General features: G+C 51.7%; 1 protein-coding gene and 1 long non-coding RNA gene across 5 annotated transcripts; one reads left to right on the forward strand and one right to left on the reverse strand.

The window, feature by feature from the left end:
• Positions 1–10178: 10178 nt before the first annotated feature.
• LOC113917337 lies at positions 10179–13473 on the reverse strand. Of its 3 annotated transcripts, none has more exons than XR_003518207.1 (3): positions 12552–13473; positions 11010–11249; positions 10179–10232 (listed from the first exon to the last, which is right to left on the reverse strand). It is a non-coding gene; the product is annotated as an uncharacterized LOC113917337 (long non-coding RNA). The 3 variants fall into 3 exon arrangements; XR_003518206.1 differs by having other exon boundaries at positions 10188–10235; XR_003518208.2 differs by lacking the exon at positions 10179–10232 and adding an exon at positions 12355–12390 and having other exon boundaries at positions 10751–11249.
• Positions 13474–13480: 7 nt separating this feature from the next.
• NUP210 (nucleoporin 210) lies at positions 13481–119942 on the forward strand. Of its 2 annotated transcripts, XM_027585069.2 has the most exons (40): positions 13481–13712; positions 32458–32594; positions 33887–34018; positions 37862–37958; positions 41386–41536; positions 43491–43623; positions 48345–48503; positions 49067–49135; positions 50748–50854; positions 51890–52030; positions 52911–53048; positions 53998–54153; positions 55563–55761; positions 60510–60655; positions 69224–69445; positions 71686–71859; positions 77699–77891; positions 78350–78456; positions 80281–80385; positions 80477–80578; positions 89470–89598; positions 90679–90806; positions 90897–91032; positions 92565–92627; positions 92813–92992; positions 96151–96231; positions 97222–97353; positions 98455–98613; positions 101424–101515; positions 103350–103524; positions 104933–105108; positions 107021–107241; positions 108370–108506; positions 111111–111228; positions 112221–112367; positions 113884–114134; positions 115119–115335; positions 117086–117181; positions 117260–117343; positions 118557–119942. In XM_027585069.2, the coding sequence occupies exons 1-40, from the start codon at positions 13540–13542 to the stop codon at positions 118655–118657; spliced, it is 5664 nt and encodes a 1887-aa protein (XP_027440870.2). In that variant the 5' UTR covers positions 13481–13539; the 3' UTR covers positions 118658–119942. The 2 variants fall into 2 exon arrangements, with proteins under 2 accessions (XP_027440870.2, XP_027440871.2); XM_027585070.2 differs by lacking the exons at positions 108370–108506; positions 113884–114134; positions 115119–115335; ... (1 more) ...; positions 117260–117343; positions 118557–119942 and having other exon boundaries at positions 112221–112357.
• The last annotated feature ends 1954 nt before the right edge of the window (positions 119943–121896 follow it).

Below are 121896 nucleotides of genomic sequence, written 5' to 3' on the forward strand. Positions count from 1 at the left end.
AGAATAAAACACCTATAGTTTCCAAACTTAGAATTAACAACCATTAATATTATATTCACTTTGACTTTCTAAATTAAAGACATAAACTATTATAAAGTTGACCAATCACTATCATGACTTGGGTGGGACTCCTTCCTATATAAGCAATAGATAGAGTCTGTCTATCAGCTCTCTTTCTGCCTTTCCCTGCTCTCTGCTTTATCATATGGGGCGAGAAGCTTCCAAACCACACATCCCTCTCCCTTCCCCACTGGTTTTGGGGCGTCACTGGTGGGAGATGTAAAGCCAGAGGAAGATATGAACTATTGTTATTTGTGGCACCCTATCTGGTAGGGTGGTGGTACTTTCATCAGCAGCAGCTGTAGCCACAGCAAGAGCGTAGGCTTCTGCAGTCAAGGTCAAGGGCAGGACCTCTGGCAGATCAGCACAAAGTGTGGACTCTGAGCTTCAGTCCACAGATAGGGGAAGCCTCCTGATGCCTGAGTACTGTAGCCTTTTTCCTGTTATTTCTCCATCCTTTTCAACATATTTGAAATCAGTTATTTGCATTAAATATCTTTCTGCTTGAAATCAGTAAAATGACTTCTGTTCTCCTGACCAGGCATGAATGGATACAGCGCTATCGACTGGCATGTTCCTAAAATTTACATAAACAGCATCATGCTGCATATAATAGTCTGCATTTCCTTTTCAAAAAACTAAGTTAGCTATAAAGATACAGAAAAGTGTTCAGTTTAACAAAAGTTTGCAAAGCAAACACTCAAAACCACCACTCAGGCTAAGAAACGAAACACTAATGGCATCAGAAATACACAATCCTTACAACTTGCCGTTTCCATTTAACACAGAGAAGTAACTGTGTCAATCTGTAGCTTTAGTTCATCTTTTTTATTTCATGAATATGGTTTACTTATCCATTCTTGGACTTAGTGAAATTAAGAGATGCTTCTGGTTGGTTCACATTCACAAAAAAACCTTGCAGTAGATATCCTTCCTTACATCTCCTTGTAGTCATTTCGCCAAACTGGGATTGTAACCTATTAGTGGGTTGAGAAATCAATGTAAGAGGTTTTAATCAATTTTTTTTACAGTTTTAGTAAGATACATTTCACATATCATAAAACCCACTGATTTTTAGTATTTCAGAGTTGTGAAATCATCACCATAATTTAATTTTAGAATATTCTCAAAGCCCCCAAAACAAATCTCATGACTGTTAGCAGTCACTTCTCATTTCTGCTCCCCACCACACAGCCCTCCTCAGCCCGAGGCACCCACCAGGCTATTTTCCGTTCCTACAGATTTGCCTATTCTGGACATTTCACATAAATGGAATCAGACATGTGGCCTTGTGTGTCTGGCTTCTTTCACTTAGCATAATGCCTTCAAGTTTCATCCATGTTGTAGAATGTATTGGTACTTCCTTCCTTTTAATTATCAAATAATATTCCATTGTGTGGATATACCACACTTGTTTATCCATTCATTCGTTGATGGATAAGTTGTTTCCACTGGCTACGATGAATGTGCGAAGGTATGTTTTCATTTCTACTGGGAGTGGAATTACTGGATCATATGAGAATTCTAGATGTTTAACTTTTGAGGAGCTGCTTCATTCTACATTCCCATCAATGCTATGTGGAGGGTTCTGTGATGACCCGCCTGAACCTCCCCACCCTTGTTTTATTATTCATAAAATAATTTTAAGATTATTTTAAACTAAACATTTGAAATTCAACAAATGCAGAAAGAGCCTTTTTGGAGCTTCCCTTATCTGATTAAAAGCAGAAACTTCTGGAAGTGAGGCTGCCATGAACCTCCTCTCCACGGGAATTTTACTGGCCAGAAAGAAGGCAAAGAAGATCACTCGTATCTACATAAACAAATATTGTCACCAACTTTATGTCCTGTTTGTTCCCCTAGAATCTCATTTACTCTTCTCATAGAAGCCTTTTCTTCCCCGTCCCTTTCCCCTATTAAGTTAGGTATACAAACTCCCATCCTACACTGTTTAGAGAGTCATGTTTTTCTGTGAACTCTACATAATGTTAATAAAAGTTCTTTTCTCTTGCTAATCTGCATCTTGTTAGCTAATTTACAGGGCTCCAAGAACTGAAGTTAAGAGGGTAGAGGAAAAGGTTTTTCTCCCCAACAGTTCCAATTTCCCCATATCCTCACCGACACTTGTTATTGTCTAGCTTTTTTATTATAGCCATCCTACTAGGTGTGAAGTGGTATCTTATTGTGATTTTGAGTCACATTTCCCTGATGGGTAATGATATAGGACATCTTTCCATGTGCTTATTGGCCATTTGTATGTCTCCTTCAGAAAAACGACTCTTCAGGCACTTTGCCCATTTTTTAATTGGCTTGTTTATCTTTTTATCATTGAGTTGTAATCCAACAATATTTTAAAAATTGAGATGTAGAAAAATGCTTAGAGCTGGGCAGGCATGTTTTAAACTGTGCACTGAGAACACAAAATCTGGAATACATAACATCAGGGCAATCACCTGTAGGAAAGGTAGATATGTTTCATGAAACTTTGGTTTTAGTCATACAAATGTATATGTGAATTGTATTTCTTATTGTGGATTACATTAAAAAAAGTTCAAATCCCATTATTTTAAGGTGTCTACTTAGGAAATGACTTGCTAGGTCATAGAGTATGCCCGTGTTCAAGTTTACTAAGTATGGATCCCAGTTCCCCTTCTGCAATTCTGAAGGCCAAAAAATTCTAGAAACCCCTTTTCCTATAACTTTGCAACAAAGTCCTGTGGCAGGGAAAAGTGACCTCAAATGAGCTAAGGCTATTTAAAGTTTATATTTATCCCATTTAATCTGAATATTCATGTTTCACTGCAGACAAATCAATGTGTTGACATTGGATGCTGCTCCTAAATTCATTAGGAATGGTAATGTAAAAATGGTGGTAAAAATGGAAAGTAAAAAACCTTTTACTTTCAAAGTAAAAAAAAAAAAAAAATTCCAAAACACATCCGATTCCAAAGATTTCCAATAAGAGCTTGCAGACATATGTACCAAAAAGCTCTCCAAATTGGCTGAACCAATTTACACTTCTTCCAGCAGCATGTTCCCCCATCTCTGTCCAGACTTGATAGAGTCAGACCTTAAAAGTTTTGCCTATCTGATAGTGAGAAAAGACAGCTCAGGCTGTTTTAATTTGCATTTCCCTGGTTATTGAAAAGGATGAACAGATTTTCTTTCTACTGGTCATTTGGGTTTCCTCTATTGCGAATTGTCTGCTCACATGTCTGTCTGTCTTTTCAGTTATGATTTCTTCGGGTCTCCACAAATGGACTCCAACACATATTCAAATAATTGTAATTTTCAACTGTTAGAGAAGTTGGATTTATTCTGACAAACATGTTTTTTTTATAATAAATGTAGACGAGAAACTAAGAAATTGAGAATAAGGATGATTTCTGCCTTTCTCGATACAAGAAGTATTCAGGGCCCATAGTGTAAAAATGGCAGCAAAAGATTTTTCTGCCCCTCCCCCCAACTAATTAAATTTTGAACTCGTTGAAGTTTCTAGTGGATGCAAAACCTAAATTATTCAGGCAAGCCAGGTTATGACTTAAGGACCCTCCAGTTTGCCACGTGTACCTTTGCTAATGTGTACCTTTGCAATGTCAATGTTGAGATAATGTCAACAGTTGAGCTAAATATACCTGGCTGGTCACTTAAATGATTAACTTAAGCAGCTCTCTCCACGGGCAGGGAGGGAGACTGGAGCTTCTCACCGGAAGTTGCCCTCCCACTGACGGGAAATCGCCTGCCCACTGACAGGAAGTCTCAGGTGGAGGGCGAACTACCAGTCGGAAAGCTGCGAGGTTGACAGAGCTAAACCTGCGGCTGCCTCCTTCAGTGAACACAATGGAAAATTATGGAAAACCTGAAGTTCCTCTTGCTCACTGTGTTGGTGAGGCTGGGGGTGAAACGAGTTTCCTAACATGTATTTTGTTGCCTGGGTGTGAATTTTTATGATTTACATGCAGTCACTCATTGTGGATGAAAGGACTACACTCAGAAGAACATAATAAGTACAATATTCTGGATGCATCTTAATCAGAATAAAAAATTATTTACACTTAAAGAGTCCTTTGCTGTTACCAAATGCTTTTTAAAAAAAATTATTTGACGGGGGAAGGGCAGAGGGAGAGGGAGAGAGAGAGAATCCCAAGCAGACTCCATGCTGAGCCAGGAGCCCCATTTGGGGCTCTATCTCATGACCCTGAGATCATGACCTGAGCTGAAATCAAGAGTCTGATGCTTAACCAACTGAGCCACCCAGGCATCCCTACCAAATGCTTTTATATTAAATACATTCTTCAGTATATTTTTTTAACATTTTATTTTTAAGCAATCTCTCCACCCAATGTGGGGCTCAAGCACAACCCCGAGATCAAGAATCTCATGCTCTACCGACTGAGCCAGCCAGGCACCCCTGATATTTTTAATACTCCCTTGAGGTGGACATTGTTGGTCCCATTTGTCATTCCAGAAAACTCAGGCTCCAGGAGAGGAAGTGGTTTCTGTTTAATTCACCTAAGGGGCAGGTCTGGGGACTAGGGCAAGGGGATAAGTAATAGATGAGTCTTGTACAAGGGCCACATACTCAAAGGTCTACTGGGCTGGTAGGTAATGGAAACAATTAAAGCTGACAGGGAGGAGTAGGGAGTGGTGGGGAGTGTGGCAAACCAGAGAGGTCACAAATCCTTCTTTTAGAAGGTGGATGCCACTGATTTCCAGCATAGCATTGCCATGTGGGAATATAGGTAGGTCCAAGGTTGCCAGAGCTTCTGATTTTTCAACAGAGATTATAAATCCAGACTTCATATCAAATACTCTGATTTTTAAATGTTGGCAAACTTTTCAAATTAAAGAAATCTGGATAGGTGTTTTTGTCAGTTGATGAAAGGGAGTAGAGGACTCCTAGCAGAGTAAATATTTGAATACTGTTCTACGCACTGTCCTGAGCACTCTACATGTATTATTATTTTTTTTAAGAAAATTTTTTTAAAGATTTTATTTATTTATTCATAAGAGACAGAGAGACAGGCAGAGGGAGAAGCAGGCTCCCCGCTGAGCAGGGAGCCTGATCAAATGCTTTTCCTGACTCTGTGAGGGAGATGCTATGAAAGTCTTCATGTTACAGATAGCTGAAAATATCACTAAGTAACTTTCTCAGGGCCACACAGTGATAGGTAGCAGAGCCAGGATCTGGCCAGCAAGTGCAAGGGCATCAAAGTAAGCATTATCCAAAGGTGGGCAGTGGGAGTGGTCTGCTCTAGTTGCAGGTAGTAAGAGGTTGTATTATCTACAGAGAATTTAAAAACAGTAATAAAAATGGACTGAAGGTCATCTGCTTTTTAATATCACCACGCACAGTCACTATTAAACAATGCCAGTGTGTATTTATTATTTATCACAGTGATAAAACACACAAATCCCTGAAAAAACTCCAGCAGTTCTGAGTTCTAAGGAATTATTGTGGTTACTGTTGAGGGGGTTAAAAAAATCTCTTCTTTGTGTGTGTGGTAAATACACATAACATAAAATTTGTCATCTTAACCATGGTTAAGTGCACAGTTTAAGCATATTCACATTGTTTTGTAATCAATCTCTAGACTTTTTCTTCTTGTAAAACTGAAACTCTGTCTCCATTAAACAACTCTCCATTCTCCTCTCCCAGCCCCTGGCAGCCACTGTCCTACATCTGTCTCTATGAACTTGACTAATTTAGGGACCTCATGTAAGTGAGACCACACAGTATTTTTTTGTGTGTGTGACTGGTTTATGTCCCTTACGGTGTTCATCCGTGGTGTAGCATGTGTTAGATTTTCCTTCCTTTTTTAAAGCTGAGTAATATTCCACTGTATGTGTCTGCTATATTTTGCTTATCTGTTCATTTATTGATGAACATTTAGGTTGCTTCCACCTTCTGGTTACTGGGGAATAGTGCTGCTATGAACGTGAGAGTACAAATATCTATTTGAGTCCCTGCTTTCAGTTGTTTGGGTAAATACCCAAAAGGGGAATTGCTGGATCATATAGTAGATCTATTTTTAACTTTTTGAGGAAACACCACACTGGTGTTTCCTTACTGGCTGCACCATTTCACATTCCCACCAGCAGTGCACAAGTGCTCCAATTTCCCCACATCTTCATCAACACTTGTTTTTTTTTCTTTAAAGGTTTTATTTATTTATTCATGAAAGACAGACAGAGAGAGAGAGAGGCAGAGGGAGAAGCAGGCTCCCAAGGAGCAGGGAGCCCGACGTGGGACTTGATCCCAGGACCCTGGGATCATGACCTGAGCCGAAGGCAGACGCTTAACCATCTGAGCCACCCAGGCGCCCCAACACTTGTTTTGTGTGTGCATGTTATTTTTATAGTAGCTGATGGGTATGAAGTGATACCTCCTTGTAGTTTTTCATTTGCATTTCCCTAATGAATAATGATGTTGAAAATCTTTTCATATGAGTATTGGCCATTTATAGATCTTCTTTGGAGAAGTGTCAACTTAAGTCTTTTGACCTTTTTTTTTTTTTTTTAAAGCAGGCTCCATGCCCAGCATGGAGCCCAGCATGGAGCTTGAACTCACCACCTTGAGATCAAGACCTGAGCTTAGGTCAAGAGTCAGATGCTTAACTGACTAAGCCACCCAGGCTCCCCATTTGCCCATTTTGAAGTTGAGTTAATTGTTTTGTTTTTGTTGTTGAGTTATAGGAATTCTTTATGTATTTTGAATGTTAACCCCTTATCAGTATATGCTTTGTAAATATTTCCTCCCATTCTGCAGGTCACCTTTTCACTCTGTTGATCACATCCTTTGACATGTAGAAGTTTTGAAAGTTGATGTAGTCCAATTTATCTATTTTTACTCTTGGTGCCTGTGCACCGTCAAATTTTAATAACATATAAGCTCTAAAATAATACACTTACAAAACTTGTCCTTAATAAACAATGTATTATACATGGATATTAATTCAGAAAACTCCTAGTTACACAGTTGGCTCCCCAGACACATGGATTTAGCTCATGTGTTTGTTTCCAGAGTAAGTTGGTAATGTTTTGGGCTTCATTTGAATTTGCTTTGGGGATAGTTCTTGTCTCCAATCCCTAAGGCAATACACATTCCTATGTTTACAGGGTAATTTCAAGATAAACAAGGATAGTATAGTGATTGTGAAGACAAAGAAAAAAACCCTTTGTGATTCAGCCATTCTGTGCAACTACTTATAATTCTTATTTGGTTTAAATTTTATTTTAAATTTTTTATCTTTTTAAAGATTTATCCATTTATTTATTTGGGAGAGAGAGAGAGGCAGAGAGAGAGGGAGTCTCAGGCAGATTGTGCACTGAGCACGGAGCCGGAGCCCAGCTTGGGGCTCGATCCCAGGACCCCGACCATGATCTGAGCCGAAACTGAGTCAGACACTCAACTGACTGAGCCACCGAGGCGCCTTATTTGGTTTAAATTTTAAAATGTGAAACAGAGTGCCAACTGCAAGGGATAATATTTTTGATAAGTGCAAGTCTTACCTTATACTTGAACTATTTTACTGAATCTGCATATTAGCCTAAAATGGAAATTTATTTTTTCATTGTTATTTTTTTTAATTTAATGGTTAGAACACGCTAATGTTATTCATTATTGCAACAGGCAACTATGTAAATGTAAGTTAAAAAAATACATTAATGTAATTATCAATCTACTGTCTTTCCCTTTTTTGAGGGTAATATTTATTTTACTTTCTTTAAAAATTTTTTTTGCTGGCTTGCTTAAAGTTCAATAAAACAGCAAAAAATAGTTTTCCCAGCCATTATTATGTTGCATTTAATGTTTATTACTGAAAATAAATTAAAAAAATGATCCTCCCTAGAGTGCCAGATACTGGAGACATGAGATATCTAGATGCATCCAGGCTGGGAGAGGGGTGTGGGAGGGAGAAGTAAGAGGTGACACTGTGTGCTAAGAACGAACATCTTTTAGGGCCTGAGGACCATGGGAAGGAGTTTGGATTCTCTTCCAAAGGCATCTGGGAGGTTCTGGGGGGCCAGCCGGGTGAGGAGTGCGCTGTGATCTGTGTTGACTGTTCTGGCCTGCATGTGGAGCTGCGTGGCTGGCTGGGGCAGTGTGGGGAAGCCAGGGGTAGAATCTGCCCTCCTCCAGTTTGGGTGCCCTGGAGATGTCCGAGGACTCCCTTGTGTATCCAGCCAGGGCTGCCAGTGTCAGGCTTCACGGACTGGGATGACACACGTGTGCCTGAGCTTCCAAGGGGGTCTGACAGTGTGGAGCTGCAATCAGCTTACTCTGTGGTCCAGTGCTTGGGGATGAAGGGAACAAGGGGGTTAGGGTGAAGGGCTCAGCAGCCCGTGAGAAGCTAATTGGCTGAAGTAAACGCCCACGGATTCTGACGGAGGATGAATGTGGCAAGTGTGAGAAGACCTTCCCGAGTGAGAGTAAATGCACGAACAGAAGTTGGATCCACGAGCAGGCAGCTTGTCTGCACATTGATAAAGAACAGCAATTTCTATAATTAAAAAGCACCATTATCTTACACATGATGATGTTTTAGAAATCATTTTTGCAAAGGCAGGAGCCATTCCAATGCTCCCAGCCTCTTCCTAATTTTTTTTATTTTTCCAAAATGCTGAGTTGTCCAGCTCAGAGACCCCCGAAGGTTCGCGTTGGGTCCCCCATTCCTATTTCCATGACCAAAACCTAGCTGCAGACTTGTGCGATAGGGTGCCACTGCTGATGTGGCAGGTGCCCACATGTGTGTCACAGGGCAGGAAGACTCAGCAGGAGGGTGCTCTGAAATACATACCTCTACTCCAGTGATAAAGGGGAAACACACAAATCGCCAGGGGAGAAACAGAGATAAAGGGGGAACCTATAGATTAAAGGCTTATTTCAACCAATTGCAATATATGAATCTTACTTGGATCCTGATTCTTAGAACACAAAGTATGACAAAAAATATGACATTTATGAGATAGTTAGAAATTTGAACTGACTGGATATAACTGAGGAATTATTGCTAATTTTTTAGATGTGATAATAGTATCGTAGTTATAGTGTATATATAAAAGACCTCTTACCTTTTAAAGATACACACACTGAGATACAGATGAAATGATAAGATCCCTTGGATTTGTTTCAAAACGACATGGGGCAGAGCCTCGAGTTATCTGTAGAAAGCACAGGATTGGCCATGGATTGTGGTCATGGGACTGAAGGGTCATGGGCTTCATTATACTACCCTATCTACTACTGTAAATGTTTGAGATTCTCCATTGCAAAACTGAAAAAAAGATATTTTTGTGAAAAGATAGTGGATAGGCTCTAATATGACATCCCACTAGGAAAAAAGTTACCTGCCTTTTATTTTATTATTTTATTTATTTATTTTTTAGGGGCACCTGCGTGGCTCAGTTGGTAAGTGTCTGCCTTCGGCTCAGGTCATGATCCCAGGGTCCTGGGATCAGGCCCAGCATGGGGCTCCCTGCTCAGCAGGAAACCTGCTTCTCCCTCTCCCACTCCCCCTGCTTGTGTTCCCTCTTTCGCTGTGTCTCTCTCTGTCAAATAAATGAATAAAATCTTTAAAAAAAAGAGAGATTTATTTATTTTAGAGAGAGAGGAGGAGCAGAGGGAGAGAGAGCATCTCAAGCAGACTCCCTGCTGAGTTTGGAGCCAAAGTGGGGCTGGATCCCACGACCTGTGAGATCATGACCTGAGCCAAAATCACGAGTTGGGTGCTTAATCGACTGAGCCACCCAGGTGCCCCTTACTTGCCTTTTAAATTATCTCTCCACCCTTCTCCACTCAAGGAGCAAGGCCCTTTGATTGGGCCAGTCTGTCTTTGATATTGTCTAGTGCTTGATCATACTGCAGGCCTTGGGTTCTGAGCCTTTGGCAGGACACAGTGTCTATTTGTAACTTGATGGCATCCCTTTTTTTCATTGTATTTATTTTTTGGCTACTTCTATTTTTGCAACTGATACTGATTTTCTCTTTACAGAAGTGACAAAGTTTTATTCTTAAATACATGTATGTAAACAATCTGATTTAAAGACAAATAGTACAGGGGTACCTGGGTGGCTCATTGGGTTGTGTCCAACTCTTGATCCCAGCTCAAGTCTTGATCTCAGGAGCACAAATTCGGGCCCTACATTGGGCTCCATGCTGGGTGTGGAGCCTACTTAAAAAAAAAAGACAAATAGTACAGGCGGTATTCAGATAGCATAGGATTTTTTTTTAGGGTGGGGGGAAATGGCAGAAGTGTGGGAGGCACTGATACCAGTTACAGGAAACATTTCCTTATTTTATTTACCACGTGGACAACCGTCTAACACAAATCTGAGGTCCCTTCCATCCCGGAGAGTCTCTATGCCTGGAGCAAGATGGTCTGCTCAGGCCCACTGTCTGCTTGAATTTCAGATAAAGCACTTGACACAGAGAAGGGGGCCAATGGCAGGCAGTGGAATCAGATCACACACAGAAGGCTGGCTGCCAGAATGGGCCCAGACACCAACCATTACTAGGTTCAGAATCAACTAAAACAAAGGAGGAGGGATGAAGGGGAAAATGTTTTATCCATCATTTTGTTGTTTCCCATTGGTTGTTTTCTGCTGGGGGAAATTTCCTGTCTTGAGTGAAGCGTACAAGGGGGTCAGCAAGCTGTGCCTACCCAGATTCTTTTTTTTTTTTTAAGATTTTATTTATTTGAAAGAGAGAGAAAGAGCTCACAGGAAGGGGGGAGGGGCAGGGTGAGAGGGAGAAGGAGACACCCACCAATGGTAATATCTTGCAAAACCGGAGGATAATACTGTAACCAGAAAACTGACATGGATACATTCAAGATATAGAACATTTCCATCACCACAAGGATGTCCCCCGTTGACCGTCTATAGTCACATCACACCCAGGCCCACTTGGCCAGACCCTCACCGTTGGCAATCACCCAGCAGCTCACCATTTCTAGAACTTTGCCTCTTCAAGGATGTTGTATGAATGCAATCACAGAGTATGTAACCTCTGGGGATTGGCTGTTTTTCCACTTGTAATTCCCCGCAGATTCATCTGAGGTGTCTGTCCATGTATCACTTGCTCATTCCTTTACTGCTGAGTAGGACTGCATGGTATGGGTGGATCACAGTCTGTTTAACCATCATCCATGGAAGGACCTCTGTGCTGTTTCCACTTAGGGGTTACTCTGAATAAGGATTCAATGAACATTTTATGTAGAGGTTTTTGTGTGAACATGAACTTTCATTTTTCTAGGATAAATGGCCAAAGAGTGTGTATGTTTGTTTTTAATGAACTGTCATATTTTATATTCAGGATATTTCACCTGAAAAAAAAATCCATGTTCCTGATTTCTCTTCAATAATCACAATATCTGGAAAGATCGGGCACAGCAACTCATGATCCTAATGGGCCAAGAGCACTCCAGTCCCCTAATGCCCTGCCTTGTCCCTTTTATTTATTTACCTGCCTGGCAAGGCTCCTGGTTTACCAATTTAAGCGGGCAAAATTGGAACACAATGAGTTTTTTATATATACATGTCTACAATTTCTCTGCTCAAGCAGAAAACACTGGTTGCCTATGGGGAAGGGTATTCAGTTATGGGACAGTGAGGGGCAGTCACTGTTACTATGAGCCCTTTTGGGGCCTTTTTAGTTTAAACCATGTGACTCTTTTAGTTTGAACCATCTGACTGTATTACCTACTCAAAAATGAATAAAATGTGAAAAGAAGAACACTAAAATTTCCTCACAGATACCCCCTCTGGTGCTGCTTTTCCCATACCAACTCTTCTGTTTATTCAGAGAAGAGAACCTATTGGAATTTCCCCTCCCAGAGTACCTGGTTCTACACAGGGAAAATTCCCTGGCTCTGGGATCTAATTTCCCCTAATGTACACATTCCCTGGTCTGGGATCTTAAGGGTTTGACCCCAAAACACACCTCATTACCATCCAAAAGCCCGATGACCCCTGGGGGGCAAACACAGACACATGTGTGCCTCTCTGAATCCCAGTAAGGTATCTATGCCCAGCCCAGGGGCCACCTCCTCCAAGAAGCCTTCCCAGCCTGACTGAAATTCAGGGTCTCCTTCCTTGTCCTGCAGTGGCATTAATATGTGCCTTTCTGGTTACAATTCAGTGCACACTTCCTGAACCTTTTACAAGAGCCAGGCTGGTGCACCCTCGCCCCACCCCTTTCCTGACCTCCCACTAGACTGCCCCCCATCCCCCCGCCCCGCAATAGATGAACATTTTAGAGGCACTGGTGCACTTTGTGTCCTCTGAACTCACCGCTCATGTAGCTTGTGCAAGTCACGACAAGGGCATCTACAAACCACAGAGCACAAAATGTAGACTGAGTTTAAGAGCTAAGATTTCTGCATGCAGACGAATTCAGTGATGCTGAACCGAGAGGAGAGGGGATAGAGTGTGCTCCGGCAGTGTTGGTGCTCTAAATCCACCCCTTGGGTAACCTCCCTAGGACTTACAGAATACAGAAAATAGGGCTCTGGGATCTGAGAGCCCTAGCGCTGCCCTTCTTGTTGGGTGATCTTTGGGCCACTCAATCTGTTTCCTTCTGGAGAAATGGGGATCATAACTTCTCTCTGGCAAGGCTGTATGGAGGTTAAAGTGGGAGGAAGCACCCAGCCGGCCCTCAGTGCTTCAGCAGGTTTGCTGCCGCTTACGGAACCCGGGTCCCTCTTCTGGAAAGTACGACCGGGACGAAGTGCACCTCGGCACTCCTCATCCCAGATTTCCGGGGTACCTGTCCCTTTGCGTGTTGACGGTCAGTGTCTCCGATCGAGCTCACGGTCACGGTCACAGTCGCTCAGCGGCCTCGTTTGCGCTGCGCCCAGGCCCGGCTCAGTCGCTAGAGGCGCTGAAGAGAGCCGAATGAATGACTGCACGAATGGCTGGAAGGCTCCGCACTGGCGCCCAGTAACAGCCAGAGTTTGAAACCACCGGGTATGAGCGTGTAGACCAGAAAACTGCGCAGCGATTCCCGCGAGGTCGAGGGGTGGCGGGCAGGCGCGCGAGTTCAGGCTGACCCCACGTGGGCGCGCGCCCTAGCCCTTCATTCCCCGCCTGACAGTGGCTCGGGCTCGGGCTCGATTCCCCACGTGGCCCGGGGCGCGTGCCCCACCTCATTACCCACCCCCTCCCCCGCCCGCACTGCGTGGCCGAGGGCGCGCGCGCTCCAGACCCTCCCTCCGCCCGGCGTGGTCGAGGGCGCGCGGGCCCGAGCCGGGGGTGGGGTCGCCGGGGGTGGGGTCGCCGCGGGCTCGGCCCCCTCAGTTCCCGCGCTCGGGCCCTGCCGGGGCCCAGGAAGTGGCCCTAGGCCGCGGCCCTCGCTCCGCCTCCTCCCTCCCGCGCTCATCACCTGCTGGCCCGGCGCTCGCGGGCGGGGGAGGAGGGCGCGAGGGGGAGCGCGCGGGCGGACAGGCGCCGGGTCGCGGGAGGTGAAGCGCGGCGAGGATGGCGGCGCGGGGCCGGGGACTGCCGCTGCTGCTGCACGCGCTCTCGGTGCTGCTGGCGCTGGGCCCCATCGCCGCGGCGGCCAAGCTCAACATCCCCAAAGTGCTGCTGCCCTTCACGCGGGCCACGCGCGTGAACTTCACGCTGGAGGCCTCTGAGGGCTGCTACCGCTGGTGAGGCGCGCGGCCCACGGCCGGGGGAGGGAGGGCCCTGGAGGCCAGGAGGCCGGCCGGCGGGAGCGCGCTGCAGGTGCGCCGGCTCGGGGAGAGCGCGACCGCGGCTCGCGGGGCTGGTCCGGCGGGGCCTGCGGGCGCGCGCGGCCTCCGGGCCGCGGCGGGCGCCGGGGAGCGGGGGTGGGGGGGACGGCGGGGGGCCGGGCGCGCCCCCAGCAGGCCCGCGCGCAGCAGGTGCGCCGGCGCGCGCTCTCCGGGCACCCGGGCGGCGGCCAGGCGGTCACGGCCGGCCCGAGCGACTGGCCGCGCCGGACTCGGCGGCGTGCGCGCGGGTTGCCGCCACTGCGCATGGCGCTGCCTGGGCCTCCGCGCCGCTCGGGCTGGAAGGGAGCGGGGCCTGGCCGGCAGCTAACTGTCTATTTGTGGTTTGTGCGCCAGGAGGGGCTCAAGAGTCGGCCTGACTTGAGGAAGGGCGTCCGAAGCTGTGGAGGGACCCGGGAAGGCCCTACCAGGGAAGCGGGTCTTCAGGACTTCCCCTGGGGGGAGAGGAATGCACTGGAGCTCCTGGGCCCGGGCCGGGGATGGGGGTCCACGTGGTCTTACTTCCCGTTCTTGTCCAGGACTCCGGGGAGCGGGTGGTCAAGGCCCTGCAAAGCCCTAGTCTGGAGACGCAGGTTTCTTGATTTTGTCTAGTGATGGGAGACTCATCCCCGCCGCCGGACTGGTGTGGGAATTGGGTTTGTGGAGAAGCCTGAAAGGCGTGTGTGGGAAGAATCATATCCGTTCAGCCTCTTTGGGAGGAACATAAACCTCTGATGGAAGGTCTTGCGGGGGAAACCATAGGGACCCATTTTACAGATGAAAAATGAAACGCAAGGAATGGTTGGTGATTCACCCCAGGTTGTCCAGGGTGGGGTCAGGCTTTGTGCTGGAACCTCAGGCTTTTTTCGACAACTCCCCTCCTGGCTTCCTGGGGAATTCCGGGATTCTACGTTCATTGTGGGGGGTCGGATCTTGGAAACCCCAGAAACTAATGAAACTAGAGGCCTCTGCTCCCCCTCTTTCGCCCTAGACAGAGAGACCTGGGTAGGCAGGGTGATGTGGTCCAGACCTTCTGTCCAGCGGACTGAGAAGGACCGAGAAGAATGCAGCTTCTACTCTTGCCTGGTGGAGACAGCCCCGGTGTGACTGAGGCCCCACCCACACCTCACAGCCCCACCTTGCTGGAGATGAAAGGAGGCTCTCTGGGCCATGGGCATCCAGGAGACACTTCTGCCTCTCCCTTTCTTTACCTGTTCGATGCCTGGGTCAGTGTTGAAGCTTACCAAGGTGTGATCACTGTTACAGAGAACCAAATGTGTGTGTATGTTTTAAGTTTGTTTGCGTATCAGTCTGCGCGTATATGCAAGGATGGTCCCCAGAGCTCAGAGGCACGTTCTTCCTCAATAGTACTGCCTGTGGCTATTTATTTTCGGAAAGTCAGCCTCCTGAAATAAGGTCATGCTATGTCAGCCAATTGTATTTTGTGTTTTAGCGCATCATGCACCCGGAGGGTCTTGGTCCTGGCTTGGTATCCGAGGCTGAGCTTCGGGCTTAAGGTTTTCTGTATCCTTGACTAGGGCCTTGTCTTGTGTGGGAGGATGAGCTGTTAGTCCGTGCTTTCAGGAGATAGGTGCTTGTTCTCTGGTTGAAGTTGTCTGTTCTTCCTGATATATGGGCAAGAAAGAGGAAGCCGGTTATTAAAAACAGCTGACTTCAAATGAAGCCCTTTGGATGACTTTGGATGCTATTTCCTTTGAGATTCTATAACTGTACTTTTTTTCCTGAAGTAACCTTTTTTTTTTTTCCCCAAGTACATTTTCTTTTCTGAGAGACTCTGGTGGTTTTTAATTTACTTGTATAGCTTCTTAGGAGGAAGGGAAAAAAAAAAACCATTCCTAATCTCTCATGCATCAGAGAAGTGCTAAGTACCTTATAACTTGTTTTGCATCTAATCCATAATTTTTATTGCAAATGTGTGACTGCTTAGCTTAAGTGTCTCCTCAGAGGTGTTTTGCGGTTGTGATTTTCCCCTTCACAGGAAAATCTTCCATCAATCAAGCTTTGAAAATACTTATTTTTAGCAGAGCTGTTCTTACTTGAGTCCTCTGTTGCTTTAGTTTTTGAAGAATCTCCTCTGGAGATTTTAAGAGTTGGCATGCAGACAAGCTATATATCCATAATTATCTAAACCGGGGAGGAAAATACCCTCTTCATCCAAGAAGTTCATTGTTAAGTCTGAGATGAAGAACAAAAAATAAAAAATCAAAACTCTCCTGGACCTTGGGGGAATTTTTGCTCAATCCTTTGAATTTGGGGCCAGGCTCCAAGTTGACTGAAATCACTGTATGCCTCAGCCAGTGGCTCTAAGTTAACTTTTCCTGTTTCTTGATTTTGTGGCATCAAATAATCGGACAGTTTTCCGGCCCTAGGAGCCATAGAGATCGTGTAGTCTAAACTGCCCACATTGTCCTCTGAGCCTCAGAGAAGGGCTCTGTGTGATGTCGCATAAATACAGGTGGCCCCCAACTAACGATGGCTCCACTTAGATTTTTCAACTTTACAATGGTGCGAAAGTGATACTCATTCAGTGGGAACAGAACCTGGAGCTTTGAATGTGGATCTTTGCCCAGACTGGCGACACGCAGTAGGACACCCTCCCGTGACCCTGGGCAGTGGCAGCCGCTGCAGCTCCAGGCCAGCCGTGTGATCACAGGGTCAGCCACTGATACCATTACAACCATCCTGTACTCACTCAACCTTCTGCTTTGCACTTTCAGCACAGTATCCAGTAAGTTACACGATCCACTCAGCACTTTATTATCAAACAGATTTGTGTGAGAGGCTTCTGCCCAACTGCAAGCTAACGTCCCTGTTCGCAGCACGGTTAGTGTAGGCCAGGCTGCCACACTATGATGTTTGGTATGTTTGGTGTATTAAAGGCAATTTCGACTTCTGATATTTTCAACTTCAGATGGGTTTATCGGGGCCTAACCCCGTCATAGGTTGAGGGACATCTGTGGTGAAGTCTCTGAGTTGTGTGGGAGCTCACAGGGATGCCCCCATTCCCACCCCATTCAGGGGCTTGTGGCCTCGGTTGTATTTGCTGGGCACTGATTAAATCCTTCCAGTTGCATTGCTGGTTATGAGTTAAGTTTCTTATTCTTTCTTGCTATTTTGTGTTTTTGAAAGTGTTCCATGAAGTATCTTTCATTAGGTTTTTTTTTTTAAGATTTTATTTTTAAGTAATCAACATGAGGCTTAAAGTCACGACCCCAAAATCAAGAGTTGCATGCTTCACCAACTGAGCCAGCCAGGTGCCCTAAATCTTTTTTTTTTTTTTTAAGGTATCCTTTTATATACAAAATGACATTATAGAAAGTTGGGAAAGTAGAGAAAAAGAGAAATATACTGTAATCCTTCAACTGTAACACAGCCAGTCACTACTTGGGCTTCCTTCTAGTCACTAATTTTCCCCCTTGGAGCTCGTACCTGGTGTTTGGGCCACTCGGTACCCTCCTCTGCCAACCACCAGCTCACGTTAAGACTCAAGTATTTTTCTCTGGTGCTTCATTATCTTCCTAAGCTTTAGGTGTCTGAGCACCATTCTGCTTGGTAGCTGTTCCATCATCTGCTCATGCTTTTCCCTGTGGTTGAAGTCCCAGGATGTTCTGGTTTCCCCAGTGGGCTGCCCTGTCTTGGAGAAAGTGAGTGTCTTAGGTTGGTACAGCCTGAGGTGAGGATTTGGTTGTGGGTGCTTTATTTGAGAGGGTGCTCTCCTGGGAGGCAGAACAGGGAAGAGAAAGGAGATGAGCAAAGATGGGGTCCCAGAGAAAGTCAGTGTGACCCTTGGGGTTGAGTTTCACCTCAAGTCCACCTCCTTGAGGTAAGGGGGAGAGCGAGCTTTTGAGCTTTTCTGTCACCCGTGATCAGCCAGCCATCGGTTGCTGCCGGGGCAAGGGGGTGTTGCACAACCTCCGGGGCCTCCGGGTGAGGCAGGCCTCTTGGCAGGGGGTGTCTGACTGGACAAGGTTCTCTGCGTACACCATGAGCTGCTGTGCTGCCCCCTGCTGAGGGGAGGCAGATCGGCCTCGTAAAGGGCATCCCATGGCCCCCACTAAACCGCTGTGCCCAGAATTCTCCCACTTTCCTGTTCTGGAACGTCTCCCCAGGGCACTCTGGAGCTGCCTGGTGTGTCTGCCAGGCTTGGTCCTGAAGCAGGGTGCCCTTCTCAGCCACAGGTATGAGGATTCTTGGGGAGGCAAATGGGAGCCCTTCCAGCTGCATGGGTCCCCACACAGTGGAACTTGTCCTTGGTGTGTGTTCTGTCCCACGCACCTCCGCTCCCCTTGGGAATCCGTGGGCATGAAAGAGCTAACAGTCCCTCTGTCCTTGCTGACCTGTAGTGGTGTGAGGTCCAAGGCCAGCAGCACCTCCCGGACCCTCTCTGCCCGCCCCCCCATGGAAGGAAGCAGCCGGTCCCCTTGCAGCCTGGGGAACGTGGGAGAGAAAGGGTGAGGGAAAGGGTTTCCTCTGGCTCTTCCAAAACCCCCTCTACACGCTGAGGGAAGCTGGAAAGTCCTCCAGCCCGGGTGCCTTCTGCTGAGCTCCCACTCAGCCTGCAGGACGGAGGCTGGTCACATGTGGGTAGCTGGACAGGTGAGGAGGCAGGAGAACCCAGGGGAAACTGGAGAATCAGGCACTAACATTAAAATAAATTTACAGGGTGAAAGCTTAACCCAAAAAGTGGGTTTCATTCAGCCAGAGGCCACCAGTGCTCACTGTGAAGAATCATCCTGCCCAAACGCTCATGGGGGATGGGGCCGGGGGCAAGCACTGATCAGCAACACAAATTTCACCCATGAGGGCTGGGGGTCCACTTACCAGGTGATGGATATTTGTGACTTAAAACTGATCCAGGCACGTTCCTGGTCCTGGGTCATGGGATAGTGAAGAAGCAGATGGCGGCCTGCTTCCCTGGAGCCTGGAGCTGTTTGGGAGAGTTAAATAACCAACTAAGATGAAAGAAATGGCTACATTTCTTGTGGCGGTAAGTCTGTGAAGGACATAAAACAGCGTGCCCTCCCTGAAGGTGACCTGGGACCTGAGCGGGTACCAGCCGGAGGGAGCAGCAAGTGCAAAGGCCCTGAGGAGGGGCCACACTGGCTGGCAGAGCACAGAGAAGGCATGTCTGGTGAGGGGAAGGGTGAGGTTAGAGAGGTTGGCAGGGGCCGGGCCATGTGGAACCTTGTGGGCTGTGGTTAGGAGACAGGGAGGGGCTTGCCAGGGTCAGGACTTGGGCCGTGGTAGCCTGGGACCAGTTGGTTCTCAGGGCCTTGCTCTCTGCTCTGCATCTGCCTCAAGGGCTACCCGTAGTTCTGCCTCCTGCAGGGCTGGTGGGGCCTTGCTCAATTCTCTTCAACGAGCCGCGGAGGGAGGTGCCAGGAAGTGTGTGTTGACTTGAGTTGACCTGGTACTGGCTTGTTTTCTTCTTGCTTGCTCTGCGGTCTGCTCTGCCAGCCCCTCTGGGTGGCTTCCTCCCTGCAGGCCCTGCCTTTGCCGCAGAGGGGCTGGAGCCCACAGGTAGATGGTGGGGGGCTGTGCTTTCCTCTGCCCCCACCCACCCCTGCTCTTAGTACATCTCTCACTTCTCCTTTCTGGACTCTCGCTTTCTGGCCTGACCCTCCCACGTCCTTGGGCTCCTCTGCCCAGCTCCCTGCCTGTGTTCTGAGGAGTGGGGAATGGCTCCCCCAAGGCAGTGGGGCACCAACGCGCCCGACACATGGTGTGTGAGCGGCCCCCGTGTCACATTGGGAATGGGAAAGATTTACCCTTTCAAAATCCACTGTCGGTCCTTTAGAGTTCCTCAAAATAAAAGTTTATTTCTGGTGCCAATATGCTATTTACCTTTCTTGTTTTTTTTTTTTTTTAATTGTGGTAAGATATTGTAAAATTTAGCATCTTAATCATCTGTAGGTATACAGTTCAGTGGCATTAAGCACGTTCTCACCGTTGTGCCACCATCACCACCCTCTAACTCCAGGGCTTGTCCGTAATCCTCAACTGAGACTCTGTTCCCATCAGACAGGAACTCCCCCTCTTCCTCCCCACCCCAGCCCCTGGAAACCACCATTCTCTTTCCTGAACACCTTTGAATATTTGCCTGTCTCTTGAGAGCAGGCAGATGGGCCCCGAACTTTGCAGGCAACCGTGTCCCCCTCCCCCCAGAGTCTAGCAACATTGTTTTGATTCATGTTTGTTTTTGTGGTTACCTGAGATGTATGGCAAATGATAGGGGCTGTCCATTTACCCTAGTGATACAAGGTTTCCTTTTATTTTTTATTTTATTTTATTTTTTAAAGATTTTATTTATTTATTTGAGAGAGAGAATGAGAGACAGAGAGCATGAGAGGGAGGAGGGTGAGAAGGAGAAGCAGACTCCCCGCCGAGCAGGGAGCCCGATGTGGGACTCGATCCCGGGACTCCAGGATCATGACCTGAGCCGAAGGCAGTCGCCCAACCAACTGAGCCACCCAGGCGCCCACAAGGTTTCCTTTTAAAGTACTTTTTCTTTAAAGAAGGATCAATTTAAAAGAAAAAAATAAGAAAAAGGTACAAGGCTTACCTGGCTGTGACTGGACCAGGAGGGCAGCATACAGAAGGGGGCCTGGAGGTGGGGACAGGTGGGCAGACGAGCAGGTGTCCCGCTGGCTGCCCCATGGGCCAGAGATGCACATCCAGAGGCTTCACCTATTGCAGAGGGGTGTGTGACAGTGGGAACCAAAACAGAATCAGTTGTTGTGTTTTTTGTTTTTGCCAATCCCTTTGTATTATTTCCCCACTTAATCCTAAAAACAAAACAAAACCCTTTTTGGTGAGAATGACTACTCACTGCACAAATGGGGAGCCAGGGATCAGGAGCCGGTGATTGGAAGAGCCACATTCAAAACCAGGTCGCTGACCCCAGAGCCAGCTTGATTCTGGGGTGCACGCGGAAACATGCCAGCACTTCTCAGCTGGTGGTTGGTTTCATAAAACCCATGACACTTTTCAAAAGCAGTATGAAAGATATAGGTGGGGTAGTGATTCAGGACAGTGATTCTGCCAAAATCTGGGAGCCCAGGCCCTCCCCATGGGCAGCCCCAGGTAGGGGCCAGAGGCCTCTGGCCCTGTTTTGAATAGTTGTGCATTCAGCACAAGGGAGTAGGGCAGTGTCTGGACCAGGGGTCTAGGACCAGGCTGGACTGAGCCGTTTTTCTAGGAATATGACCTTGGGCTGGTGACTTAATATCCATGTGGAGGTCTCCCGAGGTATCAGATGGTTTTTTGTTTTAGTTTATTTTTAAGTAGGCTCCACACCCAACATGGAGCCCCAGCGTGGGACCCTGAGAACCCACAACCCTGAGATGAAGACCTGAGCTGAGATCAAGGGTCCGACACTCAACTGACTGAGCCACTACCCAGGCGCCCCTCAGATGGGGGTTTTAATAGGATATTCGGAGCAAATGAAACATTTGGGGTCCATTTTGCTCTGTGCCTGACAGAATAAGCACCTAATAAATACAAGGGGTTTTTGGTCTGTTTTTTGCTTTAAAAAAAAAAATACCAGTAGTCTGAATGAAATCAAGCAGTAAGCCTTAAAGAATCCAGTCAGGGGTGTTTCTTTTGTCTAGACTCTTCTGACTATACGCAACAGGAAACTCAAACCAAAATAGTTTAAATAAAACAAAGGAATGTGGCGTTGGCTCCCGGAACTGGAAGCCCCGGTGGAATTTGTTTCCCGCTTCTGTCCTGCAGGGGTTTACGCGATTGTCAACAGGACCTGGATTCTTGGTCCTCGTGTCTTGGCTTTGGCCAGGTGCTCTCCTGGGGTAGCAAGGTCACAGGTCCAGCCATACAGACCCCAGCCTCAAGTATAGTGGGGCATAGGCTACATACAGCAGCCATTCTGGCTGACTCACCTGGGCACGTGCCTGGGTCTGAACCCCTCTCCTGTCAGGTGAGCACAGAGCCGATTGGCCAGACTGCAGCCACCTGCCTCCTAGTGTGCGGAGGAGTGTGAGCGCTCTGGAGCCTTATGGTCTGCAAGCGGAGGAGAGGCAGCGCCCACGGAACAGCTGGGTGCCATTACTGAAAGAGGCGGATGGAGGCTGGGCAGCCAAAATCCAGCACAGGTCCCCCTATGGGAATGACATCCTCCTTGCCTCCTGTTCCATTTAGGACATTTGGTGAAATTAAGTTTATAATTAAAAACCTTCTCCTAAAGAAAATTCCAAGCCCAGATGGCCTGTCTGTAAATCCTATGAAAAATTTAAGGAAGGAGTAGTACAAGTTTTTTTTATAAACTCTTTCAGGAAAGACAGAGTGGTTAATTCCTAGGTCATTTTTATGAGGCCTACGTTCCACTGATTGCAAACCAGACAAAAACATTATAAGAAAAAGAAATGCACAGGCCAAAAGCACAAAATTCTTTCACAAAATAATAAATCAAATCCAGAAAAATATTAAAAAGGGTGATGAGTCATCATGACCCACTGGGGTAAATCCCAGGAATGCAAGGTTGGTTTAACATTAACAAGCAGTGTAGTTCACCACATCCATAGAATTAAAAGCCATATAATTAATTGTCTCCATAGGTGCAGAGCATTCAGTGCCCATTCATGATAAAAATCTGTAGCAACCTAGGAATAGAAGAGAATCTATAACCCGATAAAGGGCATCTACAGGAACACGTACCAGAGTCTTGTGCTAGGGGCAGTGGAGGCAAGAAATGAACAAGCCACAGGCTCTGTCCTCACACTGTCTCTGAGGGAAGTTGGACAAGGAAGAGGGTCATTGCTGAGCCATTGCCTTGAGCCATTTGGGCTTGCTGATCCTTTGCCTTCAATGCTCTTCTCCCAGATATTCGAAGAGCCAACATCTGCCTCTCCTTCAGAGACATCTGAGGCTGTGTTCATATGTCACCCCCTCTGTTAGGCTTCCTCTGACCATCCTGCCTTTCCCATCCCTGCTTCATGTCTGTCCATAGCCCTATTGTGTAAGATCCTATGTTCACTTACTTGTTTTGTTTATTCTTGTTTCCCACTGAGATGTAAGCTCCACGAAGGTGGGGATTAATGCATATTTTATACTTTGGTGTATCCCCGGTGCTTAGACCAGTACCTGGAATATGGCATTTGACCCAGTAAATATGGATTCGGTGAATGAAAGAATGAATGACCCCAAGGAGGACCACTGGGGCTGTGGGGGCTGCGAGGAGATGGGGGAGGAGGCTTGGGGAGGGGTCCATGGAAGAGTTGCCATTTACGGTGAGCCATGAAGGCCGTGCAGCGGGAGAGCTTGGAGAAGGGTGTGTGAAGTGGCCGGAACAGCAGCAGCAAAGGGATGGAGGTGCCAGAGCTGGGAGCAAGGGGGAGGGGGCAGGGGGAGGGGCGGGCTTCTGAGCAGAGGTTAGACTCCAAGTCCGGTGGCTTGGGATCTTGCCGGCGTTGCGGCCTTGGGTCAGCAGCCCTGTCCTGGGCCTGAATCTTTGCTTGTGGTTCTGAGGATATCTGCTGTTGGGGTTGGGGACCCATGCTGAAGCTGCCGTGGGTGCCCTGACAACAGGGACTGGGGTCAGGCTTCGCTCAGGGAAGGGGACGGGCAGGCTGAGGCATAAATGATCACGATATAGAAGGACCTGCATTGTCCGCCTGCCTGCCTGTCTGCCTTCATTTATTTTTTAAGATTTCATTTTTAAGTGATCTCTACACCCAACATGCGGCTCAAACTCACAACCCCGAGATCAAGAGCCGTACACTCCACCAACTGAGCCAGCCAGGTGCCCCTGTCTAACTTTCTTTAAAAAGCAAAGTTCTTGTGGTCTGAACTGCACCAAACACCCCTCATTTGGGAACCTCCTTCTATTTCCTGAACTTGGGAGCTTACTATGTACAAGGCCCATGATGAGAGCTTTATATTTTCTGTCCCATCTAATCCACCCCAGTCCTTTGTGGCAGGAATGGTTCTTATTCCATTGTGTAGATGAAGAAACAGAGGCCCAGAGAGGCTAAATCATTTGCTTAAGGTCACACAGCAGGTGAGTGGCAGCACCCCACTATCTTAGGACTTCCCCTTGCAGCAAGCAGACAGCCACAGACGAGAGAACAGAGTGAGGCGTGTCACCATCACTAAGTGCTGCTTACCAGACTGCACCAGGGGCCCAAGGAAGCCCTTGGAACCTGTCCTATGGGTGGGGGCGGGGGGTGCTGGTATGTGGGAGGGTGGGCAGACCTGCTGACGGCTAGCTGAGATGTACAGAGGAGCCACGTATGTGCAAGCTGCCACACCACGAATTCTTTCTGCAGAGTGGCAGTTAATTTAAACTGGGGAGCGGGGGGCAGAGGAAGGCTCTTTGGCAGAAAAGCTGTACCAGCCAGGACCTGTTTCTTTGGTGGAACATGATGCTTGTATGCAAATGAATTGGGTTGTGGTAGCAGGGCCCTGGCTTCCGGGGGTGCAGGTGACACTGGGCATCTCAGCTGTCAGGCATAGTTACTACTTGTCTGTCTCCGAGCCCTGTCCGCCCCCCCCCCCCCACTGGTCCTTCCTGAGGATCCCATGTGCCATTGCCCAGGTTGTGTTCGGCTGCTTGCTAGCTTTGTGTCACACGGTGCACGGTTCACCCTTTCCTCTGTCCCAACCAGAGAGGGGACCTCCCTGGTGTTCAGAGCTGCTGATACTGCTGTGTAAGGCTATGCTGTCCTTGTGTTTCTGGAAACCTTGGAAAATGGCAGTGGATACAGTAGCACCAGAGAGAAGGTTGGCCGGGGGGTGAGGCTCCGTCCCTCACTCTCCCTGCGCCCACAGTTCCCCCACTGCCAAACTGCAGACACTTCCTGCCACTGTCAGGCGTGGGCCTTTTTTTATGTAGGGCCCATGTTGGAATTTACTATTTCCTACAAAATGGCTCACCTTTTTGGATATTGGCGCTGTCATCAGTATTAACATTTATGAGCACACAAGTTTGCTATGTTTTTCCTAAAACACTTTAAAATGAAAGAATAATAATTGAAATACATAAAGAGCCCATTAAAAATAGTTCATCTGTGTATCCTGTCTGGTGTTGTGTGTGTCATACCCTGGGGAACACATCATGAAGTGGGAGAAATACCTGACTTGTTGCTGTGATCCCTGGCCCTGCCACTTACAGCTGTGTGGCTTTGGGGAAATTGCCAGACCTCTCTGAGCCTCAGTTTCATTTTCCCAGATAGGCCTGCTGGAGGGTAAGTAATCTGACGGTTATAAGTATTCAGCTCTAGGTTTAACACATGGTGGACAATTCCCTTTGTTATCTTCTACCCTCTCTCTGTATTAGTAAGGATTCTCTAGAGAAACAGGACCGATAGCATATAATTTTATTATATATAAAGAGATTTAGTATAAGGAATTGGCCCATGTGAATATGGAGGCCCAGAAGGCCCAAGATCTGCAGGGTGAGTTGGCAAGCTAGAGACCCTGGAGAGCCATCCAAAAGGCTGGCAGGCTGCAGACCCAGGAAAAACTGGTGTTTCAGTTTGAGTCTGAAGGCAGGAATAAGCCAGTGTTCCAATTCAAAGGCGGTCAGGCAAGAGAAATTCTTTCTTACTTGGGGGAGGGTCAGCCCTTTTGGGCTATTCAGGCCTTCAACTGATTGGGTGAGGCCCACCGACATTAGGACAATCTGCTTTACTCAGTCTATAGGTTTAAATGTGAATCTCATCCAAAAATACCCTTGTAGAAACACCCAGAATAATGTTTGCCCAAGTAACCTCTTGGCCTAGTCAAGCTGACACATGAGATTAATTATCATACTCCCCCAGCACACTTAATATATTTTATTTTATTTTTTTTATTTGAGAGAGAGAGAGAGAGAACAAGCAGGGGAAGGGAGAGGGAGAAGCACACTCCCCACTAAGCAGGGAGCCCAACACAGGGCTCAATCCCAGGACCCCAGGATCATGACCTGAGCTGAAGGCAAATGCTTAACCGACTGAGCCACCCAGGTGCCCATATATATATATATATTTTTTTTAAGTTTTATTTACTTAAGTAATATCTACACCCAACATGGGGCTCGAACTCACGACCCTGAGATCAAGAGTCACATGCTCTTCCAACTGACCAGCCAAGTGCCCCATACTTTTTATTTTAATCAAAAAATGGTCCCCGGAGGTCTCAGCACTAGCCAGATATGAGGTGCTCCTGCCCATCATCCCTCTCTTTATCTCCTCTGGTGCTCCCTGTCTCTGCCTGGCTCAGTGTGATTAACAACTGTTTCAAGAATTACCCGTCCTCCCTCTCTGTAGAAGGTGATTCATCTGTTGCCAGATCCTGGAAGCAGTAACATTCCAGGATTGCCTATGTGTGGCCAGCCCTTCTATGCGCAGCCCCGAGAGGAGCCAGCCTGACTCTCCAGGACCACGTATCTGTAGGGTGTTCTGAGCCCACCTGGAGAGCCGTGGGATGCAGAGGCCACACTTCTGTGTAGCCTGGAGGGGACTTGAATAGCAGAAAACACCAAATTTGGCCTTGGATCATGTATGTCCTGGCCCCAGCTCTCGGCATGGCCTATAACCAGTCCCCTCTTCTCTCTGAGCCTCAGTTTACTTTCCTGAACAATGAGGGCACAGCAGTAGTTCTCTTAAGTTATGTCCACTGTTAGGGGGAAATGTTTGCATTTAGAAGTTGAAATAGTACAGAAGAGAACAAAGAATAATGGATACCTGTACTCCTACTATCAGAATTCGCCATTGTCAACAATTTCTGTCCTTGTTTCTAGTCTGCTGCCGCCACCTGGTGTTTTTACCCCCCACCCGTGGCAGTCTGGAGTTGGAGTTGGAGTCCCGAGGGTACCTGCCCGACAAGTTCCCGACAAACACTTCCCAATGTGCAATTCGTAATTGCACTCCAACTCCAACCTCGCCATGACAGGGGCACATAATCGCTGCATTCTGTGGTTCTTTTGTGCCTCTTAAAAGTATGGCCGAAGTAGGCAGGCCTCAGGATGTGCCAGAAAGATCAGATAACTGAAAAGAGAGAGCCCTAGGGCGCCTGGGTGGCTCAGTCGTTAAGCGTCTGCCTTCGGCTCAGGTCATGATCCCAGGGTCCTGGGATCGAGCCCCGCATCAGGCTCCCTGCTCAGCGGGAAGCCTGCTTCTCCCTCTCCCACTCCCCTGCTTGTGTTCCCTCTCTCGCTGTGTCTCTCTCTGTCAAATAAATAAAATATTTAAAAAAAAAAAGAGAGAGCCCTTCTGTTGGTAACAGAAACACCACCCAAGGCTGTTGTAAACCGTCCTGTCGGGGCCTGGCATGAGCCCTTCCAGCTTCAGATGCAGCATCCTGGAGCCAGAGAGAATTCGGGGGAGACATTGGTGGGAGGGGGATGTGGCACGGTCTGCCCAAATCCTGAGCGCCCGCCACACCTGCCGACGTTTCTCGGCACTTTAGCATTTCTCATGAGGTGCTTTCTGGCCCGCCCAGCCGCCCGGTGAGGAGGGAGTGTGGCTCCCGTTGCCCCAGCTTAGCCGAGGTGAGCAGGTGCAGGGACTGGAGGCTGCCTCCCCTGCATGGGATCCCACTGTCTCCTGACTGGGCCCCGGGGACAGCCTGCTCACCACAGGCCCCAGGATGCAGTGGGTGCCTCCTTCCAGGCAGCTGCTTTGTCTTATCTGGAGGCTGCACCTAGCGCCCTTGTTATCAGCCCTAAGTGTGAAGAGGGAGGGAACTTTCTCAAGAGGTGCTAAGAGCGCTCCAGCGCCCGCCAGCTCCCAGGCCGGTCCTGGGCAGGGATTAGAAGATATCCCCAGGACAAGTGGTGAATTGGGAGCAGTGTTTGCCTGCCTGGCTGTCCATCTGCAGACCGGTCCTCTGCCTTCACCACTCTCCTCATGTGGTGATGAGTGCCCACGGGGCAGCTGGGCTGTGTGTCGAGGTGATGGCATCGGGGATATGTTGGGTTACATCCTTAGTTAAATTAATTCACCTATTACTTTATTTTTTTAATTTTTATTTTTTAAATGTGTTTATTAGCGATCAAACACAAGCGGTGGGGAGGGGCAGAGGGAGAAGCAGACTCCCCACTGAGCAGGGAGCCCGACGCCAGATGTGGGGCTCAATCCCAGGACCCCGGGATCATGACCTGAGCCAAAGGCAGATGCTTAGCCAACTGAGCCACCCAGGCGCCCCTCACCTATTACTTTAATATGGCTTTTTAATAGGAACTTAAAATAATAGGGATGAATTGGTGGAGCACAGGATTTTTAGGGCAGCGAAGCTGCTCAGTGTGAGGTCATGGATGGTGGGTACACATCCTCATACAGACCGTACAACCCCGAGAATGAACCCCCACGTAAACTGGAGGCTCTGGGCGGTAGTGATGTGTCAGTGTGGGTTCCCCAGTTGTCACGAATATGCCCTCCTGTGAGGCATGTTGACAACGGGGAAGGGAGTGTGTGTGTTTGGGGGGTGGGTAGAGAGTATGGGAACTCACCGTACTTAGCACTCAATTTTGTGTGAACCTAAAACTGCTCTAAACAATAGTCTATTAAATTCATTTCACCTGTTACTTTTGTTAACAAGGCAATTAAAATCTACTAAATGTGATCTGCCATATTTCTTTTGGACAGGGCTGCTTTAAGGCCCACACCTGGACTTAACCTGGCCTGGAGTGAGCAGTGTGGTGTCTCCAACCAGGCCCTGAGCCTGGAGGGGCCTCTCAGTGGGGTGGGGGGCTGCGGGAGAGGGACTCTCCGGCTTAACCGGGGCCAACTCCGTTCTTCTCTCACATTAACTCGCGCTGTGAGGCAGCGGGAGGAGAGGTGGCTGCCCCTATTTGATTCTTGAGGAGACTGAGATTCAGAGACTAGGGAGGTATTTTCAGCCCAGACCGGGAGCCCCGATGTCTGGCCATCAGGGGCCATTGAACGAGACAAAGACCACGTTGTTTCTCAAACGGGGAAGTGGGAAATAGATTTTTTAGAGCAGTTTTAGCCTCACAGAAACTGAGCCAAAATTACAGAGATTTCCCATATTGTGTCCCCTTGCCACATTCCCCACTGTCAACATTTGTTGCAATCAGTGAACCAAATCCACACATCATTGTCACCCAAAGTCCATAGCTTACATCATGGCTCATACTTGGTATCATACATTCTGTGGGTTTGGACAAACATATAACGACTTGCATCACCATCATAATATCATACAGAATAGTTTCATGCCCTAAAAATCCTTTGTGCTTTCCCTGTGTATCCATTCCCCCTTGTCATTTTTTTTTTAATTTTAAATTGTGGAATAATTTTAGATTTACAGAAAAGGTGCAAAGATAATACAGAGATTTCCTTATACCCTTTACCCAGCTTCCCCTAAAGTTCACGTGTTACACAACCAGGAACGTTGGTCAAAATGAAGACAACACTGGTGAATAGTCACCAACCTCTAGACTTCATGGCCGTTTTCCCATGGAGTTTCTTTTTCTGCTCCTGGATCCTGTCCGGGATCCCACATTGCCTTTCTTTGTCCTGTCTCCTTAGTCTCTTATGCTCTGTGTGAGTTTTCTAATTTTCTTGTTTCCAGACTCAGTTCTGTGTGTGTATACGTGTGTGTGTGTGTGTGGTTGAACAGGCTTTGAAAACTATCTTAGAGGGGCGCCTGGGTGGCTCAGTCGTTAAGCGTCTGCCTTCAGCTCAGGTCATGATCCCAGGGTCCTGGGATCGAGTTCTGCATCGGGCTCCTAGCTCAGTGGGGAGCCTGCTTCTCCATCTGCCCATCCCCTCCCCCCGGCTTGTGCTCTCTCTTTCATGCTTTCTCAAATAAATAAAATCTAAAAAAAAAAGAAAAGGAAAAGAGAAAACTGTCTTAGAGTCGCAGAGCTGCTAGCACCTAAACGGAGTGCGTTTCCAGCATGCTGCAAGGCTCATTGCCACGGGCACCTTCTCTCACCTCCTTATCTGGGGGTGTGTTCCTGCCCACTTTGTCGTCCTTCCCTCGTCACTGCCAGGCTCTTTCCTCAGAAGAAATCCCTCTATGGGGAGACCACAGTACATTTCCTCAGGGGCTTGGGGTTCCTTCCTTGACAGTGGGTAAGCTTTGTGTTCTGAGTCCTTTCAGTGGAGGTGTTGATCCGTGTCCGGGCGCGCTGCCGGCTGCTCAGCGTGGGTCTGTGGTGTGTGTGCCACGCCACACCGGCACCCTTAGGTGTGTGTGGCTGTGCTGCTGTGCCTACCCGGCCCCGGGAGAGACGCTCGGTGACAAGCCAGAAGACTTGGAGATGTCTTTTTGGCTGTGTTTCACACCATTGCTTTTTACACCAGGCATTTTTTTTTTTTTTTACAAGTTTCTTTCTGAATACTCTAGATCGATGGTGTTCCAGTGAGTTTAAGCAAAGGTCTGGGGAGGAAGCAAAGACGGGTAGTGCCTGCTGTGTTCAGGGCACTGTGCTGAGTGCAGGCCCTAGGAATGAGTGTTGGACCCTCTGCACAGGGGACACCCCTTCTCTGGGTCCTGGATTACACTGTAAGCGCCCTGAGGGCAACACCTGGTTTTCTCCTCTGTAGAGTGTGGAGCGGATTAGGTTGTGCTTCTGCTTAAGAACCCCCAGTGGCTTGTCATTGCTCTCAGAATAATCTAAACTCTTTGCTTGTGGCCTCCAGTGCCTCCCTGACCTTAGCTCCTGCCATCTCCTTGACCTCAAGCCCTGCCACCTCCTTTAAGGACTTTTTTTTTCCAGTTTTGTTGAGCTATAATTGACGTATTAGTTTAAGGTGTACAACATAATGAGTTGATACATGTGTATATTACAAAATGATCACAGTAAGTCTAGTTACCATCCATCACTATACATAGTTACAGTTCTTTTCTTATGTTGACAACTTTTAAGATCTATTTCCTTAGCAAAGTTCAAATATGCAGCACAGTATTGTTAACTGTAGTAACCATGCTGCACCTTACATCACCAGGATTTATTTCGTTTATAGCCAGAAGTTTGTACTTTTTGATCCCCTTTGCCCATTTCCTCCATCTCCCACCTCTGGCCGCCACCAGTCTCTTCTCTGTTTCTATGAGTTTGGTTGCTGTTAGACTCCACATGTAAGTGAGATCATACAGTATTTGTCTTTCTCCCTCTGATTTATTTCACTTAGCATAACACCCTGAAGGTCCATCCATGTTGTCACAAATGGCAGGATTTCCTTCTTTTTTATGGCTGAGTGATATTCCGGTGTGTGTGTGTGTGTGTGTGTGTGTGTGTGTGTGTGTGTGTGTGTGTGTGTTACACATTTTCTTTATCCATTTGACCATCGACGGACACTCAGGTTGTTTCCATGTCTTTTGTGTGTCTACTGTGAATAATGCTGCAGTAAACATGGGGGTGCAGATATCTTTTCAAGTTAGTGATTTCATTTGCTTTGGATATATTCCCAGAAGTGAAATTGATGAATCATATGGTAGTTCTATTTTTAATTTTTTTGAGGGAACCTCCATACTGTTTTCCACAGTGTCTGCACCAATTTTGCATTCCCACCAACAGTGCGTGAGGGTTCCCTTTTCCCCATATCCTTGCCAACACTTGTTATCCCTTATCTTTTTGATAATAGCCACTAATAGGTGTGAGGTGTGAGATGTGGTTTTGAGTTACATTTCCCTGATGATTAGACTCCAAATTTTGAAAAATTCTCAAGAAAAGCCATCAGCAGCTTGGAGTGGTGGTTAAGAGCACAGGCTTTGGTCAGTGCCTCCCATCTCCTTGACCTCGGCCCCTGTCCATCTCCTCGACCTGAGTCCCAGGCCTCAGATCGCACTATCCCTCATGTTCTCGGAGTACTGCTGGCTGCCCCCACCTCAGGGTCTTGCCCAAAACACCAGATCTTTGTATGGTAGGCACTGAGAGGTCTCCCCCAGCAGCTCCCCGGAGCACCCTGTCTGCAGAGAACTATAACGGCACTTGCTCACTCAGCACTCTCTGCGTAGTATCCGCTCTGCTCATTCCCGCTCATTCCCATCCCCTCTCGACCCTGAAACTGTCGTCAGCCTATGCCGTAGGTGAGAAACCATGGCACTGACCTTGGCTCACTCCCCCAGTCGTGCCTTCCCTTCATCCTGTTGTTGTCAAGTGCTGTCTCTCCATGGGAAGGCTTCTCATAGATTTTACTGGTCTATTTATGTATTATCTGCCTTTCTCCCCATCCTTACCTTAATGTCAGCTCCGGGCCCACCAGGACTTTACAATTGTTATCTTTACAGTCGGTGATTTCCAGGTTTGCCTGCTATGTGCCAGCCAGGCCTGGCCCAGAGGTCAGCAGAGATCCCTGGCAGTTCCTCTGAACCAGACACCGGAGGCAGTTTCCCCACTGAGAGAGAATTATTCCTAGTTCCACAGACTAGTCCTGTAAGGCGACCATCTACTGAACGTGGAGGTTATTCCCATGTATTTCGTCTCCTGGCTAATTTGCTCAGTGGGAGTGTGCGTGTGGAGGTCCCATGCACTCAGGGGGTCACGCTCTTATGAGAGGGGTGTCAGCCAAGCCCTATTTCTCCCCGGTGGGAAGATCCTGGACACTGCCCACCTCTATTCTGTGTTTGTTTGAGTCTGGGACAAAGCCCCGGATGGGGAACTGCAGCTTTGGCTTCGGGGCCCAGCTGTGCCTTTTGGGATAGCTCCAGAGAGTAAATTCTGACCTTCTTGCCACAGGTCATCAACCCGGCCAGAGGTGGCCAGTATCGAGCCGCTGGGTGCGGACGAAGCGCAGTGCTCCCAGAAGGCAGTGGTGCAGGCCCGCCTGTCCCAGCCTGCCCGCCTGACCAGCATCATCTTCGCCGAGGACATCAGTAAGAGCTTTGAGTGCCCTGTGGGGATCTCTGGTGGGGACAAGAGACAGGAGACACCCCACTGAGACTTTGGCCACACAGTCCACCAGTGCGCTAGGCCGTGCTCGGTCTCTTGTTGGGTCAGAGGATGCTCAGGCAGGACCCACCCAGGCCCCTCCCACCAGCTCTGTGTTCTGTTTTCCCTCTCTTCGAGGCTGCCTTTCATTTCTAAATAATTATTTGTCCCCCAGATAATTCCTCAATGGGTATTGAATCAAAATGAAAAAAGTTGTTGCAATTCTTTTACTGCCCACGTTTAATTTAACATATTATGGGGATAAACTTCTTAGAAGACAATTAATGTCATTTTCCGTCATGCTTTTCTTCCATTTAACATGATACGAAGTTTTCATTTTTATAGGGTTATTTGTGAGGGCTGAATACCATTCCTCACAGGGGCTTGTCCTGTAAGGATCCCCTTCTATTGAACATTTACATTGTTTTCAGATGTTTGTTTCAGTGTTATATAGAAAAATAAATATATTTGTACAGAGAACAGTTTGGGTTAAGTTATTTTCTAGCAAGGATAGATTCCCAGTTTTACATATGAGTATTTTTAAGGCTTTTGATGTAGTGCTTTCTAACAAGGGACCATGAACGGTGCACAAGTGGTTTTCTACGGGGCCTGGAGAATGGGCAGGATGATCTTGTGTCACATGCTGTTATTTTTACAGTGGAGAATTCCCTGGGTAATGCCATTTATGTATCTTATTTATGGAGCTAGTAAAAAATGTCTGTGTGCTTGCTCACACAACCCTTTCATTCTACAGTACAGTTGATGGTCTTGTGTAAAAACACCAGTGTAAGCAAACAAACTCCGGGTGCCATTCCTAATTTCAGCGTAGGGACAAGCATTCAGAACAGCATTATCTTTCTGGATGCTAATTCATCATAATGTATCCTTGTCTTTTAATGTAATGGTCACAAAACCAGATTCTCTCTGAGGAGTTTTCTCGCACACAGCTTTAAATGCAGCTACTCACCTTGCCAAAGTACAAGAGGGGCAATGAAAACGCCCCCAAGCCCTTACTCCGCACAGGTCCGTGCTCACTTTCAGAAGGCCCGTGTGCTAGTCAGCGGCTTGGCTGCTGAGGGTCAATGTGGTTGTCCCAGCTCCATTTCGTGGTGGTGGTTTTGTTGGAGGCTCTCATCCTTGCCAAAGTGCGAGAGCACCTGACCCATGAGACTGTGGAGGTGGCGTGGTGCTCAGGGCAACGCTTTCTGTGCCAACCCCTCCATTCCCATCCCTCCAGCCACGGGCCAGGTCTTGCGCTGTGATGCCATCGTCGACCTCATCCACGGCATTCAGATAGTCTCCACTACCCGAGAACTCTACCTGGAGGACTCGCCCCTGGAGCTGAAGATCCAGGCTCTGGACTCTGAAGGTGAGGATGGGCCCCTGGCAGTCTGTGTCTTGGTCCCCTCACGTCCAGCCCTGCTCTTCCCCCATGGAGGGCGACTCCAGCCAGGATGGCAGAGTTGGTGCTGGGGAGACACTGAAGAGGTCAAGACCACTGAGTGTCCCCCAGGCCCTCAGGGGCTCTCAGTTCTTGGCCTCTGCAGCAGGGCCCGTGAGATGAGAGATTTGGCAGTCCCTGGAGGCCGATTCCATGCCTGTGCCCAGGACTGTGCTGGGTAAAGTGCATCTTTGGGAAGCTGACATCCGGTGTCTTGGTAGCAGTGGGAAGCTGGGAGAGGCTCACTCGGTCACCACGCTGGAAACAGTGGGAGTGTTCTCCTTGCCCAGCTTTGAGGGCTGGGGTTGGCTTCCTGGTCCAGACGGCAGGGCGCACGTGTGCACGTGTGCTCGTGTGCCGCGACGCATCTCTGTGCTGGCCCGGGCACCGTGATTCACTTTACTTCACTGCAGTCCAATATAGGATTGTCCTGGGGTTCTTATAAGATCTGTCCTTGGACTGTCTTGGCTGCAGCCTGACCTCTTCGAAGCTGAGCAAAGGAAAATTTGTAGGTTAAGATTCCCATTGGAAAAAGTAAGTCAGGCAACAGATGTCTTTCAGATGAGGGCTATTCCCAAAACTTAAGCCCAGTCCTTGGCTCACCTTGTCTTTGAAATCTTCCCTGACCACTCCAGCTCCCTCTGCTTAAAAATAAAATTCTCTAGATTAGGATTTCCCAGCCTAGGGTAGTATCCACACTTGGGCCTGGATGATTATTTGTGGTAGGGGCTGTCTAGTACATTGTAGGATGCTCAGCAACATCCCTGGCCTTCACCCATGGGAGGTAGTAGAATTCCCCAAGTTTTTTTTTAAAGATTTTATTTATTTGACACAGAGAGAGAGCACACACAAGTAGGCAGAGCAACAGGCATAGGGAGAGAGAGAGAAGCAGGCTCCCTGCTGAGCAGAGAGCCCAATGTGGGGCTTGATCCCAAGACCCCGGGATCATGACCTGAGCCAAAGGCAGACGCTTAACCAACTGAGCCACCCAGGTGCCCCAGAACTCAAATTTTGATAACCAAAAGTATCTCCAGTCATTGCCCAATGTCCCCTGAGGACAAAATCACTGTTCTGGAGGATCAGTCAGGTCCCTCCTTCCTGTCTGTTCATTTATCAGATAAGCTGCCTGACTTCTCTGAACTGTTTACTGGTTTATGAAATTGAGATAGTGGTGCTTTTGTGGGGGTTGCAAGGATTTGGTGAGAAGTGTGTCCAGGGCTTAGTGCTGGGCAGCACAGAGCGGGTCTCAGCCATGTGGCATCTGAGCCGTTCTACCTGCTGGGCGTCCTGCCAGGTGCTGGGAAGGAAGGGCTGGCTTCTGCCCCAGTAGCTCAGGCTGTAGGGGAGCCCACATGCATCTCGGTAGGTGCTGCTTGTCATCAAATCGGATGTAAGGCAACCCAGGGAAGGTTGGAAGTTGGGTGTGGGGGACAGAAGTCAGGACAGTTTCTTAGGGACATGATGTTTGACCAAGCCATGAAGAGCATGGTGTTTGCCCACCTCAAAAGGCCATTTTATTCCAGAGGAGAATAAACTTGCAGCAGGGTGGTGGGGTGTGGGACGCAGGATGTAAAGGGTCTTGCATGTCCCACATGGAGTTTGCACTTGGTCTTAAAGCAGAGGGAGCTGGGGAAGGGGTTTGTGCAGTGAGATGATAGGAGCTCCTCTACAGGGCTCTGCAGGGATGACTCACTGATCTTGGGAACAAATGACCAAGCTTGAGGCCACGCTGGGGCCAGGCACTCCTTTGAGCACTTTGCATGCTCTAACCTCATTTCACATCCAGATGATGAGACCGAGGTATAGAGTGTGAACACACACACGTGTGTGCCAGGGGAAGACATGTAGTTAGTATGTAGCTCCAGCCTGGTCGCTGAGTCCACTCTTTTGGCCTGGGCTTAGCAGACTTTTCTGTGAAGGGACAGAGAGTAAATGTTTTAGACTTTGCTGGCCACACCGTCTCTGCTACAACTACTCAGTTCTCCGACTGTTACTCTAAAGCAGTCCTAAGGGTGCATAGTGGCTGTGTTCTAATAAAACTTTATGGACCACCTGCTCTTGACCACTCTGTTTTATTCCCTGTCTTAAGTTACTTAAAAAAAAAAGATATATATATCATGAAATTCATCCATTTAAGGTGTACAGTTCGGTGGTTTTTAATATATTCACAAAGTTGTACAGCCATCATCACTAGCTAATTTTAGAACATTTTCATCACTACAGAAAAGAAACCCAGTACCCTTGAGCAGTGACTTCCCATTCTTTCCCCTCTCTGGCCTCTGGCAACCACTACTTTGGTGTATATAGATTTGTCTATTGTGGACATTTTCTATAAATAGAATCATACAATGTATGGTCTTTTGAGTCTGATTTCTTTCACTTGGCATAATGTTTTCAAGATTCATTCATGTTTTATTGAGTATTTCCTTCCTTTTTATGGCCGAGTAATATCCCATTGTATGGATAGAGTACATTTGTTTATCCATTCGTTTGTTGATGGACATTTAGGTTGCTTCTACCTTTTGACTGTTGTGAATAATGCTGTCATGAATATTCACGTACCATTCTTTGTATGGACATGGTTTTTCATTTCTCTACCCAGAGGTGGAATTGCTGGGTCACAGAGTAACTCTGTGTTGCCCCAATGGCAAAGACAGCAGCCCAGTTTTCTGCAGCTTTTGCTAAGCACTGTTTCGTTTGGCTTCTGAGATCTCACAGGTAGGGTGGGGCAGGACCTGGGGCCCGTCTGACGCTGAGTGCCTTGCCCTTTGCACTGTAGTAAGAACTTTTCTAGACCCCGGATGCTCTTATTTGGGTTTCTGGCCAGACAGGGAAAGATGAAGACTACGGGGCGGGGGGTGGGGGGGAGTGGGTAAACAACATGGCATGGTGGGGAGTGTGGCAAATCCGAGACCATGATCCCTTCTAGCAAGGCTGAGCCGGCCACCGGTCCCCAGAGGGACTAGGGTCCAGGAGGTTGGCTCTGTAGACTTTTCAAGAGAACTTGGAAGCTGGATTTATATGTTGCATTTCTTCATTTGAAATGATGGGAAATAATTCAAAAATGTAAAAGCAGCATTGCTTAGGTAAAAACAAATCTGCAGCTCCTAGGAGATCGGGCCTCGGAGCCACCAGTTTCCATCCCCCGCCCCGTTGTAGTGCGTCGACGGGGAACCAGACCTTGTACTTATACTAAAAAGGTCTTTACAGAGTCCTGTCTCCAGAATCATTGCCCGGTCCCAGGTTGGGCTCTCTTGTCCTGACATCCTGTCAAAAGGCTCACGGACAGCAAGCAGACTGCAGAGCTAAGGCCAGCTTGGGTGGCTTGCCATCTCCTCCACACTGGGACCCTGGGAGTCTCGACATTCAGGCGAAGAGACAAGATGCTGCCCTTCATCCACAGCTTCTTTCCCTGCAGAGGGAGAGTAAGGGGGAACAAATGACTCAGGTGTCGGGAGCTCACCTAAACTGTAAAGTCCCTATAGACCTGAGGGGTGGTGGTGTTACACACTGCACTGAGCCTGTCATGAGCCGTCAGAGGCACTGTGGGAGGAACACAAGTGCTCACTTGAGACAGGTTTGGGTTCACATCCCAGGTGACCCCCTCATGGTCACATGACCCTGACCCTTTAAGCCTCAGTTTCCCTTTCCTGAAATGGAGGCATAACACCTGCTTTGCAGAGGGGTGGTGCTAAGTACATTTTCCCTTCCCCCTCCAGCCCCAGGAGTTAACTCTGATACATTTCTGTTCCCCCCCATCTGCTCTTGCAGGGAACACATTCAGCACTCTGGCTGGGTTGGTCTTTGACTGGACGATCGTGAAGGACACAGAGGCCAATGGGTTCTCGGACTCCCACAATGCCCTGCGGTAAGAGGCACCTCACCTTTGCAGGAAAGCAGGAAGGAGGCTGTCGATTGGCTCCATGCAGGCTGGGGGCTTTTATCATCATCATCACCATCAGCAAGGAGCCCAGGCAGTTCCCAGGATGCTGGCCAGCATTCCCCATGACTGACTGAAGGAAGAGCATTTTGGCTCCCACAGCTGTGCCTGAACCTTGCTGCTTCAGCAGCCCACTGGGGTGTGCTCTGTGGGAAGTTGTCGAGGAGGCTGGCACGCCCAGCTGTGGAAGAGAAAACTTGCCGCAGATAATGGCAGCTGTCATGGGGTGCTGGGAAAGGTTGTATGTGGCCTCAGAGGGCAGCCCTCCACTGGGGGTGAGTTAAAGGGGAGACAGGTTGTGGCTAGGAAGACATTCCGACAGTGACAGCCCTCACAGGTGCAAGAGCCTGTGTTCCCCAGCACTGGACTCCTTAGGAGATGGGTTTATTAGGCATCTCGTCTCCCTCAATCCCCACAAAAGCCATATGGGCTCTAGTACCACCATTTTTGCCATTTTTCAGACATAGGAACAAAGGTTTAAGCCACTTGTCAGGTTGGTAAGTGGTGGAGCTAGAATTTGAACTCAGATCTATATAAATCTTCACTATCCAATATGGTAGCCACTAGCCCAATCCAACCCTGGTTATTTAAGTTTAAATGAGATAAAATGAAAACTCCAGTTCCTTAGATGTACTGCTATGTTTCACTTGTTTGTTAGCTATGTGGCTAGTGGTTACTACACGTTGCACAGAGCAGATGTGGAACAGAAGGTCCTGTTGACCAGTGCTGGCGCAGACCCAAGGGCAGGGCTCATATCCCCTGCTATCCTGCATTGCCTCAGGCCTTATTAAATCAAATTTTAAACTCTTTTAAGGGAAAAAGATCTAATTTTTTTCAAAATTCCCTTATAATCTTTATAAAATTTTATTTTAATTTCAGTATAGTTAACGTACAATGTTGTATTAGTTTCAGGTGTAAAATTTAGTGATTCAGCACTTCTATACATCACCCAGTGCTCATCACAGCAAGTGCCCTCCTTAATCTGCATCACCTATTTCACCCATCCCCCCACCCCCCTCCCCTCTGCTAACCACAAGTTCTCTATAGTTAAGAGTCTCTTTCTTGGGTTGTCTCGCTCTCTCTTTTCTCTTTGCTTGTTTATTTTGTTTCTTAAATTCCACTTATGAGTGAAATTATATGGTGTTTGTCTTCCTCTGACTGATTTCTTTTGCTTAGCATTCTGCTAACTCCAGAGGGAGACTTAATTTAAAAAGGAAAATGTTTTAAGATTTTATTTACTAATTAGAGAGAGAGCGCACAAGCAGGGGGAGCAGCAGCAGAGGGAGAAAGAGAAGCAGACTCCCTACTGAGCAGGGAGCCTGCTGCGGGGCTTGATCCCAGGACCCTGGGATCGTGACCTGAGCTGAAGGCAGACGCTCAATCAAATGAGCCACCCAAGCGCCCCTTTAAAAAATTTTGCAGCGATTTTCAGCTTACAGAAAAGTTGCAAATGTGGTACAGAAAGTAGTGTCCCTGAACCATTTGAGAGCCGACCTGATGTCCCTAGTTATTTTAATGTGCATTTACTACCACTAAGGACATTTTCTGGTATATCCACAATATCATCACAATGAGGAGATGAACACTGATGCCTGCAGTCATCAGACCTCATTCAGGCCTTGCCAATCTATCCCAATTATATCCTTCACACGAAGTGCAAACCCCAGCCAGAGTCACCTGCTGTCTGTTGTCCTGTCTCTATCAGCCTAGGACAGTTCTTTGGGCTTTCTTTTGGGACCATGATACTCGTCAAGATTACAGTCCAATTATTTTGTAGAATGTCCCTCATTTTGGGATTATCTGATATTCCCTCCTGATTAGACTCACAGCTTTGCATCTTTGGCAGGAAGATCACAGAGCTGAACTTCTGTATTCTCCTGATTGCATCTTATTATGATTTTTGTGGGTCTGTCACAGATGATGTTCACTGTCATCACTTGGGTTAGATGGTGTCTGCCCGGGTGCCCCACTATGAGGTCACTGTCTTACCACCTCGCCATTAGTATTTTGTGGGGAGTTAAGAGTCTGGTCTTTTATTTACACATTTACAAGTCCAGCTCTGGGCTTTAGGGAACATCTCGGCTTAGCCCACGCCTATTTCCATGGCAGACATCCTCACACCCTAACACTGGGCAAGCTGGGTTGCCCTTTTGGGTCAGAGGTCTTTGGGGGGTTGGGACCCTCAACCTTTGTCTTCTGAATGAGCTCTGGAATTTCTGGTGTCTCGTGAAGTTCAGTGAAAGAGACCTGGATTCCCAGCCTGGCCTGGTCACTTGCTGCCTGGTACCTCAGTCAAGGAATGCAGCCCATCTGGGCATCAGCATCCTCCTCTGTCTGTGGGAGGGGATTATTGTGGCTACCTCTGGGTCAGCATGGTATTCGGAGCCCCGCTCTGGGCCTTTCACACACCAGACGTTCAGAGAATGCTGGTTCCCTGCCCCAGTCTGTGTGAGCAGGTGCGTTTCCTGTCATGACAGCCTCCTGAGCTTCAGAAACTGTACGTGAGCTGAATGTTAACCAGAATCGAAGGCACTAAGGCATTTTGCAACCAGAGTGTCCTGGATTTTCATTAAAATCAGGATGTGACACATAGGAAGTCAGTCACAGTGTACTACGGCAGCCGGAGGATCTTGGGGAGGATGGAAGCCTGTCCAGTGGACTGCTCTCTTTCAAAGTGGAAAGGCGGGCTACCCTGTAAATCACAGGCTGCAAGAGAGAGACCACGTGGAAAGGGTCCCTCAAGCCAGCCCTGCTTCCTGCCTATAGTGTGGGGTCACTGCCTCTGACTTCTCTCCCGACATGGGGCTTCTCCCCACAGCCCGACCCCAGGGGCAATAAGATGGGTGTGATCCCCTCTTCCTGACACTGGAGGAGGGTCATTGAGCATCATTTTCCAGGGGCAGGAGCTGGCCCTGAGTGGTGGGTAGGCCATTGCAGGGAGTCCTGGGAGCCTGGTGGGCATTGCGGGCACCACCCTGGCTGGGTCTGTGCTCTCGGGCCTGCTTCCTAGTTCCCGTGGGCCTCACCTGTCACACCTGTGAGAGAAGCATTTTGACTAAGCAGGTGGTCCTCATATTGCAGGGTTTACCCTAATCACGTGTGGATTTTGATAAAAGGCACAGTGCCAGGCTTCGTGTGGACAAAGGCCTGGGCCAGGGCCCAATCATCTGCATTTTTCACAAGGAGGTGGGCAGTTCTGATGTAGGAAGTTTCAGGGACACATTTCTAAGCAGCACCAAGTAGGGCACCATCACTTACTTCAGCGTCTGGCCCCTCCTAGGAGGTGCCAACAGACAGCGAATCCATTAGGATCTTTGCTTCCACGTTCAGGTCTGATGACACATTCCTTTTCCAGAATCCTCACGTTCTTGGAGTCCACGTACATCCCTCCTTTCTACATCTCCGAGATGGAGAAGGTGGCCAAGCAGGGGGACACTGTCCTGGTGTCCGGGATGAAGACTGGCAGCTCCAAGCTCAAGGCGCGCATCCAGGAGGCTGTCTACAAGGTGGGGCCCCAGGGCTCGGGAGGCGCGGGGCTTCCTGGCATGGCTCACAGCTGTGCGCACATTTAGGAGTGGTACCGTGAAAGTTTCACTGTTCATGAACTGGGAACTTCAGGGTGTGATTCTGTATTTCTTTTGTTGGGTTTGGTGTTTTGGGGGCCACAGCTTTCAAGAGAGGTAGTTGGGGGACCAGAGTGTACCATCTCCAGAGCTCCAAAGTAGTTGATCTGTTGTCAGTTTCAAGGGAGGTCCAGGAGCAGTGGGATGCTCATTAACCAGCTGATTTTCAACAAATACCCCTCTCCGTCCCAGTGGAGGGATGCATCCAAGCATTTGCGTCTCTGAAAAAACCGGGGGCTTCCAAATGTCCTCCACGCTGTCTCTTCCCGGGCCCCACTTTGAGCCCTGGGACCGGTGGTCCCATCTGTGGGGTTAAGGCTCCTTACCTCACCCGCCCCCCACCCCCACGTCGCTCTGGCCTCACTAGCACCTGCTTCTCCATCAGCACCCATCGGGGGAGGGATAGGACAGCAGAAAGGAGAGGTCCTGGTGCTTTCCCGGTTATTGTGGGCACGTGTCTGCCCTGCCTCCTTTGAACTACAACCCTGAGATCTTCCTTTCGTTTGCCTGGTTCCTGGAGCTCACATGGGAAGGGTGTGTTCCTCCATCTGCTGTTGAATTTCTAAAGTGACAGATGAGAGAACACCTCCTGATTTACTCTTCAGTGGTTTAGCCCTGGAGGGTTTTAGAAGCACAGGACATGCCATATTATAGGGGTTCATCTTGTAGCACCCTGCATTGCAGTTCATGTTTGGAGACTGCTTGTCTCTTTTTATTCTGGGCCCAAGCCCCGCCCCCCCCCAGCTGAGCTGCAATTTCCCCTTGTCCTGCCTGCTGCCCGTCCATACGCGGCCTGCTGCCCGTCCATACGCGGCTTCCCTGCCTGCCGCCTGCTGGAAAGCACCCACCGCAGAGCCAGGCCCAAGGGCTGCTTTTGTCTCTTTGAATGAGTCAGAGATACTATGTAACTTGCTATTAAGTGAGGAAACCTGTAAGATGTTATAGCTGGAGCAAAGGAGAACCCCAAGAATTTAGGAATAGAAGCAGAACTGGTCAATATCCATGGGATGATAACCACCACACCTCCACCTGAGACAATGTATTTGCATCTCTGTGGATGAGAATCATTTTCTTTGCTGAGTTTTCTCCAACTTGAAGAGTTGCCAAAAGATCAAAGGCAGGGAAAGGTGCAGGCCCCCACAGGCTCCGGGAACCCAAGGGGTGCACTGGACTGGTGGTGGTTCTCGCCTTTCCAGTCTCTCATGCCTTTTCCTGATGAGGAGGTCGCGGCGTGGCAGGAGGGGGAAAGGGCTGAGCACTCATCAGGGACATGTGTCTCTCCCATTTTCAGGTTTGCCCGTGGCTTCGCAACCAACCTGGCCTTTGGGCTTTTGTGGGTGGAGCCCCCGAGCCCCTGGTGGCCACAGTATCCATGGATATCACTCCTCACTTTTCTTTCTGTGTAACTATTACGATTATACATTGAGCTATAGCACGCATAACGTAAAGTGATGTGCTCAGTACAGTTCAGCAGTAGCCGCTGACCACGTGCCTCGTGAGCATACAGGGTTCCCCCCGGGGCTTTAGGGGTCTGAAGGTGGGGGGGCTCTGAGCATTGCCTTGTTTTTTTACCCCTAACTTCTCTGTCCCTACCTAAGCATCCTGAGAGGTTCTAGATCTCTTTCTCTCACCTACACCACTCTCCATTCCCACCCCACCTCACTTTTTCTTCTTTTTTATAAGCAGGCTCCAGGCTGTGTGTGGCGCCCAGCACAGGTCCCGAACTCACAACCCTGAGATCAAGACCTGAGCTGAGATCAAGAGCCGGACGCTTAACCGACCGCACCAGCCAAGCACCCCTCCCTCACCTGGCTTTTTCTACCCTCTTTCTTCCAAGCACGTGCGCCCTGCAGAGGTCAGACTGCTGATCCTGGAGAACATCCTTCTGAACCCAGCTTATGACGTCTACCTGATGGTGGGGACCTCCATTCGCTATAGGGTGCAGAAGATCAGGCAAGGAAAGATCACAGGTGAGTCACTGACTCAGTGAGGTCGTCGTGGCAGAGGCCCCCCTTTTTATTATTGTGGTCAAATACACATAATATAATTACAGTCTTAACCATTTTTAAGTGTGCAGTTTAGTGGTGTTGAGTATATTCACATTGTCGTGCAACCGTCCCCCCGCATCCATCTCTGGGACTTTTCATCTGCCCAGAATTGAAACTCTGTTTTCATTAAACACCAGCTCCCGTTGGTCCCCCCAGCCCCTGGCAGCCACCATCCTACTTTCTGTCTCTCTGAATTTGACTTCTCTAGGGGCCTCATAGGAGAGGAATCTTACTGTATTTATCCTTTTGTGACTGGCTTATTTCACTTAGCCATAATGCCCTCAAGGCTCCTCCATATTGTAGCGTGTGTCAGAATTTCCTTCCTTTTTAAGGCTGAACAATAGTCCAGTGTATGCATATTCATATTTGTTGAGTGCTTATCCACTCCTCTATCGATGGGCGCTTGGGTTGCTTTTGCGTCTCGGCTATTGTGAATAATGCTGCTAGGAGCATGGGTGTGCAAGTATCTTTTCAAGATGCTGCTTTCAGTCTTTTTGGGCGTATATCCACGCCTTTGTTTTGAGAATGTCAGAAGCTGTGAGCTTCACATCAGAGCGGGTTTTGCCCTTGGTCAACCACTGACTGCTGTCCAGCCTTGGCCGACCACTACCCCTCCTTTGGGGCTCAGTTTCCCCTTCAGATACCTTGAGGCCCTTCTGCCTATGCTGTGAGGGCAAAATTAATTAGTGGATGTGGATTTGTTCTGGAAATTCTACAGTGCTGTGTACCTGTGATGCATTTTATATGGTGAGTGTTCTTAATACAGTACCAATCCTCCTAAGAATGATTACTATTATTATCATTTTTTTAAAAGTTTATCCGTGTTTCATGGCCAGAGCACAAGATGTCAAGGGTGTCACCCATCTGTCCAAGGGCTTTGACACGTGTTCAGGCAGGTGCCTCCCCCAGGTTGGAGGGTCATTCTGTGATGCAGGGTGTTGTGTAAGAAGCACATAGATGCTTCAGTATCCAAGAAACTTGGGTTTTGTTCCATAGATGGGGTCCTGAAAGACACTGCCTCACCAGGGAGCAGTGGATCTGGTGAGAAGTTACAGTGTGGCAGAGCACTCTGCCCCTCAGACCACGGAAGCTGAGAATAGACTCCTTCTGGGTAGGAAGCAGGGCGGGGGCTCTTGGCCAGAGATCTGATAGCTGGGCCCCAACTGGGGAGGGCAGTCAGCATGGTTAGTGGTGGGTGATTTAATGAAGAGGTCCTGAGAGCTCACCCTGAATTAGTTCAGATGTCATAGTCCAGAGGAACGGCACATCTCAAGGGACCCAGAAAACTTGTGGGTTGGGTCACTGACCTACCATACATGTCAAAGAGTCGGAACACATGAAAGGTAGCCCAGGGCAGGAAATAGGAATGTTGCCTCCCTTTCATCATTGCGGAAACGAGATGGAAAATTCCTCCAAAAATGAACACGCCTGTGTGATTGATGGTCTGGTTGATGCAGGTCTGGAGTGGCTTCCAGACAGAAGCCTTGAGAACCGAGCCAGCAAGGTCCACCATGACCTAGTCATACAAATGGAAACTCTGTCCATTTGCTTTAGATGGATTAGGCTTTTTTTTTTTAATTGAGATCTAATTCACATCACTGTCTTTTTAAACAAGTTGACTAGACAGGGAAGTGACGACTGATGGCATAACAGGGACATGAATTTCAGCTGCTGTCTGTCTCGTGTGGTGTCCCGTGTTGGCTTAGAGAATTCTAGGTTAGAGGCCGGTTATCTGGACTTATTAACACGCAGATAATTATAACCCCAAATTTATTCTTTCTCTTTTTTTTTCAGTTTTCCTTCCTTAAAAATGTAATTTTTCTTCTTTTCTTCCATATCTTTATTTCCCTCTGTCTGCCTCCCTTTATTGGGCGGCTCACTTTCTTGCAAGCCCATTTATTGAGCACCTACTCAGTGCCGTGGTCTGCTGGAGGCTGCATATGCTGCCTGGGTTCCTGCCCTCCTGGAGCACACAGCCCAGCAGCCAGTCCAATGGTTACTCTGCAAACATCTTACAAGTGGGGGCAGGGAAGGGAGGGGAGGGGCTCTTGGAGCTTGTAACAGGGGGCTGTGTGCTGCTTGCAGGGCAATGTTTCCAAGGGGGGCCACAGGTCTCTCCCCTCAGTTCTCAATCCTGTTGGTGTTTGTACTGCTTGAACACATGACTGGCACAATAACCAAATTATCAGACAGAACAAAATGTGGGGAGGCCACGCTGACTGAGGGAATTGGTGTCCGAAAGAACGTGAGTGAGGGCAATCATGGAAGAGACAGAGATAAAATGCACTGAGGCTGGGAGAATCACCTGCATAGGCTGGTGTCGGTGACCCAGGTGTCAAAGGGACTTGGAACCCAGCACATCCTTGAGCCATGGCTGCCCAGAACTAGCTCTTATGGCTATGTGAGCAGGGGCTGGAGCCAGAGGTGGGAGAGTGAGCTCCTCATCCTCCTGGGCTCAGATCTACCTCCCCAGGAGCTCCATGGTCATCCCTGGATCCTACCCATGGTGGGGGATGATAAGAAGCACAACTGGAGTGTCAGCCAGGGTCAGGAGGGTCACAGAGCCTGTCTCCTAGAAGCATCTGGGCCTCTTGGCTTATAGAAGGGCAGTCTTGGTGATGACCCTTTACCCTCTACAGATGGTAGATGAGGTGGTCTGGTACCCCAAGAACGGCCTTCCTATTTTTATAGATAGACAGTGACCCTTAGCATCTGCAAAGCCTTCTGCATTCAGTGCTTCTCACAAGTAGCAAGTTCTGCATTATAAGAGGTGTTTAAGGAGTCAGACAAACCCCTTATTTTCATTGTCTTAGGATTTTGTAATTATGTTGTTGTGCAAGATCTTTTGAGTATCAGTATATTCATTTTGCAAAATGGCCTATTCATTTGGAGAACTTTAAATAAAGGAGGAAGCTAGTGCTTCATAAAACAGCATAAAGTAATACTGCTTTATTGTGCAATGGCATTATTTTATTATGGCATGGATTCTCGATGCACTTCTGCCATATTCTGAACAATATAATCCTCAAGAATCTTAGCCCAGCTCAGCTGGGCTTCCCCCAGTTAGAGGACAAGGAGATGGGCTGTGTATACGCTAAGGGATTCTCAGTTCTAGTGTGCACTGGAATCACCCAGAGGACCTGTTCAAACTCAGAGAACCAGCCCCACCTCCAGAGTTTGATTCAGCAGCTCTGGGGGGTGGGCGGGGCAGTCATTTGGAGTTGGCAGGTGACACTGATGGTCCAGGGCCCACACTTTGAGAACCCTCTGCTCTAGGGCAAATTCTTGGGGACTTATTAGAACACACAGAAGATACCCTAAGACAGGAAGTGGACCAGTTGCTTCCTTTTTAGAGCTCCCGTTGGAATTCTTGGGAATTCTAAGGATGCTCTAGCTGAAATTCCTCCTGGCCCTTGTCCTGGACACCTCCCGTGGAAGGCCCTGAGCTGGGATCTGGGGAGGAATGGTGAGCAAGGGTCCAGTCTGGTTCTCCCTCCTGTCTCTTGCTGGAGGGCAGAGATGTGGCCACGCCCCCAGGCTCTGTGAGCAGGTTGCTCGGTAGGAAAGTTGACAGACAGGACCTGGGGGGGTTGAGTAAAAGTGCTCCTGCTCTCTTTGTTTTTTTTGTTTTGTTTTATGTTCAGTTAGCCCCTGTATAGTATATCATTAGTTTTTGATGTAGTGTTCAATGATTCATCCTGCTCTCTTTGGTTCGGATCTCACTCAGCTCCGCCACTCCCCACTGGAGGACCAGCGGGCTTCTTGGCTCGATTTCCACAGCACCACCATCTTGAAGGTGTGTGCATCAGCAGTACCCAGGGCAAGGGTGGTTGTGGGGTAAAATGGGGTGACAGGCCAATAAAGCAGCAGGCACGGTCCTGCCACATCTTGATTTTGCGGTCAACAGTAGCCATTTATAAAAGCGTTCATGGTCACTACACATAGGGTGTGGAAGACTGATGCAGAAGCGGCAAGTTTTGTAGGATCCCTTCTTTCCTGGGGAAATCGTTTTTTCATCCCTCAAATCCCAGATGGAGCAAGTTCTCTCTCTTCTACAACATGACACCAAGCAGGGAAACCTTGATGGATGGTCAAGATAGCAACAGAGAACATTCTTTGCAGATCCTAGACTGAACTCCCCAAACCTGGTGGAAAACCATGGATTGGTGCCTTTTTGGAACCCCCTTAGAGGCTGCATGGCTCCAGTGAGCCCTACCCCAGGCCCCTCGGTGTAGCGGCCGAATTCACTCAACTCCTGGATTCTGCAAGCAGCCTGCAATTGGTGTCAGAGGCTGTGCTTAATGAAAAAAAAAAAAAAAACAGTTTATGACAGTCAGTAAAAAACTGATTGCTTCTGAAAATTCATGGGGAGTGTCAGTTTTGTCCACAGGCACGAAGAATAATGTTAAACTTTAAAGTGTTGAGAAAATTATAACACTGTATATTAACTATAGCAGAATTAAAAAAAAAAGTGTTGAAGAAACTAAGCAAAAAAAAAAGAAGAAAGAAAGAGAAATCAAGCAGTCATATTGAAAGCCGGGTCCAGGGATTTGGGGTGGGGCGGATATATGGCTTTCTAATGTTTCCTGTCTTTGCTCTTGTCTCCCCCCTTTGTTTTTTTTTTTTTTATTCTGGGCGGCCAGAGCTGTCAATGCCTTCTGAGCAGTATGAGCTCCAGCTTCAGAACAGCATCTCGAGCCCCGAGGGAGACACGGGCCGGCCCGTGGCTGTCTTGGACCAGGACACATCGATGGTCACCGCTGTGCAGCTGGGACAGAGCAGCCTGGTCCTGAGCCACAGGAATATCCTTTCCCCGGCCTGTCTGCAAGTACATAAGCATGTCCTGCGCAGGAGATCTGCTGTTTGGAAGTCATTTTTCTCCCCGAAAGCTTGGCGAGGCTAAAAATAACCGTTTTCACTCAAGGTCTGAAAATTGGAAAGAACCGAAATAGCAACACGGCTGTGTGGAACGCTCACCTCTGTGGGTGACTCACAGGAGAGGCTCCGGGATGGGAGGTGGTGGCAGGAGCAGAGCCTCGCTCCTCGCCTCCGGAACCTTCCCTGGCACGGGCAGCCCCATCCGAGGGTCCTGGGCAAGCCTGTTTCCAAACCGGCGTGTGGGTTGGCCCTGTCCTAGCCTTGTTTATGTAGTCTCCAGTGTCCCTTGCAGAGGGAGGGACAGTGTCCCTAGCAGAGACTACTCTGCTAGTATAGGAAGCATGGTGTGGCCTCTGATTCTGGAATGTGGCTTTGTTCTACTTGTCTTCACACAGGGTTTTTCATCCTCTCTCCTACGCATGTGAGCTGAATCCTGCCAGTTGCTCTGTTCTCCTTCTTGTGTTTTGTTCCTTAAGTAAGAATTCAGGTATCCGCATGCAGGGTGCTTCCAGGTTACCCAATAGCACCATCTACGTGGTTGAACCTGGATACCTGGGTAAGTTTGGTCACCCTGGGTCCTCCCAGGTGCTACTGACAGGAGTTAAAAAAATAAAGGCAACAACAGCTCCCCAGAAAATGCTTCACACTGGCCAGCTCAGCCAGCTCATGCCAGGGCTGCTCCCCAGTCCTCCCTGCATTGATGCACGGAAACAAGCAGAGGGTAGGCCAAGGTCAACGGTAGGTGGGCAGCTCCAGAGGCCGAGAAGTGTTTGGGTAGGGTCTGGAGGACTTTGTCTCCTCCTGGTTTCTGTACCAGGGCTCTGTCCAAACCTGTGGACATTTGGAGGTCGGTCAGCTCAGTGACAAAGGAGCCCCTAAAGCAAGGAGACACTTGGTAAAAGTCTCAGTGGGGAGAAAGGGGAGGCATTTGACCCAAGAGAGGAAGGGAGGACTCAGCGGTCATGGAGGCCCCGTGGGGGTGGAGCCAGGGCCCAGGAGCTGCCATAATTGGTGAATGCTTGAGAGATGTCCAGGACACAAGTGTCACCCCAGGTCATAGAGATGATGCTTCCTTTGAGTTTGCTCCGAGTTGACGCACCTCTTGGGTGTACTGAATTGGTTCAGGCGAGAGAACATCTGACTGACATGCAGCAAACCCCTAGGTCCTCCTGTTAGCCACCACGTGAGCTTGCTGATCGGTGCGGACCTGAGCTGACAATGTGGTAACACCAGGCAGGTGTATCTTAGGAGCTTCAGAAAGGTTTTCTTTAACCTTTATTCAGAAAGGTTTTCTTGGTACCTTCCCTCTGTCTGGCCTGTGCTGGGCCTAGAGTTCTGGAGGAAGGAAGCTTAGGTCCTTGTGCTTGGTTTTGCACAGAGAGAGCAGTGTAAACAGATGGTGACAGGACAGTGGTAGAGAGTTAGTTAAGGTGAGTGCCGAAGAATGGCTTCTGGGAGATGAGGGTTGAGGCAGGCATTTCCCAGAAGCTGCTCCTTTGTAGGTAGGTCGGCCTGGCAGAGGTAACAGTTCGGGCGAGGGTGTGGTGAGAGAGTGCATGGCCTCACAGGGGTCAGCGAGCAGCCCGTGCGCATCGTGTGTGGGGAGGCCTGGGAGGGAGGGCTGCTCACACGGATAGAATGCTCAGTGCCAGGCCTCAGAGCCAAGACCTACTGTGGATTCAGAGCTCTACTTACTGTGGATTCAGAGTGCAGACCTGCTGTGGATTCAGAGGGTTATGGATTCAGATGTAGACTCACTGTGTATTCAGAGTGCAGACCTGCTGTGGATTCAGAGCGTTATGGATTCAGATGTAGACTCACTGTGCATTCAGAGTGCACACCTACTGTGGATTTGGTTCATACAACTACTGTGGATTCAGAGTCTAGACCTTCAGTGGACAGGTTCAAGTTTGAATGAGCCCGGGAGCAGTCAGTGTGGGATATGCTCAGGGTGGTGCTGGGGAAGCTGAGAGCTCACCCCAGCTTCTGCGGGCTCAGGGCTGATGGTGGGCATTAGATCTCACTGTGCTTAGCAGCTGTTCTTTCTCCTCAGGGGAGTGCAAGTGAGCCATTGTGGGGTCCCCCAGGTGTGCCTGGTGCCATCCCCTTCCTCAGCAGCACGGCCGTGTGGCCCGAGTGGTCAGGCTTTGTTGCTTTCCGTTTTGTAGGGTTCACAGTCCACCCCGGTGACAGGTGGGTGCTGGAGACTGGCCGCTTGTATGAAATCACCATCGAAGTGCTTGACAAGTCCGGCAACAAGGTCTACCTCTCAGACGTGAGTGCCTACCTTGGGTCCCAGTGGGGTGTCAGTGTGAGATGTGCCTCCCGAAGCGGCCCCCCAAAGCCGCAGGGCCCCCATGCAGGCAAGCTGAGTTATTGATTCCTAGTGGTGTTTCTGGGTCCATGAGAGACAGTACTGTGACATCTCTGGGGCCTCTCAGGACTTTGTGAACCTGTGAGTCTGTGCCCCCCAGCCCTACCCCTGCAGGGCTGGAGTGGGGAGAGGGGGCCGCAGGCAGCTCGGTTCCAGAAGGTGGTGATGGGGGAGCAGCATCCGCCTGCTGCCTTCCTGCTCGCTTGTCATAGCCTGAGACGTCATGGTGCTGAGAATCCGTCTCTTCCTGCTCTACAGAGGAGCAGGGAGCACTCCCTGACCTTTCCCTGCAGGGCCAGGAGTACCTGTAACTGTCCGGAAGGCCCAGGTGACCTAGGCCAACCTCAGTTAGCTTTCTGGCTCTAGAAAGAAATGGCAGACACAGACAGAGGGAGAGGAGTCTCGGCAGGTTTTGGTCCTTCGTGAGAGGTTCCCAGGATCATCAGTGGGAACACCTGGGACCTTCCTAGTGGCCTCTGAGGTTTTAGAAGAAGGAGGCAGCGTTCCCCCGGGGGCAGCTTTGCAGGTCATTGCTTTCCTCGTGTTATTGAACAAAGACTGTCGATCACCAGTTTTTGGGAAGAAAGCTCTGACAGATACCGATGACCTTTTTTTGTGTTTGGTGGTTTCCTCGTTGGGACCTCAGGGTCTGAGAAACCCGACTATAGTAGGCCTCAGGCTCCCCTGAGGAGGACTGGGTCATCGGGCCGTGCGGGGAGTGTGGTGGCCTGGGAGGGGGTCAAAGGCCGGAGGGGTCAGAGCCCAGTTCTAGGGCCTCGTCCAGCTCGTCTGCTGGTTTTGGAGGCCTCTGGGCCTTGGGCGGCCCCGTGGCCCGGCCTGGCTGCTCTTTGTGGGTCACATTGCTCCTTTCCTGCATTCTGACTTCCTGACTCATCCCAGAAACACCACTCTCACCCAACCTGCCTCCCTTTCCAGAACATTCGCATCGAAACTGTGCTGCCTCCTGAGTTCTTTGAGGTGCTTGCTTCTTCCCAGAATGGGTCATACCATCACGTCAGGGCAACAAAGCGGGGCCAGACGGCCATCGAGGCAGCCCTCACCTCTGTGGTAGACCAGGCAAGTCAGTACCTCCCTCTGTCTGCCCCCCCTGCACCCTCCCAGGCTAGACGTGAACCCCGGGGAGCCGGGACCCCAACTTCAGCCTGGTGCACTGCTCTCGTGGGTACTGTGGGGGTTGCCTCCCATCTGGACTCATGGGAGATGTCTGGTGGTAGAGCTTTGGGCTTTCCCTGTCCCTGTGTCCACATGGGGTGCCCCTACTCCTTTGCCCTTTGCCAGCCTCTGTAAAGGTGAGCGTGCCCTTCTGGGATTGGGGTGGAAACCCTGTTGGGGAAGCAGTGTTGGGCCCGTGTGTCTAGCTGTGCCGTTTCCCGGAGCCAGGAGCATCCCGCTGGCTATTTTAGCTCCTGGGTCCTTTAAAGTCTTTTCATTTTCCCCCTTTATTTAAAAGGCCAGTTACAGGTGTGAGCAGTCTTTTTACTGATTGGAACATCGGCGTGGGTGTTCTCATCTTCCTACCCTGCACAAAACCTGTCCCGACCCCTTAGGAGGCAGCAGAAAAAATGGCCTGTGGGGCAGACAGCAGTTCCTGCCTGTCTGTCACTTCAGCTCTGGGGGCTTTGGGCAAAGTTGCTGCTGTGCCCCATGCCTCAGTTTCCCCATCTGTAAGGTGGGGGTAACCCCATCATCCCATCTGGGGTGCTTTGAGGATGAAGTCAAGCAGCTTTTACTTGAGTGGCTGTTACAGAGCCATAGAAAGCTGTCTCCATGGAGACAGAGAAGGCTGCAGGGCATTTAGCATCTTCCTTCCTGCTCCCCGGTGATCACAGAATCTTCGTGACCTCATCTCCGGGAAGGGGCGGGGGTCTGCTTGACTGGGAAAACCTCTGATGACCTGGTTGTCATGGTGACGTGCGGCGCCCTCACCCCCTTGTAGGATGGAGGGGTCCACACATTACGGGTGCCTGTGTGGAACCAGCAGGAGGTAGAAATTCACATCCCCATCACCCTCTATCCGAGCATCTTGACGTTTCCGTGGCAACCAAAGACGGGCGCCTATCAGTACACAATCAAGGTAACCGTGACACCCCACGTCTGGGTGCATTCCTTTGGGTGTTTCCATGGGATCGGGGCTCTTCACCTATCCCGTTTCTTTTAATCTCACCTTTTAGTGGTTGGAGAGAATTTAAAATCGGGGAGTTTTATGCTTTTTATATTTTCTGGGGTTTCTAGCACAGCACTGTATTTTGGTAATCAGAAAAAAAAAAACCTGAAAAACAGAAACGAAAGCATGATAAAGAAAACCTGGAATACAGATTTAAATTCCACCTGCATTTGTTTTCATAAAAAAAATGATTGTTTTCTACAAGTAGCGTAACTATCCCTGGAGAAAAATGTGAAATTCAAGGGAAAAACATCTCTAACTCTTGTCACCTCTCAAGTGTTCTTGCTTTCTGATATTCACGTGCCCGTCTGGCCTTCGTTGGCAGGACTGACTCCCATGGGGGCTTGAGCCCCTGTGGCCATTAGAGTCCCCATCAGTCCCCGCTGCCTCCCTGGCAGAGTGATGCCTGTCACTGGGACCCGCTACCTGTGTGTCCCCTTCCTGGGCCTCTCAGGCTCCGGGGTGATGGCCCCTGACCTGGGAAGCCGCTGGACTGTCTCTACTCCATGGAGGATCACCAGGAGCGGCTGGGGTGTGTGCCGGGAGGGAGTGTTGCGCCTGGGCAGGGAAGCAGCTTCCTGCACCTGACTCTGTGGCCCAGGGTCCTCCCAGTCCAGTCTGTAGGTGCTCCCAGGTCTGGGGCCACTGTTAGGGTCATCAGTGGGTGTCAGCCACAAGGCCCCCAGAATATGAGGAAGAGAAACGAGGCAGGGTGGAGAGAGCGAGGCGGGGAGGTGGTCTCCAGCCAGATGTCAGCCCATGGAGTGGGAGGCCGCTGACCATGCGAGTCAGAGAGTGAGACAGAAGGATGGACAGAGAGACCAGGCAGGTGGACTGATCTGATGGTTTTCCTCTCCAGGCCCATGGTGGGAGTGGGAACTTCAGCTGGTCTTCATCAAGCTACGTGGTTGCCACGGTCACTGTCAAGGGTGTGATGACCACAGGCAGTGATACTGGTCTCAGTGTGATCCAGGCACATGACGTGCAGAACCCGCTACATTTCGGGGAAATGAAGGTGAGACCTCAGGGGCCCGGAGGCTCAGACTGGCGGTCTCTAGCCGCCTCCTCATATCCAGCCCTCAGGCTTGTACTTGGTGTTGGTGGCGGGCAGTGGGATGGATGTGACATCCCCCACCAGGCAGGGGATGGGACCCAGAAGGGCCAAGGTCAGCATAGTAGGAATTTGTGGAAGGAAGATCAGAGGACACAGAAGACATGAGATACTCAAAGGAGTCATTCTAGAAAACTCAGACCTGAAAGGTCTGAATGTCTGAATTGGAAGGGCCACTGAGTGTTGGTAAATTCACAGTGAAAGGGAGGCCCCAAACTCTACAAGACCTGGGTCTGACTCCTTTCCTTTCCCTGTACTGGGGCCCGACACCTGGCTCTTGACTCCAGGTGACGCAGGACCAACTCACTGAGCAACGGCCTCGGGTAGGAGTGGTCATCTGCAGCTGAGCTTCTGCGCACCCTGCCTCGGCCTCCTGACTTCTTGACCCTGACCTCAGCCTGCCATTATTCCTCCATTTAGGGCAGAAGTCAAAGCTCCGTACGCAGTGTGTCCAATCCCAACCTGCTCTTATGTTTTTTGGGACATGGTTGTTCTAGTCTTTTTATTTGGATCCACATAGACACACACACACACCCGTCTAAAGATGGATCTCATTCTCATAGAAAAAGAGTCATAACTGAGACCCTTTAGCTACAGCATAATTGCCAAATATGTGAATAAACTATGACCATCTTGCCCCCCTCCAAGCTTCTTTATCTCAGTAAACGTGCAACCTTTCACCCAATTGCTCAGTCAGAAGTCTGAGAGCAGTTCCTTGAGATACAGTGTGTGTAATGGTTACAGTCTGGTTTCTGGGGCCAGGCTGCCCAGTCCAGTCTCCACTGTGCTTGGGCAAGTCCCTTAAACTCCCGTGCCACGTTCTTCATCAGGTGGAGGTTACTATCACAATCTCCTTAACAAACAGGCTCACGGGATTGAATTTAGCACTGTTTTTAGAACAGAACCTGGAGTGTGGAAAGTATTGTTTTATAGAAGTGTTAGCTGTGAGTGATGACACCTCTCACCCAGTACCGTGGCCTTCTTTATATTCCTCCAGCAAGCTGGGCTGGTACGTGGCTCAGGACCTTTGCACACACTGTGTCTTCTTCCTACATTTTTCCCCCATGCTTCTGTCTGGCCGCCTCTGACATGCCTCTCAGGTCTGAGCTCCTGTGTCACCGTATCAAAGGGGCCTTCCCGGACAGCTCTGTCCCTGAACTCACTCCAGTCCCCAGCACACATGTCCCCTAAGCTCAGTTTTCTCACTGACTTGTCCTCAATACCCAGTGCACGGCAGCCCTTAGTAAATACTGGCGCAGGCTCTTCCTCTCCCGTGGAGCCTGATGACCCCCATCCACACCCCTGTCCTCCAGGTGTATGTGATCGAGCCCAGCAGCATGGAGTTCGCCCCATGCCAGGTGGAGGCACATGTGGGCCAGACCTTGGAGCTGCCCCTGAGGATCAATGGCCTCATTCCTGGTGGGGCCAACGAGGTGGTCACCCTGAGCGACTGTTCCCATTTTGACTTGGTGATCGAGGTGGAGAACCAAGGCGTGTTCCAGCCACTCCCAGGTAAACCAGCACTAATGAGTGGGCACCAGATGGGGGATCAGGCCAGACTGCATAAGTTCTCAACATGGGCTGCCCCAGATTCCTAAATGGAGGGCTTGAGGCAATAGGGGAGCGTTACAGCATCAGGAATGGCATCTATCCCCTCGTCCACCCTCAACAATGGTCCTGTCTGGCTCCTGACCACCGTGTGACCTGCCTTGTCACTGGACTTTCAGAATCACCCATCTCTAAAATGGGTGTCATCCTAAATGGAATTGCATGTCCTCATGCCCATTACACTGTCTAGAAGGTAGTAGGTGCTCACAATACACTGTCCATAGGGATTTTAGCTGGTGACAGAATCCTGACACTTTGGTGTTCCAACGCCCTGAGCAGTCCAAGCTGTGCACATTGCTCTTTCCTCTTGGGCATGCCCTGCAGGGTCTTAGTGGTGGTATCGGTGGTGACGGTGGCCGTGGCAGTTAGTTTAAGGGATGTCAACCCTGCCAGGTGCGGAGTGAGCACTCGGTGTGTGTGACTCATCAGACTTCCGGCAGGGGGGCGGGCAGGGAGCTGTGGTTGGGCCACATGTCATATGAAGAGACTGGGGCTGCCTGCTGCCCAAGGTCACACAAGGGCACAGGTGGGATGGGATAGAGACCTGGGTGGATCTGACACTGACCATGAAGCCTTTTGTCCCCTGAGAAACTGTGCCTCCCAGGGGAGCCAGCCAGGGGCAGCTGGGGGGTTCCTCTGCAGATAGAGAAAACCAAGGACTAATGATCCATTGAGGGAGGAAGAAGTTTTGGGCAGGGGTTAGAAGTGACAGGTGGGCAGGGTGTCTGTGGTCAGGGCCCAGAGGTGGGCACGTCCATGGGGCACGGGCACATACAGTGGCCCTGGGATTGGAACGTGTCAAATCATGAATCACGAAGGGCTTGGATTCAGGGTCCAGGCAGTGGGGAGCAACTGTCGGTTGTTGAGCAGAGCACTCGATCCTGACGGGTTTAAGAAGCTCAATTGGCAGAGGTGTTTGTAGGGATCGCCTGAGGTGCCAGGCGGCTTCGCGTGTCCCCGCTGTACTTGTGGTTACTCGTGGTCTGTGTGAACCCGAAGTTATGCAGAGGAAGGGGACGGCGTCTCTGAAAGGTCACTGAGCAAACCGCGTTCACGTCCTTCCTTGGCCGGTGCTGCAGTGCCTCTCTGACCACCCAGGAGGAACAGCTTTATGAAAATTTAAGTGTCCTCATTGAAGCAACCATTTAGGATGGAGGAAGACATCAGCGTGAGGGAGAGGAGCCTGCTGATGGCTGGGAGGAGAGTCTGCAGGCTGTGGCCCCAGGCACTGGGTCAGCGCCCAGGAGGTCCTGGGCATGAAGGACAGGGTTGGGAGCTCCACAGCTACGGGTCTGAGCACCGCTTCTTCCGTATATTGGCTGTGTGATGGTGGACAATTTGCCCAGCCTCTCTGAGCCTCGACTTTTCCATGTATAAAATGGGGATACTAGCTCCTCACTTGGCTGTGAGGGTTACAAATGAACATCCCTCAGCCCAGTGCAGAAGCATTTTTCAAGGAGTTTGGTTCTGAAGATGGCAGCTGAGACCAAAATCCTGTGGCATCAAAATTTCCCTTACAAAGCCCCTTAAATGTCCCTCAGTGTAGAGTTGATGTGGCTTTTTGAAGCCTGTGTGTAGGGTCTCGGTTATATGAGAACTATGTATCTTATAATCCAGAGCTTCGTCTGGGCAGAGCAATGCTGGTATCATGGAAATCTGTGGGACTAGAGACCAGGTGGGGCCAGCAGATTGGGTGACATCTGTCTGGGGCACAGGAGACTCATGGAACAGATGCTTGGGGCCAGAGGGGGTCCCCACATTAGGTTTCCTTCTCTGTCTCAGTCTCTTTCCCAGGTAAGATTGCCCAAGGGTGAAGAGACACACGATGGGACTCAGGTCCCAATTCTTAGGAAGGGGCGGCCCCAGGCCCCTAACACCCTCTGGGTCAGTTTGGAGCTCCACCCTGTTCCTATTGGAGTTGGCTGCTAGGGTCCCATTTCTTCCTTGTCCTCATCATTGAAGCCCCCCTGAAAGTCCTGGGGCTGTAGGCACCACTGGGAGCCTCTGATGGAGCCTCTTCTGGAGCCCCAGGGCTTCAGGCTTGGCTAGGCTCAGTGCCCAGGGTGGCGACACCTCAGCTCTCGCTCTGCCCTGGCCCCTTCTCTGCTCCCAGCCTTGGCTGGTTCTCAGCAACCTGTTCACTGAGCCCCTAGTAAGTGCTGTGCTCTGGGGGTTCCTGGTAAACACGAGAGGCGTGGTGTCGCCTTCATGGCCCACACAGCCGAGCAAGACCCATGCTTCCACGGGCAGTTATGGTGCCTGGGATGGAGTGCGCCTGTGGGTGAGCACAGGTCCCGGCAGCTCCGTCCCACTCCTGGGCGTGTCCCCAGCAGAAATGTGCAGAAAATGGGTGCCTAAGCCAGTTTGGGGGTGCCTGGGAAGGCTGCTTAGAGGAAATGAGAGCTGCACCCGAAGGATGAGAGTGGACAAATTGGGAGTGTCCTGAGGAGCGGGAAGAGTATGTCAGGAGCCAGAGACCACAGAGGGGGTGACATGTTTCAAGTTCGGCCCCAGGTCCGTGCAGGTGGATCTCTCGTTGCCAGGGCGGAGGCTGCAGGATGGGGAGAGCCTACTACTCGGGGAGCACTGAGTCTTCCCACCAGGCAGGCTGGGATGGGAGGCGGAGGGCATCATGCTCAGGAGGCTCCTCTGCCGTGTGTCAGGACCCCCTTTCTCCAGCACCCTTTTCCCAGCTATGCAGAGGACCTGGCGTCCTGGCTCATAATTTGGGGCCGTGTCCAGAAAAGCATTTGCCCAGACTCACTGCCGGCAGGGTCCACACTCAGACGTAGCATTTCCCTGTCTACTGTGTGTACTTGTGAACACAAATCGGCCCACTTGGCAGAGTTGCAGTTTTCCGGAGCTCCTGGTCTCTGCGCGTGGACTCCATAGCACACCCTTTCTGGCGATGTAGGGATTTCTGCTCAGGGCACTGCAGGCTCTGCTCCTTGGTCGCTCCAGCCTGGAAACAACCCCAATGCTCATCAGCTGGTGAATGGATGAGCAGACTGTGGAACACCTTTGTAATGGAAGACTCAGCAATAAAGAAGAACCAACTATTGATCATGCCAGAGCATAGATGGATTTCAAAAACATGCTGCGTGAAACCAGCCAGATGTGAAGAGCCTCCCTTCATTGATGTGCAGTGTGAGGCTGACTGATCTACACAGAGAGTGACTGGTCATGGATGCGGAGTTTCTTTTTTAGGAGATGAGATATTCTAAAATTAGTGGTGATAGCTACACAATTCTGTGAGTATGTTAAAAACCACTGAATTATGAGTGCCCTCTAAATGGGTGATTCTGTGGTACGTGAGTTATAGTTCAATGAAACTATTATTTAAAAAGCAAAACTTCACTATGGTGGAAAAAAATCGGAATGCCATAGTGATGGCTTCTGAAGGGGGGGGGGTCACCCGAGAAGGAGTGGGAGGGAACCGTAGGGGCAGGTGTGTCCCGCATCTTGGTAGAGGTTCGGGTTTCACGGGTGAATGCTTTTGTCTGAGCTCATGGCATGGCCCACTTAAGATCTGTGTCTTACTTTGTGTAAATCTGACCTTAAGAAAAAAAAAAAAAACCAGGAAGGAGTATTGAACTGGAGATAATTATGCGTATCTAAAGAATTTCGAATGAAGTATGCTGAAGCTGCAACTTACTTTTAAATGCATTAAAAACTAAGATCAGGTGATGGATGGGTAGGGGGATGGATTGATATGTAGTAAGAGAAATACAGCAAAATGTTCATTGTAGAATCTAGGGGATGGGTGTGTGGAGTTTCACGGTAGAATTTTTTTCTAAATGTTTGGAAAGAAAACAGTAAGATACCACTATCCTCCCACTAGAATGGCTTTTTTAAAACTCGTGGAAAATACCAAGTATTGGTGGGGATGCTATGTAGCTTCTAGTAGCAGTATGACTTGATGCATCCATTTTGGGGAAGATACTTGGCAATAATGATGAAAAGCGAACATACCCATTGCCCTGGCAGTAAGGACTGGAGGCAAACATACCGCACTCTTAGGGATACACACAACAGAAATGCTGGAATATATCCATCCCAGAAAACACACACGCGTGCACGTTCATAGCAGCACCCTGCGTCAGAGCCCCACGCTGCAAACAACCCAGATGTTTGCAGTAGCGTGGGGACATCAGCAGCTGTTTAGTCACACAATGCAATCATACTACAAATGTGGACAAAAGATCTACACTGTGCAAAATATAAGGAGGGCTCTCACCACCAATACTGAGCTTAAGAGGGCAGACACAAAGGAGTTTATGCTTGGTGATTCACTACGTATAAAATATGGCAGCCAGCAAAATTAAGCTAGTGGTGAGAAGTCAGGTAACAGTGGTTTTCCTTTGGGGAGGGCTAGTGACCAGAAAGATCTGTGGGAGATTCAGGGATACAGGTCATCATGTTTTTTGATCCTAGATACAGGGTGTGTTCAGTTTGTGGAAGGAAAAAAAAAAAATCACTGTGAATTATATGCTTATGCTATGTGTATTTTTAGTATGGGACTTATACTTCAAATTTTTAAGTTGAAAAAATTAGATTGTGTATCAAGCCCAGGATGAAGGAGGGGCTCTCAACCTGTCATGTTTTTCCAACAAAGGCAAGTTCACGGTGACCGTTTGGCCCTCTTCTTACAGGGAGGCTGCAGCCAGGATCTGAGCACTGCAGTGGGGTCAAGGTGAGAGCAGAGGTCCAGGGCTACACCACACTCCTCGTGAGCTACAGACATGGCCACATCTACCTGAGTGCCCGGATCACCATCGCTGCCTACCTGCCCCTCAAGGTGAGCCTGGGGTCCCTGCCCTCCGCCTCCTCCCCTGATGCCAGTAATTCATTTGCTCTGGCAAATTTGTATTAAAACCCCGACTGGTCAGAATAGCTTTTGGAATAGTTTCCGCTCCCTCTTGTCTGGATTCAGGAAGGAGCTTGAAGGAGCAGAGCCTTCCTGATGGCAGACGGTGATTGCTAACTGTTTGTGGATGACATGCTCTCTGTAGAGATCTAGACAGGAGGGCTTCTGGTCCACTCCAGAGCTGTCCTGCCGGGTCTCCATGGAACCCTAGGATGGCATGTGGTGCAGATTCTGGGGTCTGGGAGATGCGGGTCAGGTCTGGATTTTGCTGTCTGCCTGCCATCAGGCAACCAGCTGGTATGTGAGTGCCCCTTTGTCCATCTGTGGCCCAGAGGCAGCTAAAGCCTCTGCAGCTCAGAGCTCACTGCCTTGGCTTTGACACTGACTCCCCAGTTTGAATCCAGGTCTGACACCAACTCTGTGGCATTGGCTAACTTAATTTTCTGGGCCTCTCATTTCCCTGCCTATAAAATGAGGCTAATACAACACCTAAACTGTAGGGTTGTGGTGAGGAGAAACTGAGCTAATGAATGAAATGGACTTAGAACAGTGCCTGGAAGGTAGTGAGTGCTCAGTAGGGTTAGTTACTAAAATGCAGATAAAAGAGAACCAGACCTCCTCCCAAGGTCTGGGAGGGATCACACAGCAGCAGCCCCATCACAGGATGGCAGACCTAATGAGAACCCTGCCTCTAATAGGCTCAGGGAGGGTGAGTTGGCTCCTCCTGAAGGGGAGGGTGAAAGGGTTGTCCTGGGGGGGCCTTCCACCAGCTTCCAGGCTGGACCAATCAGGGCCGCCTTTCTCTGATGCCCAGCGTCAGTCTCTAGGACAGCTCTGGTCCCCTTGGTTTGTGGTGACAGGTTTTCTTCCCCCCTCACGCATTGGAAGCAGGGTCAGTGAGGTTAGAGCCTTTTACCTCTGAACCCCTAGTCCTAAGCATAGTGCCTGACACAGAAGAGACAACCACCAAGGGTTGGTTTTATGTTTTTTTTTCATTGAGGTATAATTGACATGTAACATTATATTAGTTTCAGGTGTACATTGTAATGATTCATATTTGTATACATTGTGAAATGGTCACCACAGTAAGTCTAGTTAATATTCATCACCATTCGTAGTGCCAGATCTTTTTCTTGAGATGAGAACTTTTCAGATCTACTCTTAGCGACTTGCAAATATGCAACACGGTATTATTAACTCTAGTTACCATGCTGTACACAGCATCTCCATGAGTTATGTATTTTATAACTGGAAGTTTGTACCTTTTGACTCCCTTCACCCATTTGCTGCCCCATGCCCCTCTCCAGCAACCACCAATCTGTTCTCTGTATCTGTGAGCTCTTTTTCTCTTTTAGATTACAGTGAGATCATACAGTATTTGTCTTTCTCTGACTTATCTCACTTAGCACACTGCCCTCAAGGTCCATCCATGGTGTTGCAAATGGTAGGATATCCTTTTTTATGGTTGAATAATATTCCTGTGTATGTGTGTGTATCACATCTTCATCCATTCATCTGTCACTGAACACTTAAGTTATTTCCATGTCTTGGCTATTGTAAATAATGCTACAATGAACAGGGGAGTGCAAATATCTTTTTGAGTTAGTGTTTTCATTTGCTTTGGTTAAATACCTGGAAGTGCATATTTTTTGAGAAGGGTTGTTTTATTTAGAATCAATGAGTGGGCAAATGTGTCCAGGCTTACCAGCCAGGACAGAAACCAACATCTCCTGACCTCTCCCCCCCACACCACCACCAAAATCTATATGAACACCTTTTCTGCACCAGTCCCTGCTCTAAACCTTAGGGATACATCAGTGCAGAAAACACAGAGAAATTTTTGTCCTCATGAATGGACATGCTGGTGGAAACGGAGGTAGAGACAGATGGTAATAGACCAGTGCTTACCATGGAAAAAGTGAAGTAGGAGAGGGTAATAGGGGGGGTAAAGAAGGGAGGATGGCAGTTTAAAATTAGGAAGTCAGGATCCCCTTCCTCATCAGGAAGCTGTGATAGGGCTCAGAGAACAGGATTCGAGAGGATTGGCAGCATTCTTTTTTTTTCTTTCAAGATTTTATTTATTTGAGAGAGAGAGAGACAGCGAGAGAGGGAACACAAGCAGGGGGAGTGGGAGAGGGAGAAGCAGGCCTCCTGCCGAGCAGGGAGCCTGACACGGGGCTCGATCCCAGGACCCTGGGATCACGACCCGAACCGAAGGCAGACGCTTAATGGCTGAGCCACCCAGGCGCCCCGGATTGGCAGCATTCTTGAGGAACCCCTGCCGTAGCCTAAGGTGGAGTTTCCCTTGGACCCTGGGGAGGAGGTTCTTCAGGGCTCTTCCTTGGTGTTTGCTCCAAATGACCAGACACCCTATTTATCTAGGGTGTATGGCTGAAATATCAGAGGCCACTGACTGAGCTCACTGTCCCAAGGTGGGATTAAGGGTGAAGATAATATAGACATGTCCCCAATCAAGGCTTCCTAACTGGACACATTATAGGAGAAGGATATAGATGTTTTCTTTTATCTTTCTTCTGTCTTGATAACTATTAAGATCAGGTTTGTTTACGCATAACAAAATCTAAAACAATAGCTTAGCCAATAGAGGGTTTATTTCTCTTTCACATGAGAGCCTTCACATGGGGCTAGTGTGGCAGCTCATAGTCATCAGGGACCCAGGTTTCTATCTTTCACCATTTTAATATGTGGCTTTCATCCTCAAGTTTGCCTTATAGTCTAAAATGGCTGCTGGAGCTCCAGCCATCACATCTGCATTCCGATGTAGCTAGAAGGGGAAAGAGCTCTCCTCCCAGCTGAGTTAGTTTCTTCTAGTAACCTTGTCAGAAGTTTAAAGGAACAGTTTCTACCTGTATCTCATTTGCCAGAACTTAATCCATTGGGCACACCTATCTTCAAAAGAGGCTGGGAAATATTTTAACTGGACACTTACTTACCCTAACAAAATGTGGTCCTTCCTCTAAGGAAGAGAGGAGTGTGGAAACTGGGAAAGCAACTCGCAATGACTGTTTGCTTGTCCATTTACCAGTTTACTCTGCAGATCATTCCTGGGTAGGTACAATCGGTACACAGCCCAGGCTGGGGAGAGAGAGATGTGGGGAGAAATCCCACACTGTGCCCTAGGTGGCCACCGGTCTGTGGGGAAGGCAGGTGCTCAGACAACTGCAGTGAGCATGGTAGAGGGAATGAAGAGCCCCAAGGGGGACAGGTCACCGATGAACACAGAAGTAGAAGGAGGGCCTGCTTGTAGGAATCTTGGCTGGTGAGGACACTAGAAATAGTATACCTCGGGTGACACAGGAGGCTGTGAAGGCTCTCTGGGTCAGATCAAGGAGGTGTTTGAAGGCTGGGTTAGGAGTGGGATATTTATTCTCTTCTTACCTAGCAGTGGACAGTTGGTGAAGGTCAGGGAGGACAAAATCAGGTCCACACGTAAGACGGGCACTACCCGGCCCTGCCCCCCAACGTACATGTAACCTCCTCTATTTGGACGTTGGAGGGGCTTGTGTTTGCCAGCTACCTAATTCCCTCTGCAGTCAGCACCCCAGGTACTCTTCGGCTTCTGTCTACTGCAGGGATTTGGCGTCCCTCAACCCACCTGCAGGTTACTCTCTGGGAGTCCCTAGTGCCTGGATCTGGGGACCTCACCTGGCTCTCCATTCCTGCAGTGTCAGTATGACTGAACATGATGACCCCTGAGCCTCTGGGACAGCCAGGTGCAGTGGGGCCCTAACTTCTGCCCACCCTGCCCCGCTCCTTCTGTCTCTTGATCCTGGACCAATTGTGAGCATCCCTGCGAGGGGGCGCATGGATGCCGTCTGCTGGAAGTGTAGGCTGTCCTCGCTAAGGGCCTCCTGATGTCTAGGTTCAATCTCTTGTTCTGCAAACCAGGATACGAAGGCCTAGAGTAGAAGTAGAAGTCTTGTCTGAGGTGCAGGGCCCCTCTCCTCTCTGGCCTGGCCAGTTCAAATACCTGTACTTTCACAGCCACCGAGGAGCCTGTACGATTTATGAGTGTCTGTGTTGATTATTAACCTTTCTTCCTGGCACAGGATTCTGTGACACTTTTATGCCTGAATGGGAAGAGAATTACACGTGAAGGTGATAATTCAGTTCTCCAGCTGGTAATTATAGGCCACGCGGTGCCTTTACACAATCCTTCCCTTTGGGCAAAATCCTTTGGCCACGTTTACAGTGACCTGCTTTGCCCACAGCGAAGTTTTGCTGGTTGTAGCATTGAGACTTGGGGAAGAACAGGGCATCGGAGTCAGAACAGAATGGGTGAACTTGCACATGTTTTACTTTGCTGGGATTCATGTTTTCTGTCTATTAAATGAGGATGACAGTTAACGATAATGATGGTTGATAATAGCAAGGGCCATTTATTGAGCATGCGCTGGACATGTATTCAGGGCTTTCGTTCACGTCCCTTGAATCTCTACGGTAATCCCATGAGGCTTGGGTTCTTGTACCCATTTTACTGGATGGGGAGACTGAGCCTTATAGAAGTTAACCTGTTTAAGGTCACATAGTGGACCAGTAACAACTTCATTTTGGTTGTGGAGACAGAAAAAAAATGACTATACGGAAAATGGTGTCACGTAGTGAGAAGGATGGTTGAGCTGGGAAAGGAGGTAGCAAATGACAAGAGGTTCTGTCCTAAGGGGTCAGAGAAGGCCTCTCCAAGGAGGTGATGTTTGAGCAGAGGCCTGAGTGGTGCAGGCTGTGAGGGTGTCTTGAGGAGGAAAAGCGAAGGCCCTGATGATACTTGGCGATTCACGTGCAGAAAAAGGGCTCTTTTGATGGTTTCAAGACCTGGGCATGCAGCAAGGTAGAGTTTGCGGGTGGAGGCGCCCTAGGTTTTTGAAATTTCATATGTGTACACACATGTGCACACATGTGTATGGAGGGGTGCCTAGAGATCTGATATCCAATAGCAAATTCAGGAAAGTGTCCATATTGAAATAAATTTTTTTTCAAAGGACAGAATTCTCGGGGCGCCTGGGTGGCTCAGTCGTTAAGCGTCTGCCTTCAGCTCAGGTCGTGATCCCGGGGTCCTGGGATCGAGCCCCGCATCGGGCTCCCTGCTCCGCGGGAAGCCTGCTTCTCCCTCTCCCACTCCCCCTGCTTGTGTTCCCTCTCTCGCTGTGTCTCTCTCTGTCAAATAAATAAATAAAATCTTAAAAAAAAAAAAGGACAGACTTCTCATTGACGAATGATGCCCTTTCTTTGCTAACGGTTTAGTGTAAGTACCCAACCCAGAGAACCTGTGCCCAATAGGCCTCAGCAGGTCATGTCATGTTGCCTGCCTGCCCCCATCCGGGAGGGTGTGTACATCTTAAAGCTGTCACTCAGATGACTCCCCCTCCATACTGAGATGGTCACCAGCCGGCCGGGGAATTGCTCCGGGTCCAGGACTGCAGGTAACGGCCGAGCGGTCATCAGTCTGTACCTGTGAGGACTTCAGGCTCTTGGCAGTTGGGGGGTAAGGATCCAGCTACCATGGGGGTGAGGGCATGGAAGGAGCTGGGTGGAGGGTCAGGGGCCCTGGTGAGTGGGTCAGTGTAGACTCCCGTGCAGTCTGGCCCTGGTGAGTGGGTCAGTGTAGACTGGACGGGAATCTACACTGACCCTCCTGTCCTTATGACATCCCAGCAACACATTCTGGTCTCTACCTGCAGAGGGGTCTGAGACTGGATGTTCTGCCCAGAGCAGCACGAACACTTAGGGCTTTAAGGATTTCAGGAGAGTAGAGCTTGGGGAAGCCGGACCTGGACGTAACTCTGTATGTTCTAGGCAGTAAACTAAGGATGCACTCAGTGTGTGTTAGCAGTAGCCTCCACATTCCCAGCATGCTGGCCATTCTGAACTAGAAGTGGCCCCTGCCCATGTGGACTCCAGTCTAATGCAGACATGGCACCTGTGTGTATCTGTGCCCACAGCAGACATTGCTAATTGATCCTGGCATCCCTTTTGCCTGAGGCTGATTCCACCCTTAGGAACCAACCCCACACACCCCGACCCGCATCGGGCCAGCTGTTGCAAGGCCATCAGGGTGACAAGTGTTTGCAACTCTCGTTCTGAAAGATGTTGGGATTCGTGAGAGGTTAAGGGATCATTGAGGCCAAGAGTAGGGGACTGGTGCGGGCTTGGTCATAGCAGCATTGCTGTGATCAATCCGTCAGATTGGTCTGTTTCCGTTTCTTCTCAGTTTTAGGGTTTACTTTTTGGTGTGTTTTTTTTTTTTTATTTTGTTCTAATGTATATGTAAGTTGTTCATTTGGTTCCAAAGTTAAACCTATATTAGAAGGATCCTTAGAAGTCTTGCTTCCATCACCTTATATGGGAGTCAGAAATTACACGTGGACTTTCGACGCCTGGTGGGTCAGTGCCTCGAACCCCTGCATTTTTCAAGGGTCAACTGTACATGTAAATATCGAATTGTTATGCTATACCCCTGAAACTAATATAATGTTCTATGCCAATTACATCTCAGTAAAAAAGTGAATAAATTTTTTGAAAAGGGTGCATGTTTCTCTACAGACTCACCAGCAGAGCATGTGCTCAAACTTTTAGATTTTTGCTAATCACATGGTTAAGAAATAGTATCACCGAGTTGTTATAATTTCCTCCAACGTTTTTTTTAAATATTTTTATCTTCTCTACATGGTTTTCCATTTCTCATACAGTTTGCTCACACTGTGGATACAGAAGGAAACTGACACGCCCTACCTTTCATGAGCCCATAGGTTGATGAGGGAGGCAGACACCCAGACCAGTCATTTCCTCTGTGACACGGGGTGAGGGAGCTGTTGGCCCTGGCAGGCTGGATGTCACTGGGTGAGGGAGGAAACAGGGGCTTCTTGAGGGAAGGAGTGGGCAGGGGACCAGGGCAGCAAGCAGCTTCTGTGAGGGCCTAGGGACAGGCTAGTCTGAAGGTGGGACTATGAGAGCTGAGGCCGGGGCACCTGGGTGGCTCAGTCGTTGAGCGTCTGCCTTCGGCTCAGGTCATGATCCCAGGGTCCTGGGATCAAGCCCCGCATCGGGCTCCCTGCTCCATGGGAGGCCTACTTCTCCCTCTCCCACTCCCCCTGCTTGTGTTCCCTCTCTCGCTGTGTCTCTCTCTGTCAAATAAATACATAAAATCTTTAAAAAAAAAAAAAAAAAAAGTGGAGGTAAGGGCCAGGCTGGGAGAGCCCGAATCCCGGACTCACAGAGCCTTTCTTCTGAGGGCAGCTGGGGCTACAAATTGGTCTTGTGCAGGAGTGACATGGTCAGATCTGTGCTTTCGGAAGGGACCTCTGGCCGCTCTTACAGGGTAGAGTAGGGGGTCCAACAGGGAGGCTAGCTGACAAGTAAGGCCTCGGGGCGATCTCAGTGAGACCCTCTGGGGCGGGGGATCAGACAAGCCCCATTAGGGAGCGAGGGAGCAAGGCTGGGGGACCCCGCAGAGGGCCCACTCTCTCTACACCCCTGCTGAGTCTGTGAGGGGAGATGTCCTTGTGCGCAGCAAACCTCATCTTTCCGGAGGTGCTGCCCCCGTCCCTGCTGTTCCCCACAGACCCTCAGTTCAGCCACTGTCCCATGCAGGGCAGCCCCGGGACCCTCAGCACAAAGATCGTGAAAGCGGATGAGAGCTTTTTGTAAAAATTAATGTAATTCATCCTTCCTTTATTGGGTACTTTTAGGACTTAGTGTTCACTCTCTCCTTCAACCGGTAATGATTGAGCACCGACTGTGTGCCAGGCACTGTTCTAGGTGCTGAGAACAAAACAGGCAAAAAAGCCTTGCCCCCCTGAAGCTCCTCTGTAAGTTACAGAAAGTGTGGGAAACTCAGTGGAGTAAAGAGGAAACAAATCGCCAGCAGGGACAGGCCATCTGCTGTTGCTCTCCTTCCTCTGGTGTATTTCTTTGTAGGATTGCTTTATGCTTTTTAAAACAACATAGTTGTGATCACACTACACAGTCAGTGTTGTACCCGGCTCTTCGTAAATAACTGCTTTAGGGACCCGCATCACCTCCTGTGGCATGGATGGACCACATTTAGTTAACCAGCCCCCCGTTGTGGATTTTAGATTGTTGGCCCATGATTTGCTATAATAAGTAAGAGTGTAATGAATGTCTCCTTGTGCGTGAACTTGTTTCTCTCCTCCTTGTTCTGTCATTAGGTTAGATTCTGGAAGAGAAGTTCTCGGGTTCAGGGGCTCCGGATATTTTCAAGGGTTTTACCCATGATTTTACAGAAGAGGCAAATCAATTTGCCTCCCACCCCCAGCAGTATATCAGAATGGGCACACAGTTCTTCCCGGAGCACTCATAGGCCTTTGGATCTTGACGACAATCCGGTGTTGATGAGCAGACCAAATTCCAAAGAGGGGTTGGGGCTTGTCTGACCTCCACAGGGGCAAGCTGGCAGCGGGCCAAGGCCTCCCCTGCACGTGCCTTCCAGAGGAATGCCAACTCTCCTTTTTTCTCCCACAGCCGGTGGATCCCTCCTCTGTTGCCTTGGTGACCCTTGGCTCCTCAAAGGAGATGCTGTTTGAAGGAGGTCCGAAACCCTGGGTCCTCGAGCCTTCCAAGTTCTTCCGGAACATCACCTCCGAGGACACAGACAGCATCAGCCTGGCTCTGTTGGGGCCCTCTACCTCCCGGAATTACCAGCAACATTGGATCCTCGTGACCTGCCAGGCCTTGGGCGAGCAGGTGAAAGGGCTGTCACCCCTAGACCCATCTTGTCCAGAGGGAGGGATGTAAAGTCCCGTTCCCTGAGTACCCTGCTGTGTTTACAGCACCGTTTCACAGACAGGCAAGCTGAGGATCAGTGAAGTGGCATGACTGAGTGGATAGGCAGGTTGATCGGCGTGTAGCACTTGGGGACCTACACGACAGCTTTGCTAGAGCTAGCTCCCTTTCCACCGCTGGGGTGACCTCTTCTTTCTCGGGGTTTCATCATTGCCCACCACCAAATTGGGGGATGGGACGAGACCGGGGGAGGGGTCACAGTCAGAGGTCTTCAGGGTCAGGCAGATAGTATTAGTGAGCAAGATTTCAGCCCAGGTTTGGCAGATCTTCTTGGTGTTTCAAGATAAGCCAGGAATCTCAATTTTTTTTTTTATGTGAAATCCCTCAATTTTTGTTTTTTTGCAATGCTGAAAACCAAAGAAATTCGGAGACTGGGTGGACCAAACACAACATGTCTACGACCTGAACTCTCGTGGGGCTAGCATGGGCTGGAGAAAGCAGCAGCGCACCCAGCCGGCGCCCCGTGGCTGCCACTCTGGAGGCTCAGCGCCGAGTGCTCATTTTGCTGCTAGTAGGGATCTCACCCCCAATCACAGGGTGCCCCGGAGCCGGGAAACAAAAAGCAAGGTGGGAGGGCGGGGGGATCAGGAGGGGTAGGAGAGAGCCCACGTCTTCAGGGAAGGGGGGAATGCCCTTGCACATGCAGTGGGGCAAAGAACATCGGCTGACGCCAAAACACACACATGCACACCACCCAAGGTACCCTTGTGAAGCGTGCCACACCCAGACTGCCTTGGTGTGAGCAGGAAGGATGCACAGTGAAAGCCCCTGATACCTACTGGCTTTGGTTTAAAAAAAAAAAAAAGTTAATAAGAAAATATTTTTTAAAGAATTAAATAAGAAAAATGAATAAGAGAATAAAGCGTCTCCCCCCTGGCTCGGCTTGGTCATCTGTGTCCCTGCTGGGCCATAGGAGTTGGCCCTCTGAGCAGAGGCGCCTCCGGGCTCCTCCCACTCCATGCCCTGTGCCTCGCTCCCTTGGGGTCATTGCGGTGGAGGCCGAGGGCCTGCAGGTCAGCGTGGAAACCACCCTTTGTCCTGCCTTGTGGTCAGGGAATGTGAGGGGCTCTAAGACCCGACCACTGGGTCCTACAGAAGCGTGAGTCATTTGAGGGGTCCGGGGTGCTTCCTTGGGATGGGTCATTAGCTGGGGTGCTCGCAAAACTCAGGCCTAGGCTTGATTTCTGAGGTCTCAGCTCTAAAAGCAGACTTAAATTTCCCTCTTTTTTTTTTTTTTTAGTTTTATTCATTTATTCATGAGAGTCAGAGAGAGAGAGAGGCAGAGGCAGAGGGAGAAGCAGACTCCCCGCCTAGCAGGGAGCCCGATGCGGGACTTGATCCCAGGACCCTGGGATCATGACCTGAGCCAAAGGCAAATGCTTAACCATCTGAGCCACCCAGGCGCCCCTAAATTTCCCTCTTTTGTTGCATCTTTAATTGTGGCCTCTGCAGCAGCCAAGTGAACTTCTCTCAGAGAGGAGGAGGGCGTGCGGGCTGAGGCCCCTACACATCCGTCTGCCGTGCAGGCCTCTGTCCATCAGCACACACCCTCCCACACCTGCACCTCATTGTAAGGGATCTTCCAAGTCTGTGTGGGCTCCTCATTTGAAAACCCACAGGCTTGGGCGCCTGGGTGGCTCAGTTGGTTAAGCGACTGCCTTCAGCTCAGGTCATGATCCTGGAGTCCCGGGATCGAGTCCCACATTGGACTCCCTGCTCAGCGGGGAGTCTGCTTCTCTCTCTGACCCTCTTCCCTCTCATATTCTCTGTCTCTCATTCTCTCTCTCTCTCACATAAATAAATAAAATCTTAAAAAAAAAAAAAGAAAGAAAACCCACAGGCTTGGGAATTCGCTCCTACAACTATGGGATCCTTGGAGGGTCCCAGGAAGCTGTGAGGCATCACCGCAGTGGTTCAGCCAGCATTTGTAAAGGACACTAGAGCCCCTGTCTGAAGGCCTCTTGCATGTTGAGAGAGCACTCCCCCCACATAGGTCACTGCACCCTTGTAAGCCCCTGGTGGTGCAGGTCTCAGCTGCCCATTCTACAGAGCAGCAAACTGAGTCTGAGGGAGCTGGGTGGTGAGGCCGGGCTCACGGTGGAGCAGGCACTCAGACTCGGACTGCTCCTCTGCTCGGCCAGGTCATTGCCCTCTCGGTGGGGAACAAGCCCAGCATCACCAACCCCTTCCCTGCGCTGGAGCCCGCCGTGGTGAAGTTCGTCTGCGCCCCACCCTCCAGGCTCACCCTGACCCCCGTCTATGCCAGCCCCCAGCTCGACCTGTCGTGTCCGCTGCTGCAGCAGAACAAGCAAGTGGTAAGTGAGCAGTTCTCGGGGAGGGCGAGGGGGCAGCACTGCTCTCTTGCCTCCATGCTCAGCAGCCCCTGTTCAGGGCCTGCCCCTCGTCAGCTTTTACATATCGGGGGGCTGAAGGCCCAGAGAGGCGAGGAGCTCACCTGGAGTCACAGTTGCTCGTGGCAGTGCCAGGTGGAGGTAGGGCGCCTCTGGTCCCAGACTCGGCCCCCTCTCTGTGTGGCACTTGGCAGTTGGTAAAATCTCGCTAACTTCTGTGACTTGGGGACCTTGAGGTGGGGCTGTGGCCTGTGGGCAGTGTGTGTGCGGTCAGAGTGGGGGCTGCTAAAGAGGGGTGACCAGCTGCAGCATTCTCCATGAGTGAGGGGAACGTAGAGGGGCTGTGTTTCAAACGTAAACGTGGGTGGGGGAAGAAAATCACTTGGGGGTTGCTCTGACAAGCAGGGATAGAAGGTGAACCCCACAGGTCTGGTCCCCTTGGGCTTGCAGCTGGTCTAGACCCCCAGCCAGGACCCTCAGAGGCCAGACGACAGATGTAGAGGACTTTGAAGCCCTCCTGTTCAGGGTCAGGGATACCAACACCTGCCCAGCCAGCCTAGCCCCCAGTCCCTTCTCAGAGGTGGAGACTGAGCAGGCTGCTTTTCCCTCATTCCTTCAACATGTATTTGTCCAGCACCTTCTGTGTGCTGGGCACAGAGCCCTGGGTTCGAGAATACAGAGTACTCAGGACAGGTGAGTCACCTGGAGGGGACAGGAGACCAGGAGGCCTACAGATAGTTGACAAGAAGGGCAGAAGGTGGGAAGGGCTGTGGAGCGAGGGAGGTGGTACAGGATACCTACCAGTGGAGGCCACATCAGGCGGACGCCTACCATGTCAGGCCCCATGGTCACCGCTAAAAAGAGCTGCAGTAAGGCAAGTGGCGAGCATGTAGAATGGCAAGTGCAAAGGCCCTGAGGTTAGCCTAGGGTCTCTGTGTGCCTGCTGCCCACACGGTAATCAGAATGGTTGTATGTGCCAGGAGCTCTCACCTGTATGCCTCGTTCCCCATCACCCAGACCATCTGGGAGGCCAGGCTTGTTGCATCCCCTTCATGGTTTGCCCACGACGCCTGGAGGCAGGCAGGATCCTGGAGGCAGAACCTAGATCTGCCCAGCTCCAAGTTTTCAGTGCCCCCTCTGTGGCCCCTGCGGCTGCTTCTCTCCTCCCAGCCCTGGCCTTATAATCAGCCCCAAGGCATGTCCCACTGCCCTCTGCCCTGCTGGCTTCTGAGGGGCCCTGTGTCTCCTGGATCCACCTCTAGGGACAGGACACTCTTAGCTCTTTGTTCTTTGCCCTGAGAGGACTCAGTGCCCATAACGGAAGCTTTCTGAAGCTGTTTATGTGGGCAGCCTCTCCCACCGGAGCAGAGAGATTTGGAGTTTGGCTCCCCTGTGGGTGAAGGAGAACAGCTTTGTGTCTGGTCAAAGTACATTTCTTTGAAGCTCTGTGGGGCGTCCCAGACTCCAATGTCTAGGACTTGGAACAGTTCTGCCTGGCTGGCGTGGGACTCTCTGCCTCTCGGCCTCTACATCCCCTGCAAGTTTAGTTAACTTGTCTTCCTCCTGTCCTGGTGGGCTTCTGCCTTCTCCCAGGCTTTCCTGATCGCTCAGCTCTGAGGTACATGGCCGTGGGAGCCCCTCTCTGCCACCAGTGCTGGTCCTTTAAGGGTCACTGCCTCGACAACATCCGGCACAAAGTGAGGATTCTTTGTACCCAGCCTCGGCGCACTCTCCTAACTACCCCACCCATGGCGGCCAAGGTGTACCTACCTGTGAGGAGAACCGGCTCTGAGCCTAGAGCTGCTCTGGAGGCTTGTCAGCACGAAGCCGCGTTCACCCCTAGCTGCGGCCTGGGTGTTGGTGGCAGGGAGCAGATGGCTGTCATTCCCAAGCTGAAAATCTGTGTGTTCAGGACTTAATTCTTCTCCCTGATCTGGGGGGCTCTTGAGATGAAAGTCCTGAAAGCTACACATTTTAAACCACTTTCATGTATTTAGCACATTATCCCTAAAGAATATAGTCATGCTATGTCTGGACTCTTCTGGAAAACCTGGCCTCTCGGTCCACTGGATGTGACGCCAGGAGTCAGGCAGCAGCTCACATCCGTAGGGACTGATGGCTGGCTCTGAATTCCTCCTTGAATGACCTGGGTGACAGCAGTCTCCTAGGATTATAGGGGACAGACATGAGTGGACCGAAGGTGTTCAGAATGGTAAATGTTACACTTCTTAACTTATTCTCTGCTTAGACCTGGCCAGCAGCTTCTCATTCCCCCAGAGCAAAAGCCAATCCCTTTCTGTGACCTGCAATCCCAGAGTCCTGGGCCCAATTAATCTCCCCCCACCTGCTCCACCCGTGCTGGGGTGCCCCGTCATGCTGTGAGCACCCCGGAACATGCCCTTTGTGCATCCCCGACTTGCTCTTCCCTCTGGCTTGACTTCTCTCGTCTCCTGTGCCCCCAGGCCTCCCCCTCCCTGCCTCCTTCACCTCTTGAGGGTACTTTATTCAAATGTTACCCCTTGGAAGGGTGTCCTCAGTCTTTAGACCTTACCGAAAGTTTTTCCCTTCCCTCAACATTTCATATTCTGGTTCCCTTCTCCCCCTGCCCCTGAGCTGTTAACATCATCCAATGCTGTAGAATTTACGTGTTTATTTCCTTCTTTTTGAGTCTCTAGAAGAGAGCCCTGCTCATGGTAGGTAGTAAGGTGATGGACAAATGAGGGCGCAGGGTGCTCGTTCCTGTGTCTTCTGCCCCTGACTTTTTTTTTTTTTTAAGATTTTATCATTTATTTTGGCAGAAAGGAGAGAGAAAGTGTGTGTGAGCGCATAAGCAGGGGGAGTGGGAGAGGGAGAAGCAGGCTTTCCCGCTGAGCAGGGAGCCTGATGCGGGGCTCGATCCCAGGACCCTGGGATCATGACCTGAGCCGAAGGCAGATGCTTAACGACTGAGCCACTCAGGCGCCCCTCTGCCCCTGACTCTTGAAGGCCCAAATGCCCGGAGAAGCCAAGTGGGGTGCTGCTAAAGGAAGGGGGCTGGCAGTAGGGGAACCAGGGGCTACTGACCTGGAGAGCAGGTGACCCTCCGCAGGACAGCCTGCCCCTCTCAGCTCCAGCCCCTTCAAGCCCAGGCTGGCCAAACCTTTTCATTTTCAAAGAAAAAAAACCAGGCAGATCGATGGGCATCTTCCTTGTCCTCACACGCTGGGCACTTGCCAAGTGAGCTGTGTCTGACCGTCTGTTGGCTGTGACCTCTGGGTCAGCGCAGGTTGTCTCCCTTGACTGAAAGATGACAGGCAGTGGAGCACAGCTCTGAATGGACTTGTGCGTGTTGTAGATCTCACTTGCCAGGAAATAATGGACCTCAGACAGAATCGCTGGGCCATCCATCAGGCCTGGAGTTGCGGAGCTGTGAGCCACTCGGGCATGGCCCCTGCGATTTATGATCTCACTAGGGGACCTTGAGAAAGATATATCCCTGCCATGCATCCTGGGTGTAGTATCAATTTAATTTTATACCTCTTCAAAGCCAGAGGCCACCCAAGATGTATTTGCAGAGTAAATTATGGGTGAGGCCAGACACCAGCACAGAGCTGACCGGTCAGAGTGACAAAGTGGAACCCGACTCCAGCCTGACCCCAGTCCTTGGCTCGGGTTGTCCTGTGTTCAGCTCACTGCAGCTGAGCACCAGTTGCGTGCCGGGAGACTGATTAGCCAGGGCTTGCCTGGAGCCCCCGCCCGACTGGTGCACCGGGGAGAGGCCACACAGTCAGGGGAGGCTGCACACTCACAGAGGAGGGCCTGTAGGCTCTAAAATTAGACTGGCAGAGTTCCCAAAACCTGTCTGACCTTGGGCAAGTTGCTGAATGTCTCTGAGTCTCAGCCTTCCTGTTTGTAAAATGGGGATAATATTGTTGCCCCAAAGGCCTGTTGGAAAGATCCAAGCATGCTTGGCACAGGGTGTTAATGTCATTCCCTGGGAGCACAGCGGGAGGGAAGGGCATTAGTTTTCCACCCAGGTTGCTTCTAGAGGAAAGAGCGGGGCATCTAGAAAATGCCACTTCTTGTCCCTGCCCAGAGTCAACAGCTCCTGGCTGGAATCCAGAATTGTTAAAAAAAAAAAAAAAAAATCCTTTGCATCCCCAGGGGATTATGCTGACCTGAGTTTAAAATATGCAGCATGCTTTGGTTCGGTGTTTGGGGGCAAGAGAGCTAGAAGGAGCTGGGGAAGAGCCCTCCTGGCGCCCGTCAGGAGTTCGGGGACAGCCTCAGTCTGGATAGGTGAGGCTAGGCTGCAGTAACAAGCACCCCCAGATCCCAGTGCCTTCCCACAGCACAGTTCACTTCTCCCTCTTGCCACATGTGCATCACGGTGGTGGGGGACCGGGCTTCGTGTCCCTGTTCTCTTCCTTCTGAGACACAGTTGGTGGGACAGCCACCGTGTGGAACATGGCCAGAGAGAAGGAGAGCCTGGCAGATCGCTTTGCCCTGGAGGCATTTTAAGTCAGTTTCCCCTTTCACTGGTCAAAGTGAGTGACACGGTCACTCCTAACTGCAGGGGCCTGAGAAGTAGAGCCCTGGTTTCTGGACCCATGCCTGGCAGAGAACCGGACACACTGGTGACCACTGCAAGTGACTGCCCATTTCCCGACTTGCACGTTTGTTTTAGTGAGCCGGGCTCTTTAAAACGATCTCATACAACCCTTACTTAAAATGGAGTCCTGGGAGGTGGGTTCTGTTCTGATGCCCACTTCACAGACGGAGGAGCTAAGGCTCTGGAAGGTGAGCAGCTTGCCTGGGTGGTGAGAGGTCGAGGTTTGAGTCCAGGCAGTGGAACTCTGATGTCTATGTGCTTAGGGTCCCTGCTTTGCTCCCTGCCCCGCCTGCCCCCTTGCCAACCGGGCAGGGAGCGGAGGGGATGAACCAGCATCTGGGAGGAATGAGACCAGCTTGGCGTGGGTTCTGAGGATTTGCTTCGGGAGCAAGAGGTAGTGGTAGAGTGGTTGTAATTCAGGGTTTGGAACTGAATCCTGAAGGTGTACCATTCATTTGCTGAGTCGCCTTTGATTTGTTCCTTTCCTTCCCTGGGACTCTGCTTCCTCACCCTTAATATGGGGATGACTCCTCCCATCTCACTGGGATATTTAAGGATCGGGTGAGAACTTGGCTCCAAGAGGAGCTTTGCAAGCTGAATGACTCTGGGACATTTTAGAGGTTGTAATTGGGGTTCCTGTTAAACCCTTGGGGGTGGGGGTCATGCTGGAGGAGCTGGGCGTGTATGGGCCAGGGAGGAGGTGGCAAGGATTTGGGAAGGTAAGGCCAGAGAGGAAGCAGAGCAGCCTGGCTATAAGGTGGTGGTGGGAGGGGCTGGGCTCTAGGGCAGGGTCTCCTGACCTTGGCACTCCTGACATTTCGGACCAGATCCTTACTTCTTGAGGGTTGTTCTGTGCATTGTGGGGTGTTAGGTGGCATCCCTGACTTCTACCCACTAGATGTCCATTGCAACCCTTCCCCCCCTGCCCCACGGTTGTGATCATCAAAAAGGCTTTCAGACATCTCCAGGATCATGCTTGGGGGAGCAAACTTTCCCCCCCCGAGGACCACGGGCTGGAGTAAAAGGCCAGGTTGGAAAGGGCTACGAGGCATCTCGACGGCTGGGCAGCATAGTTAGTGACTTGGCCCACCTCATCACCAGGCCCCGGGAGCCCTGAAGGCAGCCAGCCAGGTCCAGGGTGCCCCACGCGGTCAGGAGCAGCTGTGCCTGGTTCTGGGCTTGGCCAGGATGTGGGACTTTTACCTCTTGCAGGTTCCAGTCTCCAGCCACCGCAACCCCCTGCTGGACCTGGCTGCCTACGACCAGCAGGGCCGCAGATTCGACAATTTCAGCTCTCTGAGCATCCAGTGGGAGTCGACCAGGCCCTCGCTGGCCAGCATCAAGCTTGAGCTGCCCATGCAGCTAGTGGCCCGGGGCGATGGGAGCGGCCAGCGGAAGCTGCACGGTGAGCTGGGTGGGGAGCCTGATGACCCAGACCGGGAGTACAGAGTGTAGTGAGACACCAGGTGGACGGAGGGGCGCTGAGGAGGGCTGGTGGCAACTGTGGACCCCACTGGATCCCTCTTTCAGGGCTGGGCGGACAGGCTTGGGCTCAGGGCAGGGGAGTGTCACGTCCCAGCTTGCGCAGATCAACCAGCCTCCGAGACCCACGTGACTCTGAGCCACGCGCCTTCCCAGACCCGTGGGCAGCCAGAAGTTGCAGCCAGCGCAGCTCCCGGAAGCCACACTGTGGCATTTTGCTCAGGGTCTGGTAACTCTTATGGTGCATACACTTGAAACAAACTCGCTTATGTATTTTTAGGACCAGAGATTTAAAACTGCAAGTCGGAAGGAGGGAGGGGCTGCTTCACAGGCAGCAAGGGGGCAAAAACCCGACATCTGTTCTCCTCTCCCTGGACTCAGGTTTGCAGGCCATCTCGGTTCACGAGGCATCAGGGACCACAGCCATCTCCGCCACCGCCACGGGCTACCAGCAGTCCCACCTCAGCACGGCCAGAGTGGAGCCATCGGTATCTCCCCGGGCCCCGGGCAGGGTGTGCCCTCTGCTCCTGCTCACGTCCTGCCCACTGTCCGCACGTCCCGAGCCCCCGAGCCCCCTCCATTCACCAACCCATCCCCAGTCGAGTGCCATGGGCTTACGTGAACTGGGGCCCCTTCCCACTGGCCTCCTGCCTCCAGCACCCCCATCCCCCACGCCTGGCACTTAGGCAGCTGGTGGGATCCAACTTAAAGGTGGTCATCTGGCCCTGGCACCTCGTGGCCCCTGCACACAGCTTTGGGAGCCCCCGTGCTCATCTGTCCTGCCTCTTCTCCCACACAGCCCTGACGTCACACCCCACCCAAGGATGTGCCTCAGTGGCTCGGGCCTCCGTGACTTGGCACCCAGAGTCCCCACTGCCTGGAAGGCCATCTCCCTCCTCCTTTTCAGTCCTCCCCACCTGCTGGCCTCCCCACTCGTTAGTCCCAGCCACAATGTCAGCCTGTCTGCAGAGTGGTCGCTGAGCCCGGGCACTGAGTACCTGCCCCCCCCACCATGGTATAGATGCCCCCCACATACACTGTTGCCACCATCTGCATACACTTGGGTCGAGGCCTGTTGAGTCTTATCTCCCTACCCTAGCATCTCATGGCCCCCCCGCAGAAGCACTGCTTGTGGGTGGCAAGTGGGTACATACGAGGGAGGCATGAGAAGGGCTCCCCAAGAGTGGTCTTGCCTGGATGATCCGCCCCCATGGTGAGGGAGTGGCAGCAGTCAACTTGGGTTTTGTATAGGACGAAGGCAGGAGATGGTGGCTGGAAGGAGAAGGTGGGACTGGGTTCCGGGAGACCCTAAGTGCCAGGATAAGGAGCTTGAAGTTGTCTCCTGGGTAGTGGGGAGCAAGGGAAGCATTTGGAGGGGGTGGGACCCCAGTGGGAGCAGCCCTGAGGCTGGCCTGGGGGGAGGTGGCCCTCAAGGAGCATACCTGTATGCCCCTGGTGGCTCAAGCCCTGGGTCATCTGTCCCCACCTGCACAGGGAGTCCCTTGGCTGTGGGTGGCCTCATGGGCCTCCCCCTTCAGGGCCTCGGCACCTAGGCTCTTTGGCCTGTGGGCTTTTCTGTAGTGATACCACCCACACCTTCACTTCCTTGGTGTCTGCTCACCTGAGAGTCCCCCCCCATCCCTAACCCGCCCCTCAGTGCCTTCACAATCCCCCCCTAAGCTCTGACACAAGTCCTTCATTTACTTTCGCTTCTAATCCTGACCTCCAGTAAATTTGCATCATTGCCGAGGGCAGTTATGGGACCCCCGGGGCAGGCACAGTGCCGGGCATAGGGGAGGTGCTCAAGCATGTGAGTACACAGCAGGTCCTTGCTGGGGTGGGTCCGGCAGTCTCCCTTAAGGTACACGTAGCAGCATCACATACTTGGATGCGTGCACCACCCACGGGGGCAGGGGCCATGCTTGTTTCCTTGGGAGCCCACCGTGAGGACGCCCCTCCACTTAGCACCTTTGCTGCAAGCCCCGGCCCCTCACACACAGCTCCGCAGCTGGTCATCTGCTGTGTGCCCCTGCTTTCCTGGGGGGTGGTGAATCGCCTGCTTCACAGGGCCTGGCAGGTGGGGTGGGGTGCTGGCCTTGGCAGAATTACCGGATGTCTCAAAGAGATGTGGCCTCTTGGCTGGGCTTGGAGCATGATGGTTTTCCCGGGGCCGTGTCCCCAGCGTAACAAGTACTCTGGAGTGACGCCAGGGCCCGGGGTTTCTAGTGCTGCCCTTTCAGGGCTGAAGCCCGTGGGCTGGCCCAGGGTTGGCCCATTGCCTTGAATCTGATGGCACTGCCTTGCCCCTACAGTACGACCCTCTTGTGCCCGTGTCGGCCTCCATAGAACTCATCCTGGTGGAGGACGTGAGGGTGAGCCCGGAGGAGGTGACCATCTACAACCACCCCAGTGTTCAGGTACGGATTCCTTTCCCTGCCACCATGCTACCTGGGTGTGGCCCACGGGGGCCCCCTTGCCTCTGACACCCGGGCTGACCCCTCCTTGCAGACCGAGTTGCACATCAGAGAAGGCTCTGGCTACTTCTTCCTCAACACCAGCACCGCAGACATCATCAAGGTGGTCTACCAGGAGGCCAGGGGCGTGGCCATGGTGAGTGCGGGCCCTGTACCCACGCTCCTTGCAATTCCTCATCTGGGTGGCCTTAGGTTTAACAGAGTGGGTATCTCCAAAGTAAGCACTTGATCACATCGGATGCGATTAGCAAGGTCTTTAGAGTCTGCAGTTCATCATTTGTGAAACTTTCATCCCTTGTGAGCTACCTTTGTGACTTTTGTTCCACGTCCACAAACTACCCACACTGTTAGTTATTAACTAGTGGTTTCTTGTCTGTCAATCTTTTAATTAAAACACGATTATATAAGCAGCACTATAACAATGATAAGGAAGATTGCTTTTGAAAGGTATATCGGCTTTTTCTGTTCTTCCATATTCCTTTCTTGACCCTCTCCCTATTCTGGCAAATACTGACTCAGCTGTGCCCACAGTATGGAAGGATTTAGCATTCTGCGTTTGTCAGGGGTTGCACCCTAAGTTTTTTCCCCCATGTTGCTATGTAGGCTGGCTGATTTTTTAAAAATATATTTTTTAAAGATTTATTTATGTATTTTAGAGAGAGAGCGAGCAGAGGGGAGGGGCAGAGGAAGAGGGAGAGAGAATCCCAAGCAGACTCCATGCTGAGCCTGGACCCTGCTGCAGGGCTCGATCCCACAACCCCGAGATCATGGCCTGAGCCAAAAACAAAAGTCAGACGCCTAACCGAATGTGCCACTGAGGTGCCCCTAGGCTGGCTGATTATTTTTATGTAGTCATTTGTACTTAGCCATTCTCTCTTTATAGAACATTGAGTTGTTTAAATCTTTTTGTTTTTTAAAAATAGCCCCATAGTTACAGCAAAGAGTAAAACCTAACAAACACCAGTATCCTAAATGGCTGCATATCTGCACAATGAGTTATTTTGCAATCCTGCAAACCGAACTTTCTTCAAAATAAACTAACTATGGAATGTGTTGGACCACTACTCTAAGTCATAAATGCAGGCAGCCACGAACAAAGACATGACTCCCAAGTGGCATCATTAAATTGCAGCTCTGCAGTTGCCTTTAGACTACTCCAGAAGTCCATTTCTCTGGTTTGTGACTCAGTGACTATCTTGACACAGGGAGTCACAAAATTATTTGCCTCTGGAGTGGGACAGTGTAAAGTACAACGAGGGACACGAGCAGGGTTCCCAGGGATGAGGAACATACCAGGAAGGCACCCGATGCTTTTAGTGTCAGAGAGTAATAGGGAGTGGTGGGGACTGTGGCAAAGTGGAAAGCAGAGACTGTGTCTAACAGACAGCCACTGTGTGCCGCTAGCTGCCATTTATTTTTATTTTTTAAATTTTATTGTTTTTTAAAAGATTTTATTTATTTATTTGAGAGAGAGCACACATGCAAATGCAAGAGCTGGGGGAGGGGCAGAAGGAGAGGGAGAGAATCTCAAGCAGACTCCACACTGAGCACGGAGCCCAACACAGGGTTTGGTCCCATGACCGGAAGATCATGACCTGAGCCAAAACCAAGAGTCAGATGCTTAACCAACTAAGCCACCCAGGCACCCTGCCTTTTGGGGTTTTTTTTGTTTGTTTTTAAAGATTTTATTTATTTGAGAGAGAGAGAGAGAGAGAGAGCATGAGCAGGGGGAGGGGTAGAGGGAGAAGCAAACTCCCCACCTAGCAGGGAGCCCAGTATGGGGCTCCATCCCAGGACCCCAAGATCATGATCTGAGCCAGAGGCAGATGCTTAACTGACTGAACCACCCAGGTGCCCCACCTTTTGTATTTTTTTAATTAACGTATAATGTATTATTTGTTTCAGGTATACAGGTCTGTGAGTCATCAGTCTTACACAATTCACAGTGCTCACCTTGGCACATACCCTCCCCAATGTCTATCACCCAGCCACCCCATCCCTCCCACCCCCCACCACTCAAGCAACCCTCAGTTTGTTTCCTGAGATTAAGAGTCTCTTACGGTTTGTCTCCCTCTCTGGTTTCGTCTTGTTTCATTTTTACCTCTCTTCCCCTGTGATCCTCTGCCTTGTTTCTTAAATTCCACATATCAATGAGATCATATGATAATTGTCTTTCTCTGATTGACTTATTTCGCTTAGCATAATACCCTCTAGTTCCATCCAGGTTGTTGCAAATGGCAAGATTTCATTTTTGATGGGTGCATAATATGTAGATATATACACACCACATCTTCTTTATCCTTTCGTCTGTCGATGGACATCTGGGCTCTTTCCATAGTTTGGCTATTGTGGACATTGCTGCTATAGTGCACGTGCCCCTTTGGATCACTATATTTGTATCTTTGGGGTAAAAACCCAGTAGTGCAATTGCTGGGTCATTTTTAACTTTTTGAGGAACCTCCATACTGTTTTCCAGAGTGGTTGCACCAGCTTGCATTCCCACCAACAGTGCAGGAGGGGTCCCCTTTCTCTGCATCCTCGCCAACACCTTTCGTGTCCTGACTTGTTAATTTTAGCCATTCTGACTGGTGTGAGGTGGTATCTCATTGAGGTTTTGATTTGGATTTCCCTGCCTTTTGTTATTTTTAATACCAGCTTTATTGTGGTATAATTCACATACTGTACATTTCGCCTATTTTAAGTGTACAAGTCAGTGGTGTTTAGTTGACTCATAGACAGGTGCATCCAGGACATTTTCATCACCTCAAAAAGAAACCCATACCCTCTAGCTATCTCCTCCCTGTTCTTACACACAGACACAAAAGAGTACTCGATTTTGTCATATGCTTTTTCTATGTCTCTTGAAATGATGATGTGGTTTTTGTTTTCTATTCTGTTGATACGACGTATTGCATTAATTGCCTTTTCAGACGTTAAACCAACCTTGCGTTTCTGGGGCAAATGCTACTTGATCATGATATATAATTCTTTTTACATGTAACTGGAAGATGTTTGCTAGTATTTTGTTGAGTTTATGCTCATAGTCCTAAGAGACACTTGTCTGTGCTTTTCTCTCCTGTGATTTCTTCATCTGGTTTGGGTATCAGGGTAGCATCAGCCTCACGGAATGACTTAGCAGTGTTCCTTCTTATTTTTGGAAGAGTTTGAGCAGAATTGGTAATAAGTACTCTTAAATATTGGGTAGAATTAACCAGTGAAGCCATCAGAACGTGATCTGCTCTTCCTGGGCGGTTTTTTGATTACTAATTCAGTCTCTTCGTATGTTACAGGTCTACTCACACTGTTTCTTTTTGAGTCCATTTTGGTAGCTTGGGTCTTTATAGGACAATTCAGGTTTTTTGCTTTTTGGTTATTTGTTTTCACATTTTTTTACATCCCTCGTCAGTGATTGACCTTGGTCTTTACCTGTCTGTGGAGAGGCTTTCTCCTGGTTCAGTCCCTCGGTGAAGGGTGAGGAAGCATGTCATAATACTCCTGTTCTTCCCAGGGGCAGTCTCAACTGGCAGAACCCCTTAGGTGTGTTGCCATAAATCAGAGCAAGAAAACACTGTCTCTTAGCACTTGGGAACAAGTGTGTGTTGTTAGAGACAGCATGAGGGTTGCTAGAAGTCTGAGATCATAGGAAGCTGTCCCCAGAGCATTTTTGTTCCCTTTATAAAAGAAAGAATAATTCCCTGGCCATCCCTCCTGCCATGTAAATGAGTGTTCACTGTCACATCCTTCATATTAAAAGGAAGAGCTCAAATCATAAATAATTCTGACTGCTTGAGACGTGCCTTGCTTTGCTTTACTTCTGGGGATTAAAAAAGAACTCCCCTGTTATTAACAGGGCGCCTGCATGGCTCAGTTAGTTAAGCGTCTGCCTTATGGCTGGGGGCACGATCCCAGGGTCCTGGGATCGAGCCCCATGTCAGGCTCCCTGCTCAGCGGAGAGACTGCTTCTCCCTCTCCCTCTGCCCCTCCCTGCCGCTGGTGCTCTCTCTCTCATGCTCTCTCTCTTTCTCTCTCACATAAATGAATAAAATCTTTAAAAAAAAAAAAAAAAAGAACTCCTGGTTGTCAAGAAGAGAGAAGCTTCAAGTTGAGAAAAATGTGTACAGTGCCAACAATACTTGGGGACCCCTTGACTCACATTTACCTCGCCCTTACATTTTGAGTGAGCCTGGAGGATGGGCCTGCAGCCAGAGAGAGAACTCTCCTCCAAGAACAAGAGCTTCTAAGAGCCCGTGTTCGACTGGGCTGCTTCTATAGATAGTGACTGCCCGGTCTCTGGAGGCAGCCAAATAGGAGCTGGGACACTTGTCTGGAAGACTCGGGATTTCAACATCAGGGTCAAGTTTCCCCAGACCTTGAGCCCCTGTTCAGTCCCACAATGCTGCAGTTCTAGGTTTATCTCTGTGCCGTCCCCGTCAGCAGCAGATGGTAGGCTTCTCCAGTCAAGACAAGTATATGTGTCCCCATTCTACAGAGGGTCCCAGCGAGAGCCACAGCAGTTCTGTGGTTGTGGGCTGGCCCTTGCTCATGTGTCTCATCCCACCATGGCTCTTGTGGAGTGGGACAGAGCGCCCAGGGCAGGCACGACCCCCAGGACAAGCCAAGCACTATGGGAAGCACCAGCAGCCTCCCATGGGGCAGACCCCACAAGGTGTGTTTAGGAGGCACCTTGACCCCTGGGGTCTCTGCCTCCCATCGGCTTGGGCCTGTGCAGAGACCATTGCACCTCACGGTGGAGATTGGGTTCTGGTTTCCTCTGCCTCTTCTGGAACCTGCCGGAGGAATTTTTCATGGAGCATTGACAATCGGTGACAGATCCTAGCAGCTTCGCTCAGACAGTTGTTTCTGAAGGACGTTTACACATTTCTTTGGCATTTTCCTGCTGCTAATTAGCAACATTCTCATTTCCCTTAATCACAGAGATGAGAAAGCCCACAGCAGTTCTTCAATTAGCTCATAGAAAATGTTTCTTTCTTTCCTATTGATACACATTCGGGATACAAGAGTGGCTCCTGGGTGTGTTTCGGCTCCTGAGGGTCTCTGGAAGGTAGCTGTGGTACTCACACGCCAGGGCCATTGTGGGGCTAGCCTGCCCACACAATGCATGAAGGGCTATGCTGATTTCTGCTCACACATACCCCAAAACTCTGCGAGGGGCCTTTATTTCATTTTTGGCTGGCTTGCCTGTAGGAGTGGCTTATCTGGTTTAAACTTAGAGTTTCTTTCTTCTCACCCATTCTTTCCATTTCAAATCAAGTCCTGCACGCAGAACCCATGTGACTAGAAAGGCAAGGGGAACGACCCACTGTGTGCCAAGCACCTCGTACCTTTAAGTTATGCATTCATTCTGCAAAGACTGGTGCCGGCCCAGGCACTGGGAGTCAGTAGTGAACAAATCACGAGCCACAGTGTTTCTCTCCATTTCCTCCATCCTGTGATGCATCGCCAGGCATGGAGACATTGTACATTTGACAAGTGCATCAAGAAGGAAGATGGGCAGGGTAGCAGGTGGCAGCCACAGGCTTTGAACTCGGGTGTGTCCTGCTTTTCCCCAGAGGTACCTGTCCCAGTCCTGGCCTGGCAGGAAGCCTCAGGGCCGGCTGGGGTCCCTGGATGGATTTTCATTCAGCCTCCAAGCCAGGGCTCTTCCCCATGCCTGTGATTCCCCTGTGTTCGTGGTCACCCCCTGCAGGTCTCAAGGACATCTCACTGGGGCCATGGACCCCAACACTTGCATGGCATGGCCTGACGCCCCCCCCTCCCCCGATTGACAGGCACTCTATAATAAGAAATGGGAGCTGAAGGCTCCTGTGATGGCTGGAAGTATTTATAGGGTCCTTACTCTTCTATAAATGCCACCTGTCAAGGAACAAGCGTGAAGCATGTGTGGGCCCAGGGAAGCTCAGAGCCGAGCCAGTGCAGGCAGAAGCTGGGGGCCTGGCGGGTGCGAGTGGACATCACGGCGTCAGCCCGCTCACAAGCAGAGCCATCTCCGGCTCCACCGCCAGGGTCTTAATGAGCAGTAATGCATTCATCATTCCCGAAGAGATGACAGGACTTTCCTCTCGGCTCAGTATGCACTGAAGTTCTCACTTCTCACTGAAGTTCAGCACTTAGAAATTAGAACTCGCTCTGGGCCTGGAGTGTCCCCTCCTGCTCTCCTTCATACATGTTCCCCCCCCGAATGTCAGTCAAGAAGCAAGTGGGTCCAAAATGCCATGAGAAGCAGACAGGCACAGTCCAGATTTGGCAGTGAGGCCAGTCCCCGCTCGGCCGCCAGTGGCCTGGCAAATGCCCCCCTTCTCCAAGAGCGTGTTTTCTCCCAGGTGGCCCAGTGCGCTCTCCCTTGAAGTGTTGCTCAGCAGGGGTGAGGTGAGCCACTGCATGCTGACGGGGGCAGGCCGGGACACGCAGCCTCTCCGCGGATGGCAGATTGATGGCCGTCCCCCACTTCTGTTATCCGGAAGGCAGCCAGACGTCCAGCCTCTGGGAAATCAAGTGGAAGACAGAATTGATTTCCCCTCACCATTTTATGTCTTTGTTTAAAATGTGCAAAATGGTCCTTTTGAAGGGGAGGAAAAAAACAAGAAAAAGCCCTCCGTGCATTCCTCTGCGTGGTTCTATCAGCCGCCAGGGCAACATGTAATTTCTTGGTGCCTTGAAGGACGCACTGGTCCCTGACAGCAGGAGGAATAGATTGGAGCCTCAAATCCAGTTTTCAAAGAAAGCTCTCATTTCTCTCTTGAATTTTTAAATGCGTTTTCATTGAGGGAAAAGGAATAAGCCAGGGTGAATCATCCTTGGCAAAACTGGAGGCCTCGTGCTTCCCAGACCCCACTCCTCGGCCCGTATTTCGTACCAGACCTGGGTGGCGATGGCTCAAATTGCCGAGGCATCGCTTTGGAATACAACCATGATTTCCGCTCTGGGGTCTTTGTTAATCGACTTTTAAGTCACCATGTGGAATAACTTGGGCATGCCTCATCTGTGTTGATGTGCCTTTGAGCTCAATGATACTGGCAGAGTTTCCAGCTTGGCTGAGCTTGCTAATCCTCCATGCCCCCAGCTAACTGTGGGTTTGGGCCTCTGCCTCGGCTCTGGCCTTTTCCTGCCCTGCCCACAGTTCCGTTTTGCTGGGGGCATCCTGCTCTGGCAAGTGGCAAAATGTGGTAGAAGGAGCCCTGAACTGAGAGCTCGGGCACCTGAGTCCCTCCCCAGTGCTGCCCCTTCAAGGCTGGCTTCCCACCCTGTGTGGGCCTCAGTTTCCCCAGGTGTGCATTGAAAGAGTTGGACCACAATCAGCATCTCCCAAAGAGATGAGGGTGTGTGGGTTTGCAGACTTTTTTATTTCTCCTAGAATTTCTAGGTCTTTGCAAAGCTAAAATGAAAGGTAAGCAAGCAAGCTGGAGTAGCAGGTTTCTTTGCCGTAACTATAGTGACCTAGAGCTGTGACCCTGGATCTTGGTCTGATCAATACATGTTTACTGGGGGGTGAGCCTGTGCCAGACACTAGGCCCAGCCCTGAGGCTACAGCTGATGAGAAGACAGCCTGGGGGAGGATGAACACTAGACTGTGCTCTCTGTCACAGCCCAATTACAAGCAGTAAAGCTGCGCTAGGAGAAGTGAGCAGAGGTAGCGGGAAGCCTTAGCTATCTAATTGGGGAAGACTTTCCTAGGAAGGATGCTTGAGCAGAGGCCTGAAGGATGAGTAGGAGCCAGTAGGTGAAGATGGGGTGTGGGGAGGAAAAAACCCCAGATTGTTAAGATGGGCTGTGTGGCCCTGAGGCAGGCAGGCCCTAGCTGGCTTTGAGGAACAGAGCAGAACGGTGGCTGGAGCCTGACAGTGGTGAGGGAGCGTCGTTTGCAGTGACATTAGAGCCATGGGCAAGGGCCAGCTCATGCCAGGTTCTTCTAGGATGTGGGAAGGATTTGGACTCAGTCTCTGGGCCACCTTTGAAGGATGTTAACCTGGATATGATGTGATCACATTTGGCTGTCTCCTTAGGGTCAGAAACCTGCTTTTTCCCCCGACAGGTTCTTGATATTGACATTCTAGCCTTGTAAACACTGAATCACTGTAAACCTCCCCTCCATGCCCCCTGCCAAATGACTCTTAACACCAGAAACTGCAGCCAGCAAAGCAAGGGCCAGACAGAGATGGGAAGCAGCCCTCTGGACTCAGCCACCAGCTCCATGGTTTGCCCCCCACCTGCCCAGCCCCCAGACCATCCAGTTGAGATACATGCCTAAGCAATATAACACATCACGGCAAGTGCATGTGCAGTATGAGACAGTGATTGTGGTGCGGTTCATCTGGGGAGGGATGCTTCTGTATGTGGGATCCCTAAAGCAGATAGGGAAAGAAGTAGGTTTAAAATGAGGGAGGTGGGGAGTCTTTGCAGCAAAGACTGGAACAGGTTTGTCCACCTACTCAGAATGTTCACGAGGTCGTCTCTACTTCAAACATGGCCGAGGCAGAGATGAATGTCGGGATGAATGTGACTCACAGAGTGAATGCTTGAGACTGTGCTGGCTTCTGTGGTCTGTTTCCAGGTTCTGAGGTTCTGTCAGGTCAAACGAGGACTCCTGAGTGAGGGTTCTGTTCAGAAAGGAGTTATGTCATGTATGGCACTCTTCTATTACCAGAGCTGCAGGGGCAGGCGGCCTGCACAGGAGACATGAAATCCTGGGTTTGAGCCCCCATGTGTGTCCCGTGGCCACTGACTGCCCTGCTTTGAGCAACTTCCATTTTCTCCTCATAAATTGTACCAAGTTGAAGTAAATGCTCTCCAAGATCCATCCTGGTTCTACCATGTTACATTTCAAGCCCTTCCCCTGGCTGGCAGAGGGGGCTCATAATGAGGAGTAGGCAGGGCAATATCTGGGTTAGGATTTTCCTTGTCTGCAGCTTCTGAGCCCTGGCCTGGAGGCCTCCTCAAGATGGCATCCCATGGGTGATGGGCTGATGCCACAAGCAGCTGCAGGACTGAGCACCCCCTCCAACCTTGCAGGTGCACCCTTTGCTCCCGGGCATGTCGGCCATCATGATCCATGACCTGTGCCTTGCCTTCCCGGCCCCAGCAAAGGCTGACGTGTACGTCTCAGACATTCAGAAGCTCTACGTCCGCGTGGTTGATAAGGTCAGTAACAGTTCCTAATAGGGCCCCTCACTGCTGGTTCACAGAGACGGGGGAGTGGTGAGGTTGTGAGAGTTATTTTCCTCATGCCCTTTGCTCTTTCTCCTGGTTTCTGAGTCCCTGTATCCAGCTCCTGAGTTGCTTTGAGCTTCTAGTGCTGTCTCGCCTCCGTTCCTCCTCGTGCACGATGTGGAGCAACCTTTGCGTTTAGACTTGTTTATGCCAGTTGACATCAGGAAAGCTCAGCTGTAAATCCTGCCCAAAGTTGTCTCCTCCTTAGCCCCGACTTGGGAATTCCTGTCCTCTAGCTGGTGTAGGTTACTAACCAACACTAAGCAAGGCACACAACTTGCTGATGGTGAATTTTCCCCCTGATATGTGGGTTTTGGATTCTTGGGAATCTTAGTGGCAAGTGAGTAAAATGCACTAATGCCAAGTGCTTTTGGAAAAGGAATAATGATAGAATCTTTAATCCTTTAATGCAAATAGGGAATTTTTATTGCTCCAAATACCTGAAGGAGCTGCAGCTAGGCTTACAGAGGGTTGCTGTCAGGTTCCTAGTTTCCTGACTGGAGAGAACAGTTAGTAATTAAAAGGGGAATGCTTGAGTAGCTTAGAGTACGTGAAAAGCCAATATTCTCTTACACAGCCTCAGATATTCCTTCTGTGGTCCTATTTCCTGATCAGACTTCTGTTTCTTCACCAAGCATTTCTGACGCTTCGTATCCCAAGGTCCTTACTGTATGTATTATACATACTGCCAGGTGTGAGCTATTTGGTCAGTGAGCACTTATTGAACTCCTACTGTATGCTCTTCCGGCTGCATCTTATCACTCTAGATTCTTAGCTCTCTAAGATTGGGGAGTATAATTTATGTGTCTGAGTATCCCCAAAGCCCCCCCCCCCTTGTATACAGGAAACACTTAAGTGATCTTCATTTGTTGATTGGCTGGTTATCTGGAGCTCAGCCTGGGTCTGTGGGTTTGAGGTTAGCAACGCCTTGGCAGAAAGCCTTGGAGTGTCACCGGTGATAGAATTAGTCACTCAGAGGCTACCCTGAGTCTTTTGTCCCCCACAATGCAGGTGGAGATCGGGAAGATGGTCAAGGCATATGTCCGCGTGCTGGACTTTCACAAGAAGCCTTTTCTGGCCAAATACTTTGCCTTCATGGACCTGAAGCTCCGGGCGGCTTCTCAGATCATCACGTTGGTGTGAGTCCTCTCAGGGGGTCCAAGGAAGCCATCTCAGGGACAGCACTGGCAGGTTGAGGGGAGACGTCCCAGCCCTTCCCTCTGTTCCAGGGCCCTTGACGAAGCCCTTGACAACTACACCGCCACGTTCCGTGTCCATGGTGTGGCCATTGGCCAGACCAGTCTCACTGCGATGGTGACTGATAAAGCTGGACAGCGAATCAACTCAGCCCCACAGCAGATTGAGGTAAAACTGGGCTTCCTCCCACCAGGTGGGATCCATCCAGCCCTCACTGCCTGCGTGCATGGAGTGGGAAGTGTGTCATTTTTATGATGGGCTAGGAGTTCTAGGGATCGTCCAGGAAGCTGCCGTGGAGAAACCATATTAAAATCTCTGCCCTGCCATGTCCTCTGACTCAGAGGGAGCTCTCACCATTCCCCGGGGCGGCAGCAGCAGAGGGAGGGGCCTGAGGTACTTTAATCTCCCTCTTTGTGGGGGGCGTCAGGATTGGCTCAGAGAAGGGGGGGGAGCTGCTTGTCACATGGCCGGAGAGTGGCAGAATACTCTAAATCCTTAGGTGCCAAGAGGAGGCAGATTAGGCTCATGTGTAGACGCTCATCCTGACAGTCGGTCCGAACTGGCCCTCCGAAGCCATGAGCTTCTGTCGTGGAACCCCCTGAGCAAGCAGGGAGCTCCGAGGTCTCCTGGGGTCATCTCCGTATGTGACTCAGGATTGTCTTGTGGCATTAGGTTTGCACAGGAGCCTCCCAGTCCCTGGAGGCCAAGGCAGCCATGGCCCCACATTCACATCCAAGTTTCTCCTTAACCCTCCTGCCAGCGTCCTCCACAGGTCTTGTCCACACAGGGGCCGGCAGACTTTATATTAAACTGTTCCGGAGCCGGTGGTTGTGGTTTGTGCTTCTGGATGGAAGGGCTCCTTTCTTCTGGTGAAGAAGAATTCATTTTTGCCTATAAATAGCACAGCCCTACAGAGACTAATCCTTATGCACAAAGCAGCCCCTTGGCTGACTGGCATATGCGCTCACCGACCAGACTCTTCCTGCACTCCTGCTAGGCGGGGCCTGGGGGGGCTGGCAGGAGGATGATGTGGGACCTTCTGTGCTGCAGAGACAAGGGCGTCCTTGTCCCTGCCCCCCCCCCCCAAACCCCTCTCTCTTCATCTAAGAAGTTTTGAGAGCATTGAAGAAGAGAATTCTTCTTGGGCAATTTATCAGTAGAAATTGGAGAAATGCAATGAAAGGGGGAAAACCTTGAAGGCAGTGGAATGTGAACTTTGCCGTGCATCAGAATCTCCTGGAGGACTTGTTAAAACACAGATTTCAGGACCCCTCCCCCAATTCCGATTCCATAGATTGGGGTGGGCTGGAGAATGTGTGTTTCTAATGGTTCTTAGGTGACGCTGATACTGCTGGTCAGGGGACCACGCAGTGAGGACCGTGCTGTAAGGGGAAGTTTATGTGAAGAAGGTGTGTTTATCTTCATGGGGTTTCAGGTCTGGGGAAACGAAGCTTGGTTACAAACAGCAGAACATGCCCCCAGGAATCGCAGATCCTCAGGCCCCTGCTCAGGCTGGGGAGGGGCGCTCAGGCTCCTCCCAAGCTGGCCAGGACCCCAGGCCCTCCGCAGTCGCCTCGCACAGAGGAGGGATGTCCAGGCACCACGTGTCCCTCTCCCTGAAAACATTCAGGGTGAATTCCACCCGGCCGTGTGAGCTCGGAACACAACGGCCCACTTCTCTCTTGTGTTTCCACATGCAGGTCTTTCCCCCATTTAGATTGATACCCAGGAAGGTGACACTGATCATCGGGGCCATGATGCAGGTAGGAGCCAAAGGCCACATGCTTGCCCACCCCCAGTCTTGGCCCCTGCCTGGCTCCAGGCATGCCCCCCACCCCACCCCCAGGCATCAGGAGGCTAAGATGGAGAGCTCGGGGGTGTTGGCACCCTCGCATCTGAGAATGAGGCGTGGGGGCTGATTGGGCACTGCTGTTTCTCCCCACTCCAGATCACCTCGGAGGGCGGCCCGCAGCCCCAGTCCAATATCCTCTTCTCCATCAGCAACGAGAGCATCGCTGTGGTGAACAGCGCGGGGCTGGTGCAGGGGCTGGCCGTCGGAAACGGCACGGTGTCTGGGGTCGTACAGGCTGTGGACGCGGAGACTGGCAAGCTCGTCATCGTGTCCCAGGTAATGCGTGTGGGCTGCACTGACCACGTGTGCTTCTGAAGCCTCTAGTGATGGGGTGCACTGCTCCCCGCTGCAGCTGGTGCGCTGGTCAGTTGTGATGGTGAGGAGGTCTGTTTACTGGGGTCGGGCTCTGCTCCCAGGGACCCCGCTCTCTGAGGGCCCTGCTTCTGCCCTCTGAGTCCACAGCCCCTGTCTGCCACCTGCCCCCTCCTAGGGTCAGCCCGGCCAACCTGGGGATCCCCAAGATCCATCTCCAGGCTGAGTCTCCCTAGCTGCTCCTTAAGGGACAGGGTCTCCAACACTGTCCCCACCCTGGGGACATTCCAGTGCACAATGGTGGCAGCAGCTATGACGGTGGACTCTGCCCTGGGCACTTTACACCTGCCTCCTTTACTTCCCTCGGCACCCCTGCCCCCGGGCATTTGCTGCTAACCTGTTTCCTGATGACGGGCCTAAGGAAGAGCTAGTGGCCCAAGGCTTGGGGATGTTCATATGGAAGAGAAAGCAGTACTGTTGCCTCCAACATGCTTTGTGGATTGCAGTATGAGTTTTCAGGGGTGTGCATAGCTTGGCTACTGTAAGCGTGGACAGTTGGACACCAATAGGATTTCAGACCCAGAGCTGTATTTCCAGAAATAAAGGAAAACCTGAATCATGCACTAGTCACTTTTGCTCCACTGGAGGTTAAGTTATCCCCCAAGCATCTTGGCTGGACTCGGGGACATTTGCGAAGTGCTTTTCTGGATCAGCAGAGATGTTGGAAGGCTCAGCTAGGGGAGCCCTCCCTGCAGGAGGGTCTTCCTGCCCCACATCAGCGACCCTGACTCCAGGCAGGGGAAAGTTGGTTTCTTTTTTTTGTGTTCTGTTTTTTTTTTTTTTTTTAAGATTTTATTTATTTATTTGACAGAGAAAGACAGAGTGAGAGAGGGAACACAAGCAGGGGGAGTAGGAGAGGGAGAAGCAGGCCTCCTGCCGGGCAGGGAGCAGGGAACCTGATGCAGCGCTCGACGTGGGGCTCAATTCCAGGGCCCCGGGATCATGACCTGAGCCAAATGCAGACGCTTAACGACTGAGCCACCCAGGCACCTGTTTGTTTCTTTTCTTTCTTTCTTTCTTTTTTTTTTAAAGTGGGCTTCACACCCGATGTGGGGCTTGAACTCATGACTTTGAGATCAAGAGTCGCATGCTCCACGAATTGAGCCAGCCAGGCTCCCTGAACATTGGTTTCTAAGTCTGATGGTGCTCCTTGTTTCCCGGGGGTGGGCACCTCGTCGGGCTCTTCACAGGAGATGGGAGATGGTCTCCACGTCCTGAGCAGGACTCAGAGTACTTGGGCTCTCCCTGACGTCCTGTGACCACGGTGACTTGTGGAAGCATCTCAGGGGAGGTGGCCAGAAATCTGGGCTCTAATGTGACTGCGGACAGCCTTTTCAGAACCCCGTCCCCCTGTTCCTTGTCCGGCATTCAGGGCTCCCTGGAAGGAGTCCATGAGCTCCCCTGAGTTCACCACATCTGAACACAGAGCACCCAAGGGAGCTGGTGTGTGCATCATCCTAGAGAAGGGGAGGCTGATGCGTCCTTCTTCCCAGGGCTGACTTTGATCTGACATTGAGTTCATTGATTTACTCCCTTTTGCAGGAGTTGCAGTGTCTCTGCTTAAACCACAAAGTCTTTTTGAATCATGGAGGTAGATGCCCTGATTCTACCTATTGATTTTATAAAGACAGCAAGAAAGCGTTGGGAATGTGAAATCTGTCCTGTGGCATATAGCAGGATTCAGATAGACGTCCTGGAGAATAAGATGAAGGACCAAGGAGGCCTTGCTTTTTTTTTTTTTCCTTCCAAAAAAAGGACTGTGGCTTCGGGAACTAGTTTATTTTCCTCCTCCTGGGGGCCCAGGTAGCTGAACTTCGGCCAGAGGGGCAGACAGCCATGCATTTCCCTCCCAGCCACTTCTCTTCCTGGTCTGACCTTGCCGGGCCACCTCTCTCTGTGTGTCTCCCATCTGGCAGGGTGGGAGAGTTGCTGGGGCAAGATCCTGGTGCCCCTTGGCAGATGGAGAGGCTGTGCCACCGGTCCTAGCCGAAAGCCATCTTCTTGAGCCCAGGCAGGCGGGGGCTCAGCTTGAGGCCCACGTGTCCACAGAGTGTATGGGGTTCTGCTCCAAAGCCCCCAGTTCCATCTATCCAAACCAGGTCACCAATTCAGCACCCATGGCCGGGGTATGGGCCGGGACTGGCAGGAGACCGGGCAGTTAAAAGGGCAAAGGGAAGGAAGGGAATGGATGTTTATTGAGTACCTACTAAATGCCAGGCATTAGCCCGGATCACAAGACACAGGAGGTGGGCTCAGTATTGAGCCAATGCAAATAAGGCTTAAGGGTTTTAGTATCCTGGGTTCAGCAAGAGCCAATAGCACTATAAAGAAGCCTAATAAAGTTAATCTTTGTTTTTTAAGATTTTATTTATTCATTTGAGAGAGAGAGACAGACAGACAGACAGACAGAGCATGAGCAGGGGAGAGAGGCAGAGGCAGAGGGAGAAGCAGGCTTCCCGCAGAGCAGGGAGCCCAATGCGGGACTCGATCCCAGGACCCTGGGATCATGACCCGAGCCGAAGGCAGACGCTTAACCGACTGAGCCACCCACACGCCCCTAAAGTTAATCCTTGACCAGATTAATTAGAGTGTAGACTTCAGAATGGAAGATGATATGCAGTCTGCTCTAACTAGGTTCTGTGTCCTGCATTTGTCACAGTAGCCTGTTCACTTACAGAGAGAAACACGCTAGATCTGGGGTTGGGAGAATCTGGAATCCTGTTCTGTGAGGGCCACCCCGAAGAGCAGTCCCCAAGTCACTGCCCCCAAGGCTCTGGACTGCGGACCTGGAGCAGCTGGATCAGATAGGCCTCTAGGCTCAGAGGACCAGGCTGGGACCCCCAAGGGAACGGGAAAAGCAGTGGCCAGTTCTCTGTGGGGTGAGTCACCCACGGGACCAGGCTGCCTCGGGAAGAGGAGCATGGTGCTGGGCATCTTGTGAGTACCTCCTGGCCGCAGGACGCGAAGCTGGCCTCGGCAAGATCCTCCTTCCCCAGAGAGGTCCTGTTGCAAGCCCCTAGTCCCTACCGCAGCCAGCCTGAACCCCAAAGCCCTTTCCCTAGGACCTCGTGGAGGTGGAGGTGCTGCTTCTCCAGGCTGTGAGGATCCGCGCTCCCATCACTCGCATGAGGACGGGGACCCAGGTGAGGCGGGAAGCTCTCCGGCCCCTTCCCATCGTGCTGGCTGCCTGAGCAGCCTCTCTGCAGGCCTTGGGCTCAGAGTCCTGGTTTGGGATGAGGTTGACGGGCTCATGGCTAGGTCACTGTTCCCTCTCCTGCTCAACAGCTGCTGGTCCTTGGGTTCAGCTCCAGCTTTAGGAGCCTTCCCTGTGTTTCCTGCTCCGGGCTCCTGTGTTTTCTCTGGCACAATTACTGAGTGACACCTGTGCCCACCCCGCCCCCCCTCCGCCCAGGTCCACCAGCTTCCCACACCTAGAATAGCACCTGGCACATCACAGGAGCTCACGTTTATATGGCGGGTACTCTGCTCCGTGCTCTGTGCAGCAATTCCTTCAGTGTTCATTAACAGCCCGTGAGGTTGCTCCCTGTGTCATCCTTCTGTTATAGATGAGGATGTGAACACACGTAGAAAGCTTACGACCTTGACCCAAGGTCACACAGCTAGTAAGTGATGGAACTGTAAATCGACCCAGGCAGCCTGGCACGGAGTCTGTTCTTGGCTTTTGGCAGTGTTCCTCCACGTGTTTCCCCTGGCGGGCACTCAGGAACCTCAAATCCCACCTGGGCCCATCCCCCCGTGAGCAGGGACCAACCGCGGGGCAGGATGAGCTGTGCCACTTGGGAGGCTGCAGGTACCCTAGAGCTCTGGGGAGGGGGGTCACATCACAAAGAGGGGTCGGTCAGCTAAGGTGAGACACCGTCTACAGCCCAAGGACCGTGTGCGGAGGGACGGTTCTGTCTTTTATTTGATCACTGGCTGTTCTGCCAGCCCTCCCTGCACCTGTGCTGGGCCCATCTCTGGTGAGGGAAGAATGGGGCACAGCTCCCATGGCACGAAGGAGTTAGGAAGGGACCCAGGCAGTGGAGAGGTAGTTCAGGCAGTGCCCCAGGGCTTTAGGGGGCACTCTCGGCAGGGGGACTCCGGTGGTCACAGGCCTAGATTCTCTCCTGCAGATGCCTGTTTATATCACCGGGATCACCAACAACCAGAACCCTTTCTCCTTTGGCAACGCTGTGCCAGGCCTGACCTTCCACTGGTCTGTCACCAAGCGTGATATCCTGGACATCCGGGCACGACACCATGAGGTAACTGCCCACCCTGGGCCCCCTTCCACCGCTCCCATGTGCACCAATGTCCAGAGCAGGGAGGGTTCTCCCCATATTTCTGCATGTGGGGTCTGCACCCTCACTCCCAGGCCGGTCCTGGCCCCATTCTTTCTCTCAGGGCTCATCGGGACACCTTGCAAATGCTGCCGCCACACCGTTCTCCCCTGGTGTCCTTCCTCCGCTCCCAGTGCTCTCCTGTCCAGGAATCTGGGCTCCTAGCTCTCCCTCCTCGCAGCCCTTTCCACTCTAAGCAATGTGCTTGCTAAGCACTGCAGACGGGCTTTGTAGGTCACCGACTTCAGAAGGCAGCAAAAATGACAGCCTTGTGGGGAGGTCACAGAAGTTCCAGAACATCATCGGGTCTTGGTCAGGGTACCTAGTCTGTAACTTCTGACCTTCTCTCTCAGGTGATGCCTGGCAGCCCTGGGGCTTTTTCCAGATTTACCCCTGAGGGACAACTCCCCTCCCCTTAGCCCTTCTGAGAGGGACCCTGGCCTTTCCTCAGACCACAGAGCTGGAAGAGGAGCTACTGACTCCCTCTTTGTGTTGACTGGAGCCCATCTGTGGGAAGGGACTTGGTATATGTCGCCCAGTGAGCCAGTAGGGAAATGGGATGGGGTGCCAGCCCTGGTGACTTCAGTCTGCCACCCCCAGTGGGCCGTGGTCATGCAGGACCCAAGTGGGGGGTGGTTTGGGGAGGTTTCTTCTTGCCTTATCTGTGCACAGCAGGAAGGGGGTGGCTGGGGAGGGTCCCGTCCCCGGAACCAGGTGCTTCCCCAGATTGTTCCTTAAGCACAGACATGTCATGTGTGGGGCTTTTCAGGGAAACACTGCCAAGCCTAGCATCCCTCTTGGTTCATCGCCCACTCCCTACACTAAAGGCTCTGAGAAGGCCTGCCCAGCTGGGTTGACCCAGCATGACCCACCTGCACCTGTGAACCTCTGCCTGCTGCACGGGTGCTGGGGTTAGCGGGCCCCAGCCAGAGCGGGGAGGCAGCAGGCTTTGAGGACAGGCAGGCAGCTGTCAGGGGTACCAGGGCCCCAGGCCCTCCCTGAGAATGTGTTTGGTGTCTGTTCCAGGCTTCACTACGGCTTCCGTCACAGTACAACTTTGCCATGAACGTGCACGGCCGGGTGAAAGGCCGGACCGGGCTTAGGGTGGTGGTCAAGGCTCTGGACCCCACCGCTGGGCAGCTGCATGGCCTCGCCAAAGAACTCACCGATGAGATCCAAATCCAGGTAAAGAGCAAGGGGGCAGAAGCCAGCGTTAGAGGGAAAGCAAGTGCCCCCCCCCCCCCAGGGTCATTTGGGCCCACATCAGCCCTGCTACCACCCATGCACCTGATGACTTCTTGGCCTGCAGGGGTCAGGAGTATATAAGGTGCTGTGGGAGCCCAGAGTTGGGGCTACCCAGGGCCATCAGGATGGGGCTGGGTGGCCGGCAGGCCAGGTGGGAGGAATGGCGTGTACAAAGTCCTGGAGGTCTGAAATAGCTCAGTGTGTTCCACAAATAGCAGATAATTCTGCACTTAAGAGTCTGAGGCACCTTCATAGTAGGAAGAAGCTGGAAAATCATGAAGCATTCATTGAATTGTCTGTGTTTATTTCACAAATACTCAGCACTTAACGGAGGCAGGCTTGCCTTTCGCCACTTCCCAGTATTGTTTCACCTGGGAGGTGTTCCTGTGAAGCCAGCGGGCACTGCTGCCCGATGATGAGTCTGCAGCCCGAGGGGGTAGGGGTCAAAGTGTCCCTCCAGGTTGCGGTGAGTGGGTGGTGGGCCCAGAAAGGCCTGGAGGGCTGTGCTGTGTGGACGGCCTGGCAGACAGTGTGACCTACTGATTCACAGATGGAAACCGAGCCTCAGAGAGGGAGGGGGGCTGCTCAGAACCCCCAGGGGTACACCACTGAGTCAGGATGTAGAGCGCAGTGGTTCTTCTCCCACCGGGGCTCAGCGCCTGTGTTTCTGTCTCCAGCCTGCCCTCCTACCTCCCCTGTCCTTCGGGGCCCCTCTCTAAAACTAGGGAGGGGACAAGTTGCTTCGGAAGAGCATTTTTAGCTTCACAGGGCCCCGTTCTACTCATCTGGGACTCAGTAACCTCTGGGTCCCCCTAAATTGCAAAGAAAAATTGAAAGTGTCCCCTAAATATCATGAGAAAAGAAACAGATTCAAGCCTCCGCTTCAAGATGAAATAAGCCATTTTTAACCTAGATGCTTACTTCGTCGGGGGTAAAGATTTTCAAAGAAAGAAACACCCATTTAGCAACCCCCTCACCTCTGTCTGCACGCATGCATGCACACATAGACACACAAACATACACAGACTCACGGACACATACACACGTGTGCATGTGTGCACAGATACAACGCATGTATACACGCACATGCACACGCACATGGATAAATATGGTTACACGGACCCAATTACAAATGCACATTCTTCCCAGTTAAAAATAAAATGAAATCATGTCCGGCACCTCTCATGGGGTTAAAGACGGGGCTTTGTAGCTTCCAAATTCTGTGACCTCACTTGAGTCACCTAACATCTTTGTGCCTCGGTTTCCCTAGCTGACAGCAGCTGGAGGTTTGAGTACATCAGAAACTTTGAGACGCTGGATCCAGCCCACAGACATATTTGCTTTGGTTCATGCAGTGCTCTGAAACAATTTTTATTTGTTGCCAACATTTAAAAATAGGAAGATGTTGTCTAAAAACCCAGGACGCAGCTTGTCCTGAAGATATGGCGTCTTGCCACGTGGCAGAATCAGCAGGCAATGAGAAGCAGCCTCCCCACAATGGAGCCGGCCCCTCACCTCCCCGTCATTGTCCCCTGGGTGGTGAGGCCACGGGTCCATCGCTGTTGACCCTGGTGCTCGCACTGTTGCTTTCCTGACGCTTGAGTTAACAGGAAAGTTAGATCGCTCTTACACCCTCCCCTCCCTCTAAAGAAGGGCAAAAAAGCACATGCATTTAAGAAAAACAGGAGGAAAACTAGTTGTGGGTGTGTTTCCTGTGCCGTGTGTGTGTCGGAGTCAGAACCAGGGAGGCTGCTCCACTCTGGGCGCCCCCTGCCTTGTGGAAGGACCCCTGAAACCAGAACCCCATCTCGCTCCCAGAGACCATTTATCATTCACCATTTAGGAAGTGCCAGTCGCGTCGCCACACAAATCCCACAGCATTTTGAGACAGACATGGCAAGGATTATTGGTTTTAGACCCATTTTACAGAGGAGGAAATCTGGGCTTATGTATATGATTCAGAACACAGCAGTGCTGGGAGGGAAGGGGTTTCCTTGGAAAACCGGGCCCTTCGCATCCAGCCCGTCTGATCAGGTCAGAAGCCAGAGGGGGAGCTCAAAGCTGGGTTCAGCATCCAGGCCCGGATGCCAAAGGAGGTCCTCCCAAGGCCCCCTAGAGAAAGGGACTTGGAAGGGCGGTGGACAATTAGGGTGCTTGTCGGGAGGGGTCTGGAGTTCCCGTAAGAGCTGCGACCCTGGGCTGGGGAGCTGTGGAAGGCCTCGGGGCTCCTGGGAAGTGAGGATCAGATTCGATCTGATTCGCTCCAGTACTACCAGGTTTCTCATGGGCCAGCCTGGTTCAATGACACACCCCGCCCCACCCTGTGCAGCTCCCAGGAGAGCATGGCAAGAGGGGGGAAGATCAGGGCCAAGGGGCGGATGGGACTTATTCCGAGATGGGCACAGTGAGGAGCAGCTGAGCCAGACCCTGGGCCCTGTTATTCTGTACACTGCCTTCCGTGCACATAAAGATCCCCCCACCACGGGAACTTGGGGGGCGGCCTGTGCTCCCTGGCTCCATGAAGCAGCTGCCGTCGGGGTGCACAAACATGAGCCTGCCTGCTTGTTCTCATCACACCTCTGGCCTCTCTTAAAAGTCCGCCCTTCCCATCCCATCCCCTGCCGCCTGGCAGGTGCCCACAACAGTGTTCCTCCTCTCTGGGCCCCTTTGGTCTCACTGCCAGGAGGGGAGCAGGGGCCTGGACGGAACTCCAGCACATCCCAGAGAGCAAACCTTGCCCTCCATTCCAGGTATTCGAGAAGCTGCTGCTGCTGAACCCTGAAATAGAAGCAGAACAAATATTAATGTCACCCAACTCATTTATAAAGCTTCAGACAAACAGGTACGTGACTCAGCGCTTGTTTGCAGCAGGGCTGAGAAGCTGCGCTGCACATCCGACGACTCGTTTGTCAAAGTTGTCAGGAGCCGCGGATGCTTCAAGCGAACTGCGTCTCTCTTGGTGTGAAGTGGGTGCGGCTTCTGCATTCCCCTTTGTCTTCCCCATGGATTTCTCCTGCTGTTCCACATCACTGGTCCCCGTGGGTCCATCTTTTCTTCCCTGTCACCCAGAAAGCTTTTAATGCCTACTGCTCAAGTCCGCGACTCCAAAGGGAAAAAAGTACCACCTTGGAAGAGTTAAATTTTCAAATGCCCCTTTGTCTTCAAGACTTGCTGTTTGGTGGGTATCATTCCTGAACCAGCAGCATGGGCATCACCTGAGAGCATGGTAAAATGCAAATTCTGGGCCGCAACCCAGACCTGCACTCAGCCAGATCCCCACTCAGTGGGGACGTACATCAGTGTCTGCAAGTATAATTCCTGCCTTGCATTCACGTGGGGTGCCTTTGGTAGCAATGACTTGCATGCGAACTGTGGTTTGCAAAGTGGGGGCTCTGAGGACCACAGGGGTACTTGCATGTTGCATGAAACACACACATGTGGTGTTCGTTCAGCCACAAGTGTCTAAATGCCAGGCTGTGTACTAGGCTCCTGGGACAGAGTTGGATGACATTCTGGTGGGGAAAAGAGAAGTACAACATGAGAAGGGCGACGATCAAACAAGGTATAATGGTTAAGCCATAGCCCAAAAAAGGGCCTTCTATGCGACGATTTAGGGGAGTCATGTCAGATAGAGATGGTTGAGCTGGGTTTTTTTTTTCTAAGATTTGATTTATTTATTTGAGAGCAAGAGAGCTCGATCACGAGCAGGGGGTAGAGGTAGAGGGAGAAGCAGGCACCCCGCTGAGCAGGATGCAGGGCTTGATCCCAAGACCCCAGGATTGCGACCTGAACCGAAGGTAGATGCTTAACCGACTGAGCCCCCCAGGCGCCCCTTGAGCTGGGTCTTGAAGGATGAACAGAACTTCTGCAGGTTCCAGGGAAGGGGTAGGTGATGGGGGAGAAAGTTGAAGCAGAGGCAATAATACTTTTTTAATGTTGTCTGAGGAGGGTCTGGAGGGCTGCGTGCAAAGAGCAAGGTGAGGGGGCTAGCCCTGGGGGCTGAACACATTTCCTTCCTGTTGTTTCTTTATTATATAATAAACGTGAGAGTATAAAATACTGTGGAATTTGGCTTCTACCCACTGCAGATCATTAGTAGCTTTACGAACCATTTTCTGAGCAAGTAGCTCATTTTCATCCCATTCCCTGGCCTTGGAAATAGGACAGGTTAGGACCATTGCTTCCCTTTTACAGTTGGGGAAACTGAGGCCAAGAGAGGAGACACAAGGTGCCTCAAGGCGTGCAGCTGTCTGCGGGGCGTTGGGACTGTGCTCAGGATCTGCCCAACTTGGGGCCCCATCCTCTTTCCACTGTGCCAGGCTGCCTTCTGTCAGTAAATGGGGAAACCATGTGCCCCAGAAAAGATCTTTTACAGCAAAAGTCCTATGCAAGGGATGAGAGCAGCTCAGCCCTCAGTCTTTTCTCCCAGAAGCAGCGCTCTCCTTGGAACCATCGGTTTTCCACAATAGGTTTCCCATGGGTGACTGAGGAGGCTGCAGTCAGGCTGCCCACCTGGGTCCTAAGGCATAGCAGGGCCAGGATCAGGCCTTTTCCTTCTCCCAGGAGCGCTCAGGAAGCCCAGATGGCTGCATCTCAGGGCAGGGATGCCGGGCCCCTCACCGAGACCTGCTCCCACAGCCACGCTCTGAAAAACTGGGTCTGTTTGTTTTCCCAAGGGATGGTGCAGCATCTCTGAGCTACCGAGTCCTGGATGGGCCGGAGAAGGTTCCCGTGGTGCATGTGGACGAGAAAGGCTTCGTGACATCAGGGTCCATGATTGGGACATCCACAATTGAAGTGACTGCCCAAGAGCCTTTCGGGGCCAACCAAACCATCATCTTTGCTGTAAAGGTAGGATCGTGTTCTCCTCCTTTTGGAGTAATAAAAGCAAGAGCATTGAGGTAAAAATGTTCCCCTCACAGTTGTAAAATGGATCTATTCACCTTCCAGCTGAGAAATTGTATGGAAGAATTTATTGAAGAATAACTTGGGGGCAGAGGTCCTAGAGGAAAAGCTATATGAGTGTCAGAGCTGAAGTTCCTTAGAGGTTATTGATTGCAGTGGCCTCATTTCACAGAGTGGGAAACTGAGGCCCAGTGAGGCCTGTGATTTGCTGGGGCTGGCACCCCCATGTCCTGACAGGACAGATGGTACCTGGAGCATGGTCGGTGCCCACGAGCAGTGACTGCGTGTGCTAGACACCCAGCGCAGAAATCCTTGCATTACGTACGTGGTGACGTGGAGAATTCAGTAACCCATTTTACAGGCGAGGAAACTGAGACTCCTAGTGGAAGTGAGTCACTGTCGGTGGCCGCGAGGCAGGGTCTGGGCCCTAACCCACGTGGGCCGGGCTCAGGTTTGTGTCCCCCAGCCTCATCACAATGCTTCCCATGGCCCCCTGCCATTCCATGCTCCTTTGTGCTAGGGACTTTCTCCTTGGGCGTCCTTGGGTCGGGTCCCCCAGATTTCCCTCCTGTACCTCCCCCTGGCCACATTCTGAATCCTGAGTGACAGACAAGATGCGTGACTTCAAGTTTGAGATCCTGCCGGCGTCACAGACCTACTTCCTTAATTAATGCCTTTTTGCTTCAAGGTGGGTGCCTTGCAGGGAACCCTCCACCCTACTCTTTGAGTAAGTGGAAGCGACTCACTGCTCACCCTACTTCAGCAAATATGTACTGAGTGAGCACCAGCTGTATACCTGTCACTGCACCCACTGATATTTATCCCAGAAATTAGGTCTTTTGAGGGGGCAAACGTTCTGGCCAGGATAGATTTTACTCAGAGTTCAGGGACCAAGGCCACCGTCTCTGGAGCTCGGGTTCCCTCCTCCCCAGCCTGCTTTCCCTGGAGCACCTGCAGGCTCCCAGCAGCTCCCAGTTAATGCCTCCTCTGCAGTCCAAACGGGCATTGTTTCCGCTTAAAACACCCGGAGAGCCAGGTTTCCCAGAGAAACCGAACATTCAAAGCCCAGGGGATATTTTTGCAAATGTGAATAATCTAATTTTTCAAAGCCATGGGTTTTGATTCTTGTAGGTTGGGTTTTTTTTGTAAGCCCAGGCTGCTGTGTGGGGAGGCAGCAGTCTCATCACTAGGTTGGGATGCTCAGGAGACCAAGGCCTTTCCTCTTTCCGTGACCCCCGAGTCGATCCAGCTCCCGGTCCTTCCTGAGGGAGGTGACCCGCCTGGGGGCAGACGTCTCGTCCTGGGGAGGCTGGTTCCCAGTGTGGTCACCACCACACCTGCTCACTGTCCTCAGGTGTCCCCAGTTTCTTACCTGAGGATCTCCATGAGCCCCACCCTGCACACCCAGAACAAGGAGGCTCTGGCAGCCCTGCCTTTGGGAACGACTGTGACCTTCATGGTCCACTTCCATGACAACTCCGGAGACATCTTCCATGCTCACAACTCGGTCCTCAGCTTTGCAACCAACAGGTAGGCTGTGGGTGACCCTCATTTCTCACGGGAAGGCGTGCCTCAGTTGTACCTGGATGGCAACTGGACAGCCTAGTACGACTGAAAGGAGACTTTGTTACCTGCAGTCGCCAAGAGGAGGGGACGTGCCACACTTCTAGGGCCACAGGGGGAAGCCCTGGGCTCGGCCAGGAGGCAGGAGTGAGGGGAAAGCGGCGCCCAGAGCCTTTATTACCATGTGGCGGGAAGCCATTGGTGATGTGCCCTGGTGGGCAGGAGGCGAGACACAGTGTCGGGGTTTGTGGTTGGAGGGCTTGTGGTAAGACTTCTGTGTGCCTGGGAAAGCCCCCTGCAGGGGAGACGCACATCATCCAGTGCTCCGGTGCGGGTGAGGAAGGAGTCTGACGTTCACTGCCTCTACTGTGTCTCACTGACGCCTCACTATAGCCCATTTGTCGAGGCTCAGAGAGGTCAAGCCACTTGCCCAAGGTCACGCAGCCAGGAAGTGGGTTTGAATACCAGGTCACATCTGGCTCCACGTGCAATTCATTTTGGCTCTTTGGAAATACAGCTGCAGCCACAGGCCTCATGTGAGGCAAGAGGACGCTCTCCAGAGCAGGAAGAGAGCCGTGGCCTCAGTCTGGGCCTGCTGAAATCTCTGACTGGGTCTGCTGGAGCAGTGAGTCTCAAAACGTGGTCCCCAGACCAGCAGTGCCAGCAGCACCTGGGAGCCCTTAGAAATGCAAGTGCACAGGACCCAACTCTCTGTCTTTTAAGGAGGCTTCCAGGCAATTCTAAAGCTTGAGAACTACTGCCCCAGGGGCCTGCAGACCAGCAAAGAGCAGGAGAGAGGCATCAGGCACAGGAGGAAGGAGGGGCTTGGGCAGGGGTGCTAGGGACTATGGGGGGCAGAAGATTATATCCAGGTGTGGGTGTCCATTGTAAGTTGGCCTCCCCACAGGCCTGCGACAGACTTGTCCCCTATTGCTCACATACCCGGGGCCAGGCATAGGGGACGTAGCATGGTAGAAGGACCGGGGTTTGGGGTTAGACCCAGTTCAAGCCCCAGCTCTGCCCTTTGTGGGCCCTTCCCAGGCAAGGCAGCTCGCCTCTCCAGGCCTCCGCCCCACACCTGTTGTGTGGGGAACCTGCCTCGTCCTCAGGGCCACCAGCTGAGGCCGTAGTCAAGAAGGCCTCTGGCAAACTGTGCAGCTCCGTGCACGTGGTATGGGCCGTGCATCCGTCTGAGACCTAGGCTACCCTGGAGGAAGTGGAAGCGGGTCCTCCCAGCCCCTCAGCTACCCCACAGAAGTCCCGCTGGCCTTTTTGTGGTGGGAGCACCTTTCCTGAAGACCAGTCAGGGCTCAGGGGTCAGAAGGCATGGGGGAGGAAAGGGAGGAAGGCAGAGACCCTGCCCCTCAGGCCGGCCAGTCCAGGCCTGACGTTGACCGAGCACTCACCATGTGCCGGCCGCTGGTCTCACTGCTTTATAGCACCGACCTGGTTTCACACTTACGTCGAGCCTGGGACACAGGTGCATTCTCATCCCCATTTTACAGAGGAGGCAGGGGGCAGAGGTCGTGCCTCCTGAGAATGTCCCAGTTCACTGTTGGGAAGGGCCTGGCAGGTGCTCTGTAGCTCACCTTGCCCTCTGGCCTCAGCCTTCCCTTCTCGAATGTGGGGGATGTGCGCCGGGCCACCCCAGCTGTGGGCCATGGGCTCCTCCCAGGGAAGAGGAGAGGAGGTGAGGTTCATGTGGCCCTGTGGTGGCCCCAGATCTGCAGCAGCTGCTTGGGAAACTTGAGCCAGAAGGACGTCTGGGGCCATGGTCAGCGAGAAGCTTCACCGGGCAGGGGACTCAGTGTGTTTCTCCCTCTGAAGTCGGGCACTTCTTCCCTGAGACTGAGAGCCCGCCTCCCCTTCCTGTGCCTAGAGACGAGTTTGTGCAAATTGGGAAGGGCACCACCAACAACACGTGCGTCGTGCGCACCGTCAGCGTCGGCCTGACGCTGCTCAGCGTGTGGGACTCAGAGCACGTGGGCCTCTCCGACTTCGTCCCGCTGCCCGTCCAACAGGCCATCTCCCCGGAGCTGTCTGGAGCGGTGGTGGTGGGGGACGTCCTCTGTCTGGCCACAGTCCTGGTCGGCCTGGAAGGTAAGAGAGGCGGATACTGGCCGGGGAACCCTTCTGAATCCAGGCAGTCATGAAGATGGGAGCGGGCTCCTGTTGTAAGGGTAAGACAAGCAGAGCTCGTAGGAGGTTCAAGAGCAGGCGTCAGAACCCGTGTCCACAGCCCGACACGTGTAGCATCTGGCCCTTTACCAAGCAAGCCTGCCAGCCCTGCGCTCACGTAGCGCTATTTGGTAGAAGTTTCTGCTGCTGCGGAGATACCCTGTATCTACTGTCTGAAGCGGGGGGCACTCACAGTCCAACTCTGGAAATGTGGCTAATGCGACGGAGGAGCTACTTGTTTCATTTGAATGCATTTCGTGGGTAGTGGTTCCAGCGTAGGACAGAGTACCTCCCAAAGGAGATGTAAGCAAAGAATAGCTGCTGGGCCCGTTCCACGACTTCTGGATCTCAGCCGCTCCCACACCACCTGTATACCTATGACCTACATTACTTGTTTTGCTTTGTTTTGTTCCACATTTTCCAAGTGACTCCTTATTTTTTTAATCACATTAAATTCATTTTAAAAGGCAGTTAAACACTGCCCTTAAAGAAAAACAAATCTAATGTGCCAGAAATAAAATGTGGTTGTTATTTTGTGGTGTATATTCTATAATGTGATTGGCTTTTAACTAAGAAGTGCTGTCCAGCACCAGCTCTTGAGCCTAACACCAGCTTTGTTTGCTAAAAAGGGGTTGATAAACAGTTGGGGGTGGGCAGGGGCAGTCCTGTGGGGAGGGCCTGCTCCCAGGTCATCCCAGGACAAGGGAATGATCAGGAGATTGCAAACAGGGAGGCAGTGGAGAGAAAGGAGGGCCAGAGGTTCACTCTGGGCAGGGAGGCAGCTGCGCAGAGAGCAGGTGCCCTAGACCTGCAGGTGGCCCCAGGTGGCCACAGCCAGGAGCCAGGGAGGGGGTGGGGGTCCCAAGCCAGGGTGCCGAGGCCAGTGGGATGGCTTCTACCCTGAGGGTGACGAATGAGCCCCCGGTGCAGCAGTGTATAGCATGGGGCTGGGCGGGGCCCCCAGGAGGCTGGCATGGTCACAGGGGACAGGGCTTGGCCGCAGTATCGGATGTGGGAATGGTGAGTGACAGCCAGGGCTTCCTCTCCCAGGCCTCTCTGGAACCTGGAGCTCCTCGGCCAGCAGCGTCCTCCACATCGAGCCCAGGACAGGCGTGGCTGTGGCCCGAGAGGCGGGATCTGTGACGGTTTATTACGAGGTTGCTGGGCACCTGAGGACCTACAAGGAGGTGGGGCTTCAGGGTATATGTGGCTGACCCACTCGGGGTGAAACCCTTAGCTTTCTATACTGAACATCCTCCCTTTTCTCGAGAAAAGAAGTGGTAGCAGCTTGCTAGCAGTCAGGAGTCTGGGTTCCGCTGCCCACTGCCTCTGGGATTGGAACAAGCCCCCTTTTCTGCACAGGCCCCTGCCTCCCCACATTCAAAATGGTGCCATGACAGGGGCTGATGTCCTGGGGTGGCCGCCCCCCCACCCCCTGGCTCCCATGCACTCTGGTGGAAGGGCCGGAATGTCCCCCGGGGGCGTCTCCCCAGGAATCTCGGCGTGGGCAGGCCAGCGCGGCGATGTGGCGTCACCGGCAAAGTTAAGCCTCCCTGGCAAGTCACCTCTTGAGTCTTTCTGGAGGCGAACAAAACCGTTCTCTCTTCTATTTATCTCCAGCTGAGAATGAATCAATGAGCAACGTCTGGCTGTGTTCCAAATGTGTCTCATTTTAGAGCCAGCATGCACGTGATCGAATCCAGCAGTTTAAGCTAATAGCTCGCATATTTAGTGCCGGGGCTGTGCAGTGGGTGAGCCGATCCCAGAGAGGGGCACCTTGTGACTGATGAAGCTGTGCTCTCCCAGGAAGAGCCGCTGAGAGTGGGCAGGGGCTGGGGCAGCAGGGAGCTGGATGAGAGAGCATGGCGTAGGCAAAGGTGTGCCGGGCTCAAGAGCCCAGCCCTGGTGGCCGGAACCTAGGCAGTTGGGGGGAATGGAGGCTGGCAATGCAATCGTGATCCACCCTGGGTTCCAGGTAGTTCTGTGGAATGGTTAAGTGTGTGAGCTCTGGGGCCAGGCTGCCTGGGTTCCCATCCCAGCTGGGCCACTGAGAGGCTCTGTGGCTTCGGGTAAGTTATTTCCCCTCTCTGTGCCTTGGTTTTCCTGTCTGTAAAATGGACAGAAGAGTGTTGTTAAGGATTAAAGGCACTCACATATGTGAAACACGTAGAATGGTACTCAGCAAATGGTCAGTAGGTATTAGCTGCAACTGTTACTATTCCAGAGCAAAGAGGTGGAAGCTGATGCCAAACCCAGGAGGGATTCATCAAGGATTTTTTTTTTTTTTTTTACAGTAGAGAGTGATCTAGATCAGAGGTAAGGTTTGGAACGGGTCCCAGGGCCTGGCAGTCTAAGAGCCCAGGAGAGGGGGAGGAGCTGCAGGGTAACCAGCCAGGGGGCTGAGGATGGGCCCTCAGCTGGCACCGTTGAGTGGCTGGAAACTAAGGGTGGGTTTGGGGGGAGATTGAAGAGGGGGATGACTGGAGCTTGATGACCATTTGGAAGTAGGGGTTGAGGGCGTAAGAGGCTTTGGGGATGACTGCCCCGGGGTCTGGCTTGGATGACAAGGTGGATGTTGGTCCACCCTGACCGGGCGGGGGGAGGGACGGGGGAGTTAGGGATGCAGGAGGGGCCAGCGTGGGTGGAAGATGAGTGAGTTGAGACATGGCCAGCTTGAGGTGGTTGCAGCTCCTCCATGTGGGGCTGATGGTGAGGCAGCAGGTGTTTCTGGAGCTCCGGGGCAGAAAGCTGGAGATGGGGTGGGGGTCTAAGGACAGAAATGGTTCTGGAAGACCTGAGAATGGACGGGAACATGCAGAACATACCAGAGCAGGAGGGGAGAGGAGCAAGGCCTTGGGCCCCCTCTGCAAGGTATGAAGGAGGAGGAAGAGGAAGGGGGAAGAAGACGGTAGCATGGTGGTCAGAAGGAGTCCAGAAGAAGATGTGAAGAACTAGGGCTAGGGTGCAGGTGCCTCCCAGTGAGTCTGGACACGATGGGGCCAGCCTGTGGGCCTGCCTACGCTTCTGCGTCAGCCATGGCCCTGGGAGCTGCGTGGGCTTTGGGGAGGAGTGAGACCCCATCCTGGCTCTTAGGGAGGTCATGTTCCTGGGAAGCAGGAAGTGCTGAGTGCCTGCCCAGAGGTGGGTAGACAGAGTTCCAGCTAGAGGGGGTGCCACGAGCTGGGCCTGCAAGGGGTCCGGCTCTGATGGGGCCAGGCTCTGCAGGGGAGGGTGGAAGCTTAAGAAAGGCGCACAGCTGGGGGTTTGGGTGTGGCCAGTGCAGGATGAGCAAAGGGGATGGGCAGGGAAAAATCTGGGAAGACCTGAGTCTGGGGGAGCCTTCCCTACTCAGGCTGTGTGAGTTGCATTTTAGGGTGATTTATTTTGAATAAATGACAGTAAAGTAAAACAGCGCCTTCACTCTTTGCTTAAAGACTAATTAACCAAACTGATGAACAGAGAAGTGATTGCAACTGCCACAGGAGCCAAACTCTGCAGCCCACCCCAAACCATTGAATGAATTCAGGCCTGCCGTTCAGCTCGTGCTCTGCTGTTCAGGAAAAGCAGCCTGTTCAGTGGGAGAGGGCAAGGCTGCAGAGTCTGACCGGCCCGGGGTCTAACCCCAGCTCCACCACCTCTGGGCAAGTCTTCCAGATGTTGAGCCTCAGTTTTGTCCCCTGTGCAATGGGCCATGCCCCATAAACAGGCAGCAGGGTGAGGTCAGGAAAATGCCCGGCACGGAGCCCACATGTGATCGGTGCTCAGTGTAGCTGCCTCGGCTCCCTCCCCAGATAGTGATTGGTGTCCCTCAAAGGATCGTGGCCCATTCCGTCCGCCCAGGCCAGACCAACTTCCAGGAGGCCACCAAGGTGACTGTCACCGTGGGAGACAGAAGCTCTAACCTGAGAGGTAGAGAGTGAGGGGCTTGCTTGGTCTGGGGGAAGGGGGGAACTGGGCTCAGGGGCTCTGCTGCAGTTTTGTCTGCTTTTCCCACTCAAACTCACGCCAAAGCCAGAGAGAGCATTTAAACCCCTGCTGGCCCATTCCTTCCAGCTTTTTAGAAATCCGAGTCCTCCACAAGCTGAGACCATGAAAAGAGATCTTCCTAAAAGGGCCCGGCACCCAGAAATGGCCTATGTCCGAGCTGGAAATGCCACTTCAGCCCTAGGGCACCGAGTAAAGAAAGCCACACTTCACCCCCACTAATCCCAGAAAGTAATGACTTAGCAGGCTTCACTGCTGATTTTGATTTCTGTAATTACCTCTTCCAAGTCATGCATAGAACATTTGACCCTGTCCCCTGCCCATGACAGCCCTGGACAGCAGCTGTCAGAAATAAATACATCAATACGGGCTGTTTTGGGATTGGTTTTTTTTTAACCACTTAACTGGTAGAATTAAATACAGCTGTTCTCGTTCTGATTGATGAGGCAGCTTTACTGCATCCAGTAACCTCTGTTTTCCTACCTCAGTGCACGGGGATAGCACCGTGCAGTTGCCAAAATGATACTTAGTGTATTAGTGGGGAACTGTTGCCTCCTGATGTCCAGAAATAAATTGCCCATTTTCCCCTGCTGACAGGAACAGACGACGTGCATTAGTGGGCCAACCCATCTGCCGGGCTGCTGGATGCAGGCTGTAGCACAAATGCTCAAATTCGGATCCAAAACTGCCCACGATTCAGAATGACCCTCCTCCTCCCTAGAATTGTCCTCAGCTTTTGTAAACTGGCAGCATCGTGAAGCTTGGGGCAGCCCTGGGGCACCCTGTGTGCATCATTTTGCAACCCCGCCAGCCTGTGTGCGGCCTGCTCTCGCTTCTTCATTTTCGGGCTCCACGGGCAGGTGCAGAGGCCCGGGTGGGCCTGGCCCACACCCTTCTCACCCCCTTCCCATCTCCAGGTGAGTGCTCCCCTGTCCAGAGGGAAATCATGGAGACTCTGCACCCAGAATCCCTCATTAGCTGCCAGCTCCAATTCAAGCAAGACGTCTTCGATTTCCCAGCCCGCGATGTTTTCACAGCAGAGCCAGGATTTGATGCAACTCTGGGTGAGTTCACGAGGGTCCCAGTGGGAAAACTGGCTCCTTTGGGTGTGTTTAGCTCACCGTCCCTCTGCACAGAGGGACCTTGTCTGTTGGGAGCTCCAGGGACTGATGCAACCCCTCTGGCCACTGGCCCCTTCCGGCCACCAGGAGGGGTTGGCAGGCCTGTGCTGGGTGGTGGCCGTTCTCTGCAGCCCCCCGTCCATGCAGCAGGAAGGACACTTCTGAGTTGGAAAAGCTGGCTTCAAGGCCCAAAGCCAGTGGGTGTTGAGGCTCTGTGACCTGGGCAGGATGGTGCCTTGCCTGCCCGCATGTCAGGGCCGAGTGGTGCAAACAAGCCAGGGCTGAAAGTGTCCTGGGCCCACGCAGTGTGTCCAAGCATCACCGTTCCACGGCCCGTGGAGCCAAAGGCTGGTGCCGTGGGGTTGGAGCAACTGCCCGGGCCCCCAGCATGCGGGCCAGGTGATGCGGAGTGTCACCAACACAGCCTGAGGAGAGGAATGCCCTCCTGGGGCACTTCAGGGGTTCGGTAGGATAGTTCCTGCGACCTGCTTAGCGTAGTGCCTGGCACACACTCCTGTTACCAAGTCTCGATGGTAGATGCCAATGTCATTATGATAATGACTGTTGATGAGCGTTTGGCCCACTTTTCAGTTCCTTCCAAGAACATGCTGCCCAGTCTTAATTAGGAGGAGTTAGCATCAGCACACCAGGTCCTAAGCCCAACCTGCCGCGCCCCATGGCTCGGGTCAGCACCCAGGCCGCTGCCTAAGACACAGGAGGTACATCCTCAGGACACGTCGTGTGTGGGGCCCAAGCGCAGGGCTTGACACGGAGCAGGCACCTGGGGGTCCCGTGCCCTATTTATTTGTGAATGTGGCCCCATGAGGGTTGCGATATTATTCCCACTTTATTGAGGGAAACTAGCCGACTCACCGAGGGATGCCTGGCTGGCATGGGCAAGGAAGGGACTCCAGCACAGGCACCCTGGTTCCAGACTGGGGGGCTCTCCAGGGTCCCGCTTGGCAGTGTCCATTTAACTCATTTGTCTACCCAGGGCAGGCATGGAGGATCCAACAGGGATCAAAATAGTCCCAATCCATGCCCTTCCAGAACTTTCTGCTGTATCTGGGGCCATAGACCGTACTGGGAGTCAGGCCCAACTGGCCTGTAGCCCAGCCTTGGGGCAAGGTATCTGTTGATCATTTACTCACCGTCCCTCTGAGCCAGGACGGCTGGGCCCTGAGATGTGGAGCTGGCCCAAGCCTTCCTACCCCATGGAATGTCAGGGCGCTGCAGATCTGGTGAACCAGAGCATTCTGAGAAAGGAGCGAGCAAGAGTGCTGGTCACAGAAAGGGTGTCCAAGCTGGACCGGGGGTACCAAAGAGGGATGTCCTTGGAGGGTCCCAGAGGAGGTGATGCCTCACCTGGGCTCTGAAGGATGAGGAGTTGCCAGGAGAAAGTGTAGCATCCAGGCATGGGCAGGAGAGGGAACTATGTGGAATATCCTCGTCTCCACAGGCCGGTACCTCTGCTCGGTCACAATGCACAGGCTGACAGACAAACAGCTGAAGCATCTCAGCATGAAGAAGACGGTACTGCTGGTCACCGCCTCCATCCCGGGCAGCCACGTCCCCGGAGAGCACGTGGGCGCCGAGGTGCCCTTCAGCCCAGGGCTGTACACTGACCAGGCTGAAATCCTGTTGAGCAACCACTACACCAGCTCGGAGGTCAAGGTCTTTGGTGCCATGGAGATTCTCGAAAACCTGGAGGTGAGTGGCGTCCGTGCCCGAGCCGGGGGCCTTGGAGAGGACCAGGAGGCAGGGAGGCCCAGGTGGAACATGGAGGCCTGGACCACCTCTCTTTAAAATGAAAAATTAAAAAAAAAAATGTAAATACGCCTTACCCTCTTCTTCCTTCCCACAGCACTAATGTTGTCTATGAGACTGTATAATTGTATTAATTACTGTGACTTCTGCAAGTCTTCCCCAACCAGGAGTTAAGTATGCGAGGCCAGTTACTTAGCACAGGGCTTCCCTAGCACGTAGTATGTGCTCAATGAACATTTCGTCTGTTCAATGAATGAAGTCAGTGCAGGAATGCACGCTGACATGGGGCAGGAGGAAAAAGCCCTAATCCCTGACCTATCACTGACACCTGCACAACTGGGGACAAGTCCCTGACTCCGGGCCTCGGTTTCCCCATCTGCTGAATGCTGGGTGAATGGTGTCCTGGGTCCTGCTGCCCAGCAAGCTGGGAGAAGATCTGGGGTGATGTGGTGAAGGGGTTTTTGGCTCCACTGTTTGCTTCATCATCCCTTGTCTTGCTGCAGTGAATATGGCTGAACATTCTTGGAGTGAGACAGGGATGAATTCATTGCTGGTGACAGAGGGTCTGCCAGGCCCTGGGGTTGAGCTGCTGGCGATCGGCCATAAACAGAGCTCCAGGCTGTTCCCTTGGAAAGTTGGCGTTTGATGATAGTTCATGTTAGTTTAGCATTTTTTTAAAGAGCACTTGATTAGAATTCAGTGATATTGATTTGTCCTTTCTTAAAAACACTCCAAGTATAGACACTGTGCTCCTTTCCTGACTTTGCAGATTTCACGCTGTCAGAAGTACCCAGGCATCATCACCTGCCTAGGAAGGGGGCCTGGGGAGGGGTCTCCACCCCTGGCCTTCGGGCCCAGGAGGGAAGCACAACATGTCAGGCAGAAGTTGGGGGGGGTGCTCCTCTCCAGCCCTAATGTCTCTCCCAGGTGAAATCAGGGTCCCCAGCCGTGCTGGCCTTTGAGAAGGAGAAGTCTTTGGGGCTCCCCAGCTTCATCACCTACACAGTTGGCGTCTCGGATCCCACGGCCGGCAGCCAGGGGCCTCTGTCCACCGCCCTGACCTTCTCCAGCCCCATTACTAACCAAGCCATCACCATTCCGGTCACCGTGGCCTTTGTGATGGATCGCCGAGGGCCTGGTCCTCGTGAGTCACGGGATGGGGCACAGCTGGGATGGGCCTGGGTGAGGAGGGCTGGGCTGGGTAGTCTTGGCTGTTTGTGGGAACCTGGGGGCGTCGAGAACTGGACGACTCAGAAATGCAGAACATCCCGCAAAGCGAATATCACTCATTCAAGCAGCCACACGCACTTTGCTTCCCCGTCTGTTCTCAACACGGCAGCCAGAGGGATCCTGTTGAAATGTGACTAGATCATGCCCCTCCTCTGCTCAAACACTCTGCTATAGCTCCCACTTCCCGAGGGAGATAAAGCCCAAGTCTCTCCAGTGTCTTGAAAGGCCCAGCATAATCTGCCTTCCCAACCCATTTATGCTTGTCTCCCCCTTGAGCACCTTCCTCCAGCCATGATGGCCTCCTTCCTGTTTGGGGGACATGTGCAGCCCCCAGCTAAGTCCTTGGCATTCACTGTTCCCTCTGCCTGGGATGCCTGTCCCCCAGATAGCCCCTTGGCCCACACCGCCCCCTCCATCAAACCAACCTTCCCTCAAACTTTCTCTGCTCATATAGTAGGAAACTTTGAACCTTACTTCCACTCAAACCCTTTTCTTTCTTCCATAGCACTATTCTCAACTGTCAGCTTATAGAATAATTAATACAATTAACTACGATTGCCACTGGTCTTCCCCAACTAGAAGCTAAAGTGCTGTATGTGGGGACAGCGCTTGGAACAGGGCCTACCTAACATACAGTAGGTGCTCAGTAATGGATGATTCATTGATTCTGTAGTCATTATTAGCACCTGCTGTGTGCCAGCCCCTGGGCTGGGCAGAGGCCTGAGGAGCCCGCCACCTCAGGGCATGGATTATAAACACAGTAAGAAAGGAATGATTGTAAAGATGGGGCTTAAGAAGTGGGAGGCACACAGAGGGGGTAATTTTACCTCTGCCAGCTGGAGGGTGCAGTTCAAAGGGGCTGCTTATACCAGGTCTGGAAGGAGGAGTGACCAGGGGGAGGGCGAGGCAGTCAGAAGGACCCTGGGGTGATGTGCAGGATGAAGGGCTGGGCCGTGAGGAGCCTTAAATGCCAGGCCGAGGGCTCAGGCTTTTTCTGGAGAGCAGGGAAGTGGTCTGGTCAGGTCTGGCTGAGAGCACACTGAAGGGGTGGGACCAATGTCAAGGGCACTTGAAAAGGCCACCACCTCCTTCCTGCCAAGCAGGGATGTGTTCTGATACAGGACAGCCCAGTGGTGGGGGGGGAGGGGTGCAGGATGAGGTAGGGGGAGATGGAAGAGGAAGCCACAGTCTGGGCCACCCCGAGGCGGGGCCCCAGAGGAGGGGTGGCTTTGGAGCAGCTGATACTGGGCTCCCTTGGTGCTTGGGCCTCAGTTCTGAGAGCAGCAGTATCGCTGTCCAGTGCCTTAGCCCAACCCTGACTTCCATTGTCATGAGCAATGCTGCTCACGGCTTGACGTTTTCAACACTGCCTTGCCTTTCCGGGCAACTTGGCTGCCTCCTGGGCAGCCCCCACCCTCTGACTCCCCCGGACATGTCTGTTCTTCCTTGGAATGGGTACCGAAACTGAGCCCATTTCCAAGGAAGCGGGGTCTCAGGGACCTCGGGTGGAACTAGGTTGGTTCAAGTGGCCCAGGATGGAATAGGACCACAGGACCAGACGCCGCCCCAGGCCTCGGGCGGGCCACCTCACCCTCTGGCCACCCACAAAGACACAAGGCAACTCCGCGTGTTGCTTTGGTGACTTGTCTTTCCATCGATCGCAGACGGAGCCAGCCTCTTCCAGCACTTCCTGGACTCCTACCAAGTCATGTTCTTCACACTTTTTGCCCTGCTGGCTGGGACTGCTGTCATGATCATAGGTGAGGTGGGCCACATTGTGTGCCCTGGGTTGCTCCCCACCCCCCACCCCAACTCTAACCAGCCATGTGCTCTTGCAGCCTACCACACGGTCTGCACGCCCCGGGAGCTCACCACACCTCCGGCCCTCTCCCCACAAGCCAGCCCTCGCCACAGCCCCCACTGTGAGTAGCCCCCCGACAGATGCAGCCAGGCAGGGCTGGGGCTAAGAGGGAGGGGTCCTGAGGGAGGAAGTGGGCCCTGAACCCCAAGTCTCAGAAGCTCTGGCCCTGGGCAAGAGTGGCAGCTGAGGTGTGAGGCCCAGAAGGCAGACTGGGGAGCTGGTGAGGGGAAACGTATGCCGCTCCTGGGCGAGGAGAGCTCTCCCCAGGCAGGACGGTGCAGGGCAGCAGGCTGGGGGCAGGGAGTTGTCTATGGCGGTGTGCTCACTGGGACTGTCTCCGCCCTGCCGGGGCTGCCACCAAGGGCTCTAAGCTGGGTTGGGCTGGCTGACTCAGAGGTAAGGGTTCTGGACAGTCCTGATGACGGATCCCCCAGAGGAAGAGCAATCACGAGGGCCATTCCTCTTCATAGTCCGGTTGTCTCTGGTGACCCTGAGGTCCTGGTGACCCTGTACGGCTCCAGGGGACACTTCTCCCTGTGAGAAGGGCAGTGCCTGACCATGAGGGCGCATGGCAACCCTTATGTCTTCTGTGTTCCATTGGAGGGTTCTCTCCCCTGAACAGTCGTCTACGGAGCCTAAGGGGGCATGGCCAGGCTTCAAAGAATCTGAATTTTTTGGAAGAGAACGGTTTTGTGCATAGATGCATTTTCCTGGGTGACAAGATCCCGCATGCATCCTGGACCCCTAGAATCATAGCCTTCCACAAACGTTCCCCAGCCACCCTGGCAGTGGGCATTCACCTTTTCTAATCCCATCTCCCAATACACCCCTCCCTCTGTGTGTTGGAGCCACTGTGGAGTTTGGCATTATCTCTTGAACACTCCAGACTCTTTCGCTCACATTGGAGTCTTTGTTCCTGCAGCTTCCTCTGCCCAAGGAGCAGTTCCTGCCCAGATGGACAGGCTGTCCTCCGTGCATGCCCTGCGGACTCATGGATGCTTCCATGTGGTCCTGAGACCCACTCCTTGCTCTCTCCCACAGGTCTGCTGTGGGGGGTCAGGGCTTACGCTCCAGGCCTCTCTGCGTGTCCGGCCATCACCTGTTCCTTGGGTGACATCAGACCGCCGGCCCAGGGCTGCCTGGGGGTGTGGTGGGGGCGGGTGGCTGACACTTCTTCTATCGGGAGCTGTTCTGACGTGGGCACTGAGGAATCCCTGAGGAAGGCCGAGCTCTCCCATCTGCTCTGTCACTCACTTCTTCTCTCTCCACTCTAGATTTCGCTGCCTCGTCGCCGACGCCTTTCAACGCACTGCCTCCCAGCCGTAGAGCCAGCCCGCACTCGGGGCTGTGGAGCCCTGCATACACCTCCCACTAGCCAGTGGGCCGGCCCTGCGCCCCCACGGTGGGGACAGCGCCAGGCCCTCCTCGCTGCCTGCTCTGTTCTGTAGTTCAGGCTGTGCCTGCTAGCTGCTGCTTACACGCAGGAATTCCAGTTGGCTTTGGTTTGGTTTTGTTCTTAGCCTTTGCGAAGACACTGGTTCATTCCTTCGTGCCTGGTTGTCTGGGGTTTCTGGACAACATGTAATCATGCTTTTCTTTCTCTCCAGTCTCTAGAACCACTCTCTTCTTAAGACTTTGAGCAGGCAGAAGCTCCATTTCCTAGGAGGGGATGTGACTGCGGTGGCCTCAGGGAAAGGACTTTTTAATCACTTCATTTTTGTGGGGTGTTCCCCTCACGTGAAAACTTTACCCCTAGTCTGGCTCCTGCTAGGAGATGAGGGGAGGGAACAGACATGAGTGTCAGGTGCGGGCCCCATGACTGCACAGAAGCCTCAGGAACGCAGTGGCGGGGACCCCGTGCTGGCTCAGCCTCCCCCGGGGGGGGGGGGGGAACGCTCACGTGCCACGGGAGCCGGGAGCCGGGCCGCTTTCTGCCCCTCTGTGGGCCACTGTGACTAAGCATGGGAACGTCTCCTGGACATGGCCACAGCACCATTGGGATGTCCTGTGGGGTCTGGTTCCTTCTCCCTCTCCCGGCCTCTCTATGGAATCGTAGTTAGGAAGATGACCTTGAGCCAGAGACCGGGCTCTGTTCTTCTGTGTGTTCTCCTGGAGAAGCCACTGTGTTCCACCCAAGCACAAAGACCCTGTGTTATCTGTTCCTCCTTTTGCATCTCAGCACACCTGAGCCTCTGGCCCGCCCGGTGCGGGCACCAGTCTCCCCATGGCATCCCTCCCTGGCAGGCCCCGGAGCCCGACCTGGCCAGCGAGGGCAGTGGGCCTCCCCTCCAGGAGAGGGCTGGGAAGGAGAAGATGATGAGGAAAAGGCCCTCCTCCTTCCCAGACCCTTGTTCATTCAGCATCGGAGGCCCCAGAACGCGGCCCCCTCTGCCCTAGGCCGAGAGCCGTGCCACTCTCAGGATGAACTGGGACGCCCCGCAGGGCCAGGTATGCGTGGCCACTGTGTGTGGGGAGTCGTCCGCTTGACTCTGAGCCACAAGTGTGAATCCACTTCAGGCCTCTAGGGCTGGACCATGTGATTTATTTTTGTAAACCTGGAGACAGGAAGAATTGTGCCTTGCATATTACTTGAGCTCAAACTGACAACTTGGATGTAAATAGGCGCGTTTCTACTTGGTTTATTAAATAAAGCTCTCTAATTTCGTAAGAGGGGCGTGCTCATTGCCAGAATTGCAGGCATCCTGCCTGGGGAGCAGGTCTGTTCTGCTGCCCCTCTGTGCCACACTCCCCTTCTCTGACTGGCCACCAAGGACTCCCTCCCGTGCTGTCTTCCCATGGCTGCCAGCCCTGAGGACATGGCAGCGCTGCCCACATGTCACCGGGTACCACCACGGCCCCCCCCTCCCTCCCTCGCTGTTCCTTCCTCCTGCCCTTCCTGCCCTCCTGCCCCACTGGCTTCCACCCCCACTTTCCTCAGAAGCTGACCTCCCTGGGATCACCATCCCCCTGCTTACTGGGCCCCAGCCCCTCCCCCTCTGTCCCAGTGCTTGCTCCCCTCAGGGGTGGTCCCCTGCCGTCCCTCCATGACCCCCCGCCGGGCCTAGCCTTCTGCTTTCACAAAGTACTCACGGGCTCACCCCGAGGGCCCGAGGCAGGTTCTGCTGTCCTGTGTCGTGGGTGCAGGAGTGGAGCAGATGCCTAGAGAGACCAATTGGCCGCCCAAGGTGGCAGGCTGCCCGGAGCTGCCTCTGGTCGAGGCCGCCTGTCCCCTACATCACCCGCCTTCATCCTTAGGACCCAGACCACTGACTCGGAGCTGGGTGGAGAGTGGCCACAATACACTCTAGGTCTTCCAGCCCTTTTGGCAGCTGGAAACCAATAATGCAACTACATTATGGGGACAGAATGTGAGCAATGGTGTCCCGTGCAGCTTGTGAAACAGACTAACGGGAGGTGGTGCCCCCCCCACGCCACGTTGTCCCTCCCCTGGCTGGGCAGAACGGGTAGGGGCCACCAGAATGGCTAGGCCGTTGTCTGTGGAGCCTGTGCGCGGACCCAGGATGGCCTCCCTTGACAGGAGAGAAGGACACTCCCAGGAGCTTCAAGGTCAAGTGGGTCTTCTGCCGCGGCCAAACCTCATCCCAATGGATTCAATGGCAGCGCCCGAAAGCAAGCCTGGCGGCCGAGCTCTGTGCCCCCTCCTGCAAGCCATACCCCACATCTAGCCACCGCCTGGCCAGAGCTCTGCCCCCGCCACCATGGACACACTTGCACCTGCACGACTCAGGTCCCCTCCTCGGGCCCTCCTCGCCCATACCCTACATCTGGCCAGTCTCTCATGAATCTGCCCTTTTCTTGGCCCAGGGCCCCCTAACCCCCAGCATGAGGTCCCAGTCTCCCCACCGGCCTCCCTGCCCCAGCATCTCCTCATCTCAGTTGCCCCATTCCCGCCCCCGGCTGCTCACAGATCTGACCGTCACCCCCTCGTGCTTACATGCTGCGACAGCCCAGCCTGCCCCTGGGGTGGCTGCCACCCCTTGGTACACATCCAGCAAACTGCAGTTTCCCAGACAGGTTCTGCCCCTTCACCTCTGCTCTTTCTCCTCAGGTAGAAGCTGCCCCCCCAGGCCCTGGGGCTTTGATACCAGCCAGGGCTGGGGTGGGTCCTACACCCACCTTCTCCTGCCTGTGTGTTCTTGCTCTGGTCTCTTCCCCACTCTGGGCTTCAGTTTTCTCCTCTGCGAAGTGGGCACAGCAGTGCCTTCAGAGTTACTGTAAAAATCAGCAAGATGCCATGTGTGAGGCTTTCTTCCTTGGGCAGTGGGTTGGTGAAGAGGAGTGCCCTCTCTCCCGGAGGAAATGGCTGGTCTGACTCTCAGAAGGGATGGCTGGGGTGTGGGGAGGCCCCAGCTCCTTGCGGATGGCTCTGTGGGGCAGATCTGGCACTGAGGGCCCCGGGCAATGGGGGTGACTGGGCACAGAAGTGCTTGGGGGACAAGGGCCAACTTTAGGATGTGTAAGCCCATGTCATGGCCTGCCCACACTGAGAAGCTAAGTGCAGAAGCTAAAAAGCTAAAAGCACCATCGGTGCCCTGGGCCTGGTTTCCCTGATTGGGAAATGAGGAGGACACTGTCCTCACGAGGCTCCTATGA

The sequence above is a fragment of the Zalophus californianus genome, chromosome 1 (genome assembly GCF_009762305.2).
Source record: "Zalophus californianus isolate mZalCal1 chromosome 1, mZalCal1.pri.v2, whole genome shotgun sequence".
Classification (NCBI taxonomy): Eukaryota; Metazoa; Chordata; class Mammalia; order Carnivora; family Otariidae; genus Zalophus; species Zalophus californianus.

Coding starts and splice junctions, on each gene's coding strand:
- NUP210 (XM_027585069.2), top strand. CDS start 13,540: ATGGCGGCGCGGGGCCGGGGACTGCCGCTGCTGCTGCACGCGCTCTCG. Junction 101,516..103,349: donor ATAAAGCTTCAGACAAACAG/GTACGTGACTCA, acceptor TGTTTTCCCAAG/GGATGGTGCAGCATCTCTGA. Junction 115,336..117,085: donor TCGCCGAGGGCCTGGTCCTC/GTGAGTCACGGG, acceptor CATCGATCGCAG/ACGGAGCCAGCCTCTTCCAG.